The following is a 118,388-nucleotide window of genomic DNA, read 5'->3' on the forward strand; positions in this document are numbered from 1 at the left end:
TTTCTCCTTCCCAATGGTTCTTGGTGCAATCTGAAACCTACACGACACAGCAAAGCCTCATCTTAAATACTTTCCAGATGTGGGCACATGGCTTCACCACTAACCATTTGCACCCCCCTTTTTTTACCATTTACCCAGAAGAGTTCTATAGAACCCAAAAGCTTGCACATTGTTCTGTGGCATCTTGGGTGGCTTAATGCAGGTATCAACTTAACACTGGATTCTGGAAATTTTTTATGGGCCATCATGGCTAACTAACCTTTTTATGTCATTGATTTTTTTTTTAATAAACTGATGCCTTTGATTGGGGAGAGGGATTTTAACTATTTAAAAGACTGGAAAGGATTTGTTTTATGGCCCAAATGTTTACATTTTGTCCAATGCGTTTGCTCTTAGACAATTGAACCTGCTGATGACATAGGTCTACTTTACAAGCTCATTGCAAGAGTGTACACAATAAAGATTATAAAGCACTCCTCAAATTAAGATTGCTCTCTTTTATTTACAGACTTGGAAACAAACCCTAGTGAACTCTGCAGGGCTTATTTCTGAGTAAATATGGGTAGAACTAGGCTGCAAGCTGGTTTGCATGACATGGTAAGCCAAACTTTACAAATAATTAGCCTTCCTCCTCCTCCAGTCTTTTTTTACTTCACACCACACAGAGCTAAGGCAAGGTGTCATTCAAACTATGGCTCACGTAATCCTGAGTTATAAAAAAAGACATTGGAGGACCAGAGGATGAACACAATCCAAGTGTCTGAGAACCAGGCCTGCATGTCCAGTATAAATAAGTAATCACAGATCAAGCAAAATGTATTCAATAAGCAAAAATAAAAGGTTTATTTTGAAAACATATCTAGTAAACTCTGGGTGAAGCTTAGTCTCATGCCTTAATTGCCTTCAGAAACCCAATGAAGTTTTCCCAATGCCTCTTTTCTAAGAGTCCTGGAAGATTTCTCTGAACATGGGAAGAGGCAGGTAAATGGTCCATCTCATCCATCATCCTATTTTTATAGTGGCAAACCAGACACCTATGTAAGTCCAAAAGCAGGACCCGAGTACAGCAGCTGTCTCTCCAATTGTGAGCCCACGGAGGCTTTCCTCCATTCTAGTAGCCACCGCTCATGCTGAGTAAAACCGTTATTCTGATTTCTCCATGTAATAAAGAAGTTTCTAGGGGCTCTGTCACAGCCTCCAAAAAGAACCCCCGTGCCTTTGTTTCTTTGGGAATTAGCCACTTGTGGCTGGTTCACGCACGCATGTTCCTCACTGCCACGGCTGCCTTGCACATGTGGACGAGCCATTGCACACCTAACGCATCGCGTGCACCGCGTTCCCGGCGGGAATCCTTCCGCCCACCCGGCAGCTGAGACGCGAGTCGGAAGTGCTGAGCCCCGGAGTCAAATCAAGTGAAGCGGGAGCGCGCACGCACGCACGTGTGAACCAACTCTGCGGTTCTACGATTCCTATCGGGGGCTTCTTCTGGGCTTATCCATTCTTGAATGCAGCCACCCGCGTGAGCTTCAGCCCGTGAGCGGCAGCCTAATCAGCCTATCAGCCTCGGCCGCCCCTCACAGCCTCCCGCCCCTCACCGTCGGAAACCGGCCGCTCTTCACGCCCCGCCTCACATGACTGCCGCCACGTGACAGGCGCGGGGTGGGTCACATGAGCGGCTCTGGCGTGTGTTGGGGCGGGAGTCACATGACCCGCTTGCCTGTTCTCTCCCGTCTTCTCGACCATGTCAGCGGAGTAGCCCCGGAAGCTGCACCGAGAGCCCCGAGCCCCGCCATGAGACGCGACGCCTGGGCCCCGGCTGGGGGGCCTCGCCCGCTCCAGGTTTCCTCTCCTGGGGCTCGACCCGGGTTCCCTCTCGTCCTGCTGCTCCTCTCCATCGTCCTCCCGAGTCAGCAGGGAGGCAGCGCCGCCGCCGCCGCGGCCCAGGGCAGCTTCAGCTACCAGGAGCTGTGCCGGTGAGTGAGTGCCTGGCTCGCCTCCTCCGTCCCGGGGAGCTGCCTCTGGTGAACAGCTGGCAGGGGCCCAAGGGCGGCGCGCGGAACCGGAAAACTCGAGTTGCTGCTTTCCCTTTCCGTGCAGCACCTGGCGCGTAGGTGGAAACGCTGAGCGTTCAGACAAGCGCTGCTTTGGCTTCCTGGTTGTTGTTTTTTTTGTTTTTTTTTTGTATTTGTAACGGTTATGGGACATCTCGTATTTTAGCCTTTCGTACCTTTTAATTTCGCCCCCCTCCCGCTCGTCTGTATTCCCTCGTTGTATTAGGGAAATGTGCGTTTGCGTGTCTGGTAAAAGCCGCCTTCCGTATTAATTCGCAGAGGACGCAACCGCTCCTAATGCCATCCCGCCCATAGGTGGAACTGCTCGGGTTTGTTTCAGACATGTTATCTGTGCAGGCAGTGGGGCTGCTTTGTAACTTCTAAAGTGATTTTATGCAAGGAGGAGTGCTTTCTTCAAGGAGTTTAGCTGGGGTGCCATCTGCTGTACTATACGAGTACAGTACTGGGCTGGAGCAGTGTCCTTAATGCCTGGACGTGAGGGGCACCGGCTCCCTTCCACAGCTTTCTATCAACTGTTAAAACAGTCTTCATTCCTAGGCAGTTTCTGTCTAGATAGTAATTGAGCTTTTTCACAGCTGTGATGTATTGACTCAATTACACTTTGTCAGAACATATTTGCATAAAATTTCCCTTGGGAGAATGGCGTTGCAAAATGAACTTAATTGCCTATCTCAGACCTTCCTCTTTGTTAGGAAGTATAACTAGAGTTATTGCTTGTGTATTTAACTTGTTCAGTGGGTTGGATCCTGCACCATCAAAATAATTGCATATGATATGCTTGGAACAATGCAAATCTAGTAAGCGGAACAGGTTTTTCCTGCTGTTAACTTGAGAAATTGTTAATTTAACCTTTGCCTGCTCTCCTGCCTTGTGATAGCCATCTCAAAAGTTCAGTATGTTTCGCTTTCTGTGGAAAGGAGGCTCAGCCCCCATCATGTTTTTATGCAAACATTTATGAATGTATGAAGCTGTTTTAGACAAAGTCTGATATGATACATTTAGCTGAAGATAGTTTCTACTGATTAGCATCAATTCTCCAGGATTTCAGATGTGCTCTTCTTGACTCTGCCTAGAGATGCCAGAAACTTTTTGTATGGAAAGCATTTACAGTATCACCGAACTATTTCTCCTTCATAGGCAACTCTGTAATTGGAGTAGCCTAGCATGTATAGATGTCTTGCGTTAGTATTCTGCATCTTGTTACTTTAAGCAAACTGTGAATAGCATTTATTCAAAATTCTTAAATAATTATTTAGCACCTTTGGGTGTTCAAAATTCATTACATATGTATTACATATCTCATTTTGTATTGTTATGGAAGAGAGGAACCCCTAAGTGGTGAGATATTCCAAGCCCAATGAGGTTAATTGCTAATTGAAACTTTCCCTCCAAGGAAACAATAAACTTTGGATGGGGAGAACACTGGGAACTAATAAGGAACAGGGGAAGCTGCCTTATACTGAGCCAGACTTTTGGTCCATGTATTCATTATTGTCCTCAATGATTGGCAGACACTCCAGAGTTTCATGCGGAAAATTCTCAGTCCTACCTGAAGATAACAGGAATTGAACCTGTGACCTTCTGCATGTGAAGCAGATGCTCTACCATTGAGCTATGACCCTTCCCATCTTACGTCTCTCTCTCTTTTTTTTACATTGATACAAGGCAAGTTTAGGCATGTCTTAATTAGCTGAGGTTGCTCTACAATCTCAGAAGATCACTGCTGTAGCCCTGTGAAGGCTGCCTCAAACCAACACAACTAAACTCTTTGCTTCCTTTTGTTTCATCCATGCACTCCATCCTTAAATAGTATATTTTCGGATCCTATCCCTTCAGATGAATTGTCTATTCAGAAGAATGCTCTTTAATAAATCCCTGCCAGTGTGGAAATTTCAGCAACTCTTGACTGTTTGCAAGTAACTGATTCTTTAGAGAAGGGTTTGTCCGTATTTCCTGCCTTGCTATAAAAGATGGCCTTCAGCAGCTATAACAGTTATCCCTGTATTGCAAATGGGGATACGCAGACAGAAGAATGCTTGAGTAAGGCCACCCATTGAGTTCATGGCAGAAGTGACATTTGAATTGGGGACTGCACTGATTTCTTGGCTTTGTCTTTTGGTCACTATGTTACACTACAATCTGTTTCTTCTGTTTTGTTGATTTTTGCGTGGAAGTGGAGAGAGGCTACCATGTTGAATTGTAGATACATTTTTAAACCAAAACAAGAAATTGGTTATACTTGGAGTACATTTTGTTCAGGACTAAGTTGGAAAAGCACTCTTTATGTGTGCAAAAATGCATTCCACATTGAATAAACACAAACAGTGGCTCATTGTGTGAATGAGGTGAGCTGTATACCTGCAGGATTTTACTGAAAATGTTTTTTGTTTCATTTTACCAATGAATAAAGCAATTCATTGCTTTAGAGAATCTATGTAGTATTCCAATGCAAGTGGGTTGGTCTCTCTCTGTGTATATTTATTAAACTGTTGGGTTGTGCTGTACCAGCAATTCCAACCTTGCCATTGTATAAGGTAGAACATGGCAGGTAATTTTGGCATGTGCCTGCAGACTTGCAATTGAGCACAGAGCAGAAGTTTACAAAAAGCCTGGTTGAGTCTAGATTAAAACTGACTTGGTGACGAACTGATGTGTCTTTATCAGTATCATTTGTTTTCAGGGGGAAAAAATTTAAGTAGTGATGTCTACCAAAAACAAAACAACAACAACAAAACAAATTGTTGAAACTTGGAAAATACAGAAATATTCTAAATTCAACACCACTGGTACCAGCATTTAACTTCACCTTAGTCCATCTTCTGCGTGTCAGCTTGCAATTACAGCTTCATGATCTTTCATAACTGCCTACATAACTGACTATATTTTCTTGGTTAAAAAAAATAATCTACTGTATATGGTATTTTGTTTGGATATGTCCTGTTCTTTCTTGTTTTCCTACCAGCATTTTAAATATGCTCTCCCTTGGTAAATTTCAGTGTGGAGTCTTTGGGATTTTTCCAATAATACTCTTGTCTGAGGTAGCAATATTTAAATATTTAGAACATTGCTTCTTAAACGTAAGATGTGAACAATATACAAACTTTAGTGTAAAGCCACATTTTAAAGTTTAATCTATAAATGCTTCTGATAAATTTTAACTATCCACGATGTGTTGAAATCCAACACAGTGCAAATGGGTAGATTTATGCCACTACTAACATTGCATTTCCAGAAGAGAGATCATACCCAAAATTACAGAGGGCAATCTACCATATTTTCCCATTTAGGATGGGTTGCAGCTTTTTGAAGGGGGAATATTTAGAAAGTTAAGCCCTGACCTCATGCAGTTCAATGATGCTTTGCAATACTGTAGATTAAGGGGGGGAAATCTCTCTGTTAGATGCCTTGTTGGAGTAGATGCAGTTTGGGAGGGAGGACAGAAAAGCAATATCGGGCACCATTTGTTAGTTACAGAATTATTGTAATGACTAGCAGGAATTGAAAGATTTCAAGGAGAGGAGGAGTAAAAATGTGTTGGTGTTACAGCAGAGGCTTTGCAGTTCTATGTATCTCCTTGTCCTATAGCCTGATGGAATGGCTCCTAGAGATGACAGTGGCAGGAGAAATCTGATAGAGCTGGTCTTATGGTAGAGTGGATGGAGAGTGACTGTTGTCCATACGGGTTCACTATGTCTGTTCCAGTGCCTAGTGCACTATTTTTGGATTTAATTCACATTTCTGCCTTCCCATAACTTCTCCCCTTACCTCCGCACAGGCCCTTGTCTCCTGCACCCCATTTATTAATCTTTTGTAGCGTCACCTAAAAGTCCCACATTACATATCTATTTAAACATTTCTAGGCTGTTGCTTGGGCGAGGCCCTCACAGGGCATCTTGCCTAAAACGACAATTTATTTTGGGTATAAAATGCCATCTATATTTCAGTTGAAATTATTTAAATAGTAGTCTAACTAAAACAATAGATTATTATAATATATTAGCTGTAATAACTTAAAACAGTTTCCAAAATCAGCACCATTTGTTGCTGTTGCTGATAGCCATCTGTCTCGGGAAACAATAGAGGAGTGTCGCTTTGAGGTACAGTCAAACCTACCAGTTAAGAAAAAACAATCTGAAATAAGTGAGTTTCAAAAGCTTGTACTGATTGGGCCATTTGTATATCACTTGGGTCACAAACTGGGGGGGGGGGGCTTGTCTTGTGCCTGGGAGGGTGTTTCCACAAATGTGGGGCTGCAAATGGAAGGCTCCAGAGAAACAACTTTTTCAATATCTTTGATTTTTAGAGATAGGACCTCTGGAGTTTATCTCGGGGTGCAGGCAGGTTTGTACCAGTGAAGGGGCTTCTTCTGATAACCTGACCACAAACCATTCAGTGGGTTCAAGTTCAGCATAGCCACCTTAAATGTGCTCAGGAGTGCAGCTGGTCCAATATCGGTGTTGTGTGCCTCACTAGCATCTGGGTAAATACTTTTCTTGGAACCAAGGATGGTGACCATTGTCGCAATGTGAGACTGGGAACAAGACCTTGGCAGACTTGGTGACCCTGCTTGGCTACCCGGGCTAGCTAAGATCTGTGGGCCCATGGCAAAACAGTTAACAATTTAAGTTGCTTTTGTAATGAGCACAAGTCTCACACTTGCTGATTTAAAAGTATTCTCTTCTGATGCTGTTTTAAGTACTTTGACCATCAGTTGACTGAATTGTTTTGGGTCAGTCAAATGCCCAGCCCTACAAGCAATGCTGCTCTGAGTCAGGTTGGCTCCGTTGGTGAGAAGTGGGCCATGACTACTGTAGAATTGCTTACAGCATTAAGTAGCCTGTACTTCCCTTTGTCTGGCTTTGTGTCATGGGCATAACAAATACATTCCAGTTGACTAGAAGTCTCATGATTTGGGACTGGAAACTGAAAGCTTTTTCTCACTGTTAACACCAACCTCTTTTTAAAAGGCTTTTCTTTTGAATGTTTATTCCGTGTCAGATTACATAAATGAAACTCCTGTGGCCCAAGTTCTTGTCTGATTAATTGAGTCATTTTAAACATGACTTCAGCTGCAGGGGGCTTTCCATGGAGAAGCAGCTCCCATGACATTAGTCAGGCCAATATAGTTAAGGCTCCTGAGATGAGAGCGCCTATGAATATTATACGGGTGGCAGCACTGGGAGAAATACATATGCTTCCAAGGGTGAATATGTTTGCATGCAGGGGGAACAGGACCTGTTGTTTAATAAACACAAATGTGAAAATGGAAGTGTTAAGTGCCACTTCAGTTCTCAGTAACTACTTGCTTTTATCTTCTGTAAGACACGTTGAATCCTTTGTCTGATGTTTTCCATTAGGTGGGTATGGCGCCTGTGGCCCTCCAGATGTTGTTGCACTCCCAACACCCATCTGTCCCAGGCATCATGGCTAATGGTTAGGGAAGATGGGAGTTTAGTCCTCATCTCAAACATCTGTTTAGCTACCCCCTGGTACATAGTTACTTAGAAGTTTGTTATTGAAATATTAACTGCAGCTGGAAGAGTGTCCCTCTGAACTAATGGCCAATCTTCTTTGACATTCTGGGAAAGAGGCTGTAGCTTGGTCGTAGGTGGAGCATATATTTTGCATGCAAAAGTTCTCAGGTTTGATCCCTGGTGTCTCTCGGTAGGACTGAAATACTGAAGCTAGCTGAACCCCTATGGAAGGCAGTGTCTTATGTTCCTGAGCATTAAATGCTAATTTCAGAAAAAAATACATCCTCACCATCATATTATTATTATTACTATTACTAAATAAATTTGTATTCCACCCTTCATCTGAAGATCACAGGGTGCTTCACAACTTTTAGTTTGTTCCATGTTTTTGAGGTGACAATAGATGGTTTGCATGTGTATAGCGAAGATGAATTTTTATTTTGGTCAAACTGCTTCAGAATATAATCTGAAATGTGCCTTATCAAAAAGATGTTCATTGTTGCATCTCTCTGCATTGCTGACAGTGTGCTGGAAAGCTCATTGGGGGGAGGGGTGTGTGTTAAATATGAACAAAAAGTTTGCTAGATTTAAGATGCTGATGAGTAGCCTGGGCTGAAACATATATCTGAAGAAGTGTGCATGCACATGAAAGCTCATACCAATAACAAACTTAGTTGGTCTCTAAGGTGCTACTGGAAGGATTTTAAAAATTTTGTTGACACATGTAGTTTGGCAGAACATATTCATTGTACCTCCCTCCCACTCTTCTTTTTCAGCTATACGTGGGAAGCTGTTGATCCAGATAAAGTACACTACAAAATAAACCTCTGTGGTAGTGCCACAGGCTGTGGAGGGTCGAGTACCATTTGTGCATACGACATAAAAAGCAATGCCAGTTTCTCAGTAGGTAAGTCCAGAGGTTTGTCTGCTATATGGATGTTAAAATGTGAAACACCACCCATTAAATTCTCTTGCATGTGCCTGTGTTCAAGGTTTCTCTCCTTGTCCTGAAAGCTTCATGTACTTGCTGGTGAGCTATATCGCCTGCCCTTTGCAGCAGTTGACTTTTGGGGTGTGGTGTTCAAAGGGAGGAGAATGGCTTAAACTGATAAGGACTGCTTTAAAATGAATCTATCCTTTCTTTCCTGGCTTGTGATGCTTGTGTATGTGGGTTGGCATCCTAAAGTTCAGTCTGGTTCTGTTTTCGGCCAGCAGTTTGAGGAGGCAGAAATAACTCAATCCGTTAAAGCAAAATGGTTTGTGCACATGAAATCTTGCAGCGGCAGGCAGGGTATGTGGGCAAAGTTTTTTTGGGGGTGCTCTGGTCTCTCATCTGCCGCCTAACCTGTGTGATGCTAGGAGCCAGCTGGCTTTTCTCAACCCTTGTGATCTAGCTTTCCCTGAGAATGAGGATTTGGTTTGCTCCTGTTATTCCTTCTACATGCCATGGCTCCCTCCCCAAAATGGGTCCAGAGAGAGGGGTGTGACATGACCAGCTCAGCCTAGAAGCTTCATAAAATCCATCTCTCTGCCATGAGCCAATTAAAGCGTTACACAAGCAGCACACACTATCCCTAAACTGCTGACTAGTGATGGGATAGTGGAGGGCCACATGTTTTCTGCACTAGATAAAGATGTAAAAGTTCTAGAAAGCTTGAAGCTGTGGGTAAAAAGCTTTTTCTGTCCCTCTCTTCCTTGGAAAGTACCATAGGTTGACCTGCCTGCAGAACAGGCTTCTGCTTCTGCAACAAGACTTTGCCTTCATCACCACCTCCATACTCCCACTTCCCCCTGAAATATGCTCTTGAGATTGGGGGGCTACTTGCTTTAAAAGGAGATGAGTGGCACACCACCTCCAAGGTGGCTGTAAGGAAAACAAAATATAGAGACCCTCAGCACAGAATTCCACTCCATCCTGCAAGAAGGGGAAAGGCAACCTTTTCCCAACTTCCTTCCCCCCTATGCCACCTGAATCGCTTCTCTGGAGGGTTGGTTGAGACACCAGAACACTGTGAAAAGCTGAGGGGGTGGGGGCTGCAGGGGAAAGGGAAAAGGGTTGAAAATGGATTCTCCCTTGTGTTCCTTCAGTGGGAACCTTTTCCCAGTAACTTAATGCAGTCCTGGAGCACCAGGTTGGGATCCAACCCAGTTACTCTTTTGTTTTTACTTACCCACACCCATCCTGAAATGACATGTAATTTTTTTTTGCATTTTGCAGTCATTTAAAAAATAGCCATACACTTTAATAAAATTATCATCCTCCAAGCTCTGGACTTCAGTTTCAAATAGAACACATCCTATAGAACATTTCTAATTTTGCAATTAGGCCTTGAGAGCCTATTAATTCTGGATGATTTCAAGGACTTTTCCTTGGCAGCTGTTATAGAGGGTTAAACTTCTTACTTGTCAGTGTAAGCTGAGTTCTGGAGCCAATATCTTGTTCTCGGGGGTGGGGAAGAAGAGAACCATTGACCTTCATAGCCGCAGACTGTCTCTATCTCTTGCCCCTGACTGTGGAATAATGGAAGGAGTTGATTTCCTTTTAAGCAATATATAACTCCTAATAGTCCTGGCAGAGCCAGTCAAAAATCGAATCTATTTTCACTCTTTCTGAGTTGGCAGAAGTCCAAGCTGCAGCATTGATGTTCTGCTGAGCATCTTCACTGACTTTGGACTTGGTCGTAGTCACAAGAGAACGAAAAAGACAAAAGGAGAGGGAACTTCATTGAAGTAACTCGTACGCAAGTATTTCTGGATGGTGGCACACTAAAGACTTCTTCAAAACTCCTTGTGGGGGCCAGCGTGGTGTAGTGGTTAAGAGCGGTAGTCTCGTAATCTGGGGAACCGGGTTCACGTCTCCGCTCCTCCACATGCAGCTGCTGGGTGACCTTGGGCCAGTCACACTTCTCTGAAGTCTCTCAGCCCCACTCACCTCACAGAGTGTTTGTTGTGGGGAAGGAAGGAAAAGGAGAACGTTAGCCGCTTTGAGACTCATTAAAGGGAGTGAAAGGCGGGATATCAAATCCAAAACTCTTCTTGGCAAATACATGGGTGTGCACTAAGATGGGGAAATGAGACACTGAGGAGAAATGCCTCCCATGATTTAGCCTTTGCTAAAACCATGATATAATTAAAAAACTGGGTGCTGCCCACAGACACTGTGCTTCTAGTTTTATGGCATTAGACAGATGCATGGAGAATAAGGCTGTCAGTGGCTACTAGCCGTGAAAGCTATGCCCTGTCTCCATGGTCAGAGGCAGCATGTTTCTGCATTTCTTTTGCAGGAAACCACAGGGTCCTCCTTCCGGGTTTCTCACAGATATCTGGTTGGCAACGGTGAGAACAGGATGCTGGACTGGATGAGACATTTGCCTGACCCAGCAGGGTCTTCTATGCACTTACAGAATACATGACCACAGACTAAGAATGCATTGTAGTCAGATGACTGAAGACTTTATGCCTAGACCCACCTAGGGAAGACCTAGGCTTCAGTTTTTCATGGGGGGCTTGCTAGGCAGATACATTTTATTTAGCTGGGCCTCTGATTCATACAATGTTGTGTCTCGATTGGTTTTAATCTGTGCGTGTGTGTTTTTACAGATGATTTTAAGAGCTTATTTTTGGGTTTTCCTTTTATTGCTTTTTGTTGTGTTTGTTGCATTAGCTGGCTTGAGCACCTTTAATGGAAAGGTGCAATCTAGATAGGTGAGTGAATAGCTCCAGCTTCATGTTTTGGCTGTATGCCAAAATGGGGGGGGGGGAGAACAGAGGCCTACTTTTCTCAGAGGCAGCGAAGCTGTATTGCATCAGACTGTAGGTGGAGGCTCACCTGACTGGATGCTCTTCATTACGAAAGCTAAACTTCCTCAACGCTAGAAAGATAAAAGAGAGATAGATGTTTCCTTGATTTTTTAAAATGCTTCTTAAGTCACAAGCCAGCCTACTCATTCAAGGTCAAAACCCACATGTTTCTCCCTACAGAAAAGGACTAGCTGAGGGGGTGCCCTTCTTCTCTATATGGCTTTGCCCCAAAGCAGGGCAAGACCCTTCCGTGTACACAAGTATCCCTGCAGAATTCTTCCCAGTTTTACACCCCCTGCAGCCCCTTGTACCTCATCCCACACCGTTTGAAAAGGGTTCTCTTTCCTTGGGAGAATCTTTGCTTTGGGTACTGAGGGTTTTCATAAGGGATGGATCTAGGGGAACCCCGTTGCACAAGCGTGGAGTTCTGCTGGCTGCTCTTGGGTGGCCAAGAGATCAGAGGAATGAGAGTAGGTTAATGGGACTTTTAGCAGTAGGTGTTGTTCTATCCATTCTTAACCTAAAGAGATTTCTCATGAAGGTGTTATACTACCCCAAAACATGTTAAGCTCAATCTTTGCACATAAAAGGTAATCAAGACAAATGTGTTTTCTGTAAGTGAATATCAGGTGGGCTTTTTTTTTTTATAAAAAAACTACAATATGCCCTGTACTAAGCTTTTGAAATATAGGCATTTACCCTCTACCCTTTACAGAAGATCTATTTCAAAGTATCAGTTCTGAATTGGTTAAAATTGGATTACGGAAGGCTTGTGTGGATTGGCAAATCCAATTTGGCCCAAGCTTCTATTAGTCTTACACAATAAAAGGCAGGGGTATAAATATATTTTGACTTCGTTGTTGCTTTGTTTAGGGGATTCCTCGTTGATGAGAAGTTCTAAACTGCTCTTGGAGTTCAACACTACACAGACTTGTAGACAGCAAGGAACCGAGCACAAATTACAAAGCAACATTAATTTCTATTGTGGGAAGACTCTGGTCAGTATGACATTATTGCCAAAAACCTTTGTTGTTTTAAAAATATATGCAAGGACATATTTTCCTCAATATTAATGTGTTTTTGAAAACTAAGTTTTATTATTAAAACATTGAACATGATAACCAATACAAAAGTATAATTGATAAATCACAATAGGAAAATACAAACATGTTGAGAAATGCATTTTTTTATATTTTAAAGACTTAATGTCAATTTATATGCTTTATTTCTTTCAATATGGCATCTGTTACTTTTAATTTACAGATTCTTTCTGCTATAAAGCTACCTGTATATTGTGTTTCCTTGGCTCTTCTGGAGTGCATGGGCTTTGTTTAGAAGGGATACCCAAACCAAGTGTTTGTTTTTATCTCTCAGTAACTGTACAGTTAATCAGTTTATGCACACGGGTTGACTGTAAGATGTATTGTATTTTAGTTACACCTGTTTTCTCAGCCAACATTAACTGACTGCCAGAGCAGCTTAAAATTAAGATCTATAAAAAGTTGGGCTACTGGGGCATGTTTTTCATGTATAATCAGGAAATAAAAGTGCATTTGAGAAGGCATCTGAGAACCTGAATTCTAATTAATTGTCCTGTTATTCCAAGTACCTTAGTTTGTGGTACACTATGTGTATGTACTTTCATATTCCTGACTTCATTCCATATCTGCCAACTTGCCAACGAAAAGTCATTCAGCAATTAATTACCTGCTAGAGTGTTCTTGTTCTAGCTCTAGGTAATTGGTTTCTGTTACCCGTTTGAACGATTAAGCTTTCTGTTTTTGGTTTAATAATGAGTAACAGCACACTTTGTATTTCGTCCATTTCTTAATCAGGGTTCCCCAGAATTTGTGACTTCAACCAGTTGTGTGCACTACTTTGAATGGAAGACATATGTGGCCTGCAAGAAAGATTTGTTTAAACCAACTGAAGAGGTAATGCAAGTTGTAGGCTGGAGTGGGGAACCTTTTTGGCTCCACATGCCAGGTCCTGATCAGGATCAGTCTCATGGGCCAAAGTTGAAAGGAGGGTGGTGATGCCACCTGCCAATCAAATGGCATCACGTGATTGGTGGCTTGTCCCACCCACCTGTTAAAAACTCTTGCACAGGGTTACTGCTTGGGAACCACTTGGGACCCACATCACAAGGAAAGTTGTCAACCTCATGCTCAGTGCTGGGCAAGAGAGCATGTGGCAACAGCAAGAACGGGGAGAGGGCAGGCGAACACAGGGAGGTGGGTGTGGTTGCTCCTCAGCCCTGTTTCCCTAGTGAGCAAATCATAATGGCAGTAAACAGCAGCCATCTCTTCTGGGACCCTTCTGGGACAATGGAGCCTTGACTAGCCTAATGTCTACTTCTAAGCATTCTAGTCCCAACCTGGTTCCACTGGTGAGCTATATAACCAGTACCTTGAATTAATGCACATTTTCATTGGCAGCAAGGCACTTACCTAACCGTTTCAGCAAAATTTGATGCAATATCTACATCAGCTATACATGTTGAAGCATGATTCTTCTATAGGCAGGTCTCCAATGGGAGTGTCTGTATCGGGATTCTTTCCTGAAATGTGTGAAATGGTCTCTGAAATGGTGTGATGCTTTCTCTTCTGCATGTCATTAGTGTGATTTAATTTCTAGGTGCCTTGTTACGTATTTGATGGAGACTTGAGGAAACGTGACTTGAACCCACTGATTAAAACTTCTGGAGGATACTTGGTAGAGGACTCGGATGATGACGTGGAGCTCTACATCAACGTCTGTAGAAACATAGGTCTGAACCTTGGCATACATTGTGTGTCTAATATGCCTGCTTTTTGTTTTTCATCTGAGTCACATTTTCCCCTTAGAAACTTGAAGCGCACCTTCCTGTAAATAGTCTGATACATATTTTTTAAACAGATTGAAGCATGCTTAATTGCTTTTTGAAAATTATTTTGCTAGTCAGTACTTTGCAGTATCTGGTGACTCCTTGGGCCACTAAAATATTTTACTAGATGCATCATGATACTATTTTACACGATCTTGTATTGACTATAATGACCTCCCCCCCCCCCTTTTTTTGAGACTTGCTTTTGGGATACATTTTCCAAATGGGCCATTGCCGTGGTTATATAGATGGAATGAGATGCTTCTTCTTTTCCCCCTTAAGGTCAGAATTAAGAACAGAGATTCCCCTCAGTTTTTCTGTCCCCACCACCAGGCTTTCACATCTCTAATTGTCTAAGAGCGCATTTACTTTCCTAGCAGAATCTTGAATGCATCTGAACAGTCAAACCTCAGATGCATTCAGAAAAGAGTATTGCCTCAGACCTTTCAAATATGAACCAAGAAATGCCTGAGTAACCTCTTTCCAGCCTCCATGTGTTGGAATCAAAGAATGGTAGATTTGGAAGGGACCGTGAGGGTTATCTAGTCCAACCCCCTGCAATGCAGGAATCTTGTTGCCCCACGTGGGGCTCAAACCATGCCCTAAAATTCAGAGTCTCATGCTGTGCCGACTGAGCTCCCCCCCAAAACAATTTTACAGTGGACTTCCTCAGTATAAGAGACATAGAAAACAAATTCCCAGTGTTCAAACTTTCCTAAATTCTCTGTTGCATTGTTTGCATCATTTTTTTTACAATTAAGATTTGTTAGGCTTTCCAGAGGAACAGTGGAACACAGGCAGCTGCCTTATATGAAGTCAGACCATTGGTCCACGTAGCTCAGTATTGCTGACTTGGGCAGCAGCTCTCCAAGGTTTTGGGTTAGGTGTCTTTTCCAGCCATACCTGGAGGTGCTGGGAATTTGAATCTGGGGCCTTTTGTTATCAAAAAAGATGTTCTGCTACTGAACTACACACATTTCCAGATTTTCCCCTGTACATGATTGTTATAGGATCTGTAATTCAAATGCTGTCAGTTTTCCAAGTTACTGTCGTGACATTTCCTCTCTAACACAATGCTGAAGAAAACGAAGTAAAAAGTCATCTATGTCCCTGCTCAGCTTCTGATATTAGCAGATAATAGATCAATCATTAGTAGATGGAGGAATACAGTGGTACCTCGGGTTAAGAACCTAATTTGTTCTGGAGGTCTGAAGCACCACTTAAGCTAATGGGGCCTCCCGCTGCCACCATGCCGCCGGAGCACGATTTCTGTTCTCATCCTGAAGCAAAGTTCTTAACCCAAGGTAATATTTCTGGGTTAGCGGAGTCTGTAACCTGAAGCGTATGTAACCTGAGGTACCACTGTACACCTTATTAGAACTGGCTTTGCCCATCTTAAGTTACTGATAATAGCTTGCAAGTTTTAGGAAACAATGCCAAATAAGGATAATATGTGGAGTTGAGATTATTCCAAACTTTTAACAGATCACTGGGGTAATACTAGTTTGTAAAGCTTATCCCTCTTAAGACAGTAAGACGTAACCCAAGAGTTACCAAAAGACTGCTCATATTCTCTGAAGTATCGTTTCTAGAGAACCATTCAACCAGGAACTGTTGTTGATATGCATAGTGAATGCAGATATTTGGTACATTTACATTTTTTCACTCAGGGTATCTTGAACAGAGTACCTTTTGCCATTCTAGAATGTTTCTGCAACCATAAAGATGATAAGATAATCATTGCCTACTCCTCCAGCTTAGTGGGTATTATATGTAAAGATAATCTTTGATTTCTGTAGCTTTGATTTTTTCAGTCTGGCCCAGCAGTCTCCTCATCCCATTTATTCTTATGCACTACATGGTCAAAATTAAGTTTACATCTAAAGATTTAAATGGAAGACTTTGCCCTAACATCCTTCCGAAACCTTACTTATGGTCTTATTTCTTATATAAACATTGTATTGACAGGAAAATCCTCTGTTGAAGGCAAGGGTTGTCCAGAGGGCAGTTCAGCTTGCCTGTTGAAGGATGGTCATGCATTTGACCTGGGACATCCTAAAGAACAACTCAAGCAGCTTGATAAAAACAGGTATGACTTCAGTCTTATGGTATTTTAAACTGGGGTAAGTATGGCCAGCAGTCAGGAATTATAGTCAGCAACGTTTGGAGGGCCACAAGTTCCCTATCTCTGCTTTAAAGGGGCTATCATTTAAATATCAATCTTAGTAAATTATTTCAAAAGTAGTCTTCTGTAAAGTACAGTTTACCGCTTAGCACTCAAATTATTTTGTTGCTCTTGGGAATACTAGTTGGCTTAAGTGTTCCCTTTAATGTATTTTCTTTAATCCGTAATTAATAGCCATGATAGTAATTAATAGTCATGATATGATAGCCATGTTCAAATATATAAAAGGATGTCACATAGAGGAGGGAGAAAGGTTGTTTTCTGCTGCTCCAGAGAAGCGGACACGGAGCAATGGATCCAAACTACAAGAAAGAAGATTCCACTTAAACATTAGGAAGAACTTCCTGACAGTAAGAGCTGTTCGACAGTGGAATTTGCTGCCAAGGAGTGTGGTGGAGTCTCCTTCTTTGGAGATCTTTAAGCAAAGGCTTGACAACCATATGTCAGGAGTGCTCTGATGGTGTTTCCTGCTTGGCAGGGGGTTGGACTCGATGGCCCTTGTGGTCTCTTCCAACTCTATGATTCTATGATTCTATAATTCTAATCTAGCCAGTTTTTGTTTCTGGAGCACGGTAAAGCTAACCACTTATAAAAGCACTATCTAGAAACTTTTTAGTATTTAAATTTTATTAGTCTTCTTAGTAATTTTGTGTCCTTCTTTGACTTTCACAAAAGAGTTGCTGAAAGCATATTACAAATACAACAGCAGACATCTGTTTGTAAAAATAAATACTGTTACTCATAAAAAAATCAAAAGTTGTTAAAACAAACCTGCATATAATTTTAAAAATGCAAAAAATAAAATAGGAGATCAACCAACAAAGCAAAAATGATCCAGCCATTAAAACAAATTAAACGGTAAAAAGCACACGAAGAATGGCGCTTGCAATTCAATTCCTTTAGCAGCAGTGGAATCAACTATTTGGATGAAGGGAAATATGCTCATCTGCTGGTGGATTAAAAAGATAAAGGTAATTCTTGAGACAGGAAATTCCACACATATGCCTCAGAAAGCAATTGCGCAGCAACAGCTGAGCTGGAAAAATAGAGATTCACATAAGGAGGTGGTCCTTCATGCATCTTGGTCCCAATACATTTTGAGCTTTGTAGGTGACTAGCGGGGAGTTCCCGGCATTGCCAGAAACTTGTACAAAAATGAAAAATATTGTGATTTTTAAATGGATAGTATAAGTTGTGAGTTTGGACCCTGCAAGCCAAAAATCGAATGAAATCACACCAAAGTCACCTTTTGGCCCACCATGTTGATTCAAAATGGCTTCCGGCATCCAAACATAAACAAAGATGATTTCCCTCACCTTGGGAACCCTCATTCTGAGTTTTGTGATGATATCTCAAGATACACCCAAATCTAGGGAGAACAGATGAACAAGCCGCTTTCCAAAATACGTAGCCAGTACCTTGAATTGTAGTCTGAAATGGACTGGGAGCCACTGTAGCTGATAAACTAAAAGTATAAGGTAGCTGTATTAAATTCCACTCTTGCTGTTTCTGCGTGTCTCACACGGTCTCCTCTCTCAAACTCTCTCCCCCTTGTTTTTCCAGGCTTTCCCTGAGATACGAACGCAAAATTAGCAATGCAAATGAGAGGCCTGACTTCTGTGGTGACCATGATCCAGCAGTGACTGTTACTTTTGTGTGCCCAGAGGGGAGGAAAAAAGAGGTAACTGATACCTGGGGTGTCAAATCCTGTTGCTTGATGACAGAAACTGATGGACAAAATCCTGGCCCTAAAGTTATTTTTTAAGCAGAGGTTGGATGGCCCCCTGTCACTGACGGTGTAGCAATGGATTTCCTGCATTGGCAGGAGGTTGGGTTCATTTACTTTTGAGCCAGCTTCCAACTCAGTTATTCTATATTTTCATTTAAAACATGGATACAGTGGCCTAAATGAACTAAATGATAGGTTAGCCTGTGAACAAACAAACTAGTGAAACTCTGGCTTGTTCTAAGCAAAAGTTAGTTAAAACTAGGATATTATTTATTTGTTCATTGCATTTATCACTCAGCTTTTTCTCCAAGGAGCTCAAGGTGGCCTTCTCTCCCTCCTCATTTAATCCTCACAGCAACCCTGTGTGGTAGGTTAGGCCAAAGATCACTCACAGTCACTCAGCTTCATGGCAGACCTAAACCCTGATCTCCCAGGTCCTAGTCCAACACAAAATGGTAGAAGTCTAGAAGCATCATGGGGTGCAGTTCAGGGAAGCAGCTTCTCCTTCTCTTTCCTCCTTCCTCCACACAATAAAATTACAAGCTCTGTTGCTTGTCTTGTTGTGGATCTACTCCATACAGCACATCTTGTGTGTGCGAGTCTGTGTGTATGCAAAATACGCCTTTTGAACTTTGTAGGGGGCTATAACTTGGAGCCAACCCAAGGGAGTTTCTCTTCCCCTTTCTGGGCACACATCTTTTTCTTTTGTATTAGGTGACAAGTCCCAGACTCACTGCTCAAAGTAACTGCCAGTACGAGATTGAATGGGTTACAGAGTCTGCCTGTCACAGAGACTACCTAGAGAGTAACAACTGTGTCCTGACCAGCAAGCAGCATGGTATCTATGTGAATTTGACACCCCTCAAACAAATTCCAGGTAAGCACCCTCTTTTTTTTCTAAGGGTGAAGCAGTGGCATCAATATAAACCAAGTTAGTAGCTATGGTAGAGCAAGAAGCATTGGTGCTAGTGTGTGGTATAGTTGCACTATTTCTAAATTGGTCTGTGTTGAAAATGTTCCTTATTGTAGGGCTGTGCATAGCCTCCCCAACCTAGGGACCACGTGCTCTTCTCCCATGGTTCCCTGCTTGCTCCTCCCATAGTAGCAGCATCACCAGCTTTCTACAGCCTAGGTGTAGCTGGTAGTAGTGGGCCCAGGGAGTTGCTGTGGCAATAGATCCTTGGGAACAGGCTGTAAGGAGGCCGAGGCGGGGGAGGGGGGGGGAGAGAGAGATGGAATTCTGCAGGGCACCTTTGGAAAGTAGTGCCCACCAACCTATGGGGTGCTGTTTTGCAAGCTGCTTTCCTGACGGGAAGAGCCTTGCAAAGGAGCACCTGCATCCCAGAGGATTGAGAATGGGCTGGGGAACCAGCAGCCTTCCCACCCCCTTCTCCACCCCTGGTTACGCTGGGTGGCCTGGGACTGTTTCAGGCTGACTTCACTTGTCCCAAGCCCAGATTCCCCTGAATCAGCCCAATGTGGCTGAATCCAGGGCACAGCTGTATAAATAGTTTGCTGCATGGGAAAAGTTAAATGTGGGTTGCCAAATTTTCTGGGAACAATAACACATTTGGAAATCAAGCCAACGTTTTGGTCACCCCACAAATACCCTTTTCCACAGAAGAAGAAAATTGCTCACGCTTGCCCCCCGCCCCTGGCTGCCCGCAGCAAAACTCAGACCTAAAAAAACAACCCTCCCCCAAAATTTACAACTACCACAACAAAAACAAATAAGAATAAAAGTGGTTAAAAATAAATTTGAAGAGTCAGGGCTTGGTGGGCACCAAGAGTAGGTTTCTAAGAGTGTTGTGGTGCCCACGCACTCCATGTTGGGGACCCCAGAGCTAAACTGTTGAAGAGAAAACTAGGTTGTAAGTCCCTAATACCCAGCTTCGTAGCTCATGGTGGCTGGAGACTGTTTCTTCCCCCTCCACCCAGAGGTGATGCAGTCTTGTGTGGACTGTACCAACATGCCCGCATTAAGATTGCAAAACCTCAGAATTGGATACTGCTCACCAGATGTTGAAACCATGATTAGTGAGCTGTTGGCAGAGCCTCTGTCTAAATCTGATGGTGAGGAAGAAGAGAGCTGTAGATTGCCTTGGCATCTGTAGTTGCAATCCTTAACTTGCATAAACCAAATGTGTGGTTTGTGTCACATTGTGGTTGAAAGTTTTTTGGCGTTTTCGCATGGGTTTCTGAAGCAGCCAATGGAAAGAGCTGAACAGCAATGCAGCTGTGAGTTTGTGGGGCATGAGATGACAACACAAGCAGCTCGCTAACAGGGCTGTAAACTGATTACATAAGTTCTGTGGCTGTAAATGTGTGTTTCTGTCTGTACAGTCACCTAAATACTTTTACCAAACATGTGCTTCAATCATCACGACCCTCCTTTCTTTAGCGTATGTCACACCTTACGTTGCTAAAGACAGAGAAGAGTATTCCTATTATCTGAATGTATGTGGCAAAGCAGCTGGAGGTTACTGCAGTGATGCCAATGCTTCGGTGTGCCAGGTCAAACATGCAGCTGTTCCTCAGCAGAAAGTGGCAGGAAGGTTTACCCACCAAACTCTCAGGTGAGTGCTTAATTAGAAAACAGTCTTTGAGGGTTAGTATTTGTTAGGAACTAAAGTTCCTGCATGCACTGTTGGTTCCTGGCAATTCTAGATTCATAGAGTTGGAAGAGACCCTGAGGATCATCTAGTTCAACCCTCTGCCATACAGGAATATGCACCTGTACAGGGATTGAACCCGCAACCTTGGTGTTATCGCCACTACGCTCTAACCAACTAACTCAAAGTGTGTTGTGGAGGACAATCCTGTTGGACTCAGGTCTAGTTTCTGCTTTTAGTTTTGGAAGAGAAGACCTTAACAAGACAAAGATCTTTTAGACAGACGTAGAGCTAAAATGGATAAGATTCCAAATTAGAAATCTGTTTGCCTCTTTTGAGTTGTGATACCAATCTAATGAACCTTTTTCTGGTTTCCATTGAGTGTGGGCCACTGGTGAGCTCTTTTTCTTCCTTAAATTAGATGAGCTATATTTGAACATTCACCCTTTTGGCTTTTGAAATCAGGTATGCTGATGGAGACCTCATTCTGACATACCCAGGAGGAGATCCTTGCAGCTCTGGATTTGAGCGAATGACTGTCATAAACTTTGAATGCAATCAAACGGCAGGTAATGAACATGCTAGTTATCTATGGATCACTTTGAGCAATATTCTGTGTCCTCCAAGAATACTTGCAGCTGCCCCACCACAGCCCTCTACCACTTGAATGCTAACAGCTCCTTTTGTTCTGGAGTCTAAAAGTTATACAAGCATTTAAGAAATGTTGGTAGGGAAGAGGATTTCTAATTAATGGAGGATTGGTATATAACTGGGTATTTGTTATGAGAGCAATAGAACGTTCATGTTCAGAGGTAGCATGTTCCTCAGAGTTCAGATATTGGGAGCAAAGCAGCAGAAATTTTGCTTTTTTACTCTGCTCGTGAGGTTCTTAGGTGTACTCTTCTCAGTGGCTAACCTGTGGGAAGCTTGCAAGTAGGACCAGAGTACAATATGCTCTCTCCACGCATGATTTCCCAGCATTTGGTATTCAGAAACATAGTGCCAAGAGAGGCTCTTTGAATTATCCAACACCATTCTTGCATTCTTACCTATCAGATATTATAATGCACATCGCTTAATTCTTCAGAGAATCTTAAAATTCCGTAGATGGTTCTGTACCCAGTACTTTAATGTACACCCTTAGCTTGAGAAGTAAAACTTTTCAAGCTAGAATTACCGTATTTTTTGCTCTGTAAGACTCACTTTTTCCCTCCTAAAAAGTAAGGGGAAATGTGTGTGTGTCATATGGAGCGAATGCAGGCTGCGCAGCTATCACAGAAGCCAGAACAGCAAGAGGGATTGCTGCTTTCACTGCGCAGCGATCCCTCTTGCTGTTCGAGCTTCTGAGATTCAGAATATTTTTTTTCTTGTTTTCCTCTTCCAAAAACTAGGTGCGTCTTGTGGTCTGGTGCGTCTTATAGAGCGAAAAATATGGTACATGCTCCCACATTAACCTGCCCAGGATTAGAGTTCCACCTCTGGGTGCCCTCACTCTTTGTGGTGAGGCAGTTAGCCAACAGGTTAGCGACGCATCTCCCCACATCAACTAATCCAGCACTAAATTGGGTATCCCTGGGTTTTTAATAGTTTCTCGACTGGTTTTCAGCTGCTGCGGGTAAACTGCCAGTGCTGTTGTTTTAATCATAAGTTATAAGGCACTCTGAGAATATTTTAATGGAAGGTGGGATATAAATGCTTTAATTTGTGTAATTTATATTTTCCTTCTCCTAATTTTCCTATTTTTTAATGAACTTCTCAAAGACAATGATGGCAAAGGAAGCCCAGTGTTTACAGGAGAAACAGACTGCTCATACTTCTTCACCTGGGAGACCAAATACGCATGTGTAGCAAAAGAAGATCTTCCTTGTATGGTTACAGACAAAAGGAAACGCTATGACTTGACACGATTGATTCGTCATTCTGGTATGGCAATTTAAAAAAATATATCATTAAGATATGCGCTACATTTTAAAACTTTTGTTCATTTTGCCTTATCTCAGATGTGCAATAATGTTTTAAACCTGAAAACAGTAATTATAGGGCTGTTTTAAGTGCTATCTTAAATGGCTTATACTCCTTCCAGGTGGTGACTGTGGGTGGTGAGAACTCTCTTTTTTCTCCTCCATTCCTGAACCAGCCCACCCCAGTTTGCTTAGCAAAGTCCCCCAACTCCCCAGAACAGATTTGGGGTACATGCATTACTGGTGTGAGGGAGGGGAAGTCCCTCTGTGTGAACGGACGTCTATACCACTGGCAGGTTAATACTGTAGGATGTTAACCTGTTTGGTCACGGATCAGAGGCTGGTGACTTTCCAAATCAAAAGGAGTTCAAAGTTGGAGTTCAGAATTGTGGTATATCAACAAAAAATGGCTTTGTATGTTCTGGCTGTTGGAACGCAGTGATTGTGTTGGAATTCCTAAGCTATCGGGCAACTAGCAGAGATCCTGGAGCTAGAGCACTTATATAATATGCTCCTTGGCAGATTTGTCCTGCCATGAGGTAAACTAACCATATTTTGGGATTGTTGCAATTTTTAACTAAACTTCAAGAATCAGTGTGCATTACAGTAGTAAAAGTCTGGGGTTATATCAGTTCCTAGGTTTCTCTGTGGAATTTTTCACTACAACTCCATTTAAACACACTCTTGGCCAGTGATATTGCCTGTCTTTGCAGGTACCCAAATGGGCTCAGAAGCACTGCAAAACCCCTAACCAGCTTACAAGGAACACTAATGCTTCTCGGACTTTCTTTTTCCTGGGTGACTTACATCCCCTCAGTTATAAGCACATGATTTTTACTTACGCTTTAATTGTTTTACAATACCCTGTATATAATTTTTGTAGCATTTTATATAAAGCCCAGTTTCAGTAGCTCTATAAATTGTATTATTTCCATTGGCAGTGTTGTGGTGTTTAAAGCATTCTTTAGTTGCTTTATAAAAAGAGATAAAATTGATTAAGAGCCAAATATAAAATGGGTTACTATTCAAAATTCCTAAAATGCTCATCCAACAATGCAACGAGGAGGACAAGTCCTACCCCACCCCACTAAAAGATGAGCATCACACTAGAGGCTAAATTAACCACCAAAAGACTGAGTAAATAAAAATGACTTAGGTTGGCCCCCAGAAACTGTCAAGTTGCCTGGTGTGCTTCCCTGGGGAAAGCCTTCCACAAACAGAATATGGGTTGTAACACCACCAGTCAGCATTTCTGATACCAGGTCAAAAGGTCTGTCAGATTTTCACTGTCAGTCTTGCCTTCACTCCTTTTCCAGTTGTCCTGCTTGCACCTAGCATTAGCAAGCTACTGCAAAAACTAAATCTTCTTGGTGGGTTTTAACATGAGTATAAGTCATACATGATATAAATCTCTTTAATCTACTATGTTCAAAGAACTAACTGCAAGAAAAGACTAACAAAGACTAACCCATAATTGTTCAAAACGTAAGTGTAATGGGGTCTATATTAGGTTTTTTAGTTTGTGACTTGCAAGTACACCGGGCTTAACCCCCCCCCCCAAAAAAAACTGGCCCACTGCAAGCATGGAGAAAGGAGATATTTTCAACAGGACTGTAGTGTGTGTCTGTGTCTGTGTGTGGAGTGGGAGGGGCTTAACCCTTTCCTTCCCAGTCAAAGTTCTGATGAAAAGTAGAATGCAGCAGCTGGCCTTTAGGAAAAAAGACCTGCATTGGTGCCAATGACAACTTTCCCTTAAGGCTAAGCGCTGTGTGTGTGTGTGGAGAGATATTTTAATTGGGATTGCATTCTGGGAACCCTTCCTCCCTGCATGCTTCAGCCCCCTGATGAAAATGCAGGAGGCTGTGCTTGCTACAAAGTAAATAAATTAAAAACCCAATGTGGTTTCTAACTCTCTATATTAGAAGTAATATGTGGTTTGACCTGCAGTTGGGTTTCTACATGGCCATTCATTGGTTGGATAGGGGATGGGGAACAATCTGTCATTTTAACACTACACATAATATGGTTTTTAGAGGAATGTTCATCTAAAATGCAATTTCTTAATTTTAGAGTTAGAGCAGAATTGGGAAGCTGTAGACGGTAACCCTGTGGAAACAGAAAAGAAACGTTTTTTCATAAACGTCTGTCACCAAGTACTTCAGAAAGGAGGGGCAGTGAACTGTTCAGAAGAGGCATCCGTTTGCGCAGTTGGTGAGTAACCTCCTTGTATGAGCTCCCCACGTTAAAAGAACCACATTCAACAGTTGAATACAATGCTGTATGTGCTATTTATAAAATAGTAATTCCTTCAAAGGACATACATTGGATTGCTCGCTAAAACAAGTATCTGTATTTCTTGTTTGGTGTGTGGCTCTTTTTAGGTGAAGACAATAGCACAAAAAACCTAGGGACATTTATGTCTGCTCCCACAAAAGTTGGAGAGAATATCCAGCTTTACTATTCGGGTGGCGATGAGTGTCGACCAAAAAAGACAATTGAAACAAAGATACTCCTCATATGCAAGCCAGGTGAGTACTCTGGCTTTTATTAAAAGCCAGTCTCAAGCTGCAAACCCTCAGGAAGGCAGTGGTGGTAAGGTCTATAAGTCAGGGACAGGCTACATTTTGCAGCCTGAGGGTCACATTTCTTGCTGGGCAACATTTGGAGGCAGCGTGCCAGTGGTGAATGGGGCCAGAGGCAAAAGTGGCCAAAACAATAAATGTAAAATTTACCTTTGTATGGTAGGCTGGTTTCTACACACACACTCACCACACTCTATCTTCCTGTTCAGACACAGCAGGGCAAAAACACTGAAGGAGGGTATGGGGGAAGACCAGTGAGGGATGTTGGGCTGAGGTGTGATTAGCGGGAAGAGTCTCAAGTGGCAGGAGGAGGACCTGGAGGGGTACATTTAGCCTTCTGGCCTGAGGCTCCCTGTGCCTGCTATACATGCACATCTTCCATGGTACCTGCACCCTTTTTTAAGATTGGGGAGGGGGTGTAAGGACATGCAAAAATGGCTCTTCTGAGGTAATGCACTTGGCTTACTTCAGTAACTAATCTGTGTATCTGATCAGGTACTGGTCTCTTGAAAAATGAAATGTGTATTTGGTGGTTCAGTTATCTGTATCTTCCCAGGTGACCTGGAAAGTGCTCCTGTTTTGATTAGTTCTGGGTACGACGGGTGCCTGTATGAGTTCGAATGGCACACTGCTGCTGCCTGTGTCCTGTCTCAAACAAAAGGTGACCAGTGCAGAGTCTCTGACTCTCAAGCAGGTGAGTAGCCTGTTGAAAATGGTAAGGCAGCAACTGGGGCATGGGATTTCGGTCTGTGTCACAATTTCCAGCTTCTAGTTCAACTCCCTCTTTTCATCTAGCATCACTTGTCTCAAAGTAGCAGGAATAGAGCTGTTTCCATCTCTTAAAAAAACAAAACAAATCTGACTCCTACAACTTCGGAATTCATTGCCTGTCGTGCTCTGCCAGAGGCCTTCTGGAATGACTTTAATACTGACTTTTCTCTGCTGGCTTTCGCCAGAAGTTTTGGTGTGTGTTTTTTTCATACAAAAAACTTTGTCTGTTTTTGTTGCTGGCCTAGATTTATATTTTGCGATGGGCTGCCTCTGTTGCTGGTCTCCCAGAATCCTATTCATGAGTATTTTTGTTCTGTTTCTGTGTTTTTATTGTAAGCTGCCTTGAAAGAGTTAAGTCAAATGTAGCATATAGTTTAAGTAAAGCAATCAAATGCTGTTGTATCCTATGTATTAAACATAATTTATCCTTTTAAAAAATAGTACATTTTGTTTCCTAGAACAGAAGGTATATGACAAGTTGCTGGTGCATATCCAGTGACAGAATCTTGAAAATGCAACATTACGTTGGTATTTTCTTAAATCCAACTACACTAGTGCAATGAAAATTGAAAACCTGGTGTTTTGTGTCCTTAAGCATGCATACTGCCACAAGTGTAGTGGGGGTGGGGGGTGTATACTTCGTGAAACTTGAGTGTTAGAATCATTTATGGGCAACTGTTTTAAGGCAGCACATGGAATCTATTAAATCATGTTTGCCCATCTTACCTCCCAGTCTTTAAAACTTTTGTGCTGAACAAATGATTTTCATTCATTTCTGCTTAGGGTTCTCTTTTGACTTAACACCTTTGACGTATCACACTTACACAGCAAACACAAGTGACTATACTTTCTACATCAGTATTTGTGGCAGTGTGTCAAACCAGTTGTGTGCGTCACAGTCTGCAGCATGTCAAGTGAAGAAAAAGTAAGTGTTGTTTATGCCTTCTCCTGCTCTGTGTGCGTACTGAGGAATGCAGGTGGCACTGTGGTCTAAGCCACTGAGCCTCTTGGGCTTGCTGAATCCCCGCAACGGGGTGAGCTCCCATTGCTCTGTCCCAGCTCCTGCCAACCTAGCAGTTCGAAAGCACACCAGTGCAAGTAGATAAATAGGTACCGCTGTGGCTGGAAGATAAACCACGTTTCCATGTACTCTGGTGTTCCTTTGCGCCAGAAGCAGTTTAGTCATGTTGGCCACAGGACCTGGAAAGCTGTCTGTGGACAAATGCTGGCTCCCTTGGCCTGAAAGCAAGATGAGTGCCGCACCCCATAGTCACCTTTGACTGGACTTAACAGTCCAGGGATCCTTTACCTTTACTGAGGAACCCATGCAATAGTGACTAAATTACTGGAACCTGCCCTGGAACCTTAAGGTGAAGGACCGGTAATTAATAATAATAATTAAAAGTAGTAGTAATAATTAAGTTGCACACTTTGTTGAACACAGTGAGAGTAACTTCTGAGAGTAACTTATGCCCATGATTGCACTGCATTGCTGCAATCCCTCGCTGTTATTGAGTTAGTCCCATTAAATTCAATGGAACTTACTTTTGAAAAAAATGCTCTTAGGAGCCTTCTAACTGCTAAGATTCTGCTACCTTGATGTGGCCTTAAACAGAGTCACATAAGAGGAAGGCACTTGAAAGGAAAGGAAAATATGGAAGTCATCTGGGTTCCAAATGACTTATTTGAGGGCTTGTGCCAATGGGAAGTTTGACTTCTTAATTGGTTTAGCCCCACTCCTGACCTGTCAAAACTGCTTTTTAACTCACCTGTGTTTCAAAATTATTGTGCCTTGAAGCTTTGGATGGGGATGCTTCTGTTCAAGGAATGCAAGTATAAAAGCTTTATTGGGCACACAGATTTGCTTGATTCGCATTCTGGAACCCGAGTTATCCTATTTTAAGTTTGATCAACTGGAGTACAGTGGTACCTCAGAATGTGAACGGGAGCCCCGTTCGCATCCCAAAGCGAACATAACCCGTGTCTGCGCGTGTGCGGGTCACGTTCTGGCGCTTATGCGCATGCGCGTGAAGTCATTTTGACGGTCTGCGCATGTGCGTGCGGCGAAACCTGGAAGTAACGTGCTTCGTTACTTCCGGGTCTCTGCGGAGCGCAACCCGAAAATGCTTAACCCGTATTCATCCCGAGGTATGACTTTATAGCTATAGATAATAGTTTACCTTAGAATGTGCATAAGTTAGCACTTCCCTTCAAACGTATAATCTCAATGGTATGCACACCATCTAGGTACTATTTGTATAGACGATAGCATGCCTATCAGTTGTAAATAAAAAATCATGCCTTATGTTGTACCTGTGTCAACCAGAACGGATTTAGCCTGTTGTTGATTTTTGCTGCTGGGTTTTATGTTAGGTGGGAAATGGTTCCAAGAACCCAGTCCCATGAACTGCTGTTGCATAGCCAATTGGAGTCTCCAGTACCATCACGAAGAATGTAGGCAATGGTCCAGTATGCAAACAATAAATTGGCTTTGAGTAGAGAGCACTGGTGCAAATAGCAGCAGACATTCCTGCCTTCATACAGTGGGCAAAAGATGAGCTGTAAGGTTGGACTGTCAGACACTGCATGTATCCTTTAGGGCATTATATTAGCTTTTGCAATGCAAACTCATTGGTACTTGGGTACTTGCATCCCTAAAGGAAATCTATATGAAGTTCTATTAATGTATATTTTTAGTGGTAAGGACACATGGAGTCTGGGGTTGCCCAGTTCTGAGCTCTCCTATTATGATGGAATGATTCAGCTGAACTATCGAAATGGTACACCATACAACAACGAGAAGCACATGCAACGGTCTACCCATATTACCTTCCTGTGTGATCGTGGTGCAGGCGCAGGTTCACCTGAATATCAAGTGAGTGCCAGTTGTGGATAATTCTTGTGCATCACATCCTTAGTTAAGTCCACAATAGTTTAACATAATGAGAAGTTAAACCCTCCTAAGGGGAGAGGGAATGCCTGTTCAGAGGTATGACACACACTGCTTTTTTAGATCTTCCTTTATGGGATGATTAGTAGCAGCAAGAGGCTTGCTTAATATCTACAGATAGTTCTTGGAGACTTCCATAATAGATTTTAGCCTTATGGGTACTTGCACAGCTCTGCATTAAAAGTTTTCCAGTAAAGCAGTCATTTCAGTGGTCTTGTGCAGAGGGCTTGCATCCCTGTAGTGAGAAGGAGCTCTATACACAGGGGCAGGTATGAAAAGTGTGTGTTAGAGAACGTTGGCAGCTGATGGTGTACATTTGGATATATCAACATAGATTTGAGTGGACTTTCTGACAGTAAATGTTAAGCTTCCATGTGTGACAGCAGAATCATACCACTTTGAAATAAAAAAATGGCAGCTTCAGCTTAAAAAAGAGCTCTATTGTTACTCACCTTTTGCAGTTTTAACGTCTTTGTTTTGTGTATATATGATTATGGTAATGTAGGCAGAAGACAACTTCACTTACAACTTCAGGTGGTATACTCAATATGCCTGCCCAGAAATACCCACAGAATGTGTTGTCACAGATCCTCAAACCATGAAGCAATATGATCTTTCACGGTAAGCAAAACAAAATTTGGTGAATGTAAAGTCTGGGTGGAAATCTCAGCTGGCAAGTTCTTCCTGACCAAAGCACAAAACATACATTTCATACTTAACATTGTCACAGATAAGATCAGCAATGCTGCTGCTGTTTGCAAAAATTTCAAACAAATGGATCATAAAGAAGGAAAGAGGGTGTGGACATATTACTCACAAAGATTGTCCATTTATAGTTATTGTTATAAAGTAATTGGTATTCCTGAATGTGTGTGTGTGTGTGTGTGTGTGTGTGTGTGTGTGTGTGTGTATGCTTGCTTTCCTCATTTTGTGCTCTAAAACTGATCAGCATAATTCAGTTACTTTTTAGCATGCTCGTTGCAATGAGATGAATGAATGAAGAAATTCTGCGTCATTGATAATAACTTAAAAATAAGTTAAAATACAAAGTTAAAATCCAAACTCAATATTTTTGTTTTGCACATTTTTCAGTTTATCATTGTCTGCAGACAGGGATAATTGGCAGGCAGTGGACAATTCTGAGCAGGGTCCACGCAAAATATACTACATAAATGTCTGCCGACCTTTGAACCCCATCTCAGGCTGTGACAGGCGGGCATCTGTCTGTGAAATGACATACAGCAAGGTGAGCATTGTGCCAGCAGAGTTCCTCTTCACTCTTTTATTTGGCCTGCCTTCTGCTCTTCTCTTTTGTATCTAATTTATTCCTGCAGGCAAATCTCCAAGTGTTTGAGCACCTCCTAAACTTTAAAAGATTGACTTAGGATGCAGTCAAAGCCCCCACCTGCTGTGCTGGTGAGGGAGGATTGAAGGGGGCAGAGGTCTCCCCTCACCCAGTCCAGGTCAGCACGGGGCTCCTAGTTCTGACTGCATAAGTGCAGCTGAGTTGAATTGTAGCCTGTTGGCTTCCCACCAGCAGGAGCCTGCACATAGCCCATAAACAGGATTGAGCTGGGAGATCCTGAGCTTGCCCTACAGTCTTCACTTGACAGCATTGGATCTGAGTCAGGCCCATTTGCTGTTTCAGTTCCAGGTTTGGGGTAGAAAGGAGCAGCCTTTTGATTCTGCCCAGATTCCACCCTAGCCAGCATGGGCTGTGGATATAATAGTGGCCATGCCTCACCACCACTCCTGCCACTGCCTAGTTAGATTTTGGATTTCTCTTGTCAGTCCAGCAGGTGCTCTTCATAGCATGACTGCATATGTTCCCGAATTCATCATATAATTATTTTGCTTCAGAATGATGTTCTTTTTTCTAATTTTAGAGTGGTTCGCTTGAAGTTTCCATCAGTAATGTGGGGATTGCCCAACAAGAACCTGTGGTTGAAGGCCCTGGCAAAATCCTCCTAAATTATACCGGTGGCTCTTTGTGCATCACGGCGGAGGGTAGGAGTGAGCCTTTCACAAGCCTTGTCCATCTCGTCTGCTCCAAGGCCACTCTCGTAAGTTTCCAGCTAGCTTGCTTCTCCTCTCAGTGTGGTGTCATAATGTTATCTGATTAGACCACCATTATGTAAGAGCACAGAGCATTTGTGGATAAATACCCAAGTCTCCCTTGAATATCCTTTGTTATGAAATGCAGAATGATCTTACTAGTGCCCAATTGCTTAGCTGTTTCAAAATGGCGTAAAAGCTACTCATCTATGCTGGCAGTTGAAGCATGATTTTAAAGGCTGTCCAGTGCAACTGATAAAGAGTCTGTTTCACCCCCCCCCCAGGAAATTGCTAGCCTTGTGTTAGGCAGTGACTTGCTGATTACCACTTTTTTCTTGGTGTATGTTGGATGGGGGGAAGGATAAATTATTCTTGGGAAAATTCCAATGCTTTTCAATAAGATGATCACATTTGCTTTACAAGCAAAGAACCTGAAATCCTACCCTCCCAAATTACTGGACCAAAAATTTGCAGCACACTTGGAATGTATCCCTATGGTGCTCTTGAAGCCAGGCTGCTTGTATGCATTCCTTGCCATAACTTTCTGACAACTTGTATTTTCAGAGTAGTAGCCCAAGATTCATTGAGATGAAAGAATGTGTTGCAGTTTTCCTGTGGGAAACGGAAGCTGCTTGTCCAGTCACAACTGCAGCAGGGGATGCTCAGGTGAGTGGCAGAAAACACATGTGGACATTTGTGGGGGTTTTACCCATGTGCCATATGAATAGGTAAGCAGGCATCTTTACAACCCAGTGCTGCTCATGTCTGCTTGAAGCAAAGATGCATGAGCACCCCAAAGCTTAATCTAAGAACTATTGCATTCTTGTAAGCCCCTGAGTCAAGCACTTGAAAAAGCTCAAAGGTCTTTGTGAGCACTGGCTCAAGTTCTTACAAAAAAGTACCCACCCCCCTTCACCTTGCCATTACTCCCAGCCCACCAGGGAGGAGGCCTTCAATGGGAAGGGCACAGCAGAGGCTGCTTGAGATCTACAATAAGCAAATTTCTGATTGACTCAAAGCCTACTTGCAAAGTGTCTTAATGGGCTCTCCCTTCTGCAGACACCCTTCTATTTCCCACAGCATCCTTGGGAGAAATGCAGGATACTAGCTTCTAAGTGTCCCTAAAGAAATGCAGGTTTAATTGGAAGCAAAACTGTTAAATCCAGTTCTTAAGCATCGTTGGGTAGCTTTTATTTGAGCTCCCATGGTTGTAGTGAGAAGTGTGAGACATAGAAAGTACAGTCGTACCTTGGTTCTCAAACGCCTTGTGAATGTTTTGGCACCTTAATGCTGCAAACCCAGAAGCGAGTGTTCTGGTTTGCGAACGTTTTTTGGAAGTCGAACTTCCGACGCGGCTTCCACGGCTTCCAGTTGAGTGCAAGAAGCTCCTGCAGCCAACCGGAAGTTGTGCCTTGGTTTTTGAACATTTTCAGAAGTCAGAACAGACTTCCGGAATGGATTCCGTTCAAGAGCCAAGGTACAACTGTACAATTAAATGGAAGGTTAGCTGGGTGTGACTTAACAGGGCACTGTTTCTGATGATAGAGCTGTAAAAGTAATTGGTATATGTGGGCACCATAATCCTCCTCGAAGTAAGTTCTGATCTTTTGTTTGATACCCATTGGTCTATAAAACTTGAGAAGAGCTTAAAATTGGTCTCTGAGGAGCTGTAACCAGTATAGAAGATGGCCTTCTTGACTTGGAAATCAAGAGGGCTACAAGCATTTTGATGGTGCATATCTATCATATCTTATTCTCTCCTCTTGATAAATGGTTTTGTTTTCTACAGAGCTGCACTGTAAAAGATCCCAACAGTGACTTTGTGTTTAACCTGGAACCGTTGGCTTCAGAAAAAAAATACATAGCCATGGGAATTGGGAAGTCCTACATGGTAATGTTTCTTTTCTTTTCTTTTCCAAACACAATACTTCATGTCCTTTGAGATCATGCCTTTTGTTTTTTGCTGCAAGTTAGTAATTCTATGGCATCTCAGATATTTTATTATATGTTGAATCTCTTAGCTAAACATTTGTGGACCAGCAGAGGAATGTGCAGTTAACAGTAGCCTGCCAGCTGCTGACTCAATTGGTGGATGTGAAACAGAAGATCTGAAACACATTCGTCTGGTGAAACTGAACAAAACTCTTCAGCTGTCTACAGAAGGAGAACTGTCTCTTAAATACACAGGTAAAGTTGTTACAAAGAGCCACTTGCTTCCACCCTCCTTGCAAGGTAGGGGCAGCTGAGAGAGGCCCTTCATGCAACACAAGCACAGGTAGAGCTGTGACTACTCCATTGGGTTTCCTAAATCCGGGCATGTAGATTTCCAGATGTATGATACCTTTAAGATGGTAGAGCTAGACCTGAGTCCTCTCACTTCAAGCAATAATTTAGGCAAAGCAGCTAGACATTGGGTGAGCCTGTGTTCAAATCAGCTCTATCATCAATGCCAGGATTCTCATCCAAGATAGTTTCTTAAAGGAATCAAGATAATGGAGTAAGATCAGAAGCAGCATAAAACCAAGGGTAGCAATTTTACAGCAAATCTTTGACACAGCATATGTGTTCACTGTCCCACCAGCATCTTCGGGATGCAGGGAGATGGAAGGGGCCCACTGAGGCTGAGGGAATAGGCAACATTCCCTTGGGCAATGGAGACCAAGCCATGTCCAGGCTTCCCGTTTTAGTGATGTGTTTGCAGGAGGGCTCTGACAAGGGCAAAGCAAGCACCCAGTCAAATAGGACCATTGGGCTTACAAGATTGAATACAGTGGTACCTCGGGTTAAGAACTTAATTCGTTCTGGAGGTCTGTTCTTACCCTGAAACTGTTCTTAACCTGAAGCACCACTTAGCTAATGGGGCCTCCTGCTGCACGATTTCTGTTCTCATCCTGAAGCAGAGTTCTTAACCTGAGGTAATATTTTTGGGTTAGCGGAATCTGTAATCTGAAGCGTATGTAACCTGAGGTACCACTGTACATAGCCTAAAGGCAATGCTTGGCATCTTCTTTAGTCCAGGAAAATAGGTTTAGGAGGTGTTAAGTGGGAAGGTTCTCTCTTTGGTTCCTGTCAGGCGGGTTTGTCACAGAGTGAAAACATCCCTTTGTGAAAAGTGCAGCAACTGCGTGCATCATTGACCTTCCCGTCATAGCTGGTGAATTTTCAGTAGACGCAAAATTCTAAAAAAGGCAGATAGTTGGAGCTCTGACTTTTTTTTTTTTGTCAAATAACTCGTGTGGGTTTACTTTATGCTTCTTGGTGTTTTTATTTCTGCTCCTTAGGAATCAATGACACTTTCACTGTGACCTTTATCTGCAATCAATCCTCCTACCCCGGACAACTCAGATTTGTGCATGAAGAGATTAACTCTGCACGTAGAATTTATAATACTTTCTTTGAGTTTCACACGGCCTTAGCCTGCCCACCTTCTCCAGTTGATTGTCAAGTTACTGGTAAGTAAATGAATGTAGGGAAGTTCATTGGAAAGGTCACTCGAATCTGCTTCAGTGGTAGAGATGTCCTGTGGGTGGCATGTTTCCTTCCCCCTTCTCTCCAGCAAGTGCTATGACTTGTTTCCAACATGCTCATAGTTTCCTTTCCCCTTAGGATACACTTTGGGTGGGTGGGAGACCGTTAAAGAACACAGAGCGTAGAGAAATCTGTATTCCCCCTGCCACATACTACTCACCCACAGAAACCCTATTTAGTATTTCCCCCACAAAAGCTGATTTTACCTTTCCCTGCCTTAAAACTGGGCTGCTTTGAAAAGCATTTGCCTTAGAACACCTGAAGTGTTTGACCACCACCAACTCACTGAAAGTTAAGGCATTGCACTCTAAACGAAATCCATTGGCTGTTCCAGCCAAAGGTTCTGTTTTTGTGTTTAATAGCATAGCAATTGTGACATTGGGTTGTCTCAATGGTTGCTTTGCCCTAGCACAGCAAACATAAAGAGGTAACTTCTATAAAAAAATGTAGTGAAACTATTTTTCTGATACAGAATGGAGTATCTGACAGGTGTTGTTAGGAACCTTCCTCAGGGTCACTTGCCCAAAAGAGGGTTTCCGCCCTACTAAACCAACATCTCTCTTTAAAGAGTTGGGGGGGGGGGCGGGAATCTCTTCTCAGTAAGTGCCCTTGAAGAATGTTTATGGCAACACATATTGAGCATTCAAGTTTTCAGTATGTTTTGGAGACGTTGAGTATTCTGTTTCTCCTCTCCTTTTTTATCTGCCTTGTGTAAGCTGCCTTCTACCCTCCATTTTGGCAGAAGCTCTTCCACTCCCACAAGTCAAGGCATTCAGTTCTGGCCGGTCCCCTTCTCTGTGCCTCATTGTAATTTTAGCTGTTGAGCCTGTCTTTGCTTTATACTTCTTGGTTTTTATGTGATCACACAGCATTTTGCTATCTTGGCTGCCTGGCTTGGATTACTGTAATCCTTTAAACTGGAGTCAACTGAATATTGTAGACTTAGCTTAATTAAGCATTTTGTGGTTTCTGGCATTACTATTTTGCAGATTCAGCTGGTAATGAGTATGACCTGAGTGACTTAAGCAGAGCAAGTGAGCCTTGGATTGCCCTGGATACATCAAAAGATGCAAAAGGAAGAACTTTCTTTCTAAGTGTTTGCAAGCGTCTTCCCCCCATACCAGGGTGTCCTGGTAAGCATTAGACTTGGTTTATGGGAACTGAGGGACTATCAGTGCAACAGGCTATATCCCACCACCTCAGTTCCTCTTCTTCTTCTCTGACTTCCTCACTCCTGGCAGTCTCTGTCTGCTTCACCTCTTTGCCCTGATACTTCTCAGCAGAGCTGTCATAGCCCCTCTGGGTAGCTTTGGTGAATGCTTAGAGAAACTTGGCATTCAAATTATTCAGACATCCACGAGCCAACTCTAACTTTAACTTGCCACTGAGAGAGGGTTGGTGAAATCCAGGTGAACAGTTTCTGACCCTTTTGATAGATGTAGAGATAGTCACTGCTACGTGTAGGGTGCTGTGGCATGTTATGGGGAAGCACGCTGGTGTGCAGGATGCATGCAATTAATCTTATTTTCCTGCTCGGGTTGGATTAAACTTTGAATTTATATTTTGCTATGGAAGAACAGTTGGAACTGACTTTTAGTTTCAGGAATCTTGTGTGAAAATGCCAAGCTGGTGAGCTTTATGGCCAGGACAAAGCACCCTTAAGCTGTTAACAAAAAGGCAGAGATAGAGCTCTTTACTAAAAAGAAATTGATTACAAAGTAATGGTTTTTAATAACTTTGAGGAAAAATACTCCCACTTCAGTAATTCATTGACTTACACCGAGTTATATCCAGAGTTGACCTTCTTTGAGCAGGAGCTGCTTCCATTCACAGAAGGGACTTTGATCCAGTAGAGATTCCCACTACAGAGATTGTGCCTGAAGTACAGGGTTCCTGAACTCTTTGAAACTGTTTTTCAGGGGCTTTAGGGGGAAAGAATCAGTTGCAGAGTCCCTTCTACTGATCTTCATGGGAGCATCCCAAGGGTGGAGCTCCACTCACAGGATCCCCAAGTGCAATTGGTGGTCAGCCCAGGCACTGCTGCCTTCAATACTCTTAAAATGAAAACTGCTATGAATTACTTCTGCCCTTCTTTTAAAAGAGATCAATGCAAGTTTTTAGTGGAGTTTAAAAGCGCATGTTTAAGTGTTCCTTTTGGCTGCAGGTGGTATAATTGGATCTTGTGTGAAATACGCGGACAAAGGTCAGAGTCTTGGCATGATTCACATGCGTCCTCAGGCTGCCGCTGATGGGTCCCTTAGTATCGTGTACTCAAGTGGGGACACATGCAAAGCTAACAGGCAGTACTCAACGCGGATCATCTTCCAGTGTGATCAAAGTATGGTAAGTTTTGGGGTCTGTCTATTGATGCCGAATGGTCTGGATGTAAAAAAAATTGACTTCCTTTAGCAACCTTGCAAGCTTATTGAAGGGCTTGCATGCATAGCTGCAGTTCCCCCTTCCCATTGTGCCTGTGCAGCTCTGGAGCTGTGTTTGCATGCACTGCCAGGGTCCTTCCTCCACTTCCAGCCTAAAAGGACCAGTAGCCCTTCGAGTGAGTGAGTGAGTGAGTACCACACGCAGAGCTGCCACATAGGTGCATCCTTTGCTGCCCAGATGGTCATTTTGGAGTGATTACTTCTCATCCCAACAAACAAGGAGTGGCATAGGGACCCTTGTAACTTGCCACTAACATTTGATCATACAGTGGTACCTCGGGTTAAGTCCTTAATTTGTTCTGGAGGTCTGTTCTTAACCTGAAACTGTTCTTAACCTGAGGTACCACTTTAGCTAATGGGGCCTCCCACTGCCGCTGCGCCGCCGGACCACGATTTCTGTTCTCATCCTGAAGCAAAGTTCTTAACCCAAGGTACTATTTCTGGGTTAGTGGAGTCTGTAACCTGAAGCGTATGTAACCCGAGGTACCACTGTGTTCTCTTCTTTCTCTTCCCCCATCTGGAGAAAATTCAAATGTTTAGAACTAGCAACATTATTTTGTTATGTGATAGGAAGCAGCTGAGCTCTCCAGAGTAGCTGATCAAGCTTGCTTCTATTTGCAAAGCATATAGCAGCTTATTTACAAAGCGGACTTCAAGGACCCTAATAATATGGACATGGAAATATACATTTACTTGAGAAGCACACCTCAGTATTACGAATGAGTTGCAGCATTCATTCTTGTGCTCCAGTTTCCTGAGCAAGCAACAACTCTCTCATTTTTTGTGATGTTCTGAACTTTCAAATCATTATGGTGAATTAACATAGTCCCAGGTAGACCCCTCTGAAAGCTGTAAGTATGCGGGACACATGTACATGTGGTGCCATCATCTGGCTCCTCATATTCCAGCTAAGGCACCCTTTCACTTCCCCAACTGCCACCTGCTCAAGAACCATCTTGCCCTGAGGAGAAGACAGATTTGGCTTTCAAAAGGGATTCTTCTCTCTCATTGCTTATGTCTGCTGTTCTACAATATAGTGGTAATTTCTCCTTAAAACATTTCTGTGTAATCTGCTTTGTGTGGTACAACTGAAAAGATTGCGTCAATATTGCAGCGCCTTGTGCCAAGTTCAAAAGTCTGCTGTTTCCTCATGGAAGCAAGTACTTGCATTTCATGCCAGCCACCTTGGTATTTCTTCTTGAAATGAAAGGTAGCATATAAATTCTTGTAATAATTAACAACAACAACAACAACAACAACAACAACAACAGGTTACAACTTTCTACATGGAAATCCCTCTGTGGAGGCAAACAATATGTGATGCTTGAAGTGTGGGCCATGTTGAGTTCTTGCCTAAAGTTGTGCCAGTAGCTTGAAACAGACCCTTCAGTGGCACTTCAGGCTTAATTATGCAATATACTTTTGTCCAGGCTGATTTTCAGCATAACAGTTATATAAAATAACCCTGAACAGATCAGTGAATAGCAAGTATCTTAGATTCACGTGTTTTCTCACCACAAGGAATTTGGATCAGTTTGAGTCCTGGTTATATAACTTAATGGTGGGTGAATTTATATACTGAATTTCTATAAGGAGATAAACAGAACTTTATGTATAAAGCTGACAACAAACTCCTCCTTTTTTCTTAGGGATCACCAGTGTTTCAACATGAAGATGACTGTGAGTTTGTGTTTCTTTGGAGAACAGTAGCAGCTTGTCCTGTGCACAGGGTTGAGGGTAAGTATCTGTACTTAAATAAAATTATTTAACTAATGTGACTAAAGCTCTTGGCAAAAAGTAGTACATAATTGGAATGCAAGAAGAAATAAGACAATTCAGATGGCCTTAAATTATCTATCTACTGTGATTCCAGATACATTGAACAGCTGATCTTAACTTGCAAAGCATTTTGAGTAGAAAATAAGAAAATCATATGTAGCTTTTGTTATGGAATGATTGTCTAGAAGTTTGCAAATGGACTCCTTTCTCATACAAAACAACTTTCCGAAAATAACTCCAACGTTCTGAAATGAAAAGATGCACAAATTCATATTCAGAAAATGTTCTCTGGTCCACCTTTGGAGCGAGGCGTTGAGCTGGGAATAAGGCTTTGTGTGCATGTGAATAACATTCCTCTGGGTTTGGTGTTCTTTTAAGGTGAGAACTGTCAAGTAAAAGATCCAAGGTATGGTCATGTGTATGATCTGACACCGCTTCGTGGGAAGGATGTGAAAGTGAGCACTGAGGAATATGACTACTACTTCAGAGTCTGTGATGGATTAACAGCGGGGAAGTGCAAAGAACCAGGAACAACTGCAGACGTTGTGTCGGCATGTCAAATTAAGAAACGAGACCCCAGCTTTAAAAAAATAGCAGGTAAGATGTCTTTCTGGGATGTAGCGGCTTGGATATATCAGGGGAAGTTTGCCTGGTTTCAGAGGGGAGGGTGCATGAAGTATCAAGGTGTACTTCCAGAGCAAATGTCCACCTTAAATAGTTTTATTTTAAAATCCACACCTTTGTCTAGTATTTCTATCTAGTGGAAGGAATACCTCTTGACGTTCCTGATATTTCCAGCTAAGTCATCATGTAGCTGTGATGGCTGTTGTATGCTATTCCCACAGCTAACATTCACCTGTCTTCCGTGGTTAGTATTAGCATTTGACCTTGAAGTCCACAGTTGAGAACTAGTAAAATAACCTTGAACCCAGTTGAGTTTGGAGATGGCATCTCCCTCCACATACTTCCACCACAATTTCTGATCAGATGCAGCACTGTGCTCAGATTCTGTGTATGAACACATGCACTCAGGCACTAGACATGCACATGTATGCATTCTGTAACTAAACACACAGAGTGGGGTGTAAATAAAGTACATGTGTACGCACACCTTTATTTTTATATAAATACATTTTATTATATAATGTGTTTTGATTTCTATTTATGTTCTTGTTGGGCAGGCTGAAAACAAGTTAGGTATTGTGTATGTGCAGAGTGTTGAGTCATGTTGCCTTTAGAGCCGTTCTGGAGATGTTGTCATTGCATTTCTGTAGTGTGTTGAGTGGAAACGGGGGTGGATAGTGGGAACACTGGGAAGAGGAGATGGGGAAGGGCCAAGATCATGTCCCAGGTCATGCTCAGGTCAGCATACCCCCCACCCTCCCCAATTTCAACAAATCTGCAATCTTAACATTGGTGGGGGTGGAATTGCTATTAAAAAACAACTAGATACTGAAATGGGATGAGTCTAAGCTTTTCTTTTTAGAGCTGTCATTCCTTAGTGTGCTTTGCAAGCTGACTATTGACAAAATAAGGCAGCATTGGGGAACCCACTGGGCCCACAGGCCGAATTAGCTTTAGCCTATATGGCTAGTGTTTACAGTACAAAACTCCTATGCCTTCAATTAATATACTTTTTATAATTCACTGTTCAGGTTTGAAAACTACAAAGCTGACATACGAAAATGGATTAATCAAAATTAACTACACCAATGGGGAGACATGCCACAAGATATATCAGCGGTCAACAGCCATAGTGTTCTATTGTGATCCTGAAAGTAATTCGCAGGTAAGCAGACTTGGGTGTTAATCTCAGATGTGATTGTCAAAACCCCTTATGTAACTCTTCCTGCAAAGCCATAAGCTCTAAGCACACATAGCTGTAACCTCATAGAGCCTGGGTGGGCAGACATCAGACTCGCAGGATCTGCATGGGCTTTTTTTTTTCTTTTAATAATTGACTGGAGCCTAGAGATCCACCTTCCAGAGCCTGGCGAAAAAGAATAGTCTGAATAAAAATAGTCTGAACCTAGGAATTTTACTTTGCATGCCAGACTGGAGTGGAGACACAATACTTCTGTGCACAAAAAAACCCCACTCTTGATCTCCTCCCTGCCCCGGCCCCGGCAAGCTTTCTTCATTTCAGCTGTATAATTTAGAGGAGGAAAAGGAGTCATTTTTGTGCTGGTATTTTTAAACAACTGGGAATCAGGAACTTACTGATCTACTGTGAATCATTGAGACATCTCCCAGATTTACGTTCTGCCCCTGCTGGCTATATGTGCAGTTGGAGATCAGGGTTGCACAGGCGTGCCCAGCCCCTGAGCCCACCTGATGGGCCCTACATGAACACTTCATCCACCATGTAGCTTTGTGCATAGAGCTTGATATCTGCAAGTTCATTCCATAATTGCCATTGCTCTTCCGTCTCCACTGACTTTATGTGGCACCAATCATAATTGCACAGGTAGATCCTCATTCAGCTTATTTATATGCAGCATGTGAACCAGGTAAGTAGGGTGGGCCGAAAGCACTGAAAACCCAAATATTGTTAGGGCAGCTAAATTTGTTAGTAACAAAATTACTTTGTTTTTAAAAAAAGAAAAGGTAAAAACTGCTGAGCAAATAAATAAAGTGTAGTGTGAAAGCAGCACATGCCAAGGCAATGAGCTTGAATCTGTTATTTATGTTAGCCAAAATGCTTCAAATTCACCCTTCTGATTAAAATCCATTTGGTCTTGTTTTAAAATTTTTGTTTGAAAGGACCACAGTACATTTCCCCAGTATAAGTTGTAGATGGTGTATTGGAGCAGAAGCTCATTTGCAGATGGTTACTGTTTTACATAACCCATAGTCCAGACCTCGGATGGAGTAGGGTTGTCTGCTTTCAGCCCTACTGGTATTGTCGGCTTCTGTATGTAACGGGTTGTGGGTTTTTTTACCTTTCTTTTCTCAGCCAGTGTTTCTGAAGGAAATGGAGGATTGCACCTATTTGTTTGAGTGGCACACTCCTCTTGCCTGCCCACCTTCCAGGTCTATCGAGTGCTCCTATAAGTAAGTTGACTTCACCTGGCTGTCAAAACAATAAATTTATTTCCTTCCCACCCCTTCTTTAGGGCTTCCTGTCCCGTCTGTGTTAAATGGTGATGCCTAGGCCATTAAAGCAGCTATTCAGTGTGATGATTTTTTGGGGGTGGGGGAGAACTTTTGTTCCCCAGCCATCAGCAGAAACAACTAACAAGTGGGTGGTGGTGAGATGGTGGATGTCGAAAGACCATCTTGTTGTACAGATTCTCAGATACGGAACCCCTAGATACTTGAGAAGCTTTTGCGCGGCTAGAGTAGTTAACAGAAGAGTGGCGGTCGTTCTGCTAGATAAGCTATGTGGCAGGACAGGAAATTTTGCTTGGATTTTGATGGCACTTTTCGGCACTCCTTACACGGTTGATGTGCTTCTCTTCAGGATGTTGTTGGGATACTGCCAGGGAGGCAAAGTCCATCTGAGCCCCCAAGCCGGCTGCCGGACGATCCATCGACCTCCCGTAGATAGGCAGTATCAGCAATTAGCGACACGAAGCCTCAGAAATAGATTGCCACATTCTTAGGCTGGTGCACACTCTATCAGCAGAATTCACACAGCAAAAGATGCACAGCAGGAGAGCATTTTTCCAAGTTTATTCAGCGTTGATCAGAACAAAGAAAAAAATGACTGCCTGCTTCGGTATGCTCAGGCAACAACAAGAGGAACGAAAGCTAAGACATAACAGAAACATCCTGTGAAACAGGAAATACGCAGACTCTGTGACTCACAGCCTGCTCCCTTTTAAGGTGGAACGGAAATATCCTAACAGATGTCTCCTGTTAACTTTTTTGCTGTAAAATGTCCTTTCTTCTGTTGCAGAGACAGTACCGGCAACTCATATGATCTCTCCTCTCTGACACAGCATAAGGAGAACTGGGAAGCCATTTCAATGACTAACTCTACTCAAAAATACTACATCAACGTCTGTAAATCTTTGGTGCCACATCGAGGAGCAGGTAAGAACTGGAGAGACAGCGCAGGCTGCGTGTGCCCGCAGGCAGGAGTGGGGCGAGTAGAGGGATTGAACTGCACAGGGGCAGGGTGGAAAGTAGGGAGGCCACAGCTCTGTTGGGTACCACTTCATCATAGCAAGGCATTTACGTAAACCCATGTGCTGTTAGAAGTGCATGGCCTTGACTGCCTGCTGGGTAAATTTTAGAAGGCGGAAAGCCACACCCACTGACAGTTCAAGCTCTTCCCATTGCTGCTACCCAAACGTGTGTGTGGCAGTAGTGTTGGATCAAAATTTGATGTTGCTTGCAAGATAAGCTGTATATTGGGAACTGGAGTGTTATGAAGAAGGCAATCCACTGTGCACCCGCTCCGTCTTGTTTCTCATATTGGGCTTCTCCATGTAGAGAGGGCAGGTGAATGCTGTCTTCACTCTTTTATGGCTGCAGCTGTGTTATGAAACCTGCTGTGTCCTATTTAAGGCTAAGTGAAAGCTGTAAGCATCCTGTAATCTGATTCTTCTCCTAGCATTCTCTGTTTGTGCAACAGTGTACCAGTTCTGCCTCATTGTCTTAAAAATTACCCTGGAGCAAGGGAGGAATGACCTACATAGCTTCCTTGAAACTGAGAACATTGGTGTCCAAAGAGTTGGATGTGGGAAAAGAGATTAAAAAGCACTGTTGTAACCCACTGTGAATGCGAACATAGGTTTTTTACATGGTAAAAGAGTAGTAAATGGAACAGCTCCTACCTTTGATTGTGATCACACTGTCCTTGATTCCTATTGCTCTTTGCAATGTTTTTTCCTAACCCTGGTATTTATTTTTGTATTATTTTTTTTTATATAAATTTTTATTAGTTTTTTCCACACATAATACAAGACAATACAACACAATACAAGACAGACAAACATACAAGCACGTATAATTTCTTGACCTTTCATTTCATAAACCTTCTTTCAGCGACTTCCCCATACCTCCCCTTTCTGCATCCCTGTTGACAATCTTTTCAGCATCCCCTAATGTCAATATAATACTTTCTTTAAGTCTTATTTCTCATGTCCAATGGTATTTATTTTTGTATAGTCGTGGAATGTGTTCTATCTTGGGAATAACAGCAAACCAAGACATACTTGGGAGTAGATCCATTTATTTCAATAGGTCTGCTCTGAATATGAGTCGTGTTGCGTTAGGTTCATGTTGCATCTTTTCGGCTTAGAACGCAACAAACCTGGAAGTGTATACTTCCGGGTTTTGCCGCGCATGCATGCACAGAAGCATTCTGCGCACTTTGCACATGCGCAAAAGCGGCACTCTAGTTACGGACTTTTCGGGGTGCAAACGGCACCCCGGAATGGATGAAGTCCATAACTAGAGGTACCACTGTAATGTTGTATACCTCCCTGTTTAATTGAAGGTTAATATGATAAGGTATTTTTCCCTGGCACACCCCAAACATCTTACTATTAAGATGGCAGGTAATAACATAAATACTCTAAATTTTATTACTAGACTTGCTAATTCTGAGTATATGTAGAAATGACACATAGAGCTAATTATACATGTTGTTTCTTTGCCCAGGAACTATGCCATCTCAATTTTATGTGGGGAGGTATTTGTCTAAAGTTGACCCAGTTGACACCAGCAAGTTTGTTGTTCTTGTTAACTAATTTCTGTACTGCCCTTCATCCGAGGATCACAGGGTGGTTTACAATATAAAAACACAAAAATACATAACATAGTAATAAACAAACACCCCCTTTAAAAGGCCATAGATAGTTTAATTAGCCAAAGACCTGGGAGAAGAGGAACGTTTTTGCCTGGTGCCCAAAGATATGTAATGAGGGTGCCAGATGGACTTTCCTGGGGAGAGCATTCCACAAACGGGGAACCATCGCAGAAAAGGCTTGTTATCATGTTGCTACCCTTCAGACCTCTCATGGAGGAGGCACACAAAGAAGAGCCTCAGATGATGATCTCAGGGTGGTTCATTTTGGGAGAAGTGGTCCTTGAGGTATTGTGGTCCTGAAAAATAATGTTGAAATAATTTCTGAAAAATAATATAGACTTTACCCATTCAGAAGCCCCAACTTTTCCTTGAATTAAGTTGAAGTGGTGTAGCCACCTCAGAAACGTGTGCTTGAATCGACTCTAAAGTTTTTTGGTAGCTTTTCTTGAATATGTTATTTGTAGCAAGACACCACCACCACCAAGAGAATGTGGTGTAGGCTATCAGGCAATGCTAAACCCTTTATTTTCCCTTCCCCACCCTCTTTTCTGGTGCCAAACATAGATTTCTGTTCACCGGATTCTGCAGCCTGCCTGATGGATGGGTCCAAGTATATAAACTTGGGTGAGGTGTCTGAGGGAATCCAGTGGCAAAATGGCATTTTTGTTATTAAATACATCAATGGTGAGAAGTGTCCAGACCAGATCAGGAAGAAGTCTACAATAATCCGCTTCAAGTGTGATGAAAATGCAGTTGTAAGTATGCCTAAGTAGGTCGGATTTTTTATGTCTCTCCCCCCCCCCCCCCAATGTGAAGAGCCATTGCATAGGTTCCTGGGGGTAAAAATGGACCATGCGATTGGATTTGTATCTTAGATAGCATGCAGATGACAAATTTACCCCCAAATCTGCAGCTGTGGGTAATAAAACACTTGGCAGGACGAGGCAGTAATTATACTGCCCTGAGGAACTCGTCACAGAGTAGTTCCCTGGAAAGGAAACAGTGTGTGGTCCAGATTAATCTTGGGTGGTGACGAGGGTTCTATAACAGAAGCTTAAACTGATGGATGTCCAAGGGGATTTATGATTTTGTGTCTTTTGGCCACAATAACTTTGCTAAGACCTTCTGAAGGGAAGGTAGGCTGCTACCAGGGGTCAACATTCCTGCTGCCTTCCCCCAAAAGGGTAAAGTGTGCTGCAAGAAATATTGCCAGTACCCCAGCACAGAAGTTTTGCAGAAGTTGACTTTTTCATATCCATTTTTGTCCAGGATTCCAAGCCTGAACTTATAACTGCCATTGAGGATTGTGAATATACTTTTATATGGTTCACGGCTGCTGCGTGTCCTCTGAAAACCAACGTGCACAACAATTGCACAGTATCCAACCCTCTTACAGGTAAGCCTTTGACACACACGTGGGCCTGGTCAGGGTAGCTGTAACTAGAATCAACCTTTAATCGTTCTGCCATGGGAGAGAGCAACAGTGGACTTAGGACTCTCAAATAACCATCTTGGGAGATCCCAGGCTAATCTGAAGGGAGCAGCCTCATACACCCTAGTGATAGTTACTCGTTCTTGCTCATGTCCATTGGTGGAACATAGAAAGCTGCCTTATACTGAGGCAGGCAGTATTGTCAACACTGGCTGGCAGCAGCTCTCTAGGGTTTCAGGTGGACTTTTCCCAGCCCCACCTGAATATGCTAAGGATTATGCCTGGGATTGAGCCATGTAAAGCAAGACCCCTTCCCTAACTCCTGGATCTTGCAGGTATATGTCATTCCTGTTGTATCACAGGGAATGCACCCATAAATTGCAAGTGGAAGGTTGCACTGGGGCTACAGCGCGATTGTACAGGATACAGCTATTTTGTGGAAGAAAAACGATGCCCCAACACCCACCGATAGGACAGAAGGTTATATGAAACAGAACACACAAATACTTCTGTGAGGGCAAACAACATAAGCTACCAATAATGTCACATTTATTTGTGGATTGGCTGTAATCGAGGGAGAGTGGTTGCTACCTCATTTTATGGGCTGCTTCACACACAACACTGGGTAAACCTCCCTTTAGTGTGTATGCATGCGCACAGCAAGGTGCTGCAACCAATCACATATCTCTGGTGCATGTACCTGTATGGGTCATGTGCCTGTTTCGCATTCCTAAGTGTATGTCTAAGTACACAAGAATGCTGCTTTGTCAGATCAAAGGCCCATATGGTGCAGCATCCTGTTCGACAGTGCCCAGCTAGGGGCCCACGGGATACCCAATAGCAGCAGTCACCCAATTTGTGTTTCCCCACAACTGGTATTCTAATCCTGGAGGTAATGCATAGTCATGAGGACAATTTCCTCCATGAACTTCTCTAATCCCCTTTGCAAGCAATCTGAGTTGATGGTCATCTTGCAGTTTAAAGCACCACAGGTCTACTCCTTGGGTAAACAAAAATCTCAATTGCTCTCTGCAGGGAAGCTAAAAAGCTAAATTATCCTCTCCCCCCTCTCTTGCAGGCCATCTCTTTGACCTTAATTCTTTAAAGAGGCAGGATGGTTATACTGTACCTGATTACAGGAACCAGAGAACATTGCAACTGAGTGTGTGTGATGAAGCCAGAGGTCCATGTGGCAGTGGAGTTGGTAAGCCTGGACATATCAGTGGAGCTCATGGAAGTTCTGTGGAGTTCTCATGAAACTGTCTCTGTACTTATAACCAAGCTAATCCAACCAGCAATTTTACTACTTTAATTGGAAATAGCTTTTACCCTGTACTGCTCTCCTTCCTGCCTACCCTGTGTACCAGTGCCACCTCTAATGTGACTGGCCATCCATGCATATGGGTATAAGATTCTTGATCAGATTGCACACTTCATCTGGCATGTCAACTGGGATTTGGGCCTATACAGACTGGGATTTTGCGGGCACACTTGAATGGCTGTTGCCATTGTTGGTAGGATGGAAATGCTGGGTGCATAGAGGAGGAAGTGCAGGATCATGCCCTGCAGCATGTGGGAAGTGGCCCAGTGCATCATCTAAACTCACCTAATTAAAAATGCTAACATTGAATACATCTTGCACAAGCTAGATGTAGGTCACAGTTCTTCCCATTTTATAGATAGGGAACTGAGCCTGAGAGCAAGTGACTGTGTTAAGGCTGCCCAGTGAGTCAACGAACAATTTTAACCCAGTGTTCTAAGAATGAGTGCTTTCCACACGCTGTAACATTTTGTTCACACCCTCTTTTTTCTGAGCGAAGTCCTCAAAGTTCTCAACTACTTGGTGTAACTAATGTAATCCCTCTCAGTTCTGTTGAAATATAACAGCCCAAGGAGTGGATTGCGCAGCTGCTTAACTCAAGCTTCCTTCCGTCATAACCCACCCATTGCACTTCTAAACTTGTTAATAGGTGTCTGTGTCACTGGTGGCCATCAGCAACCAGTCAGTGCTGGAAGACTGACCAAAGCATTAACTTACGAAGATGGAGTTTTGAAACTTAGCTACAGCGGAGGAGAGTCGTGCCCTGCAAATCCTGACCTGAAGTATACAAGCTATTTCAGCTTTGTGTGCAGGCCTGATGCTGGGCCAGGTAGCCAGCCCTTCCTTGTCTCCTTCGATGAGGCGGCATGTGCCTATTATTTCTCTTGGCATACGGCTTTAGCTTGTGAAGAAGAGAGTCCGGTAAGTGAATTGGCAGTTTCATCAAGCTCCTGTTACCTAAAATGTCAAAGTAACAACAATGCCCGCAAGCAATATTTTTAAGTTGGAAAAGGCACAGGTTTAAATGCTGCAGTTTCAGATGTTGGTTTTGTGTGTTTTTTAAAGAGGCAATACAAAATTCTCAGATCCATAAAATTTGTGGTATCTTGTTCTTTTTTGTTGAAGCGGGTAGCTGGTGGCTTTTTGGTTTTGTTTTGTTTAGGAATAGATGTGTTCTGTTTAGGTAACAGTAGAACAGAGGCAGTATAATTGTGTTGCCAGATGAGAAGTTATAAGTCCTGCCAAATAATGCAATTATTGCCAATAACTCTGGTACAGTGCAGGCATAATTCTACATTTGATTAAGGGAACAGTAGATATCCACAGGATATCTGGAACGGAATTCATATTAAACTTAACCAAATCATTAATGGTCAGTCACAACCCCCCTCCACCCCAGGCATGGAGGGCAGAGCAAATTTGGATGCAAGGGAGTAGGAAAGAGGGGGTGAAGGAGTTCACAGTCCCACAGTGCAGTTCCTTGACACTGGGTAGCATTATGTCAATTCCAGAGCTCCGTGTTGTGAGTAACAGTCAAGAGAAGAAGAATCCCAATGGTAGGTCAATGGAGACCTCTTTTTCCATTGAGATTAATATATCACTGTGTGTTGGACAACTTAGCAGTGCTCTCAAAGCACCAGCAACTGCTGTGAAGCAGAAATGTCAAGAAGGGAGAGGCTAATCAAGGCCTTTAGCTGTTATTGCCTTGACCAATAAATAAACTGCAAAGTTGATCTTCTTGTGCCTATGGCTCAGCCCAGGAACATGTGTCATTTCACTGGTATTTGCTTTCAATCAAGTGTACAGTGGTACCTCGCAAGACGAAATTAATTCGTTCCGCGAGTTTTTTCTTCTTGCGAGTTTTTTGTCTTGCGAAGCACGGTTTCCCATAGGAATGCATTGAAAATCAATTAATGCGTTCCTATGGAAACCGCTTGCCGGGCTGGCGGTGCGGAGAAGGGCTTTTCTCCCCACCACAAGCCTTCAGGACGGGTCCGGGAACAGAGGGGAAGGCGCGCTGCGCTTCTCCTCTGTTCCTGGAGCTTGCGGGGCTTGTGGTGAGGAGAAGGGCTTTCCTCCCCACTGCCAACATTCAGAACAGCATTCTGAATGTTGGTGGTGGGAAGGAAAACCCTCCTCCCACCGCAAGTCTTCAGGACAGGTCCGGGAACAGGGGAAGGCGCGTTGCGCTTCTCCTCTGTCCCCGGACCTGTTCTGAAGGCTGGCGGTCCACCGCCAGCCTTCAGAACAGCCATCCGAAGGCTGGCGCGGGGAGAAGGGCTCTCCGCCCCACCGCCAGCCTTTGGAGCAGCCTTCCGAAGCCTGGCAGGGGGAGGTCTCTCCGCCCCACCGCCAGCCTTCGGAGTGGCCTTCCGATGGCTGGCGGCGGGAGGAGGTCTCTCCGCCCCACCGCCAGCCTTCAGAGGAGCCTTCCGAAGGCTGGCGGGGGGAGGAGGTCTCTCCGCCCCACCGCCAGCCTTCGGAGGGGCCTTCCGAAGCCTGGCGGGGGGAGGAGGTCTCTCCGCCCCACCGCCAGCCTTCGGAGGGGCCTTCCGAAGCCTGGCGGGGGGAGGAGGTCTCTCCGCCCCACCGCCAGCCTTCGGAGGGGCCTTCCGAAGGCTGGCGGGGGGAGAAGGTCTCTCCGCCCCACTGCCAGCCTTCGGAGGAGGTCCGAGGACAGTGGGGAAGACGCGCTGCGCTTCCCCGCTGTCCCCGGAGATTTCCCTATGGGCTTTCGTCTTGCGAAGGAAGCCCATAGGGAAATTCGTCTGGCGAAGCACCTCGAAAAATGGAAAACTCTTTCTTCCTGCGAGTTTTCCGTCTTGCGAGGCATTCGTCTTGCGAGGTACCACTGTATCCAGGACCAAGACAGAAGTGACCTCTGCTGGAGAAGTACAAAGAGACTGAAGGGAGATTCAGGGTGGGATGGGCTCAGATTGAACACATGATCAAATGAACACATTGGCTTGCAGTGCAGTAGAGGAGGGGGGAGCACTAAGAAAAGAACAGACCCCGATAAATTAGATTTTGTTTTTGCTTGTTGACATTTGGGGAACAGTAGCTGCAAGTGCTGATTTGTGGAACTTCCTCCCACTGCAAACAGGTGGAATGCTCAGTTACAAATGGCAGCACAATAATTGATCTCTCTCCTTTGATACATCGGACGGGCTCCTATGAGGCATTTGATGAGACGTTCGATGATTCCTCTGACCTTACTCCAGATTTCTATATAAATATTTGCCGCCCATTGAATTCCATCAAAGATGTCAACTGCCCACCTGGAGCAGCTGTCTGCATGGTTCCAGTTACTGGTCCCCCTATAGTAAGTTAACCCTATGTATCAAACAATCCTCTTTAGCAAATGTGTTAGTGTTTTCGTAATTCATAACTAGTATGTTGGCTTATGGTTAATTGAGGGTCGCCTCTCTCTGGACAAGTCACTGATTCTGCATGGTGACTATTGTTATAACTGCATGTGGTCTGAACCACTGAGGAAAGAGGGATGTCTTTGTACATTCTTCCTTCTCCCACCCTCACAATCCGGGGGGGGGGGCACTGTCCAGAAGTGGCTGCTTACAAAATCATGGTCTGTATCCAAAGAAGTGCATAACTTTTTACTTGTACTCAAGGCTTTGGGGCTATGTTTTGAGCGACAGATCCACACATCTCATGGCAAACCTCTTTCAAGACAAAATATGTGTTCCAAAATCAATTTGTGATGTTGTCTGTGGGAGAGTGCGGTGTCTCCTTTCAAAGGAAAAAAATGCCATAAAAATTAGGAAAATGGGCAGCATTGTATCGTATTACAGCCCAAACAATGTGGTGATCTTATTTTGTGGAAAGTCTGAAATAAGATGTGGAAATGTTTTTATTTTGCCAGATTGTTTTACAGTGGTGCCTCGCAAAACGAATGCCTCGCAAGACGAAAAACGCGCAAGACGAAAGGGTTTTTCGGTTTTTGCGTTGCTTCGCAAGACGATTTTCCCTATGGGCTTGCTTCGCAAGATGAAAACGTCTTGCGAGGTTGTTCGCTTTTTTCTTAAAGCCGCTTGAAGAGGCGCAGTTGCGACGGACCGTGCTTCGCAAGGCGAAAAACATCGCAAGACGAAAAGACTCGCGGAACGAATTAATTTCGTCTTGCGAGGCACCACTGTATAATGATCAAATTTCTGTTGGATGCTGTTCTAAGGCTGCAGTTGAAATTCTGGCAGGGCCTAACAGAGTGGTGGGCCCACAGCCCTGCTGCTCACACCAACCAGGCTGGAAGGTTGGTGGGGGCAGGCAAATCTAGTGGGACCTCGGCAAGCTCAGTGCCTTCCTCTCCCACATAGCCACCTTCTTGGGGCTTTGCATGGGCTGCTGCTGGTGGAGCACCTTCTGGTGGCACTTCCTCCTGCTTGCCTGTTCAGTGAGCAGAATGGGGAACTTGGTGCCTAAGGAGCAATGCTGGCATCACTCTGCAGGCTGTAGCCTGCAGAGACTAACAGGGCCGGGTGCAGGGACACCTGCTCAACTCAAATCCCCCCCCCCCCCAGCCTGACACAAAGGAGCTTTGGATTCTGGGGCCATGTGCGGAAGCCTCAGAGAGTTGCACTAGTTCTGTTGCCTTTTTGCGGTACCAAAATGCAGACTTCTTGGTCCTAACTGTCTTTCTAAAGTTGCTTATGCTCTTTGTTTTTCCATCTTTGACACTGGAGGAAGGCAACACACCAAAGACAGTAAGATGGGACAACCGTGAGTAATACATTAAATTAGCCGCCTGGCCTCTCATATAAAGAGGGACACTTATAGCTGTTCTGTATGTCATGCGGGATGAGGTGGTGAAATTCTGGGCTGTTTCCCTTCAGGCTGCAGGTAGGGGAAGTGCGTTGTTGAATGGCCCACCGTTAGGTGAAAGCTCCATTTACTTAATAAATTGGTACATCTGTAAGAATGCTTAAATTAACTTCTCTGTGTTACTAGTTTTTTCAATGTGAGGCTGCCTTCAAAAATCCAGCCCCTGCCTTTAGTCTATCATTATTGTACAACCCAAGAACACTGCCGCCTTGTTCCACATTACTTGTGAAGCTGCTTTTGCAGTTTCCATTGTTCATTGCCATTCCCCATGTGAAATGGAATCCTCTCTTGGTTTTTTGTGCATCTTGTCTTGGTGCTCGCTGGCACTATGGAAAATCATGCCAGTGCTTCAGGTGAAAGTGTCACAACCAAGTTAATTTGTTGTGTTTTCTCATTTAGGATATCGGCCGTATTACTTCGCCTCCCAAGCTCAACCCTGCAACACATGAAGTTTACATTGCTTTTAACAGTAGCACTCCTTGTCTGGAAGATAAAAGTCTCAAGTATTCTTCTCTCATTGTGTTCCATTGCAGCAGAGGGACAGATCTGGTAATCGTCATCTTATTTTGTGTACTGCCAAGCCTGAATCAAGGGTGGTGGTGGGGAAGAGAATAATCTTTGGGGGGAAAGGACAAAAGTGAATTGAGTGAAGGATGATTAAATCTGTTCCAAATGCTAATTTGCAAAGTTCCACAAGAGCCTGTAGTGCATCTGCTGCAGAGATTTTCAAAGTGCATTACACTCATGTCCCACAGAAACTCAAAACTCAGTACTAAAATCTTCCTTGACATGAGGCGAGAAATACTTATTTTGCCTCTGACCATCTTTGACCCTCAACTCACCCAAATAATACTTCTGATGAACTCTTAACCATAGAAGATGCTAGTTATTTCTAAACTCTATAACTAGGTCACCATTGCAGAGTTTGAATGTAGACTTGAATTCTGAAAACAGGAAGCTTATATAACATGTTGCTCTTCCAAAATCCAGGTGTCCAAAGCTTTTTGTAGTCCAATTTTTTGTTGAGCAATGGGCAATAGGAAGGGCATGAAAGTTTAGGGTGGGGGTTAAGGAATGGAGTAGCTGCTACTGGAGAAGGGCAGGGAGATGTGCAAGGCATTGCCAGTTTTCTTGGGGTGTGGAAGGTATTGAGTATTTGCTAGATTTTCTTCACAAGATCTTGAATGGAAAGTTGGGATTCTTAGAATCCCTGTGTGTGTGTGTGTGTGTGTGTGTGTGTGTTGCTTAGAAGGTTCCATGCTTGCATGTGAAGTACATGCAGTCAGAATACCTGACCTTTAATGTATTTTTTACATCTCTGTGTACGCTTGAAAATGTTGCAAGCCTTGGCAGATGTGTGCTGTTAGCTTCAAAGGCTGTTCCTGCTTTTTTAAAATGTCTTGATGATTCTAATGTGAATTTAATGAGGGATGCTGACAGCAAATTACGCAGACAGCAGGAACACTGTGTCCATAATGTTCTATCAAGCCCCGCATCACAGAGGTAAATTCTTCTGCTTAATGGGTCTAAGTCTGAGCATAAGTGCATGGCATGTATCCACTTTAAAATAGATAGAAAATCAAACAGTTTAAAAAGTGATTCTCCGTGTAGACAGCACAAACCTTGGGGGAGAAAGGGCATTTGTATTCTGCCTCATTGGCACAAGAGTTTCTGCAGGATGAGATTTCTAGGCTACTCAGTTATCCTGTGAACCTTAATCACATGGGGGAGAGTTGATTTATCCACTCACTCCTGCAGAGTCCATCACTGATGCCTCCCATATCACCTCTGGCTTCTTGCACTACCAGAGTACATGGGAAGCATCTGTTTGGGTTACATAAGAAGGGACCTCAGAAGTCAGAGCCATTGTCTGAAACACCATAAGGGGGTAGTGGTGGAGAGGAATAATGGTGGCAGATCAGCTTTTTATTAGCTACCTACAACCTTACCCAGTGCTTGTCCAGATGAAGAAATGAATATATTCCTTATAACAGACTGAATGCAATGGGATTAATTTCACTGGCAGCGTTTGCACATTATACTGGCTTACCGTGAACACACAGCTGCCTCTGGCATGCGCAGGAGCAACCAATCATAATCACAGGCTTAGTGCTGCACCCGAACCATTTTTGTTTTGATCTGACGAATCACAGTGCTAACCCAAAGTTTGCTCTTGAGTATCAGATTCCTAAAGAAGAAGGTTGCAGTAAGCCAAGCCTAAACAATTTTCTGTTTTCTCTTGTTTGTGTTTTGGTGACAGGGAAAGCCAAAAATGATAGGGCAGTCCACCTGCGAATACATATTCGAATGGAGCACTCCAGTTGTTTGCCCTGATAAAGTGGACGTCTCGGGCTGCTCAGTGGCTGATGAGCAGCTGCACTACACTTTCAACCTATCCAGACTTTCTGCAAAGCCTTACCAGGTGATGTGATGCAAACTTTAGGTGCTGTGGCCAATGAGGGAGCTGGATGCTTTGAACTGGAACCTTGTTTCTATCATGGTGGGGGGAAAGGGGTTGGTTCAAGCTTTGTGGTAAGCGACGGATCATAGCTCAGGGGCAGGGCATGTGTTTTACCTGCGTCAGGTCCCAGTTTCAATCCTCAGCATCTCCAGCTCAGTTGGTATGGCATCATATGCCAGCTTTGGTTATTCCCCTTCCTCAAAAGTATCCAAATGTGCTGCTGCGAACTCCACTGCATTTGTCACTTGATTTGCCCCCATCTCCTTTGGGGGGGGTGTAACTTGCATCTATTCGGTTCTGAAGGCTTTTGAAAGTTCAAGCGACGGTGTTTTGTGGAGTTGTTTCCCTAGGTGATCTCACAGTGTGGACTAATAATACAATTCTTCCAGAATGGAAACTCTGGTTGGAATATTCAGGTTTTTTTCAGGGGAAGACCCAAAACCTTTTTGTAAACAATGGTTACATGGAACAATTGGGGTGTGTGTGGAAGACTGACTTAAGTTAGTATTTGAGTGGTTCCAGTAGTATTTATTTTTGAAGGATGCCTCTGTTGGTGGGGGACGCATGCAGAAGAGGGCTGTTGCGTCCATGTCCTGCTTTTTGGCTCCCCAAAGGCCTCTGGTTCACCAGCATGAGTTCAGGATGCTTGGCTAGGTGGACCTGTTGATCTGATTCTGCAGGGCTCTTATGCTCTTGAAGTTTGTTGAAATTGAGACCACCATCTGTTTGCAAGCAGCAGCCAAAGTAAATATTTCCCATGGCAGCCTTCACGGTGCTCCTTCTTGTTTTCTCTCTTAAGTAACTAAACAAACCAAGATGACGGTAACACTGTGCTCTGTTTCTGCTCCCAGTCTTCTGGACGTCAGCATATTGGAGACATGTTTAACATTTTCATTTACTCTTACTTGCACTTTAACAATGGTGTTTGCCCATACAGATCTCTGCTGGGTCCAAGAATTACCACCTAGGGGTGTGTTCTGGTGCTGCTGGTGTGCCCCAAGGAAAGTGCAAAGATGCAGCAGTGTGCCTGGTCTCGGGCAACAGTGCTGTCTCCTTTGGCAACAGAAATGAAAGGAAAATGGACTACCGGCATCAAGATGAAGCTGTCATTTTGCAGTATACGGGTGGTGATGAGTGCCCTCCAGGTAAGGCCTTCTAAAGCTAGCAAGAGTCTTTACTTTTGAGAAGACTTTTAAGCCCACACCCATGTGGTAGTTAGACTTGACCAGCTTCTAAGCCAAAGGGTAACTCAAAGCAACATTATTTCCGTAGCTCATTCGCCCTCGCAGCAGCCCTCTGCAAGAAGGAGGTTCTCATTTTTGAGTGAGAGGTAACTTAGCTGAGGCTAAGCAGACTATAGTAGCCCTGGGTACTTTCCCATGGGAAATTTTGAAATGGAGCTTCTGCAAAGCGCAAAGTTGTGACCTTCCTAGGACAGCTTCCTGTTTCTTGTCTGATTTGTATCAATGCCAAGACAAGGAAGGTGGGCAAAACCCACCAGATCTGCATATCTTTCTAAGGCTGAAACTCTATTTGTGCCTGCTTGTTGTAGACTTGAACCTCATATTTCTGGCAAATTCAAAATCGTGAATAATAATAATAATAATAATAATAATAATAATAAATTATTTATTATTTATACCCCGCCCATCTGGCTGTGTTTCCCCAGCCACTCTGGGCGGCTCCCAGCAGAATATTAAAAGTGCGATAAAACATCAGACATTAAAAGCTTCCGTAAACAGGGCTGCCTTCAGGTGTCTTCTAAAAGTCAGATAGTTGTTTATTTCCTTCACATCTAATGAGAGGGCGTTCCACAGGGCGGGCACCACTACCGAGAAGGCCCTCTGCCTGGTTCCCTGTAACTTGGCTTCTTGCAGTGAGGGAACCGCCAGAAAGCCCTTGGAGCTGGACCTCAGTGTCTGGGCTGAACAATGAGTGGTGATCGTTCCTTCTTCCATATGTGTGTATTAAACACGCACAGTTTATATTGGGAAAAATAATAATTGAAAGGAATTAGCATGACAGCTGTGAAATAATTGCAGTTTTGTCACAGTTAACAGCAGTCTCCCCAATGAAGTTATCAGTCACAATTGCATAACTAGTCATTGTGGATCAATGGGTTATCTGGCAAAGTTAATACCTGGGAGCAGATCCATTGAAATGAATGGACTTGTGTTCATCTTGCCATTCAATGTCAGTGGGTGTACTCTGAGTAGAACTAATATGGGATGCAAGCCATTGCCTTCAATTACGAGTGGCAGTAGCTATCCAGTGTGCTTGTCTGCAGGGATTGCCTGCTCATGAAAGGTGCAGCCTGTGGCTCTCTCTGTGTGTATTGATACTTCCTTTCACTTGCAGTGACTGATCTGGACGAGCTTTGTGTCTTCCCTTTCCAATACAATGGTAAAACGTACGACACATGTGTTCAGGAGGGACGAGAGCGGCCATGGTGTGCCACTACAAATAACTTTGGAAGAGACAAAAAATGGGGTTTCTGTGTCAGTGGTAAGCAAGCGTTGGAAAAATGCTCATGCAGTTTGGGGCAGGTTCAGATGGAACAAGTTGGTAGCTAGGGGTAGAGCAGCAACCACAGAAAAGAAAAGCAACAAACACTGTGGCCTGCAGCCTGCACAGCACTTCTGCACACATTTTAGAAACTCTGCAAACAACCAGATGTTTTGCTCTGAGTTAGGGTGAATGCTGATAGTGAATATTTCTGCTAACCCATGGGACTCTCCCAATCGACACCAGGAGTCATTTGCATAGAGCATTAGATTAGCCTATTGATGAATGACCAACTTGATTTTGAGTTGGAAAGGATATGCAGTGCTCATGCAGTTTGCCAGTGTGCAAGACAAGATGCGCAGTAAAGGTTGTCATAGAACAGGTCATCAAAGTTAGCACCTTTGTGCAGTGTCAGGGATGGGCAGTAACAAATAGTGTGTGTTCCTCCCCGTAATCGTTTGTTTCAGGATGTACTGAAACATATTTTGGAAATTTTATTCATCTATTTATTTCTATTAAATTTCTATCCCACCTTTCTTCCAAGGAGCTCAAGGTGACAAAAAGTTCTCCCCTCCCCTCCTCCTCTTATCCTGTCAATAACTCTATGTGGTAGAGGTTAGGCTTAGAGATGGGGACTAGCCCAAGGTCACAGTTTCATGGCTGAGGGGCATTTGAACCCTGGCCTGTCCGGGTACTAGTCCAGCACTCTTAACAACTACACGACACTGGTGCTCAAATTTTAATACGAGGCTGTAATCCAAAGCTTGCACATTAACACCGTCAAAATCAGAAGGATTTACCTTGGAGAAGATGCATTTAGAATGAGAATATTTAAGTGAAATATACAATTTTTCTGTCAGAAAGATAGCATGTAGATCAAACAAAATTCACGATGCTGCTTTTGTGTTTCCCTCTCTGGTATCGCTAATGGTCTTGCACAAGAGTTGTCCTAGATTTCTTAATTCCACCACCCTCTTGCAGAGAGTCTGTGTTCAGCACTCAACCATTAATTTAGCCTAACTGCTAAATTAACGTGGGTAAAACCTCAGCGCCTAGGACTTGCCGATCGCACGGTCGGCAGTTCGAATCCCCGTGGCGGGGTGCGCTCCCGTCGTTCGGTCCCAGTGCCTGCCAACCTAGCAGTTCGAAAGCACCCCCAGGTGCAAGTAGATAAATAGGGACCGCTTACCAGCAGGAAGGTAAACGGCGTTCCGTGTGCTGCGCTGGCTCGCCAGATGCAGCTTGTCACGCTGGCCACGTGACCCAGAAGTGTCTGCGGACAGCGCTGGCTCCCGGCCTATAGAGTGAGATGAGCGCACAACCCTAGAGTCTGGCAAGACTGGCCCGTACGGGCAGGAGTACCTTTACCTTTTTTACCTCCATCCTTACAGACCTGTAAATCACCTATGATGAGTTTTATTTCCAGGTGTCTAGGCAGGGAAGCTGTTGGCAATGGGAAGAATTAGTCTCCTCTCCAGCCACTAGGGTGCTACAAATGATCCCTCTTTGTGAACTAACAACTTTTGTAGGCTTACTTAGGGTTGCCATGTTTTAGTTTTGGCCAAAGTTGTCAAGCTTTTTAAAGTTGTTTTTTTTCTCTTCAAAACCTGGAATATAATGTTGCCAGCTATGCTCCCTGTGCCTGCAAATGTTTCTCAAATGCTACATGGTTGCAGCCCATGTACTGTGGTGGGACGGTGGTCAGAATTTGGGTGTGGATTTACAGTTGCTTATGAAGGTGAAACCTTTGCTTGTGCCTTGCAGGAAATGGCCGCCGGGAATCAACTATTATTTTCAAGTGTGATGACAATGCTGATGATGGGAGCCCTCAACTACTGAGTGAGACAAATGGCTGTGCAGTGACATTTGAATGGAAGACGCAAGTTGTGTGCCCACCCAGGAAAATGGAGTGCATGTTTATTCAGAAGCACAAAACTTACGATTTGAGAGTGCTTTCCTCCCTCACGGGATCTTGGATCTTTGCTGACAAGACCAGCTCGTGAGTCTGTTTTACAGTTCTAATGGAAACCATATTCCTAGTACATTTTTATTTGAAGGATAGGAGAGCCACCTTACAAATGTTGGTCTTAACTTTTGAAGACAAGAGGCTGCCAGTGTCACACAGAAACAGGTGGGACTGTGCTTAACTGGTTTTGCACTCTTGTGTCTTTTGATCTCATTTCTTTGAGAATGCATGAGGAATTTATATCTCAAGGTAACAGTGGGGAGGTATACCAGTAGAAAAGAGGTGCACATTAGCCTGAAATGGTGTTGCTACTTGGCAGTGCCCAGTGTCACTGGAATACTGGGCTTACTATGATTCCAGAAGTTTCCAAACAGAAAAAGGTTCAGGACAGAACTATTGAGGTTTATAGAAGACTTAAAAGGTAACTAGTACGAGGGGAATGGAAAGGCTTGGTCCACTTAACGTAGAAGAAGAGATGAAGACATGAGATGGCGGTACTCCCCAAATGATTAAAAGAAAAATGGAGAACACTGCTGTGACACGCAATACCAAAATTATGGAAGATACTAGCAAATAGACAAATTACCGTATTTTCACATGTATAAGACTAGATTTTTTTCCTTTAAAAATGTCAAAAATTAGGGGGTGTCTTATTCTCTGGGCCACCCCACCCCCATTTTCTTAAATCTGAGTCCCCCAAAATAGGGGGCATCTTATACATGGGGGCATATTATAGACCGAAAAATACGGTAATTCAGTTTACACAATTTAGGCAGGTTGCCGCATTCAGTTTTTCTTGGTGCAGAATTTAAATGTTTTAGCCTAAAGTACACATAGCTATGGTAAATATGCAGTCATATACTAGGCTGATCTATTACTTGTTTTCTTTTCCTCCTCTGTTTAAAGTTACTACATGAATCTCTGTCAGAGAGTCCACGAAGGACCCACAGGTTGCCCAGAACGAGCAAGTGTTTGCCGGAGAAGTCAGAACGGGGCTGTGCAGGTTCTGGGATTAGTACATACTCAGAAACTAAATGTAACAGGTATGTACCTAAATACAGTGCATGGTTTTTTTTAAAAAAAGGGGGCAACTGAAATAAATATTTTAATGTAAAATGTGTCTATTTACATTTATTACTCTAAACTGCTGAAATCTATATTATATTTAGTTTTCTATTTCTTCTCATCATGGTCGCTTAAGCTAGACTTTTTATTGAGGCATAGACAAATCTTAACATTTAATACCCAACATTCATTGGTGTAATCCAGCCCCTATATAAATTACTAGATAGTCTGCTGTAAAGCCTCAACAGGCTGTGGATTCTGCCTGCTGTTCAGTACACTGGCCTGTGCAAAAGTGCCATTAATACTTGGTAAAACCTTCCCCAAAGGACAAATACTTCTTAAACAATTGGTCCTTACCTTTTATGAAAGACCTGCTCTTAATCTTTGGAAACTAAATTCACAAACATTCTGATACATTTTGGGCCATTTGACCTAGCTGTAAAATCTTGAGCTCTTCTGTTACAAGGACCAATAATTACATTGAAGGAAATGTCACTAATGCAAGGTCAAAATGGGGTGGGGGTGGGTGGCTGGCATGATTTTAAAATGTTGGTTCGTTTTTTGTTGCAAAGCATTGCTTGTGTTTTTGTGTTGGTTCCAAAAAACATTGGATCTTGCCTTTTAATTAACAAGAACGTGATGTTTCTGTTTCAGATGATAGAATCCTTGTCAGTTACTCCAACGGCCACGAGTGTCCACAGAGGAACAAAAAAGCAACCACCGTGATAGAACTGAAATGTGGAAAAACAGTTGGCATGCCAAGGTTTAATAGGTAAAGTGTTAAGAGTAACTGGCTGGTGTAGTGCAGTTGAGGGCCTCTTGAATGTTACTGTGATTAATGTGTACACCTCAGATATGTTGGTAGTACGTGCAGTGTTCCTTGAATTGACAGGTAGGGGAGAGAGAATTGCCACCTTTTTCCACCACACATTCATAAGATTGGGATCCAAGGCTACTTGGCACTGTGACCGCATCCTCACTGTTATTCTGCTTCGACAGGCATGGCTTATCCCCAGAGAATCCTCAGAAATGTAGTTTGCTAAAGATGCAGAGAGTTGTTAGGCAGCCCCATTCCTCTCACAGACCTGCAGTTCCCAGTGTGGCTTATCAGTCGCTCTTCCCTAGATGCTCTGGGAACTGTGAGAAGATGGGGGTCTCCTAACAGCTCTCAGCACCCTTGGCAAAATCCAGTTCCCAGGATTTTGCAGGCGAAAGCCATGAATGTTAAAGTGGCCTGTGTTAAAGGACTTGCAACTGGGTGGAATTTTTGACCTTGGTATCTTCAGGGTGACCAGTAACCTTAGCTGCAAGTTTTGCCACAAAACAGCATAAACGGAATAATATTTGTGCTCTTGGCATGAATAGAAATTGAATGTAGTTGACCTGTAACAAGCTGAGGAAGGAGGAAATGAAGCAGTATTTAGATACATAAATCCTGCAATGTTTGAATTACAGCATATTATCATTTAATCAGCTTGTTCTGCATCACGTCCCCTTTTACTTTGTTCAAACACAACAGTGTCCCATAGGCATGAGTTGAAGTAAAAATGTAACTAAGTAACAGTGCCAGCTTTATGTTGGCTCAAGAGTCTTCTCTGGGCCTTGATATGTGGCACATTCTGTGTCTCTACATGGATTAGCGGTTAGTGGTTCCTCTCCAAGTGTCGGTTTTTCTCCATTGAGCTCAGCCCTCTCCCACGCATCTTCCTTGGCGTACTTGGCAAGGCCTCTCTCTCACAAGCACACTCTGCTTTGCCAGGGCTAAGAAACAGAGACAGTTCTTGTTTACTTTTCCTGAGTCATTTTCTTCTTATTGAGGGTCCTGACACAAGCTAAAACTTGCCCCTTGGGCTCAGTAGACAGTTACTGCCTCAGGTTGTCTGTTAGCAACTTGGTGGGGATGGAATTTTAATTATATAAGCAACACCACCAACCACTAGGAGGTGCTGTTCCATGTCATTAGTGCTTACCTAAGGCTCCATGTTTTCCTTGTTCTGTCTTGTCTGTCACACGGTCTTGGAAATGTTCCTATAAAGAGCATTTCTTTGTTGGAGACTTCTGCCAGTTTTACTGCCAGATCTCTAATAAAACCTTCAGGCAAGAGGGAGTTGGGAGCCTGCTTTTAGCAGCTCCCCATCAGCATTATTTACATTTATGCACTCCTGGTGTCTGTGAGCTTTCCTGTATATCTTTACAAACTTCTTTCTGCAGTGCTGAGTGTCAGAAGCATTGTTCTTACAAGAATCTTGGGATACTATTATGCAATTTGGCCCCGCTGAATAGCTGAGGGCTGTAGAATGCATGCATAAATATGACATGCCACTTATATTTCCAGATCCTCTTCAGAGCCTCCTTTTGCAAAGTTATTTCTCTTTTCTATCCCAGTTATTTCTCTTGTTTTGTTTCTAAAAGACAGTGTACATGCAACTGCATTCACTCCCAGTCTTGATCCTGGTAATCCTCTTTTTGTTTCTTCCTGGTCAAGTGTAATTTTATTCAACTCTGTGGTGTTGATGGTCTTAAAATGTGTGTGTTCTGTGTTTCAAACTGGAAGATGTTTCTATGGGACACTGGCACTAGACTGAGATGCAGCAGTTTTGTTCTTTTGTTGATAACCAGGTTTTTCTGGAAGAGTGTATGATGTCCATGCAGGGATTGTGGTAGGGAGGAACGGTGTCATGAGTGGCTGTCTACTGAAGAGAGTTATTATCAAGTGAGCAGCTGCTGGCGGACAATGGTTCTCATACTTCTTGTGTAGATAGCTTAATTCCTGGGTCTCCTGGGGGGCTGCTTACCTATTGCCCTTTCACTTACATTATCAGAACCAATTCCATGTTACAAAAAGCACAGGCCTTAGGCTGCTAAGAAGGGCCAGTTTAACTGGTGATTTTCTAGGGGAAAATTAGAGCACACCAGTGCTTATTAAGATAATCACAGACTCAGAGCTAGAGCCTTGTCAGCCTGAATGATAATCTGGTGCTGATCAAAATGGCCTCACTGTCGATCAGAGCAATTAAATCAAGTTTAGAGCTTAGAGGAGGTATTTCCAACTGTTCCACAACTTGCTCGTGGGCCACAAATTACTCTCTTAGATATTCTGCTGTAGAATAGGTGAATGCACGTGGTGTGATTTCCAAGTTTAGATGTATTCATAGAAATGTGCTAAAGAGGGCACAGTTTTATCAACTTGAAATGAAACACTTGAATATAGACAGTCACAGATATGCAGCAAATAAGTCTTAGCTGTTCCCTCTCCATCACGCGGCCTCTACCATCGTGTCATTTATGCTTATTGCTGGTAAACCTTTTCCTTGCTTCTCTGTATTTCCTGTTAGGATTGATGAAGAAAACTGTGCTTACTACATCACATGGGAAACTCGGGCTGCTTGCGCTGTGAAACCCCAGGAAGTAACAATGAAGAATGGCACAATCATAAATCCAGTGACAGGGAAGAATTTCAGTCTGGGCAATATATATTACAAGTAAGTATACTCTCCTGGTATAAAAGAAGTGGTAGAAAAGGCAGGGGTACAAAAATTCCAGCCACTCAGTCACTGCTTCAGACGTGCTTGGAGGCGACCAAATAAGATTAGTGCATATTGTAGAGTAGTATCAAGTAACAACACAAGATAACACAATATACTTGGAAGAATAGCCTACTTGGAAGAGTCATGATGAGCTGGAGATGTGCTGTGCAGGTCTCCTTGTTAAATGGAACTGAACTTGAAATATGAACTTGGATTAACAATCAAGTGAGAAGAGGTGCTTAAGGTGACTAATGCATACTGAATATTTTGTTTGTTTGTTAACTCTGATTATATTTGTTCCCTGTGTCTTTTAAAAACCATGAATCTACTCTGTTTCAGATTATACAATGCTTCCGGTGATATAAGAGCAAATGGTGACACCTACATTTATGAAATTCAGCTTTCTGCCATCACTCATTCAAAGCACCGTGAATGCTCTGGAGCCAACATATGTCAAGTTAAAACATCAGATACCCATTTTAGGAAAATTGGATCTTCTAGCAAGGCTAAATATCATGTTCAGGGCAAGTACCTATTGCTTCTAATATTAACTTATTGGGTTACAGCAAACATACTTAGCGATATGTCTTGGAAATGCAACATCTGTTGAGAAAGCATAGATCAAACATTAGTTTAGCTCAAGGAACTCCCTTATTTTTCCCCCCTAATCCAAATAGCTGCAACAAATCTAACACTGTTCTCTCTTTAAGAGGTCTTGAATATGAATAGGTAAGTTGTAATTTCTTAGAAACTTTGAATCTTTCCTCTTTCTTTTTTGTAGATGGTGATTTGGATGTCGTGTTCTCCTCAGAGTCCCAATGTGGCAGAGACAAAACAAAATTTGCATCTTCAACCATTTTCTTCCACTGCAGCCAGCAGGCCAAAGAAGGCATCCCCCGATTCCTTCATGAGTCATCAGATTGCCAGTACTTGTTTACCTGGTACACCTCGGCAGTCTGTCCATTGGTGTAAGTGAGAACACTGAAACCTGTCACTTCTTTCCCTATGGGATAACAGAGAGGGGTTGTACATTACTAAAAGCCATGTTGGAATCTTGAGTGACACCTAATAACCACACAGAGTGGCAGCCATAGTAATTCTGCAGTCATAGTTATGTGGGTTAGATAGCACCTACCTTTTTTAAAGGGGTGTCGTGATTGGCAAACGGATCCCATGTAAAGACAAATCTCTGAGTCTCCCTAGTGTGTGTATATTAAAAAAAAAATTAGAATCCACTGATTAAACTGCTTATTCTGGATGCCTCTAGCTTTTCCTAATATAACAGCTTATTTTTTTTAATTTAAGGCATTTGTGTACTGCTATTTATAAACATCCCAGGGTGGTACACAATACTAATGATATCTAAAACAATAAAAGACTGAAACTCAATAAAGTAATAAAATAAAAATAAAACTAGTAAGCCTTGAAGTTCTAAAAATCACAGGCAGAATCCTGAATTGGGTTTGGAAGCAAAAAGAACACTCATGTACGAAAATAACCTTTTGGATACAGGCCCCTCCCTCTCAATACTGTTTCTTTTTATTGCCTGCAGAAGCTCCAAGCCAACAAACAACGAAACATTTGTAGAAGAAATTTATAAAGGCCTTTCAGGAAGAAGCCAAGCAGTTGGTGCCATACTGAGTTTGCTCCTTGTGGTCCTTACAGCATGCCTAGTTATCCTGTTACTTCATAAAAAGGAAAGACGGTAAGGAGGGATGGAATGGGGTTCCAGTTTTTCAATAAATTCCTGGTCCTCACCCCCATGCAAATTCAGTCCTCGCAAATCCATGCAGGGGCTATGTTGATCACTTCAACATAGATCACTTCAACAAGAGAGCCAGTGTGGTGTAGTGGTGAAGAGTGGTAGTCTCGTAATCTGGTGAACCGGGTTCGCGTCTCCGCTCCTCCACATGCAGCTGCTGGGTGACCTTGGGCCAGTCACAATTCTCTGAAGTCTCTCAGCCCCACTCACCTCACAGAGTGTTTGTTGTGGGGGAGGAAGGGAAAGGAGAATGTTAGCCGCTTTGAGATTCCTTCAGGTAGTTATAAAGCGGGATATCAAATCCAAACTCCTCTTCTCCTTCTTCTATTTCTAGTCCATTGGGAGTACACAACCAGCAACAGGAGCACCAAGTTGCAGGTTTGATCCCCGTAAGGGACAGCTGCATATTCCTGCATTGCAGGTGGTTGGGCTAGATGATCCTCAGGTTCCCTTCCAATTCTATGATCTCTGCTTTGGGATACTTCATTTTTGTGTGCGGCACAACTCTTCTTAGGGAACCTTGTGTCCAGAGGCATCCATGGTTACGTGCTTCATTGCTGAAACTCCCAAGCACTAGTACAATGGTCATTCTCCCATTCCTGCCTTCATGCTTTCTACTGTGACCAATCCACTCCCTCCCCCCCCCTTTCATCAAGTCACCTTCCTCAAGTTGCTCCTCAAAATTGACTTTTTCAGCAGATCACCTGTGTAGTAACTGGGCGCCCAGCCGCTTGCCCCTCCCTCACCTGTCTTTGCTTCTCCGGCCAGATCAGGTTTCTTGGGCAAGGCTGGCAAACCCGTTTACTTTTCAGAAACAGGACAAAATAGCACTGGTAGAGCTGCCACCACTCCCTCGTCCCAGGGTTACCTGAAGCCACAGCTCAAGGGAGTCAGCTGTGCTCCATTATTACCGGCTAACCCCCAAACTACAAGTTGCTTCCACAAGCTTGCAGGCAGACATCCTTTGATACAGCGCAACCAAGAAGTCTAGACGCTGGAATTAGCCATTCCCCCGGATAGGCACACACAACACAAGAATATGTCTTTCTTAAGATTTATTTTAAAAACATAAAAACATGCTAATAAGCAGGCACTTTATTTGGTACATTACAGGTACAGAAAAATAAAAACGTTGTAAATTATAGCTAGCTATATACCGTATTTTTTGCACCATAACACTCACTTTTTTCCTCCTAGAAAGTAAGGGGAAATGTCTGTGCGTGTTATGGAGGGAATGCCTACGGGTGGCGGGGGGAATCTGCTGCAGTCATGAGTAGAGGATCCATGGTTCCCCTTCCTTCCCTCCTCCGTGGCTTGCTTTGAAACAGCAAAGCGGGAGAAGAGCCGCTGAGTGGGGAGGAGAGAGGGACAGAGAGCCTGCTTCTTTAAAGGAGCAAAGCGGGAGAGGAGAGGAGCCGCTTACACGAGTCCTGTCTGATTGGTTCCCTTATACCCCCCTTCTTCATTATTAGCAGCATCCTTCTCCACCCACCCCACGCGTGCTCCTTGTCCCTTGAGTGCTTTTCCTTCCCTCCTCACTTAAAACGTGGTTACAAAGCACGGATCCACATGGATCCCAAATTCACCATCAGACCACATAGCATGTCCATGGCTACATCTTGCACCAAAAAAATGATGCACCCACTGTTGCCTGGGGCCGCAGTGGTGCAAAAACGTGGTTACAAACATGGATCCACATGGCTCCTCAGGATTTTTGCATTGGGCTACACCAAACTCACTCTCAGATCACATGTCTGTGGCCACAGAATGAACCACAAAAATCATACATCCACTGTTTCGTTTAGAATATTTTTTTTCTTGTTTTCCTCCTCTAAAAACTATGTGCGTGTTATGGTCGGGTGCGTGTTATAGAGCAAAAAATACGGTACTCACTTCTATACTCTAAAGCAAAGCTGGGATAGTTAGAGTCTTTTCAGAAATCCACATCCAAAGGTCTCAGAAAATCTTCAAGGCAAAAGCACAAAAGACGAAAAGACGGCTGCTTGGTGGACATCAGCAGCCGGGCGATTCCATGCGAAAATGCAGAGAGCGCGCTTTCAAACCCCTTTGCAAGATCTTTTAACCATAATTTACACGTGGACTTAGGGACCCCAGAACCCAATCAGAACCCTTTGATTACATTTGAATTCTCCAATGACTAGCTTGTGAGCTAATAATTCTAACTTACAGCAGCTGAGCTAATTAAACCTGCAAAACCCAATTAAGCCTTCAGAACCCAGATCAAGGGGTTTCCTCCCTTCCCATGGAGACTGGTAGAACTTAGGCAGATGTACATTCTCAAGCAATCAAGGATAGATAGCAGTTCAAAGGGTATGGTCACAGCTTCGAACACAGGTGTTTAACCTTCAAATTAGCCCAACAATTCCTTTCCCATAGAAGTCCTCTCACGCCCTTGGAGCCAGCGGGCCCACAAATTAAAGCAACAGGACGGCCCTCATATTCCTTACTGGTTTCCCACAAGGCCTTACTCTCCACTTGACCAAAGAATAGCTAATAGGGGAGTACTAACTTTACTACAACCTGCCTAAAGGTAAAGGGACCCCTGACATTAGGTCCAGTCATGGCCGACTCTGGAGTTGCGGCGCTCATCTCGCTTTATTGGAGCTTCTGGGTCATGTGGACAGCATGACTAAGCCGCTTCTGGCGAGGTTTAACCCACAGTGCCACCCGCGTCCCTCTCATCGCCTGCCTACATCCTGTTAAATCCTTTAACAACTGAAGAGGGATGTTGTGCAGGGGAAGTATGCAAGGGGAAGTATGAAAAGGTTAGTGGGTGCTCTTGCTCTGAGCAAGCTCCTTCTAGTGCACCCTTCCACATAAAATATTGCATGTTTTCTTTTTAAGATGGCAGAAATGTGAGTTACCAGTGTAATGGGAAGATTGGGGAACCTATGGCCCTCCAGATGTTGCTGGACCTGTTGGCCTTGCTGGCTGGGGTTGATCCAAGTCCAACAATGGCTGGAAGGCCACAGGTTGCCTATCCCTTTGGTAGAAGCTGAGGTAGGGCTAAGCCAGCAGTTAATAATAGAAGTGAATGAAGTAGTGAATTTGTAAGTTGCATTTTACTCAAAAGTATGTAATGCTAATGTTTGCTATTTTGTAGAGAGACCATGAAGCAAAAGATAGCCAACTGCTGTCGGAGAACATCTAATGTTTCCTATAAGTATACAAAGGTAATTGTTTCTCTGTGTGACTCAGAGGGTTTGCTCCATTTGACTATGAATTGTATGCATAGTTGCAAACTCTGCTTAAAATCATACTTGTTTCATGTAATCAGGGGCTACTTGTGATATAATATAAAGTAGATTTACTTAGCAATTGAAGTCCTATAGAATCTCTTTAAAAAAACAAACTTGATTATTCATAACTTTGTTGTTGAGAGTCAGGGTTATTCCCTCCTGTCCTATTCCAGTTTTTGAAGAATCCTATGAAAGAATTTCCGTATGTCCAGGCTTCATATCTGATTGGTGTGGGGAATACTCAGAACATTGGGTTTTCTAATATGGCTGTGTTAAGGGATTTAAGCCAAATCTCTGAGAATTGAATTTATTTTTCAAGCTAAGTGCAGAAGCTTGGGAGCAAGAAAAAAGCACATTGATACAATGAATAGGTCCAGCTCCTTTTGGTGTACATAGATTTCCTAAATAATTTCCCATTCCTTCAGGGGACATAGTTAATAGAAATCCATACGGGGCCTGGGGTGGAGGTGAGGGTGCACTTTGTGGCCAAGAAATACACCAGGCTAAGTTTGTAGTAATTCCTTTAAAATGGTTGAATAGGAATTGTTTCAGCTATACTTTTATTTGTATGTAAGAAGAAATTTGCAGATTGGAAAAGTAAAATGAAATAGTTGGTCATAAGATGATGCCTTGTTCAGTCAGACCCATGGTCCATATAGCCCAGTATTATCTACTTGACGGGGAGCAGGATCTCAGACCAGAGGCCTTTCCCATCACTTGCTCCTAATATCCTCCCTTGGTTATTGCTTGATTTTTATAAACTGGTGCCAGGTTGAATTCTCCATGGTTCTTTGCCACTGAGCTTGTGATCCATTTCAATGACCTCATTCCAATATGAGGTTTATCTTGGGATCCATAGAATGGTTGTGCAAAGACTTTAAAATTCTGCTTGTTAACTGCACCCTCTTGAACATGACAGATAAGCACTGAAGAACTGAACGAGAACGAAATGGAATGGCTCATGGAGGAGGTAGCTGCACCCAACCAGAAGTCAGGAAACGAAGGGCACGAAAATGGCCACATCACCAGCAAAGTAGTCAAGTCGGATGCTCTCACTTCTCTTCATGTGGATGATATGGACAGCGAGGATGAAGTCCTCACAATACCAGAGGTGAAGATTCATTCAGCGAGGGGCGTCCAGTCTAGTAGGCTTCCTCATGACAAGACCCTTAACCTCCCAAGCAGCAATAAGCCTGGCCTGCTCAATGGCAACAAGAATAGCAAAGGCAGCACCGCTTTTGGCCAACGGAAGCTACAGAACTCAGTGAAGACAGCTTCCTTTCATGATGACAGCGATGAGGACCTGTTGAACGTTTAACCTTCATTGTGCCTAATCAAAATTCCATGTGTGTGTGTACATATATATATACATAAAGGTGGGACAAACAAAATACTTCCAACCAAATATGAAGACTTTAGCTGCAGATGCCTTTTGCAAGGGAGTGTTTCAAAGGGAAGGTGGGAGGAGGAAAGAAGGGTCAATCCTAGTTGTTTACAATGGTCTGTTTAGTGATTACGGGATTTCTAGCATCCACCGGAATGAATTGTGGCAATTCTTCTCCTCAGCCAGGATTTGCACTCTCCCCGCTCTGTAGATTGTAGAGGCTTCATAATGCTTCCAAAAGGTAGGCTCAGATCTGAACGAAGTCCCCTCACCTTCAAGACGAGACTTGTATTTTAACACTCTTATTTTTATTTATTGTTCTCGGTACTCAGGTTCATGAAAATAATAATAAGCACCTTGCTCTTCCTGCAGGCCAGGGTGTTTGTGTTACAGATTCACCCCATCACATGAAATGGAGATGAGGGGTCCTCTGTATGTTTGCTGGGTTGTTTTGATGTACATTTTGGAGCTGGTCTGTTTAAACTTGCCTGTACATTTGATTTCCCGTATCCTAACTTAAAATGCGTTATGATTTGAAAAGTGTTTTTACTGGAAGGTACAAATCTTCATAGCTTTAGCCTTGCACAGTGGCTGTTCGTTGCATGTTGAGTCTCTTTTGGGGGGGTGGGCTTAGCCAATCACATTAAATCATTCATCAGTATTTACAAAACTTTTGGTGAAATAACCCAGAGCTCTCCTTTAGCTTTGCTGTTTCTTTCGAAGAGCAGTAAGGAAGGCAGATGTTCACTGTTATAACTCCTCCTAATGTTGTCGTGATGAGAAGAACGCTGTACCTCTTTTGAAATGCGATCCTGCTTCAGGGGCTGTAGAAGGCAGGGGGAACCCTGTCCCTTTTGGGAAATGGCCCTTCTGGAAGAGTCTCCTAACCCTACCATATGGAACTAATTTATTCCAAGCCAAGCTATGGAATTTCTAGAACATCAGCTTCACTGCCCTGGGAGAGATGTATGCCTGCTCAAAGCCACAGGCGAACAGAAGCCTTAATTGCACAGACACAAACTTGAATTTTGGCGGACACTGTGTGTGGACACTGAGAGGCAACAAATGTTTTTTGGGTAATATCACTGAACATCCAGGTCAGTTTTGCCTGCTGGAGCCACTGAAATTAAAGTGTTGTTGGCAACATTGAATGAAGATCTCCCTATAGCTATTGACATCTACTCTGTTTCTGACGGATCTCACGGGCAAAGAGCAAGTTTCTATGGACAATGCACCAGTATTTAACACTGGCTAGAAACTCTTCCTTGTTTATACCTTTTCCTATTTACACTGGTTTGCTTAAGGTTGGCTTCCACTTAGGAATCTGATTTAATGTAACAAAAAGTGTTCAAATGATTTCAATAAAAGCTAAATTATGTTTCCCAGATTAATTAATTTTTCGTAATTTTAAATAACCTTGTAATGGGTCTCAGAACAGAGATGGAGATCTAGAGAACTTTTCTGTACAATTCTGAGTATACATTTTAAAGATCTGCCAGACTACTACCGCAGAAGCAGAATGAATTGTCAAAATCATTAGGAAGAAGGACACTCCACTCCATTACTTTGAGTGGGCTTGGTTCAAGTATTTGACCAGCTGGCCAGCCATGGGAGGCTGACTTCTAAACACTGGAAACTGCAAGGGGCCTCTGGATCCCCACTGCACAGTAGAAGTTCCCTTGGTTTTCTCTTTGATGGGGTGGATGTTTCCTGTTTCTGAGTTAGAAAATTTCAGTTCTGCTTCACAAAGGATTGGCCAGAATGCTTAGCTCAGGCTAACTTAAAGCCAAGGGTAGTCTGAACATCACTACTGGATGTCTCGGAGTGAACAAAATGGCCTAAAATTGGTGAGCTGGAATGACATTTTAGAAGAATATTGGGTGCCAGTATGTTGTTGTTTTCTCAAAAGGAAAGTGCTATATGGTAGAACAACTTTCAGAACTATACTTTATCCCACATGAACTTGCTCTTCAGCCAAACTCTCTTGGAGGCCCTTCTCTGAGCACTCTGCCTTTTCTGATAGGCAGGTGGCAACCGGATGTCTGCTTGCTCTGGTGGCCCCCAAGTAACAGCACTCCATCACTTGTTTGCCTGTTCCTGTTGTTTAGACACCTGGAGAAAGCCATCCTATTCTATTACGTTTCAATCTCACCTTTTTCCCAAGGAACTCCCCCTTTTAACAGACCTTGTGTGATAGGTAAGTCAAGAGCAATGATCACTGGCTCAAGGTTACCCAGTGATTATTCTGGCCAAGTGGGAACTAACCACTACACACACTACCTTAGCCTTTAATCCAGATATGATTTGCCTTTTGCTCTTCCTTTTTAAAATGCTTCCATGTCTCTCGAAGCTGCTCTTCTAGACGTCTTTCTTTTTCTTGGTCCACAAATCTGAAGACCACCCAGATGATTGGCAGTCTCTACTAGGCAAGAAGCTTTACAAAAGAGCATAACCATTTTTTTAGTTTCTGTTTCTCGCTCCACTGTGCCCTAAATCTCCTTTTTTTTGTATTCTCTGTTATGTACCCTTGCACACGTGTTTACCATGTGTAAAGCGAACTTCATTGAAATGTGTATCACAGTGTCAGTTCAGAGTTGCATACCTGTACAATAAGCATTACCTCCAATGATTCCAAGCAGTCACAGGAATTTATCCCTAATACGCAAGTGGTTTAATAGGGTAATAACATAAAAAGTTAGTGCAGGCAAGGGAGTGGTACAGAACTGGACTCAAATTACACTGCTTTATCAGTGCACAACATGGCTTCTGTGGTTACCAGCTCAGAATTGCTGACATGTTAGCAATGTATAGATTCAGCTGGCCCCTTCTGTTCTAGGCCTTGACCAGTACAGTCAAACTAATTGGCCCAGAGCTATCTGTATTCCTGAAAAACGATGGTAGTGATGGAACATAGGATCAGTGAAGTTTGTATGAACTGCACACACTCAAAAAGCTCACTGATAACTGAACACAAACCAAGATAGCAACATACAAGATTCCAACAGATGCTCTGGGGTAGGAATGCTTTTACTCACAGAACAAACAAACAGCCAACCAGAATATATTCCATTCTTTTTGTCACTACTGCTTCACTGCCTAGATGTTTCAAGTGGCCTTTTCCTGGCCAAGAATGACCAGGTTAACTTTCCTTCAATCTCTCTCTATGTTTTCACAAATTTCCACTCCCCCTTGGGAATATGAACATGACACTTAACTTTATTAGGTCAACTAAAACAAAAATAATAATAATAATAATACTCTAATATCGATTATGGAGGAAAGTGAAATACTTTTACTTCTGCCATGAAAGCCCGTGGACTATTTTTCCAGACTTAAAATCTACCTGAGATGGAAAGATAGGCCAAAGGGGGCCGGGACGCAGCAATTTTTAGATTCTCAGAAAGAGGGTTTTGGGTACTTGGAGCTTCATTTTGTGTTGTGCAACTCACAACACAAATTACAACTTGAAACAGGCAGCACCTCAAAAACAGGTTTTGGGGGTTTTTTAAAGCAGAAACTGATGTAAAGTGAGACTTGAGTTTTATGAACACCACTAATATCTACAAACACAAAATCTAAAAACATAGGAAGCAGCTGTCCTACCAGATCAGACCAGATTCTTGTGAGAAGCTCTCATCCTGATATGGTCGCCTCCCCCCCCCCCCATTAGTACACATTATCCTTGAAGATTTAACGTAAGACATGCAAACTGATGCACTTCCAGTGCTATTGCAGAAAAGTAACCCAGCAGAGTGTGGCTGTACAAGGAGCAACAAACATAGAAAATAAGTGATGAGGTAGCAAACAGGCTTTAAGAAAGCCAAATAGACTTCATGGCGCCAAGATAATAACATGCTGTGTAGATGGGTCTCCAGTAACACAGGCCAAACCAACTGAGCGATACATTAACTATCTCTGAGCCATTTTCTGCATCAGTACTCCTGTTATTCACTGGACTTCAGTTTACATAGAACACCTTTACATTCTTAGGTTACCCATTTTAAAAAAGAAAGTCCTGGAATATAACATTCTTGGGACGAGGCCACTGATCTTCCATGAATGCTGTGGCCTTGAAGATGATGTTAATTGTCTTCCTAGAGCTCTATTGAGAGTGTGTGTGTGTGTAGTGGTTAAGAGCGGTGGACTTGTAATATGGGTAACCGGCTTCGCTTCCCCGCTCCTCCACATGCAGCTGCTGGGTGACCTTGGGCCAGTCACACTTCTCTGAAGTCTCTCAGCTCCACTCACCTCACAGAGTGTTTGTTGTGGGGGAGGAAAGGAAAGGAGAATGTTGGCCGCTTTGAGACTCCTTAGGGTAGTGATAAAGCGGGATATCAAATCCAAACTCTTCTTCTGTAGCATGGGCATTGCAAGTGGAAAACCTGTCTTCTGTGGTGATCGTCCATATCAGTTCTGTGATTCTATGCATCGTATAAATAAAGAGAACACAAGTTGGGGGTATGCAGGCCAAAGTAAACAGGATCTGGTTCCATGAATTTGTCTAATCCTCCTAAAGCTAGTCTTGCTATACTAGTTGCCATAAAGGCTGTTTGTGCATTTATGCTCCATGAATTTAATGTATGTCCAGAGGGAGGCAGGGAGGGACTGGCTTTTCCCAGAATGGTTTGACAAATCAATCCCTCTTCCTAAGGAACGCTGGAAATTTTAACTCTGTGAAGGGAGTAGGAGTCTCCTAACAACACTACATTTCCCAGGAATCGGGGTGGGGGTGGAGAATGACCCATGATTATCTACAGTGGTATCATAGTGCCTTTAATGAATGGTGTGAATGTGGCCTGGGCTTACTAGAGGCATATTTAGTCACTGATTCCTGCCCAGGATGCTCTTCAATGCACCTCTTAACTTTCCACCAAAGAAGTGAATAACTGCTTTCTCCCATGGGAAGGAATGGTAAAGTTCAGTATCTGGGGATAATGTTGGAGAGGGGGCAAAACCCAACAGTGAGAGGCCCACCTTCTAATGGCAGGGGCCCCTTGTAGACTGGAGTATCCTGAGGTGTGTTGCATCCACAGGACTCCCTACAGCCACCTACAATGCTTTTGCGAGGGTATTATCAACAACAGGGTGAAGTGGGGTAGCGTCTAAGGGACTGCAGGAAGCACACCATCTCTCTCTGTAAAAGCAGCTCCAATGTCCAAGGCTGGACAGATTTATCAGCCAGGGGTTTGTTTACCTCTGTCAAAAGGCTTTGTCACAAGTCAATGTTGTCTTTTGCACTGGTGACCTTCCACCTTTTATTTGCTTGTCTGCGACTAAATATGGCTAGCGACTCCACTTGAAGCAAAGTAGAGAAAAGGGGACCGCTGGATTTCTTTAAAGCAACCCATCTTTGTTGTGCTTCCCACTGCTTTTAACACTGAAGAATGCTAGCCTTCAAGTTTAGTTACCCTCCCCCTCCCCATGAAGCTTATATAAAAGTTGACACAGATGGCTTAATAATTTATAAACTAATACTTTGACTTGGGGGTCAGACGTCCTGTTGTTTAAGCATATTTCTGCTCGGCACAATTAGGAACAGTGTTGTGAATGACAGGCTTTGTACAAAATGCCAAACTTCGATGACATTCTAGAGCACATTGGGGAATTCGACCTGTTCCAGAAAAGAGCCTTTTTTCTCATTTGCTTCGTCTCTGTTGCCTTTGCCCCGATCTATGTGGGAGTCGTTTTCCTTGGCTTTATACCTGAGCACCATTGCCTGAATCCTGGAGCTGCCGAGTTAAGCAGCAGATGTGGCTGGAGCCCTGAACAGGAGGTGAATTACACAGTTCCAAATGGAGAGACTTTCACCCGTCAATGCATGAGATACGATGTGAACTGGAATGCAACTGAGCTGAGCTGCACAGAACCGCTGGAAGCCTTTTCCAGTAAGAAGAACTTCTCTCTTACAACCTGTCAAGATGGCTGGGTCTATGATCCTTCAATATGGTCCATTGTGAGCGAGGTAAGGTCATGCTGCTGCCTTTCCTGTGCTCTCCCTTGGTCTATTAGTACAGTCATCCCCAAGCTGATGACCTCCAGATGTTTTGGGCTACCACTCCCATCAAACCCAGCCAACGTGGCCAGTAGTGGGGGATGATAGGAGCTGTAGCTCAAAACATCTCAACGTCACCAGGGTGGGGTAGAATGCTCTGGTGAATAGCCCAAAACTGGGAAGAGGAGGGTGATGATGTGGGGTATCACTGTGGTATGTACAGGTGGGCTTCAGGAAATACCAACAACATTCCACATAGAGGAAAAGCAGTCATTTTACAACAGGTTAGGTTGCATTAATGCTGCCAGCCCTCATGTCAGATTCTGATGCTTCATTTGGAAGCTGAGTAGACACTGAAATCAATAGCATTCACTTTTGTTTCCTGAAAAATCCAGTACTTTTTTGTGATGGCCATCCTCTGTTTTTTTAAATTTAGAAATGTTAGCTTCAAGTAAATAGTCATACAGCTTGATTTACAGTTCGCATAAATGAGGCTGGCCTTCACCAGCCTGGTGTCCTCCTGATGTTTTGGACCCTATTCTCAACTAGGACAGCCATGCCAGCCGGGGAAGATGAAAAATGTAGTGCAAAATAACTTGAGGGCACAATAGGAGTTTTAACTACATTGTGCAAAAATGTGGAACTGCTCAAAGCTAGCAAGGTTGTTAGCAAGATGAAGGTAGATTGAGTAGTGATTGTGAAAGGAACAGGCATTTCTGGTGGGCTGTAAATCTCACTAGGCGGAGTTGCCGCATTTCCATGTGGAATGTCAAAGAAACAAATGGAAAATCTGTGATTTCCAATGTCTTAACTCCGTCACCAAAACTGAATGCCTCTGCATATTTATGTGTCAATGAATTGTTAGCATCAGAAACATATACCTAGAAAGCTCTTATCTGGAGGTTCAAAAGCTTTTACACTACTTATGAACCACTTCCTTAATTTTTTTAAAAAAGGTTACCCCTTGTGCCGACTGTGCCATTATATAATTTAGTCACTAGGTGGCACTGGACTTGACCACATCTGAGTGTGGTCAGGAGTTTCCTGTTGCTGTTTTCTATTTGTTTAAGAGAGACAATAATGCTCTTGTAGCATTATCATGGCTGGTGTGTCTTTTTAACATGTTGTAACAGCTCAGGCCTCCAGGTCAGAATTCACAAGGTCATTGGTGTACTGACCCATGCATTCAACATTGGATCAATTAAGAAAACTGATATCCCCATAACAGCTTTTCTCCTGACAGAGATATGTGGAAAGAGTTCCAACATGTGACCCACTGTAATGTTGCCACTGTTTCAGTAAGCCACAATATAGGCATGTTAGACCAGGCAGAACTACATCCCTCTTAAAAGCCTGGATTCTGATGATCCATATCTGATAATTTTTAGTGAAAGCAGGCATGTGACCACACTCAGGATTTCATCTGCTGGAAAGGTGTTCCACAGAGCTGAGGTTCAGATACCACAAAAGCTAAAAGTGGGCAATACCTGTGAAATAAGAAAGGTAAAGAGAAGCAAGACAACTGGCATGTAGTGGTCCTAAGGAAGAAAGAGCAAAGGGAAGCAATTTTTCAGGTTTTCACTATGACCTGGGGGTCCAAGGTAACTGGGTTCAGGAAGCGGGTGGCAAAATCTAAGCGGCTTCTTTATATGGAGGGGGTTCGTTGGTGAAATATACTCAGAGTCGCAAAGTGATTTCATGCTCTTTATTCAGCTCATAGTGGCGAGGAGGAATGAATGAATGTCCCCTCAAAGTATCTGCTTTATATACATTATTTACACAATGGGCTGCACATGATTGGCTAATTCCGGAATTCTACTGTAAGCCAATCAGGTTGTGGATTCACTTCTATCTGGAGCATGATTGGGTAGTTCCTGCCAACCAATCATACTGCTGCATTGTTCTAGGACCAATCAGACTGCTGCATTCTGAATCCTATTGTTCTAGGACCAATCAGACTGCTGCCTTTTGGATCCTATTGTTCTAGGACCAATCAGACTGCTGCAGTTTGGATCCTATTCAACTCAGTACATAACACTTGGTGCTCATAGGACAGATTTTATTCATTCTGAGTTTGGAGCTTTCCTCACTACCCAATAAGGTTCAGGCCTTTCTTGACTCTTATCCATTCCAATTCTGGGTTCCTTGGATGTGTCTAAATACAGTTCCAAAATAGAACACGCTTTTCTTTTGGGGAGGCACTGGCTTGTGCTTCCCACAAGGATCCTGACTATCTTGTAAAGGAAAACTACAAAGGTGGCTGAGAAGTGGAAAGCAGGGAGAGGATGCAAAGATAAGGTGTCGAGCTCAGAAAAAGCAGTCCTGCTCCACTGGCACCCATGTGGTTGGAGCAAACATGGAAGAAAGTCTTTAATGGCAGTGGACTATGGCGAAATTGTAGCTTCCTCTGCCATCTGGTCATCCCTACATTCTAGCACTTAGAACTGATTTGTAATTTTATTCCTAATTGTGTCCCCACAGTTTAATTTAGTATGCGAAGACTCCTGGAAGTTAGATGCATTTCAGTCATCTGTAAATGCTGGATATTTTCTTGGATCCATATGTGTTGGCTACATAGCAGACAGGTAGGTGCAGAATGATTAGGTGAAATTCAGGTAGCTAACATCAGGTCTGTTTTGCTGATACTATGCATGGATGGCAGAAAGTCATTAAGTAATAATTAAGAAATGTTTGCTAATTTAATATTATATGCCACTGTGTTACTGAATGTTTCTCAGTTTCCTGTTTGGTGTAAGCTTCTCAGGATTTGATAGTTTATTAGATCTGACACATACAGACTCCCTTGGGTACAGAATAATATTCCCATTAAGGCTTTTTGCAAAATGAAACCTCCATATGACAACTTTGAGATTATTATTTAAAAGTCAGGCAGTGTACTACAGGGCGTGAATTAGGTTTCAGCATGCACAGTTTTAAGAAAAGGAAGCAAGATGTTTTATCACTATTCCTAACAATACCCAGCGTAGCAGGTACTGTTCTATTACTTAAGTGGATTTTTTTCACATAGCAAAATTGATACCTTCTCTCCTTTTCCCATCCACTGCCCAATCGCTGTTAAGTATACTGAATTGCCATAGGACACATGGGGAATCAATGGAATTGTTTAATATTATTTTAGTATGGTTGAATGAAACAATGGGTCGGGCCCTTCGCCTCCTTCTCCTTCCAGTATTCCTCTCTTAGCTCACTGCTTCCTCCTGCCACAAAGATGGAGAGTCTCATTCAGCATTATGTGAGCCTAAATTCCTCAGAAAAGAATTTTCTGAGGAAAACTGTTGAAGACCATCACCTCCCTTCAAGAATATTTGGCAAACTCGCTCCCCTCATTTTACCACCTACAAATAGCAAGAACATAACAAGCTGCCTTACTCCAAGTCAGACTTTTGGTCCTTCTAGCTCAGTATTGTCTACAAACTGACTGGCAGTGACTCTTGAGGGTTTCAGGCAGGGGACACTCCCAGCCCTGCTTGAAGATGCTAGGGCCTGAACCTGGAACCTTCCGTATGCAAGGTAGACGCATTACCACAGCACAGACGATTTTGAGAGGCCATTTTCACGCAGCCCAATTACAAAGTCTTTCCATTTATCTTGTTTTGTTCTGCTTGTATGATATATTTTAATATTTTATACATTTTAAACAGCCTCAAGGAGTGTGCACACACTAGAATAGAGGGGTAAAGGTAAAGGGACCCCTGACTGTTAGGTCCAGTTGCGGACAGTTCTGGGGTTGCGGCGCTCATCTCGCTTTACTGGCCGAGGGAGCCAGCGTACAGATTTCGGGTCATGTGGCCAGCATGACTAAGCCAGAAATGGGCTAAAATAAATGGTCTGGAGTTAGGGGTGAGCAGTGAGATTGCCAAGCTTGTTGATCATACCAAAGTGTTCAGAAATGGGGTTTTTAAACAACAACGGAGATTGCAAAGAGCTTCAAAAGGACCTCTCCACACTGAGGGAACAGGCAGTAAGGTGGCAGTAAGATGTAAACAGGTGTAAAGTGATTCATGTCATGGCAAAAAATATCTTAAGGTTGTAGTGGATAGCTAGATGAAGATGGGTTGATGCGCAGCAGCTGTGAAAAATGCAAATTCCATGCTAGGAATGGGGGGGGGGGGGTCCCCCCTGCCGATATCATAAAGCTATTATACAAATCTACAGTGCTACCAAATTTGGAATACTGTGTTACCTCACATCAAAAAAGATATTGTAGAGCGGGAAATGGTTCAGAAAAGGGCGAGCAAAATAATCAAGGAAATGGAGCAAGTCCCCTATGAGGAAAGGTTGCGACATTTGTGTGACATGATAGACATTTATGAAATTATGCATGCCATGGAGAAAGTGGACAGAATACTAGAATACTAATGGTCACCGACCCAGGTGGCTTTAAAAGAGGATTGGACAAATAAATGGAGAAGGCTATTTAAGGCTTCTAACCATGATAACTGTGCTCTTCCTCCATAGTTGGAGGCAGTAACGCTCCTGAAAACTATTTTTGGGAAACCACAAGAGTGCAGAGTGTTCTTGTGCTTGGGTCTTGTTTGAGGGGCCCCAGTGTGAGAATAGGATACTGGACTAGATGGTTCATGGCTTGATCCAGCTGACTCATCTTAAATATTCCAATGTTCTTAATTCATTAATGAAAGCATGCTTTTGCATGTGTTTCTGAAAAAAAAATCCTTCTGTATCTTTTCTGTCACTCACCCTCAATTCAGGTTCGGACGTAAAACAAGTCTCTTAATTAACACCCTGGTCACTTCCATCGCAGGAGTTCTTGTGGCCTTGGCACCAAGCTACTTATGGTTGGTGATATTTCGCTTCATCCAAGGACTAATCAGCAAGGCCAGCTGGACAGCAGGCTACATTCTAAGTAAGTGTGACACGCTCATTGATGTAACTTCTTGCGGATGAAATAATCTGCCCAGTCACTTGATCAAAGCAGATGCTGTTGGACTGCAGCTCCATTGGTCATGCTGGTTGGAGTCATGCTGGGAAAAACATTCAGAGAGCCACAGGTTCTAAATCTGTGTGCATACACACTCACTCTCTTTGTCCTGGGCACAAAGGAGCTTCTGTATATTGAGTTTGCACAATGTGCAATAAGGGTCCTTGTGTATGAAACACAATAAGAAGACCCACAAAAATGAAAATATACTTGCATTATTGTTCATCATCCTGTTTGTATGTGTTTGTTCTTCAAAGTACATTGCTAATAATACATTCTACGGCCTTTTAAATCTGTTTGTTGGAGGCGGCTATTGGTTTGTTTTTGTTTTATTATGTATTTTGTGTTCTTGTTTTGTATTTTTATGTTGTGAACCAGCCTGTGATCTTTGGATGAAGGGCAGTATACATATTTTAGTAGTAGTAGTAATAGTAGTAGTAGAAAGCGGAATGTAAGACCACTGGTCTATCTAGGTCAGTATAAAGCTAGATTTCAGTTCAGAACTGTCTTTGTGAGATCATCTCATTTATTTTCCAGTCACAGAAATTGTTGGTCCAAGCTACAGGAGGATAGTGGCTATTCTTTACCAAACAGCATTTGCTTTCGGCCTCCTCATCCTTGATGCTGTGGCTTATGTGATTCCTCACTGGAGATGGCTGCAACTTGCCATTACTCTGCCGTGTTTCCTTCTTTTGTTCTACTACTGGTAAGGTGCTGTTTGCTTACGTTCTGTCTTCTGATTCAGTGCCAGTACTTGCCATCTCTATAAAACCAGTTTTCAACATCCTGGGAGGAATTTAGGTATGCAGGTAGTACATTTCAGCCATACCTCCCTCCCCCTGTCTCTGCTAAGCACCTGAGTTCATACTATCCATACATTCGTTCATGGGCATATCTGCATGGATGAGTGCGCAGTTGCCTGGTGCTGATCATGCACCGCCGCAAAATAGCTTCCTTTGCATTCTATTATGGTTCATTGTTGGAGCCTGGCAATGTGTATCATAGCTGTCAACTTTCAGATTTGAAAATAAGGGATCAGCAGCCTCAAAAATAAGGGATCAGCAGCCTCACCTGTCCCGGGGACAGTCTACGGGATATCTAACAATCTGGGATAGCAGCGGGAAGCAGCGGGAAACGGCACTGTAATAAGGGAATTTCCTGCAAAAAAAGGGAAGGTTGACAGCCATGATGTGTATTGACACAAAAAGGACGAGCATCAGGGAGCAGTGAGGACTTGCATGGCTGAATTTCCTTTCATCTTGATTTTACCATGAGTCTTCCTGCAACAGCCTCATCAGGCTGCTTTTCTGGAGTCCTGCTTTTGTTTGCAGGTGCCTGCCGGAATCTCCTAGGTGGCTGATCTCTCAAGGACAGAATGGCAGAGCTATGGAAATCATGGGTGATATTGCTAAAAAGAATGGGAAAGTCATGCCTGCCGGTTTTGAGGTGAATTTTATGCATACAAAGTAGTAGCTTCCTTAGTATGCCGTTGTAACTATATGCTCCCTGGGAGGGCATCCTATGAGCCATTCACAGGAGCCAACTCCTAGGCCAAGGGGTCTTTGCCCCCCCTCAAATTTGAGAGGTCTGCCCCCCCCAGTTGATGGGCATTGCCATTCAAATGGTGTGTGTGCACCACATCATGTGATGTGCGGTGGGGCTTACCTACCCCACCATATTTTATTCATGTTGGCATCCCTGGAGCCGTTGGTTAAGTCAAATCTATCCCTGTAATATTGGAGGCAGAATTCCAACATTGGGGAGGGAATAGACTGCCACAGTTTACTGCTCTAGCAGAACCAGCTCCTCTCATGCCCTGGCCAAAGCAACACACAAACTCTGACCTAGTAAGGGGAATAAGAGAGCATTCCAGGGGCATTATGGGAAGCAATTTGTATCTGGGATCTCCCTGTTTAAACTGTAAAATGTCCCTGGTCCTTTACCCTTGTTTAATATTGCAACAGTTATCTTACAGAGTATAAACCTTGAAGAAGAAAAAGAAGAAAAAGAACAGAAAGAAAACCGGGGGCCTTCGTTGATGGATCTTGTGAGGACAACACAGATGAGAAAATACACTTTTATTTTGATGTACAACTGGTAAGAGACCCTTAACTTCATTATTAATTTCCTTGCTTGTTTAATACATGACTGCCCCCTGCACACACATTCTTATTGAGGATCATTTTATTCAGGACCTTTGTGTTTAAGGTTAAACATGCAACAAGGTATAGCATTAAGCCTGAGGTCCACATGTCGTTCATCAGCACACATGGGAACTTGGATTCATGCAGTTAGGCCTTGCTTGCACAATCTGCCCATGTCTTTCTCGTAGTTAGTGAGACCTACTTGTGTAGTCATTTTTACTTGAGTGTCCCAATTCAGGATGGAAGGGGAAAGGGTGCCCAGGCCAGAGGCTTCCTCCCATAGCCCACCAATCTTCACACTGCACTATCCCATGTCAGGAGAAATGATCTATTCCATTCCAAGCATGTCATGCACTCATTCTGTCTCAAATCTCACCTCCCATTCAGCCTGGTCTTTTGGATTTGTCAAAGTATACCCACCGATCCTGAGACAAGGGAGAAAGAGAGTTGATCATAATCTAGAGCTAGAGTTAGTCAAAAGAAAGCAAAAGGACTAACAGAAAGCAAAGCATGTTTACAGTATTTGTCCAATCCCAGTTTGCTTTTCTGATGTTTGTCCCCAGTAGAAAGAAGGGAGAAGGGTGAGAATGGGAAGAAGGGAAGAAAGATAAATTAATAGATAAAGCCTCACTATGTATCAACTTCAAAGGTTAACAATACAGTTTGAGACCAAAATATCCTATATTGAATGATAGTTCCTGGATATCTGTCTCAAATTTGTCAAAGGAACATGTCTCCTCTCAGACGAACACATTGTTTCACATTTAACGCGGTGGTTCTTCTTTTCCTAGGTTCACAAGCGCCATCATGTACCAGGGACTCATCATACACCTGGGGATTTCTGGAGACAATGTTTACCTGGATTTTTTCTACTCGTCTCTAGTTGAATTTCCAGCAGCCCTCATACTCATACTCACGACAGAACGCATGGGCCGCCGCTATCCCTGGGCTACCGCAAACCTGGTGGCAGGAGCGGCTTGCCTTGTTGCAGCTTTCACCCCAGAAGGCAAGTTGGTCATCTCCATTCATCCATTTCCCTGCCGGGTGAGAGAGGGGAGCCTTATTTAGTTCTGCCTGTCTGCTTCTCCTCTGTTGTGGGATATGTCTGTCCCTTCCAAGAAATCACTGAAGATTCCATGTGTGAGGTGGTAATAAACGCTCAGTCAATATGGCCAACAGAAGCTGTTGCACCATGTCATTCAAGAAGTAACTAGGTATTCCTTCTAATATTGTACTACAAAGGATGCGGCAGTGAAACTTCGGGTTGCACTGCACATCTCCCACAGTCTTGCACAAGATGTTGAGCACCACTTGACTTTTGCACAGCAGTCATTCATGAATTAGTTTATTGTTCAAAAACTGCACTCATGACCGTATGCAACACCACGCAGGATATTGAAGTGCATTCCATATTTATAATCCAATTTCTCCCATCCTCACTTGTACAAAGATAATTTAAACTAACATTCAGAGGAGGGTTGCAGAATCATAAATGTGGAGAAGAAAACTTTAAATAAAGAAACCACAGGCTCCCCACCATCTTTTGCACTGAATGAAGTCTTATCTCAAATTCAAACCTTAAAGTCCTTGCAGTTGGTTTGTTCCACAGTTTGTGATCTCATCTCTTCTAGCGCATGCCTGTACTTTAGTCCAATTAAGCTCTAATGAACAGGAGAACATCTGCTTCTTAATGGCAGCGTTGGAGGGTTTTCGCAAGGCAATGTGATTTTGCATTCAGTGCCTCCCTGCTCCCCGCGTTCCATGCCCGAGTGAGAGCCAGGTACCAAGATGAACTGCGAGTGAAGCTCGTTCCCCTTGTCCCTAGGGGGAATTTGCAAGGATGATTTACCCTCAACCACCCTTGTTTTTCCTTTGCCTAAGATCTCCCGCTGTCATGGGGGCTGCCTCCATTAAGGCAAAGTGGAACCGCAAGCCCCAGATATTGGAGTGCAGGTCACATGGTGTGCAGCTGTTGCTAGTGCACAGTCCAAGAGGCTTCACCACCAGCAAAGCACTACAAGAACTCAAAGAGCTGGTTGATAAGATACAGTCATGCACACATTGCAACGGTGTCTTGAAGGCTGGAAATTGCTCTCCAGCTTTTGGAATAAGACAGCCATCAGAGAGTGGAGGCATCAGAGAAACAGTTAAAAGCACTTTGCAGATAGAATGAGGTGCTGGAGCTGTGAGTTGTCTGGATATGTATTTGATGTCTACTGAAACACTAGACACTCTTTGAATATTTCCTTCCACTAGACACTCTTTGAATATTTGTATATAAAGCCAGTATCTCAAGGACAACCTAAGTCTTTAGTGTGCTCTCATCCATATCCAGAATACTGCAGCCACAAGCAGTGTCCAGGCAGCCCATGTCAGAAGTGTTGTTTTTGCTGATTTTCCTCAGAAATAGCTTAAAAATGTCCAACTTCTTTATGAACAACTTTGGGCAAAAGAGCTCAACAACCATATATTAGCTCTGTCCTTGAAACTTCTTACTGCTAAGAAATCAGAGATTTATCTACCACCAGTACTCTGGGAAATGATAATCTGTTATGTCATCGGTATTAATTGCCTTCCTTCAATGAGCCTTTAGAGAATTATATATTAATCTTTCCTTTCCAGATATGCACTGGCTAAAGATTATTACATCTTGCTTTGGCAGATTAGGAGTCACAATGGCATTTGAAATGGTTTGTTTTGTCAATACTGAATTGTACCCCACATTTCTCAGGTAGGTCTTTTGACGACCAAAGGAAAGGTGACTTCTGAAATTGCTTTATATAGATTAATGCATATTTACATTATCACAGATTTATAGGTATAAGACTCTCCTGTGCACTCTCACTGAAAAGAAACTGAAATCTGTACTGCTATTCCTTGAGGGGTTTTCACATGTTACATTCAACAAGTGTATAATCTGTGTACCAGTCCGCACAATAGTTGAGCTATACAAATCAACACAAATATACTCTTTTACTTTCATGTGTGTAGAAAGACAGCTTATACCAGTGTTCACATAATGTGTGAACATATCTCTGGATTTTTTGCTTCAAGGGGAATTTGGGAACACCCAACACCCCAGCATGGTGGTCTTAATAAATAAGACCTCTTAGAATTAAAGGTTTGGCGATGAGCTGGATTTTTCTTGTAACCAAGCAGTAACTATGAAAATATTTACCTTCCTATCTGCTCCAAAAAATGGTTGGAATGTAGGCATCTCTTTCTCTTCTGTAAGGAAAACCACAGTTGACCAGGATAAAGTTTTATGCTAGCTTTGAGGTCTGAATTCACACACACACAAACTTATAATATAATGTGTGTTTTTTGTTTTGTATCAGAAACCTTGGTGTGATGGTCTGTTCATCCATGTGTGACTTCGGTGGAATAATTTCCCCATTTGTTGTCTATAGACTATCAGAAATCTGGTCCGAGCTACCTCTTGTAGTTTTTAGTAAGTAATCCTCTATTTTGAGTTGCTTGAGTATGTTGTTCTTTTAATGAAAAATCAAAATATCTCTATTCCACTTTTCTAGTTTAAAATCTTCCTAGGGAGACTTTGCCACCTCTGCAAAGACCCAGCCACCTAACCCTTTGAAGACAATGCAAAGGAGAGGATGTCTGAAGCAAATCTTAAAAAATTGTGAAAGAAATATGCTAGTTATAAGTTGTTTAGCCTGTAAAGGTCAAAACGAACGCATTGAATTGTGCCTAGAAACAGACTGATTAGTAACAAACTTCTGTTAACATGGATGAAATATGTTCAGACAGGCACATTTCAATAACAAATCTAGCTGTCATGTTTAGAACCAGCTGAAATTTCTGAGTAGCTTTTACAGCTCCCATATTAAAAACATTGCAGTACTGTACGTTGTGTTACGATATTGAAGCAATGCTGCTGCAAAGTCCTAGCTTGAAAAGTAAACATGATGGGAATGTTGGGACTGTCCGTGGGAAACAGAGGGACAGTCAATTCACAGTGCGAAGCACCAGAATTAGCTCAGAGTGTAATATGAGCTCTTCCGTTTATTCCTGTCCTGGAAGTACAGGAAGTGTTTGTCACTACACTGCTGGAGTTTGAAGAGAGCAGTCATGTTTTTTGTAACGCTGCAAAGACAGAAATAAAAGCATGTAAATACGTTTCTGTCTATCTCTTTCCCCTGCCAGGGTGGGGGGCAGGAAAGAGGGGGTGTGTTCTTCCCACATTTGAGAAGAATCGCCTATCGAGACCTAGCCTGCGCTTGCTGGGGAATGCAGCCAGGGAGGTCAACAGGGAATCAAGCCGGGTGCCTGGGATTGTTGCCAGTTTCTGCTGATATGGGCTTGAATTTCCCGGCACGTTGATGTTGCAATAGCATTTATGACTAGAGCATGGTAGACAAACTAAGACCCGGGGACCGGATCCGGCCCAATCGCCTTCTAAATCTGGTCCACGGACAGTGTGTTTTTACATGAGTAGAATGTGCCCTTTTATTTAAAATGCATCTCTGGGTTATTTGTAGGGCAGGCCTGGTGTTTTTACATGAGTAGAATGTGTGCTTTTATTTAAAATGCATCTCTGGGTTATTTGTGGGGCATAGGAATTCATTCTTATTTATTTTTCAAAATATAGTCCAGCCCCCCACAAGGTCTGAGGGACAGTGGACTGGCCCCCTGCTGAACAAGTTTGCTGGCCCCTGGACTAGAGCAAGGCTGTCTCAGCACACCAGCAACCACAACTGACACATTAGCCTAAGTTGGTGGGAAAACTCTGGTCCAGTGGACATTAGCAGAGCGTCCAGTCCAAAGGCCATAAAGAAACTGCATCCCTAAGTTGCAAACCTATTCTTTAAGGAGGACCACACCTCCAGCTAAAGTAGGCTGAATACCAGCTACCAAGGAAATTGAGCCACCAAACAAGTCTCTCTTATCTGTATTGCACTCCGGTTTGTTTTTTTCTCATCCTGTCCATTATTAGTTATAACCATACGTTTTGTCTAGCACTTCCTTGTCCTGTTTGTGAGTTCTTGATTTCCCCAACCTTCCTAAGCATGTTTACTTGAAAGTGAGTTGTGGTAAATTTAAGGGGGTGGTCTGCATATTGAACTACCTTCGTGATTTACAGTGAGCTGGTTTTTTAAAATGTGCATTGCCGTATGTTGGGTCTTAACTGCCTCTTATGTGTTTCATTGCCAGCTGCAGTTGGTTTGATTGCTGCCGGATCAGTGCTATTTCTGCCTGAGACCAAAGGGAGAACTTTGCCTGAGACCATCGAGGACGTAGAAAACTTTCATCGGCACCGTGCTAAGCAGCTCAATTAATGACAAGTGAATGGAAAGTATTATTTGAAAATCAGTGTTCTTTCAGCTATAGTTTGTAAAATGCTCTGAGAATTAACCAGCTTGTCTAGGAAATAAAGCCGTGAGGACTTTAACTGACTGTAATGTAAAGGTCATTATACTAAAAAAATAAATATATATATTTTTGTCCTGTGTGTGCATCTGTTAAATGGATGAGTACTGTAAAGGTAGCATATAGTGCACATTTTAAAAAAATAGTTCTTAGAAATGACCCTAATTCAAATTATGTTGTGATAATACAGTCTGATTGGCCATCTGTCTATCTATCTTCAAACTCGGCTGAATATCTATTGTTCTGAGGGCATTCTTTTTGCAGGGTGATGGGCCATTAAGACAACAAAGGAACGGTCATGAGTCACTAAGAAAGCAAAGGAGAGGGGGCTCTGTGTGAGATGGCAAATGGGTGGAGTTCCCCCAACTTGCATATGGTGACGATAAAAGCCAGAGTTTAGAGTTGAAAGTGTATGTAATGCGACCCAGAAGTAAAGTTACAGGTTGGAAACCAGAGAGGTAGAGCACAATGTTTGATTTCTGCTTGAATCCAAGGCTGTGGCTATAGGAGAAGCAGGACCTTATTGGAGTGTTAATTGTGTGAGCCCCTCCATCATAGGTTGTATATATGTGTAAAGAAACCATATATCATAAAGAAACCACAGTCTCCACATAGAATCATAGAATCATAGAGTTGGAAGAGACCACAAGGGCCATCGAGTCTAACCCTCTGCCAAGCAGGAAACACCATCAGAGCACTCCTGACATATGGTTGTCAAGCCTCTGCTTAAAGACCTCCAAAGAAGGAGACTCCACCACACTCCTTGGCAGCAAATTCCACTGTTGAACAGCTCTTACTGTCAGGAAGTTCTTCCTAATGTTTAGGTGGAATCTTCTTTCTTGTAGTTTGGATCCATTGCTCCGTGTCTGCTTCTCTGGAGCAGCAGAAAACAACCTTTCTCCCTCCTCTATGTGACATCCTTTTATATATTTGAACATGGCTATCATATCACCCCTTAACCTCCTCTTCTCCAGGCTAAACATGCCCAGCTCCCTTAGCCGTTCCTCATAAGGCATCGTTTCCAGGCCTTTGACCATTTTGGTTGCCCTCCTCTGGACACGTTCCAGTTTGTCAGTGTCCTTCTTGAACTGTGGTGCCCAGAACTGGACACAGTACTCCAGGTGAGGTCTGACCAGAGCAGAATACAGTGGCACTATTACTTCCCTTGATCTAGATGCTATACTCCTATTGATGCAGCCCAGAATTGCATTGGCTTTTTTAGCTGCCGCGTCACACTGTTGGCTCATGTCAAGTTTGTGGTCAACCAAGACTCCTAGATCCTTTTCACATGTAGTGCTCTCAAGCCAGGTGTCACCCATCTTGTATTTGTGCCTCTCATTTTTTTTGCCCAAGTGCAATACTTTACATTTCTCCCTGTTAAAATTCATCTTGTTTGTTTTGGCCCAGTTCTCTAATCTGTCAAGGTCGTTTTGAAGTGTGATCCTGTCCTCTGGGGTGTTAGCCACCCCTCCCAGTTTGGTGTCATCTGCAAATTTGATCAGGATGCCCTTGAGTCCATCATCCAAGTCATTGATAAAGATGTTGAATAAGACCAGGCCCAAGACAGAACCCTGTGGCACCCCACTAGTCACTCTTCTCCAGGATGAAGAGGAACCATTGATGAGCACCCTTTGGGTTCGGTCAGTCAGCCAGTTACAAATCCACTGAGTGGTAGCATAGTCAAGACCGCATTTTACCAGCTTCTTTACAAGAATATCATGGGGCACCTTGTCAAATGCCTTGCTGAAATCAAGGTAGGCTACATCCACTGCGTTCCCTTCATCTACCAGGCTTGTAATTTTGTCAAAAAACGAGATCAGGTTAGTCTGACATGACTTATTTTTCAGAAATCCATGCTGACTATTGGTGATCACAGCATTCCTTTCTAGGTGCTCACAGACTGTTTGCTTAATGATCTGCTCCAGAATCTTCCCTGGTATTGATGTCAGACTGACTGGGCGGTAATTATTTGGGTCCTCTCTTTTCCCCTTTTTGAAAATAGGGACAACATTTGCCCTCCTCCAGTCTGCCGGGACTTCACCTGTTCTCCAGGAATTCTCAAAGATGACTGCCAGTGGTTCTGAGATCACATCTGCCAGTTCTTTTAATACTCTTGGATGCAGTTCATCTGGCCCTGGAGACTTGAATACATCTAAACCAGCCAAGTATTCTTGTACTATGTCCTTAGTTATTCTGGGCTGTGTTTCTTCTGCTGAATCATTTGCTCCAAATCCACAGTTGCTCATCCTCAAAGGAAACACGAATCCTGGATGAGTGTCTGAAACACCTGGAATTTCGCTCTGAGAAATTGGCATGAGCTGAGAAAACAGCCTACATCATTAGATACCTGAAATGGATGGACAAGATGGGGACAAGGAGGGATCTGTGCACGCACATGGGCACATGAGATGAGGCACACAGAACACTACATTAAGAACTGACCAAAATTAAGAACTTTGAGAATTTTCTTTGTCTTTCATTCCTGATTTAAGTATTTGCCTAACTCCATAGTGAGGCTTAAAATACATTTAAATTGGGCCAGATTGCACCCAAAGTCTGTAGGTGAAGTGAACTAGGTATCCAGAATCAGAACAATTTTTATGGGGAGAATTGTTGCACAGTATTGGTTCTTCTAAATACTGAATGCAGTGCAAAATGATGTAAATGACTTCCCTTTTCTTTAGAAACTGTCTATTTCCTGATGCAATGAATTCTTCTCATTCATTTTTGTTTCCCAAACCACATACAGAATTTCATCATGTAGGGTTTGAGTCTATACTTTGCTAGTATTGTTCTGGCTGTAAACTGTGAAAACAACGCCAAACTCTAAAGCAAGTTTCGTTCTCATAAACTGATTTCCACATCTCTTGTTACTCATTCAACCCTTTGAATACAAACTGTCAAACTTTGCCATAATGGACTTTGACAAGTCTTCTATTTCTTTATCTTTTGTAGTCCTCCAAACCCTAGTCCAATGTTTACTCCAAAGAAAGTCAAGTTCATTTATTGGGATTTACCTTCCACTAGTCCTATCTAGTAAAAGAACGTGGGTGTAGGATTTGTGTGGCTGCGCTCATACTTCATTATTAGCATAGCCCAACCCAGTGTGGTGCAATCAAGGGAAGACCTAGGGCTTCTCCACACTTTAACTGGACCTGTAGTTTGGTCAGATTGTGTACTGATTAAGTCCCCTGGGAAAGGGTACCTATAGCCCTCCAGATGTTGCTGGACTATGACCACTATCACCCTTGATTATTGGCCATGCTGGCTTGGGCTGATGGGATTTGGAGTCCAACAACCTTTGGAAGATTAGTTTCCCCATCCCTGATCGATAGACTTCCCTCCACAGAGTGTCAAAAACACACTGTAGTTGTGAATAAGCAGCAAAGAATCAGAGGATAAAGAAAGTTCAAAAAATTACAACAGCCTGTGTGCATGTGTTTGCTCTCTTGCTCCATTTTTCTTTAATGCCAAATCAAGCGAAAATCATGCAAAAAATGGCTCTTCTTAATTAGTTGCCGTATCTGAGGTTTGAACATGGAGATAAATAATTTTTTCTTTTGGCCTTCCTTGCCTGTGGAAACAAAGCCGGATGAGTAACATGAACAGGAAAAGAGAATCAGAAATTTAGTCTTCCGTGATTTTTGGGTCTAAATTACACTAAATACATCTCTTCAAGCTGTGTGAACCTTTTATTAAATGTAAATAACAGCTGAAGGGACTTCCAGTCAGGCGTGCAAATGCTGGAGTGAGGGAGAGTTTGAACCTGCTGTGATCACAAAGACCACCCCTCCAAAGCTGTGATTTGCAGCAAGTTTGAAGTTTCCTTTGGCTCCAATAAAGACTTCCCTCCTGGTGTGAACAGCAGCTTTTGGAGGGGTGCTTTTTCATTAGGGCTGCGGTTAGAGGTAAAGAGTTAAACTTCCCCTCCTCAATCTTGGAAGTCACAAGCCTCATTGCAGCTGGTGGGTCTTAACCTAACATCATTGCCTCCTCCTGGCACGCCTGCTAGTGAGGGCAGTATTACAGCAATCTGTGAAATGCATCTGTGAGCTGCCTTCCATTTAAAATCCCCTCCAATGAATGTTAATAGGTCTTTGTAGGACACTTGTCCCCAGGGGCCTGCCCAAGGGTGCTGGGTGTTGCTACCAGCTCTATTAGCTGCCCTCACTCGCTGGATCATCACCTTGTTGTGGTAAGTGGGCTTGAATGTTCCTATGACCCTTGTGAATGAAGCCGTCGGGAATCTCGTACTCCCAGCAGGGTCACTTAAAAAATTTAAAGGGTCAATTTAAAAAAGTGTAGTATAAACACCAACAATTGGGAAACACTGGCCTGTGAGTGCTCCAGTTGGAGAACAGCCTTACCAAAGGTGTCATGGGCTTTGAAGACACTCAAACTCAGGATGAAAGGGAGAAATGTGCTAAGAGGAAGGCACGCTTGGCAAATCCACACCGTGATCAACTCCCGCCCGGAAACCTATGTCCCCACTGTGGAAGGACGTGTGGATCCAGAATTGGCCTCCACAGTCACTTACGGATTCATTGTTAAAACCGTGTTTATGGAAGACAATCTTACTCGGCTACGAGTGATCGCCAAAAATTAGCTGCTATCCCTATACTCAAAACCTTAGGAAGAAGCAGACATGTGCCATATGATTGGCAGGAACAATGAAGCTTCCAGATTGGCCAGGTCTGGTATAAATATTAGGAGCCTAATTTTCTGCCTTTGTCTGACCAGCAGGAGATTATCATCCACATTATCATGCATTTCAGGCTCCAGCTGTGACCACCCCCCACCCCTGATTTCATTTGCCCCTGTAATGGGAAATCACACTCTCCAAATCTAAATTTAGTTTTTGCTGGTTGCTCCTCTCCAACTGGCCATATGTCGTTCCTACCCACCTTCTTCAGGCAAGCAACATGAATGTGTGAAAAGGGCAGTGGGGTTCCGAGTATGAGCTCCACTTCCAGCTACTGAGCCCACACAGAAGACCTTCACAGGCTGAGTTTGAAGGCCTGGAGTGGGCTTCTTACCACGCTCTGCTGAATGCAGTTAGATTGAAACCTCTGCCCTATCAGCATTCTAAGCACCTGCCTTCAAAGTCATTTAGGAGTTCAGTTCAGAGCTCATCACATCTGGCTCAACACAGGAAGATCAAGGCAGCTCACCCTGTGTGGAACAAATGCCCCCCTTGCACTCCCCCTTCCTCCCGGCGCTGCTGAATGCCCAGCTAGAGCTCTCATTCACTAAGAATGCCTTTCTCTATAATATATGTTATACAGGACCATACCTGTGCATATTTTCGGCATCTTCAATAGTCTCAGGTAAAGCTTTTCCTTTGGTTTCAGGTAAGAGCAGAACCAAGCCACCGTCAATGAGACCAATCACAGCTTCAGACACACGGCACAAACAAAAGATCAGTTGAGACAGACCACCCTGTGTGAAACGATACTAAGGCCCTATAGCAATTTATAAGTCGTGCCAATAAGATATTGCTGAACTATATTAAAGGAAATGGCAGCGTGTAGATGCAAGTTCTCTTCTTCTCCCCCACCTGCAGACTATTTTATGAGTGATCTATTTTTCTCCAGAATCCTCCTTAGATAGGAGAATCAGCTGCAGTTCTTAGGAATTCACCACAGTGAGAATATAGATTAAATGTATCACTTACATTTCAGAGTATCTCTGCATATTCACATCCTTTTTCAAATGTCCAGAGGTGATTTCCTCTGAATGTACCATCTCTGGGCATTTGAAAAAGGATGTGAGTGTGCAGATAATGTGTTCTAGAATGAAGCCACTGTTTTTGAAGAGTAGCTTTCTGTCACTGAGAGAATGTTTTCAGAATTCTAAGACTGACAGCTCCTATATTTGAACTCTTTTAAGTCCTACTTAGGTGTTTGGTACCTGCAGATATCTATTGTGTGAAGCTGCCAGGAGGAATACATAGAATAAGACTCATCCCTTCAACAATGACTCTTGATGGGCTCAGTCTGAAGGGGGTTGATTGGGCAGTTTCCAACATCCACCCTACGGATGCTGAAGCAGCTCCCTCCAGACTGAGCTGATCCCAAATCAGCTTGGGGACACTGGTGGTGCATGTGCTGTTGCCATGTATGCAGAAACAAATGCCTGGACAAGGTTATTCTTGGAGATGCATTGGCAGGTGGCAGGGCTGTTTTACTGCCAGATTTCAAAAGGGTAGGGCAACTTTCCCTGGATATTCCTACTGGTTCTATCGTTTGCAACCCTGCCTTTATGCTCCTCTGTAACCCTAATCTCCTTTCTCTGTGCCATTCTAAAACTATCCCTGATTTGCAATAGAGAATAACATCACACAATAATTTGATAAAAATGAATTGTTTAGCAGAATAGCATGATGTGGATTGTTTTTGACAGCAGGAGTTAGGGTTTGTTTTTTTGGAGAGGACTATAGAAACTTAGCTGTAATGTCTTGCCAAGAAACCTCTGAGGTAAAGGAAGAAATCTAAGCCCAGCTGTCAGAAAAGCAAACATACGTTCAAGTAGTGTACAGGAGTTGGGTCACCAGGATCCCTTGGATATTTTGTTCAGTTATAGGAACTGCCTGCAGGTTTACTGTCAGCTTCTATCTGATCCTCTTCACCATTAGGTATACCTACCTTAGCTAGGGATATTTGAGTATGAATTTGGAGAATAATGTGGAAAGAGCATGGAACAGACTTATGACTGAATGCATTCAAAAGTGGTATGGATGAGAGACTGATCTGCCTATGGCTACCTACAGATGCAGATCCTTCCCCATAATGCCTCTGAGTCAGGACCTGTGGTCCTCCAGATATGGCTGAACCACAACTACCAGCATCCTTGATCATTGACCAAGCTGGCATTGCAAAATTAAGAGAACTGTGTATTTCAATGGATGGCTGCATTGGTTTGCGTATTGTTTCAGAAAGTGAAAATTAGCTAGGTTCACATTTAAATTTGATTTCTCTCCTATCCCTAACTGGGGCAGGTGAGAATTGGAGTTCAGTGACATCTGGAGAACCACAGCTCCCTGTCCGAGAATGAATAATCTACCCTCATTCAACATAAAATAAATAAGTAGTTCATGTTCTTACCAAAGACAACAAGTGGAAGTTCATGCCAGACATCTGCCAGCCTGTAGACAATGAATGGAGTTATGATCCCACCGATATCACACATTGAAGAGCAGACAAGAACACCAAGATTCCTGTAAAAATAAATGTGGAAGCCATTATATATATCACTGCAGAATCTAATATCACCCCCTTTGCCCAGTTACCCTAGTGCCCCAGAGATCCAGCCACTTGTGGAAACAAATGGAAAATAGAAATTAAAGCAGGTCAAACACTCTCGTTAAAAGCTATTAAATTCACATTCCCTGCTAGCTCCTACTTCTTTATCATGTTCTCTTGAGGATTTTTAAAGAGTTGTTTTATTTCTGTTTGTACTTTTTTTTTTTACTTCATAACTGCAAGACAGGCATCTTGAACATTTTTAAAAGAAAGATTGTCTACAAATGTGTTCATTAATAAATAAACTTTCACTTTTTTCACCAGCTTATGAAAAGCAACAGTTAATATCATTGCACCCGCAGCCTAAGTAGAGAGCTCTACATTTGACTGTCAACTGGTCCTTTTGACAAAGGGACACCAGTCCATCCTATAGTATCAGAAGATGGCTCACTCACCTGAGGAAAGTTGGGTATAGTTCTGCATTGACCAAGCAAATCATTTCATAGCACATTGTAATGCCCATCCTGCCTATGCAAGCGGCAGTCATTTTAAGCCAATAGAGATCTGAAAAGACATTGCACACACTGTTAATAAGTTGAAAGCTTTTGGGGCTTCTTAGGTTTTCTCTGCAAAATTGGTATTAAAAGTTACATCTTCTTAGAAATTGTATTTCATGGGGCAAATACTGCACACAATACTTTTGTGTTTGTGGCACCTGGTATTTGTCAGGAAGTAATGAATCAACATTCACATGTACACAAACACACAGAGAAAATGAATTACACACAATACCCTGCAGCAGGGTGAAGTCATACTTGATATAGATAGCTTAGGGATAGAGATCCTGCAACCCTCCAGATATTGTTGGATTCATTCCTCGCTGAGTTGTAATCCAGCAACCAGGGCCGACCCACCCATGAGGCAAGGTGAAGCAACCGCCTTAGGCGGCAGAATCCACAGGAGAAGCAGATATGACCTTCAAGGAATACATTGTCCATTGGTGGTGCTGTTGCCACAGTGGCAGCAATAGCAGTGGAGAGCTCCTTGGAGGCCAGATCTGCTGCCTCCTCAGCAGCCCCCACCCAATGCCACCTCTACAGCGGCCTCTTGGCAAATAGGAGAAACCGCTGGTCTCCTCCTACCCTTGTTTCCAATGTGAATCTTTATCCCCTCCCCCATTCCCAATGTACGTAGATATCCCCCCCTTCTTTTTCCTTAGCTCTTTACTCACCCCTCCTTCCCTGGTGGGGGAGTGACGCCATTTTGGAGTTCACCTCAGGTGCCAAAATGTCTTGGTTTTGCCTTGCCAGCAAAATTTGAAGGGTCACAGGTTCCTTGCCCTTGGGGCATTGATTCGGAGCACACATACACATTCGGATGACTGGGTTTTGCTGCTAGATTTGGTTACACTCAGGATGGAAAAGAAGAAGCTCAACCCTTCCCCTGCCAGTCATTTTCCTTTCAGAATCCCCACCCCTCTCAAGCTGATATTCTCCCTGCAGGTCCAAGTTCCTGTATATTTTGCCCTCTATGGAGAAAGCCAGAAAAAAGAGAGAACATATAGGTCCATTTCAGCGCCCAACTTGCTCACCTTCAGGCACTAGGGCTGTAAGGAGACAGGCGGCTCCTGCTGCCAGATTTGCTGCAGCCCAGGGATAGCGGCGGCCAATGCGGTCCACTGTGAGTATGAGTATGAAGGCAGCAGGAAATTCAACAAGAGCAGAGTAAAAAAAGTCCAGGTAAATGTTGCCGCCACCAATTCCCATGTGCATGATGAGGCCCTGATACAGCACAGAGCTTGTGAACCTAGACAAAAAACAGAAGCCAGGTGAAGCCAGGCTCTTTCCTGGGCTGGGGTTGTTTTTGTGTGTGCAGAAAGCCTACTCATAGTTCTAGCCAAATATGTAAAAGTAAAGGTAAAGGGACCCCTGACCATTAGGTCCACTCGTGGCCAACTCTGGGGTTGCATGCTCATCTTGCTTTATTGGCCAAGGGAGCTGGCTTACAGCTTCCGGTTCATGTGGCCAGCATGACTAAGCCGCTTCTGGCGAACCAGAGCAGCGCACAGAAACGCCATTTACCTTCCTGCCAGAGTGGTACCTATTTATCTACTTGCACTTTGACATGCTTTCGAACTGCTAGGGTGGCAGGAGCAGGGACCGAGCAATGGGAGCTCACCCCGTCGTGGGGATTCGAACTGCCGACCTTCTGATCGGCAAGCCCTAGTCTCTGGTTTAACCCACAGTGCCAAATATGTAGGGCAGCTTAAAATTAAATATGGGGCCTTATTGGAGCTATGTAGGCAGCCCTGAGGAGGACTGGCAGAGTGGAAAGTGCTTGTGGACCAACCAACGATGCTCACTACAGAAGGGGAATTAAAGAGTTCGATTGAGTCCTTTAGGGCTCTCCACTGCGAGTTGCATGTGGACAGGTGGTGAGAGGATTGTGCCCTAGAAATTTAATGATTTGGAGCAATTGCTTTAATACAAAGTTTTGCAAGGACTTTCCTTACCAAGAGTACATCAAGATGAGGGTGTGTTTCCTTATCTGCGGTGTTCTCACCAGGTCCAGAAATAGAGGGATTGGTTTGTCACCCATTTCTTCCTCAGACTGAAGATCCTAGAAGGGCAAACAAGCAATGTTTGTATCATCGGGGCCTTAAGGGGGGCGCAGGAAAATGGATCATAGACTTGTAGGGTTGGAAGGGATTCTGAGGGTCATCTAGTGCAAAGCAGGAAGGAATCTAAACAAAAAGAATGGAGCTTGAAAGTTTCCAGTCATAGCTGCAGGGATTCTTATAAAACCTGAATGGGTGAAGGAGCTTTAAAAAACACACATGTGCAGCTTGATTTTAGATATAACCTTCAAACCACAGTGGGCTAGGAGGACAATTATTCTACAGGAAGTTCTAGTTCCCTGACTTATCAGGGAGCCATGTTTGCAGCCCTATGCGGGTTCAGGGTGGGAGGCGACCAGTGTCTTTATTCTCTTCTGTGGCCCAATGGCATTTCACATCCTTTGGGCAGCCCTGTGGGAGGGTGGGGTGGAACCAGCCACGGGTGAGCCAGTGATTGGACCTGTGAGTATTTGTCTACTGTGTAACAACTTGTGATGGTGGGAGAGGTATTGGGCTGAATCTTTAGGAAGCAGGGACAGGGGAGGGGCACTCTGCTCCATGCCATCAAGAGATCCCCTTTATGAGTCTTGGAGGGTGGCATGTCCTGTCCAGAAGCCCAGTTAGGGGTTGACAGGCCATAGCACTCCCTACCAGTGGCTCAGTGCCTTCCCAGCACCAGCCAACCCCATCTGTTGGTTGACAGCATATCAACCAGCACTCAGCCTAGTTGATTAACAGATCCATGCCCATGCCTTTTCTCCCATAATCAATAAAGTTGTGGCCTATTTTACTCCAATATCTGGCTCCACTGATCACCCCTCCCAGCTTCATTGCATGTGGGACCAGAATTGGTTTTGAAGTTTACAAACGCTTCCATGTTTGCCGTATTCTGGCTTGCCAAAATGGCCTCTTTTTGGATTTCTAACCCATATACAAACTGTGCATCGGCGTGCCTTATGTAACTTTGAAGGCAAAATGGGTCGGGTTACCTGCATAGAGGGAGGCAGCTTCTTCCGGTTTCCCTTGGCAATGCGTTTAATAATTTTCAGGGCTTTGTCATTTTCCCGTTGGGCTATCAGCCACCTTGGAGACTCCGGAAGGCACCTAGAAAAGCAAGAAATGGGGCATTCCTAGATGGTAGCAAAATGCATGACACTGTAAAAACATTACTTGTAAAGAAAAAAGGGATAAGGCCATATGGAAGTTGGCCTGAGTTGCATGAGGCATTTGAAGTGAGGACTGTCACCTCCATGCCAAATATCCTACACTGTGAGTTCTCTTTTACATGGTAAAATGCTGGATACCAGTCCCAGTCCCAGTGGCCAGTCGGATCAGGCACTGGTCAAGGGCCCAGGGCCTCAAAAGCATCCCTCGCACTAACCCTACCCAGCTGAGTCAACATGCTCCAATGTACCATCCTCCTTGCTTGGCTTGGTGGTGGACATGACGCAGTGGCTCTCTTGAATGGAAGAAGAGGAAGAAAAATACTGTGTTGGGAGCTGATGTGTTTATATGTTGGGTGTCCATGTTGAGGAGTGGGGGCCCTCTGACAGCACCATGTCAAAGGCCTCCTGGAATTGGACACCAGCCCTGTTGGGTACCTTCCAATACATCTAGCTAAGCTTCCATGCTGGTATTATACAGATGCCTTGGCTTTTTTGGCTGTAATGGAAATCTTGCTTACCAGTAATACAGCAAGAAGAAGAAGTTTGGCAATGTAACTGCCAGTTGTAGCCACCTCCAGTGAGGAATTGCATAAGCGACAGCAGTAAGCACAAGGAGTCCAACGGTAAAGGCTACCTGGTAAACAATGCCGACGGTTCTTCTGTAGCTCAGGCCAACAAATTCTGTGACTTTTTAAGGGTGGAGAAACTTCATTAACATAAGCAAATGGGTGCGGGAAATGATCTGAAGACAGCTCACACTAGATCTCCCATCTATCAAGCCACCTTGAACTTCATATATTTCAAATCTTAGTAGATTCCCACATCCCATCCCACCTCCCCGCCGACAGCCAGGGAAACTGTGGATCGACAACTCCCATCATCCTCAACCAACACAGCTGTTGTTGAAAGCCACTGTCATGTCTTGCCCTGACCTGGTACCAGATAGGGAGTCCTCAAAGAATGAACCAGACCCACCCCAAAGTGTGAAGACCTTAAGGTGCAGGCAGGGTCCATGGGAACCAGAGCTGAGAGATGCGTGTCCCTTTAAATTTTCTCCATGGGGAGATCTTCCAAAGAACCTCTGGAGCTGTTAGAGGTGGCAGTGGACCCACCACCACCCAGTCCTGGAGAATGCCTGTGCCAAAAGCTCTGGGTCCAAGCCTAAAACATAGCATGCATCTACAGACCCAGGGTGTCATGCAGCTTTTCTTCTGAGTAAGGGCTCTCCTCATGAGTAAGCAATCCCTGAACTGCTTGAACTACTAGAAGCTGTAGTGAGCGTGTGGTCTAGGAGGTTGTCAGGAACTGGCAAAACAACAGAGAAGAGGAACAGGATCCTGGCAAGAGGTGTAGCCAGGACTGGGACACACTGGGGTAAGCTGGGAATGGGAAAGGAGAGGTTGGTGTAGGAAATACTCATGGAGTAACAAAGGATGATGAGGGGATGGGGGTCGGTGCACAGGAACCAGAGCAGCAGGGCCCATCACCAAAGCCAGAGGGGCCCCTGTCTCCACGAACACAGCAGGCTCTGAGGCATAGGGAACAGCAGGTTAGGTGTTCCAGGAGGCTGAGGCAGGCAAGGGCCCACAGCCCAGCTCCCTAGCTGGCCAGGTGAGGCTTGCTAGCTCTGGGAGGTTTATGATTTCTCAGATGGAATACGATTGGAATAGGTGAGGATCACATGTTTCTTCAAGCCCAGATGCTGCAATCAACATGTAAAGTACAAAAGGAAGCTGATGTGAGGTGTCTTCACAACTGCCCATGTTGACAAACCTCAGCTGGGATGCTGCAGGACCTTGAACACAGGGATTGACCCTGCTGCCAGGTAGGCCAGGGGTTCAGGCCAGAGTATATAAGGACTCCCTCTTGAGTCTTCTAGTTGCTGGGGTTTTTGTTTTTGTTTTGATGAGGCTGGATTGTGTGCCCTGCTGTATTCTACCTTACCTCATCTTCTTGTTCTGCTCTCCTTTTCTCTGGATCATGGTTTGGGCCTAGACTGATTCTCTGTACTTCTGATTTGTCTGGATTATGTTGCGCCTGTCACCCTGTCCTTGTTGCTGACTGAGAGAGCACCCACAGGAGCATGACAGCTGCTTGTAGATCTTTCAAAGCTAAGCTTCTACAGAGTGTTTGGGAGCAGTGCTATTTTTCTAGAAAAGAGGTGCCAGAACTCATCACAAACACCTCCCTTGTTCTCTTAGAATGGGAATTCTAAGAATTGAGTTCCCGTGGGTTCTGGATGGAAGAAAGCCTTGACAGGAAGTATATTTCTATTTAGAAAACAAAAGCATCCCATCGTTTGTTGATATCTTAGGACCCAAGACAACCCTGAGAGACTGATAATATTCTAAGGTTTCAACCTTATCAGTTCCATCAAATCACTGGAAATCCCTGTTGTTCCTAGGAGAAAGGTGAATGAGCATGAGATCTCTGGATTGGAGGCAGGAGGGAGTCTTTTCCAGCCCTATGTGGAGTTGCCAAGGATTGAACCTGGGACCTTCTGCACGCAAAGTTTAATCCCTATTAGATTAATTCCCAGAAGAGACAACTGTAAGGAGCCTTACTCAGGATGTAGCCTGTTAGCCAACCCCCTTTGCTGACCAATCCTTGTATCAAGCGGAAAACCACCGTCCACGTGTAGCTAGGTGCAAAAGCCATGAGAACACCAGAAATGGAATTTATTAAGATGGTGATTAACAGGCACCGTTTACGCCCAAACCTGTGGAGAAAAATGACACTTGTCAATTTTATACATATAAAGAGGGGAGAGGGGCATGCGGACATGTGGAACTGCTTCACACTGCACCAGACCGCTGGTCCATGTAACTCTGAATTGTCTACTCTGATTCTGAGCAGCTCTCTGGGGCTGCAGACAAAGGATGTCTCCTAGCTCACATGGTGATTGAAGCTGGGGCCTTCTGCATGCAAAGAATATGTTCTGCTGTGGAGCTATAAAAATAAGCTAAATTACTATTGGACAAAACTAAAAAAGAATTAATTTTTTTCTTTAAATTTAACTTTTATTTTAGGATTGAATAGATTATAGAATCATAGAGTTGGAAGGGACCACAAGGATTATCTAGTCTAACCCCCTGCAATACAGGAATCTTTTGCCCAATGTGGGGCTTGAACCCACAGCCCTCAGATTAAGAGCCTCATGCTCTACCACCTGAGCTATCACTATAAACAATGCTTATGAAGCAGCTTTTCCACATCTTCACCAATTAACAATATTAACAAGTATGATTTTCTATAAAATCTGCAGCCCTGGTACCTCTTGGGATCAGAGTGCCACATAACTAACTTGTCTTGAAACTGCCGAGTTTGCATGTATTCTCTCCCCCATTGAATTTAACAGGACTTGCTTCTAAACAGAAGAGTTAGGCATGTGCTGTAAACCAGCTGTTAATGGTGTGTACATACAAGAGTTCAAGTCTCTTGGCCATCACCAGGCAAAATAAAGGGAGCCAATTCTCATATGCAGCTGAGGCCAGTAATCAGTTCAGATATTTTAGCCAGCTCATTGAAGTTCAGTTAAAAACAATATTTTCCCAGCAAAGCTATGCTGCATTCTTATATAGCCTGTGGCTATACAACAATAAATACTCCAATTGTATATATAAAATTTGACCTACCTGTCTGCCATGTAGCCAATGCTTATTGAACCAACAAAAAATCCCACATTCACACATGATTGAAACAAGTCCAGTTTCCAGGCATCTTCACATACCAGGTTAAACTAAAAGAAAACACATCCAGGTCAGAGACAATGCAAAAATAAAATAAAATTCCATACCTTGAGTGAGATTTCAATATAACTGTTATTCCAAATCATTTGAAGAGCATCTCTCAGGACTATTTCATTCTAAAGTGTATGGCCATTTCAACTACCACCCTCCAACATCCCCATACACAAGCAATATCTTAAGCTGAGTGGCTTTTTTGCGTAGGAGTTATGCTTGCTTATTTTAAAACATTTCCATGCCACCTTTATATCATTGTCAGTATGCAAGGCAGTGAACAAGCATCAAATGAAAGAACACCATTAAAAATAACAATTAAAATCAGATACGCAAACCATTAACAAACAAAGAGAAGCAAAAAGCTTTCAAAAAAATAGACTGGAGAACTTGGTTCCTAGTCAAATCAATGTCATGACTAATTTTTCACATTGAGTTCAATGGGACCTAAGTGCAAGTAGCTTAAGCTTGGAACAAGCTTAATGTTAATAGCAGTGTTGAAATCAACCTTGAAAACAATTGCCATGGGTGAGGGGCTTAAGAACGATTCACAGCAAGTAATATGAAATCGCCCACCAAATGAACAGGGCAGACTTTGCTTAGTGCCTATTTGTAAATACCAACGGTGCCAGCCACAACTGCCTTGGGGGAAAGAGTTTCACAGTTGGGAAGCATCTATAGAGGGGGATCATAGCTCAGCAGCAGAACACATGCTTCTGCATTCAGAAAGTCCCAGCTTTGATCCTTGCCATTTCCAGGTAGGGCTGAGAGAGACTTCTGCTTGAGACTATGAAGATTTGCTGCCAGTCCAAGCAGACAATGCTGACTCGGTAGAAGACGATTCCTGTGTTCCAGAAGCCCTCCTCTCTAGCAGCTATTGAAGGACCTCCAAGGACTCTCTAAGCTGCCCAGCAGACTCATACAGATCCTTTCAGGGTTCAGCTGTTAATGTTGGTATTGCATTCTAGAAAACAGTTGCTTACTTCTTACCTCAGTCACAATGGATGATCCTGGGAAATCATAAAGCCAGCCATCTTGGCATGCAGTGAGAGGAATACTGCTTCTGTTCCTGTAAGTAGTGGGAAAATCTAGTGGATTTATGCAGCTCAGCTCAGTTGCGTTCCAGTCAACATCATATCTCTTGCATTGGCTAGTGAAAGCATCCCCATGAGTCTCACCCTTTGGAAGGGTGTAATTCAGCTCTTCCTCAAGGCTCCAGTCACAACGGTTACTTAACTGGGCAACTCCAGGACTCCGGCAGTGGTGCTCTGGTATAAAACCCAGGAAAACAATACCAACATAGATGGGTGTGAAGGCAGCAGAGAGCAGACACAGCACAAAAAAGGCCCTTTTCTGGTACAAGTCAAACTCTCCAATGTGCTCTAAAATGTCATCTAAGGTTGGCATTCTTGCATTTGAGGCACCTCATTGAAAGTAACAATCTCATGTGTGCCTCTCAGCATTTTGTTGGCAGCAAAGCTGTTTAAAATAACAGCATGTAATCAGGCCAAAAGTCACAGGGGAGCAGCTATTTCACTTTGTAAATTGACAAACCATGCATTACAGTCTAAAGGGCTATTTCACACCATATCTGAATTCTCTTTATGATGTCTCACACATTCTGTTGGCTGGTTGACTGATTATTCCATGTTATCCAACCTGGGAACATTATGTTCATTAAGAAAACTGCATCTTTATTGATCAGCTTTTAGAGGCCATGACAGCTAAACTATAATATTGTAATATAACCAATACTTATTCAATCCAACCAAAATTCAGGGTTATTTCTCATTATCACTTCTATATGTGGTAACCACTATTTTAGTCAGCATGTATTGTCTCATTTAGCCACCAAGTCTATAGCACCCAAACTTTGTGTTGGGAACTAACTGGGGGGTACCAGTTAATCCTGAAGTCCCACATGCATGTAGAGCTACAAGAACAACAAAATGGCTGACTGCCTGAATTCAAAAAATGTGCAGGGCTTGACTCACTGTTTAGCCAAAACACCCCCAGCAGAGCTTAAAACCCAGTGTATGCAAAATGTGGGAAATATAAGTTATTATACAGTGGTACCTCTGGTTACGAACTTAATTCATTCTGGAGGTCCGTTCTTAACCTGAAACTGTTCTTAACCCGAGGTATCACTTTAGCTAATGGGGCCTCCCGCTGCCGGTGCACGATTTCTGTTCTCATCCTAGGGCAAAGTTCTTAACCTGAGGTACTACTTCTGGATTAGCGGAGTTTGTAACCCAAAGTGTTTGTAACCCAAGGTACCACTGTACCTTTAAATGTCACAGTACTATTTCCTCCCTCCCCGAAGGTGAGGGGTGTGACCTAGCCATGCCTTCTCTAGAAATTTACAGCTCTGTGGTCCTTAACCCCTTCATTTACTAACTAGCATAAATATGCATTGTTGGTTTGACTGCAAAAACTCCCACAAAGCCTAGTTAGGATGAAGGCACTATCAAGCTGAGTGGTAGAGGAGAGACCACGTGGTACTTCAGTCAACTTAGCTTTCCCAAGTTTTTCCTCTCCCTCCTGGTAGCAACCACCCCCATCAGCAGGATGGAAGGAAGAAAAGCCGGACCACCCTATTGGTGCAACTGAGAGACTAGGAACCTTTGGCTCCTCCTCTCCTTGATCTGTTTCTATTTCAACTGTTTACTGTAAGAACTTTGTAATTGGGAACTAGTGCCTGAGTTTGTAACCCTGAGGGGAGAGACTGTCTTATAACCAATTACTGTAAGCTGCACTGGCTGCCTCTTCAGCTAAAGAGAAGGGTAAACATGCCTTAAGGAAATAGAAGGAAGAAGCTTTTTGCAAGTGAGTTCATAAAGATGGAGGTATGGGATCAAGTGTACAGTGGTACCTCGGGTTAAGAACTTAATTTGTTCTGGAGGTCCGTTCTTAATGGGGGCCTCCCACTGTGCTGCCGTCGCATGATTTCTGTTCTCATCCTGAAGCAAAGTTCTTAACCCGAGGTACTATTTCTGAGTCTATAACCTGAAGCGTCTGTAACCTGAAGCGTCTGTAACCTGAGGTACCACTGTATTTCTAATGAAAATAGGAAGCTGCTTCCAACCATCAAACCTGATACCTTCAAAGTGGTATCACCCCTTTTGGGTCTTGGGTTATATTCAGATGTGGATTTTGTTGTGTTAGTTTTTCCGGGTTACAATGCTCATGGTTTTGTCTAGATTTCTGATGTTCCTTTTATGCTGCAGTACCTGTTGAGGCCAAGAGGGGGTCTTGTCATGTGGGCAGTCCAGAATCTCCATACACACTGCCCAGGCTTGCTCCCAGGGGAAGTCACTTCAGTGCTACTAATGCAGTGGTTTAACTTCACCCCTGGAGGCTGATGGGATGGAAGGAAAATAATAGTCATAAATAGATAAATATCCTGTTGTGTTACTAACACCAATGTAAATCTTGAATTCCATAGTCATGATTCAACAAGGTCCAGTTGGACTCTTTTTGGTTTTTTATTTTTATAAGGCAAATGATCCCGAACCTTTGAAGTGGGATTGAACTAAGAATAATATGTAGAAGATGCAAAACAAACACAGGTATAAAATACCAGATAGCTTTGCTAACTGTACTACAGCTTGCATTTCACCTGGCAATTTAAAAATGCTAAGATGTATTTAGAAAAGTTTAAAAACCGAAGAAGGACCTCTCTTCTTCCTTTTTTAAAACAAACAAATAAATAAAGATCTCCCAGCACGAAGAAATGCTTCCTTGGGGCCACTTCTACTGCTGTATAATCAGTAACCTAGCGGTTTATAAAATGGCACAATCTCACACTTGTGGCGAAGTATGTCACCACACATGCAAAGTTCACATAAGGACTTTTGGACTCTGAACTTCTGGCACTACAACAGGTCAGTGGAAACTGCACACAGTATATCTGTGGGTGAGCTGCTTCATTTCAAATTGTGAGCGGAGATTCGGATGCTTTACTGTATAAAATAAGCCCTGCACACGCAAGTGAGCAAATGTGGCTTTGATGCTGGATAACCAAGAAATATTTGTGATCTTTACCGTGAGACATCTCAGTGAGCCCAAAAAAATGTTTTCAAGCTCAAAACCATCTTGCGACCTGCGGCTATAGGGCGGTATATAAATTCAATTAACAACAACAACAACTGCTTGGAACCTGGATAATGGAAATAGTGCCTTTTTCCAGATCCAGAGGGATGGGGGAGAAATTTGATTCAGTTCACATTGAAAGGTGAATTGACCTAATTTGCACTTTCTGAAACAATATGTGAATGGAAACACAGTCATTCTTCAAAATTCACATACCTCTGAATTCTGCAACACACTTTTCCAGCCAAGTAATGAGCACAAGAATGCATATATTATGGCAAATTGTGCATAAAAATGAATATATTTGGGGAAATAGGGTCTAGACTGCATACTCAGGTGCATGGTGCTTGTGGCCCAGTGAGGGTCCAACCAGAAATAAGAAGCAGGGGACTGGTATTGGGTTGAACTAGGCCACAACTCTTATTGATTACAGTTGTAAGTAGGTTTGGTCAAGGCATTGGGTATGTGTCTGGTATCAAGTACACCGCCTGCTGATTGATAAGTAGGGTGGGGGTTGACCCTGTTGACCCTCACAGGGGGGTTGTCCCCTGACATGTACCAGGTGCTATGATCACACCAGGGCCACCATTGGGAATGGTGCTATAGCCCATTGGTCCCTGTGTGGACTCCTGGACAGAAACACCCCTTCCTGGATGCCTTTAATGGGGTATCTGATCAACTAAGGATCCAATCCAACATCTTATCCATCAAAGTTGTGACGTTTGCTATAAGGTAGGCAAAAACCTGCAGACTGGCCAATTTGTCTGACAATTGTTATTGTAGGCCTACAAGTGGCTAAAGCTGTTGTTGTTGTTTTTACCAAGTAGTAGTTTAGTTCTTTCCGGAAGTGCATTTCTAGCTCTTTTTTACGACAGTAGCAGACAGCTACAGGCAGCACAGTGGAACCTTGGAGATGCAGAGCTGTAATCCATGAAGCCAGACCAGCAGTGGGGAAGAATAAGAGATAAGATGTAAATGTGAGGGATGAAGACTTCACGAGAGAGCTAGCAGTAGAGACAACATAAGCAGCTGAGATGGCAGGGATCTGGAGCAGGAAGGAAGACTAGCAGCAGATATAGAGATAGGAGCCCAGAGCCAAGATCTCATAGGAGTCCGGAATGTGGAGACCAGAGGCTGTGCCAGAGAGCAGTAGCCAAGATACAAAATGCTCAATGGTAGAAAGTACAACAGCCTCACTGACAGAGTAGAATGCTGGCTGGGACTGATGGGAGTCAGTGTCCGACAATATCTGGAGGGCTGCAGGTTCCACATCCCTGCTACAACTGATTGACTTTGCAGTTTTTCCACTGAATGTAGCCTATGCTAGCTAGAATCACTGTGCACCCATCAGCCCGAAAAATGAGAGCCCACAAGCCTAGACAGATACAACATATAACAATGGTATGTCCTGGGTTACTTTGAAATAGCAGAGAATTTTCTTCTCAGATAATTAAATCTGATTTTAACACAGAATCACCAATGAAGACTTATGAACTTCACCAGGAGACACATCTACCGGCAAGGAAACTGAAAGGGAAAAAAAGAGTGTGCAGGTGTGCTTTCAAAGATTAAGCAGTACCCATCTTTTCTTAGTTTGAGCAATAATCTGCAAAGAGACTTCTGTACTATGAGTAGGTGCCTGATTACTACTTCTGAAGGCTCACTTGAATAGCTTGCTGACATTGTTCCATCAAGAAATTTAGCCTTCAGACATAGGTCTCTGTGGGTGGTATCCAACTATCTCATTCCACCAGTGCAATGATTTTTGCTTTCACAATAAAACACCCCCACTCACTTCTCCCTGTGAGACCTCCTCCCCTCCCCATATCTGTTCCAGAGGGTTGGAGGAAATCCCCATAACAGATTTAGAGGACATGCAGTGGGTGGAGAGGGAAGTTTCATTGCACAAGTGAGCATTCTTGCGCCTCTGGTACGAGATATTTGGATACCACCCAAAATTTGTTGGAAAGAAGCAAGTTTTAAACTATGTGATAAGTAACTCAGCAAATGGAAACATCATATAAAACCCTCTGTTGTCAACCTTGTCTCATCTAATTTATTACCATCAGGGATGACCTAGGTTCAATTCAGATTTCACTGTGCCTGAACATGACCAAATCCTACCAGTTCTATCATTTTGGGGGCAGGAGATTATCGCTCTTTAGTGTTTCGTTTTTAATAAACACAGATCAAGAGTGACAGATCTAAACACACATCCCCAAATGTAAAAAATAAAACTTGCCTTGCCTTTGAAGACATTTTGAACTTCATTTTCATTAGTAAATCTTGTTTTGATCTAATTATTAAAGTCTGTACTAGTAGGCCCTTAAAACCCATCCCGGGAGCTTTTTCTTTTCTTTTTTAAAAGGGATTCAATTATGTGAAATTTTGTTTGTATTCACACAGTTCCTCTTTACAATTATGTTTAGCACAGTATGCAGCTCTTTACCAGCCATCCATCTAGTTTGATTCCCACTGAAGTCATAGCTACCGGTTGGTCTCTTGAGCAACGTGTTATGCAAACCCATCTGTGAACTTCTGGGGGACTTTTGTCCTTTCAGCTAAGAGTTTTGTGCAAGCTTGCCAAGAAGACTTGTTTGCAGCTACCTGAATCCAATTAGAATGTTCCCTTCCCCAGTTAGCTTAATTGGAAAGCTAGCATCAAGCCAAATCCTTCTTTTCAAAACTTGGTTTGCAATGAAAAGGTATGTAGTTAGAGGGATGAGAAGGAAAAGATTTTCAATGCCACCTTTGAACATTTGCCTATACTTGGGTTTTTTGGGTGTTTGTTTGCAGCTTAATAATGTTGTCTCTCATTTTCAGTGACTTGGGAAGTGTTTCACCATCCATCATTTGCCTTCTAGAATGTACCACTGTTCTGCTCTCAGCAAGAAATGGTGAGAAACTACAGCTTTTGCAGACAAATCAACACCCTTGCCCTGCAGCCACAAACACTTTCATTTCTAAGATTTATACCATCTTGCGGTGCCACACAAGCACAAGTAAAAACTAGCCATATATTTAAATGATACATACTTCCTTGGCTCTGAGTTTCCTGTAGACTGAGCATAATTTTGAAGAGGAAAATGGGTGTGTGTGTGTGTAAATCTACCACACACTCATTTTTAAGATGGGGAAAAGTGATACGTGCTTATACAAGAGGAAATTCGCCTTTTGGTGGTTACTCTAGGGACAAAAAGTTTTGGTTTGGGGTTCTAAAATATCATCCAAAATGTTAATGGTTTCACTTTAGATTTAGATGAGTAAACATTGCCGTTGCATTTGTTGCATTTGATAATTATCAGAACTATCCATACAACAGTTTGCCTTTATCCTTCTTAGCATCTGCAAGATGTTTATTTCCTGAAAGAGGAACTACTTGACCCCTCCTTCAATCCATGGCTGCCCTGATGGCCTTAGCTCATATACAGAGAGCAACTGACCACTAGCGGCATGACAAACTCTGGGGAAAGCGGGCTTTGCACTCTTGTTCTCCAGATCCATTTCAGTGATCAAGCTGTCTTCCCACTGAGGACACCCAGCCCCATCAGAAATGGATCTGCTTTGGCAAGTGCAATTTCCCCTAAAGCAGGGGCAGGCCACATTTTTTTCTGTCAAGGACTGGTTAATTGGTGGGGCCAGAGCCTGAAGTTAGCAGGGTCAAAGCCAAAGGTGGGTGAGGCTTCCCCTTTTCTCTTTCTCTCTGCCGCTCATTTTTTCTCAATTTCTCCTCCAGCTTTGCCATCATTCCCCCACATGAAATTAGGCCAAAAGCCATGTGAAATTGGGCTGAGGGCCACAGCTTGCCCACCTGTGCTCCAGAGCATCTCCCAGGCCCCTCAATCCCTGGAGTGTCCTAGCCTTGCTGGTCTTCCTCCTTTCAGCTGCTGCTTATATATCTGCCTTCTCTTAGTGTGGAAGCAGGGAAAAGGAACAATAAGAACATTTGCAAGCCTTATCCTCTTCATCTTGGAGCTTGTGCTGTTTAGGCCCAGAGGAAAAAGCAAGCAAATGGGTTGTGGTCATGGGAAGGGCATATAACATGGAAGGTATCCATTGAGTGCATATTGCTCAAAAACTCCGCCCAAACCCAGAACTGGCAATAGTGGTAGGTGCCAAATGTAGCTTGAGATATGCACCCCTAAATTCAACATCATGGAGTGATGGAGGGGCAGAAGGGCATTAGGGCATTTATGGATCCTATTGCCTGGGGCAGTTGTCTCAACTTGCCTCGTCTTTGGGCCAGTCTGTCTGAGGTAAGCCCACAAGTAGGACAAGGGACCAAGTTACCCAAAGGACCGCCTTCTTCCATATAACCCTACCCAAGAATTGAGACCTTCCACAGAGACCCATGTGCCACAGGGCCTTTTGTGTAGCAGCCTCCTGCCTCTGAAAATCCCTTCCCTGGGAGACTGAATGGCCCCATTGCTGTTTGTGGTTAGGAGAGCAGTTAAAACTTTTATCTTTAATCAGACTTTTGAGGCCTCCTAGATATTTCAGCTTCTATTGTTTTCTTATTGTCTGCTGTCTTTTGTTTTGTTTTTACAAGCTTTCATTGTATGCCACTCTGATCTCCTTGGGGAGGAAGAACAGGATATACATGATACTAACTAAATAAATAGCTTTTGCACATTCTACAAAGGGTCCACAAAAGGAGAGAATGCTTGCCTGCTTGGTCTTACACAACAGAGTTTGTTATGTTTTATGATGTGTGTTGGGGGAGAGGAGATAAATCAAATGAATTTACGTAAAATAGTAAGTTCAGCGGCTTTTTTTGCTTGTGGAATTTCTCCCACAGAGCTGAAATCAGCATGACTGAGTGTTTTGAAAAAAGAAGGGCATAGGCTCAGGAAAAGGCATTCAGGGACAATTGAATGAGATTTATAGAGGGAGCACTAAATCCCTCACATATCCTCCATGTGCAATTTGAATGCACATTCAATGCACCCCTGACATATTGCTACCCATCAGTGAACCTAAGAACAGCCTTCTGGATCAGGCCAGTGGCCCATCCTGTTCTCACTGTGGTCAACCAGATGCCTATGGGAAGCCTGTAAGCAGGATTTGAGCACTAGAGCACTGTCTCCTCCTGTAATTTCCAGCGCCTGAGATGTGTACTATACAGTCAGGATGCTTAAGGATAATTATGCTTATATAGAAAATGTACCTCCTTTGCCAAGACCTTGTACCTTCAGTTTCCAGCAAATATATTCTACTAGTAATAGAGGAAGTTACCCTGAAGATGGCTACATGTTCCAACCAGGATCAGAGGCAACATTCCTCTGAATACCAGTTGCTTGGAAATAGCTGCCGCAGCCACCGAGGGCTATTGCTTCATTTCCTGTTTGTGAGCTTCCTAGGGGAATCTGGTTGGCCACTGTGAGAAACAAGAGTCTCTACTACATAAACCTTAGGTATCATCTAGAAGGGCTCTTCTTATGTTTTTAGATGAGCCTCGTGACATCAACATGGAAGCACTGATGGATGTTGACTGATCTCTTCTGGAACTATTTGTTTGAGCTGTGTGTGTGTGTGTGTGTGTGTGTGTGTGTGTGTGTGTAGGGGGGTAGTCTGGATCAAGCTGTCCACTCTGTCTTGCTTCTCTTGTGGATTGCTATGTGAGTTCAAATGCTGACTGTGTTCTACCTGCCCTGTTGGAGACAGTATGCCTTTGAATACCAGTTGCTGGGAACTGAAAGAAAGGGGAGGGCTCTTGTACTCAGGTCATGCTTGTGGGCTTCTCATGGGCTTCCAGTTGGCCATTGGGAGAACAGGATGCTGGACCAGATGGGCCTTTGGCCTTATCCAACACAGCTCTTATATTCTTATGTTTTAAAGCTATATCAGAACTGATCTCTCACCCTTTGTTGAGTTATGCTGCAAGTCAAGCCAGCTTGATCTACATCAGGTATGCTTTTTGCATGAGTAATATGTTTCAAGAAACAGTATGTATGCTTTTGCTAATTCTGCCACATGAAAATATTATGTACCGAGCACAACCTCCAGGTGAAGGGCCATAACTCAGTCGTACAGCACATGTCTTGCATGTATAAGCCCCTAGGTTCAAGCCATGGCTTTTCCAGGTATCTCTAGCTTCAATCCCAGACATCTGTAGATAGGGCTGGTAAAAGCTGTCTGCAACCTTGGAGAGATGCTGTCAGTTTCCAAGTGATGCGGATTGTGTTTACATCAGAGTTTACGATAGAGATGTACAGCCTGTTGTTCTCCAGATGTTGTTGGACTACAACTGCCATTACCCCTGGCCTTTGGCCATCCTGTCTGAGGCTGTTGGGAGAACACCTGGAAGGCCTAAGCTTCTTTAACCCAGAGCTAAATGTACCAATAATATCACATGATACTTCTTGTGTTACACATTTTCCCCAAAATGTAAGAAGAACCAGAGACTCTATGCTGGTGCCTTGAATAAGACTAATGTCTGCGCTTGGGAATGTGTACATTTTAAATCAATACAGACTATGCTGTGACATTTCCAGTCTCTGTGGCTTCTTGCTTTGTGTTAATCAAGTGGAAGTGTATTGGGAAGACATCTGGGATTTTCGTATTCAATGGAACTGTTAATGTTCATGGATCATCCCTTTCCATAGTCAGCAATGGGATCTGGATCGTGACCTACAGGATTTGCTAGCATAAGAACGTGTATGAATCCTGTAATCTTTACGACAATATCTTAATCCCAATTTCTGGAAAATCCATTTATGAGAATTAAAGTTTACAGAAGGAATAACAAAGAATGAGAGCATTTCAGTATACCAATGAGAAGTGGGTGAAAACATCTGCTTTGGACAGAATAGATGCATCTAGATTAATTATCTGGGTTCTTATATGGTCTTTGCTCGCACCATTTTGACCCAATCAGTCAGATCCTTTTCATCATGTTCCATTTCCAGCATATGCTGTCCAGTTGAGCCACTTAACTCCAGCGCTGAACACAAATCTAAACAAGATTAATCAGTTATGCCTCAGAGAACATGTCCTTTTCTGGAATTGTAAGCTGCAACTCTATCAGGAATGCAATGTAGTTGTCATTTATGTCCTCCAGATTATTAGAAGAAACTGCAATGTAGGGAATCATGTGGTAGGTCTATTCTCGTAGGGCTTTTACAGATTTAAAAGTCAGGTTTTGTTATTAATGCTAATACTATGTAGCCCAACATCCTGAGCTGATGTGATGAATGGAGTGGCAGCCTTTTCTGAAGGAAATTGTCCACCCACTGTTTAGCCTTCTTTCCTGCAAACCATGTATTGGTGACCTCATAATTGGACTACTGGAAAGCACTGGATGCAACTATCCCAAAATTCAGCTGCTAGGAGGCTAAGTGGGACACTCAGCTTTACACAAATTACACCAATGTTGAAAGATCTGTTACTGGCTGCTTATTAGCCATGAAACCAAAGTGAAGGTTTCGCTGTTGACATTTCAAGACCTAGCAGCCTGGGACCAAGATACCTGTTGGATGTTCCACAACCTGCCTTCTTGCTGATAGCACCCACCTTCTGTAATGCCTTTGCCAGAGTAATTTGTGAGCCAGAAACAATAATGACCTTTAAAAGCTTCTTAAAAACTTACATGTTTCTGAATGTGCAAAGAGAAATAAAAGTGTGAAAAGTAGCAGCCGAAAGCTGTAATTTAACAGTATGATCCTAATCCTTGTGTACTCAAAATAGGGATGAGCAAGTATATCAGTTTGGTTTCTTGTTTTTCCAGTCTACTTTGTATTTCCTCATCTATTTGCGGATTATTATTATTTTTTAAACAATCCTCACAAAAATTCACAAACATTTGAGTACGAATTTTTCCTAACATTTGCATGCAATTTTGCTTAACATATGCAAAACAATTTGCAAAGCAATTTTCTCTAACAGAATTTGTATAGATTGTAAGGTTCTTGGGGCGCAGGGACTTGTCCTCTTTAAAATTCTGTGCATAGCACATACTGATGATGCTACATAAAGCAATCAGTATTTAGAAGAGAAGCAATAAAGATAGCAACACTCACTAATAGATTCTGATGATCAGAAGAAGCTTCATATTCTAATACTATGACTATAGGAACAGTTAATGAAATGACACAGAGAATGGAGTGATGCAGCTCATACATTTGTAATGACATAATAGAAATATAATAAGTAACCATTAAAGTTTACAGTCTGATATCAGTAATCTCTGCCCTGGACTCCTTTGGGAAGAAGGCTCCTGGGGTTCCTGGAAGATTGTGGCCCTCTCACTTTAAAAAAGTTTCCCCATTCCTTTTAAATGTAACATATTTAATATCTTTAAGTTGCTATAAGGCTTTTATTTGTCACAGCTTCTTCCTGGTATTCTGCTGAACTTGATGGTTCAGGGAAGAATTAACATCTTCTCTCTGTAAAAGCAGCTAGGAAATCAATAATGAAATTAAGTAGAACAGATGTGAATTACTCAACTTTGTCAGGAACAGAAGTGTGCAGCTGTCTTCCAACAAGATTTAGCTTCCATATTTTTGAACTAACCACAACCTGGCTCAGAACTATATCTTGGATGCCAGGGAAATCATAATTTATAGGGGGCAGAGGTACCGAAAACTTTGTAGAATTCCCATAGTAACGGCAGCAGACTGGACACAACTCTGACTCTGCAGCTCTTCGGACCATGGGAGGTTTCAACTTGGGAAAAGTGGAGGAAAACTACACTCTACCGAGCGTGTTTATCAAAAAGTTTTGTACTCATTTTTGAAAACCACTTCCAAAAAATGAATGCATTCCATTTGCTATATCCGACAGCATGGCTGAAGACATATTTTAAAGCGCTATTCATGCATTATATGGAATGCATCAGGGCTTAAAGTGACACAGGACAAGAAAGCATCAACCCCAACACCCCCTCATATGTTGGCTCCACTTCAGACCTTTGTGTGCTGAACATGAAGGTCTGAAACAGACTTCTAAGTCCATTCAGCCCCAGTGTCCCCACACATGTCAGCTCCACTTTAGACCTTGGAGTGTTTAGTGTGAAGGTCTGAGGGAGGATTCAACTAAATGTGTTCAGCTGAGCATGCTTAGAATCTCCCCTGTGATTGGCAAGGTCTGTTATGATGTGAAAACCCCCTAACCATGCTCAGCTGAACACAGTAAGAATCTCCCTTCAGATCTTTGCACTCAACGCATGAAGGTTTGAAGCAGGGTTAGCCAAGGTATTGTTCTCCTGATATTTTGGGGCTTTGTCACTGACCATTGACTAGGTTGGCTGGTGCTGATAAGAGCTGGAATCCAAGAACATCTGGATGGCATCGGGTTGGTTACTCTTGAGCTAAAGTTCCCTCCCATGATTTGGGGATTGGTACACAGCCCCGCTCCTCTACATCAGGTATGCAAAATCTTTGACCTTCAGATGGTGTAGAACTACAACTCTCATCATCCCTGTCCATTGACTATGCTTTCTGGAGCTGATGGGAGTTGTAATTCATTAACATCTGGGGATAGTATTCTTTTTAAAAAATGTGAACTGATGTTAAAATGAAGATCCAGTCATCATCACACACCTTACATAGCCTTTATCTTGCCTGATCAGTTTTTCTGAAGTGATAATTGAGTGAATGGAGTGATGTGATGGGTACAAAGGGAGTGTGGTTGTCGAATGAGTATGAGACTATGATAACTGTCAGGAAATCTTCATTGCTTCTGCTCAGTTATGAACCTCTTGCCTACCTTGGAATATTGACTTCTGGACCTCCTGCTTGCTGTCATATTTTGGAGTAGTAGCTTGCTAATAAATGTGCTATATTTTGTAATGCACATTTTGTTTTTTGTTTTACCTAAGTACATTGTGTACAAGTCTATTGCTTATATTTCTTAATGTGATGAATTGTATTAGTAGTATTTGGAATTTGGATTTTTATATTTAAAAGCATGTGTTTTTATATATGGAAATTGCTTTGTGATTTCTTGAAAGTAATGCAAGTTCAATAAATCAACAAATATAATGCAGGAGGGGCACCAAGAGGAGAGCCTCAAATTAAGATCTCGGTGGCCAGGTGAACTAGTTCATGAGATGACAGAGGAAGAAGTAGCCAAAACAGTACAAAATGCATTCAGAATGAAAGTAAGGACAAGTAAAGCAAAGAAATTTCCTGGAGACTGTTTGACTACTTTCAAGGACAGAGAGATGAGAAATTTGATTTTACAGAGAAATAGAGAGAAAAGGTTATATATAGACGGGAATTACATAATCATCTTTAAAGATATACCAATAAGGCTGTTGAAACGAAGAGACCCATATAAACCACTGGTGCAGATCCTCAAGAAAAATAAGATTGACTTCAGATGGGAATTTCCGGAGGGAGTCTCATTCTTCTATAAAGGCAAGAAAAGAAGATTGACAAACCCAGAGGAAATAGGGAAATTTACGAGACGATACAAGGAATTACAGGTGGAAGAAGAGACCAAGGGAGCAGAGGGAGGAGCAGGATCCAAGGAGGAGTCTGAATCAGGAGAGGAAGATGAACAGAATGGAAAGAAATTGGAAGAAGAAGAGGAAGAGGAAGAGGAAGAAGAAGAGGTAGACAGATTATAAGGAAATAAACTAAATTTATTTAATTGGAAGGTATCATGGCGTTAAAATTATGGAATTGGAATATTAATGGAATGAATGATAAGAGGAAACGGAATAAAATTGAACAATTTTTAAAAAAGAAAAATCTGGACATTATATGTTTGCAAGAAACTCATGTGGCAAAAAGACCCAGCTGAACGCCCCAATAGAAAAAGAGGAAGTAAAAGAGGTGATAAAAGAGTTGAAGAGAGGGAAAGCTCCGGGACCTGATGGATTTACATCAAGTTATTATAAAGAAATGAAAGACGTGTTGATGATCCCTTTGATGGAAGTCATGAATAACATTTTAAAAGAAAGAGATATTCCAGATACGTGGAAAGAAGCATATATTACACTGATCCCCAAACAGGATTCGG

The 118,388-nt window shown here is 43.1% G+C and overlaps 3 protein-coding genes and 1 non-coding gene across 4 annotated transcripts; 2 read left to right on the plus strand and 2 right to left on the minus strand.

Moving 5' to 3' along the window:
• Positions 1 to 1,662: 1,662 nt before the first annotated feature.
• On the plus strand, positions 1,663 to 71,470 carry IGF2R (insulin like growth factor 2 receptor). The gene is made up of 48 exons (XM_053382328.1): positions 1,663 to 1,973; positions 8,323 to 8,453; positions 12,221 to 12,345; positions 13,183 to 13,281; positions 13,985 to 14,117; positions 16,182 to 16,302; positions 17,962 to 18,079; positions 18,842 to 19,004; positions 20,529 to 20,703; positions 21,205 to 21,308; positions 22,501 to 22,662; positions 24,771 to 24,911; positions 25,082 to 25,228; positions 25,839 to 25,976; positions 26,837 to 26,978; positions 28,751 to 28,928; positions 29,509 to 29,624; positions 30,096 to 30,249; positions 30,890 to 31,066; positions 31,623 to 31,724; positions 32,848 to 32,949; positions 33,080 to 33,245; positions 34,340 to 34,510; positions 35,576 to 35,719; positions 36,751 to 36,929; positions 38,674 to 38,761; positions 39,182 to 39,400; positions 40,459 to 40,592; positions 41,760 to 41,857; positions 42,705 to 42,841; positions 45,129 to 45,319; positions 45,834 to 45,960; positions 47,075 to 47,200; positions 47,967 to 48,238; positions 50,421 to 50,639; positions 52,553 to 52,702; positions 54,414 to 54,575; positions 55,552 to 55,759; positions 56,973 to 57,119; positions 58,884 to 59,118; positions 59,992 to 60,128; positions 60,805 to 60,922; positions 63,486 to 63,632; positions 64,017 to 64,201; positions 64,459 to 64,645; positions 65,230 to 65,382; positions 68,564 to 68,633; positions 69,619 to 71,470. The coding sequence occupies exons 1-48, from the start codon at positions 1,669 to 1,671 to the stop codon at positions 70,015 to 70,017; spliced, it is 7,602 nt and encodes a 2,533-aa protein (XP_053238303.1). The 5' UTR covers positions 1,663 to 1,668; the 3' UTR covers positions 70,018 to 71,470.
• On the minus strand, positions 3,623 to 3,696 carry TRNAV-CAC (transfer RNA valine (anticodon CAC)). The gene has a single exon. It is a non-coding gene; the product is annotated as a tRNA-Val (tRNA).
• Positions 71,471 to 75,262: 3,792 nt separating the features above from the next.
• On the plus strand, positions 75,263 to 88,642 carry LOC128410720 (solute carrier family 22 member 2-like). The gene is made up of 10 exons (XM_053382332.1): positions 75,263 to 76,045; positions 78,557 to 78,660; positions 80,806 to 80,960; positions 81,573 to 81,741; positions 82,367 to 82,481; positions 83,011 to 83,132; positions 83,971 to 84,185; positions 85,802 to 85,910; positions 86,518 to 86,630; positions 88,352 to 88,642. The coding sequence occupies exons 1-10, from the start codon at positions 75,650 to 75,652 to the stop codon at positions 88,474 to 88,476; spliced, it is 1,623 nt and encodes a 540-aa protein (XP_053238307.1). The 5' UTR covers positions 75,263 to 75,649; the 3' UTR covers positions 88,477 to 88,642.
• Positions 88,643 to 91,965: 3,323 nt separating this feature from the next.
• Positions 91,966 to 104,747, minus strand: LOC128410721 (solute carrier family 22 member 2-like). The gene is made up of 11 exons (XM_053382333.1): positions 104,322 to 104,747; positions 103,227 to 103,330; positions 102,156 to 102,310; positions 100,110 to 100,278; positions 99,415 to 99,529; positions 98,321 to 98,427; positions 97,400 to 97,614; positions 96,264 to 96,372; positions 95,671 to 95,783; positions 93,861 to 93,960; positions 91,966 to 92,141 (listed from the first exon to the last, which is right to left on the minus strand). The coding sequence occupies exons 1-11, from the start codon at positions 104,736 to 104,738 to the stop codon at positions 92,075 to 92,077; spliced, it is 1,671 nt and encodes a 556-aa protein (XP_053238308.1). The 5' UTR covers positions 104,739 to 104,747; the 3' UTR covers positions 91,966 to 92,074.
• Between the last annotated feature and the right edge of the window lie 13,641 nt (positions 104,748 to 118,388).

Source organism: Podarcis raffonei, chromosome 3, assembly GCF_027172205.1.
Source record: "Podarcis raffonei isolate rPodRaf1 chromosome 3, rPodRaf1.pri, whole genome shotgun sequence".
Classification (NCBI taxonomy): domain Eukaryota; kingdom Metazoa; phylum Chordata; class Lepidosauria; order Squamata; family Lacertidae; genus Podarcis; species Podarcis raffonei.

Excerpts from the sequence above, each read along its gene's own strand:
- IGF2R (XM_053382328.1), top strand. The coding sequence starts at position 1,669 with ATGAGCGGCTCTGGCGTGTGTTGGGGCGGGAGTCACATGACCCGCTTG. Across the intron at positions 19,005-20,528 it reads ACCCCTCAAACAAATTCCAG|CGTATGTCACACCTTACGTT; the intron begins GTAAGCACCCTC and ends TCCTTTCTTTAG. Across the intron at positions 63,633-64,016 it reads CTGGGCAATATATATTACAA|ATTATACAATGCTTCCGGTG; the intron begins GTAAGTATACTC and ends ACTCTGTTTCAG.
- LOC128410720 (XM_053382332.1), top strand. The coding sequence starts at position 75,650 with ATGCCAAACTTCGATGACATTCTAGAGCACATTGGGGAATTCGACCTG. Across the intron at positions 80,961-81,572 it reads GACAGCAGGCTACATTCTAA|TCACAGAAATTGTTGGTCCA; the intron begins GTAAGTGTGACA and ends TTTATTTTCCAG. Across the intron at positions 85,911-86,517 it reads TTGTACCCCACATTTCTCAG|AAACCTTGGTGTGATGGTCT; the intron begins GTAGGTCTTTTG and ends GTTTTGTATCAG.
- LOC128410721 (XM_053382333.1), bottom strand. The coding sequence starts at position 104,738 with ATGCCAACCTTAGATGACATTTTAGAGCACATTGGAGAGTTTGACTTG. Across the intron at positions 97,615-98,320 it reads CTCATCTTGATGTACTCTTG|GTTCACAAGCTCTGTGCTGT; the intron begins GTAAGGAAAGTC and ends TTTTTTGTCTAG. Across the intron at positions 93,961-95,670 it reads ACTTCCACTTGTTGTCTTTG|CTGTGATTGGTCTCATTGAC; the intron begins GTAAGAACATGA and ends GTGTGTCTGAAG.